Source organism: Sebastes umbrosus, chromosome 3 (assembly GCF_015220745.1).
Source record: "Sebastes umbrosus isolate fSebUmb1 chromosome 3, fSebUmb1.pri, whole genome shotgun sequence".
In the NCBI taxonomy this organism is placed as follows: Eukaryota; Metazoa; Chordata; class Actinopteri; order Perciformes; family Sebastidae; genus Sebastes; species Sebastes umbrosus.
Window position 1 is genome coordinate 8,850,609 of NC_051271.1, and position 121,896 is coordinate 8,972,504.

Consider the following 121,896-nt stretch of genomic DNA (forward strand, 5'->3'; position numbering starts at 1 on the left):
CCTCTTTCATTGTGCTTTTTATCATCAGAGGATGGAAGCAGCCAAAGTGTGTGGCGCATTCTTTCACATTTCCTCAGTGTGGCTATACTCTGTGTTATTAGAATGATTACACCAAGAATATAGAGAGAAAAAAGACAGGATTTTACATTTAATCTGACAATATTGAAAATTTACATTTTCAGATTAAAGTCTCTTGAGAACAGTGATGCCTTCTCTCCTAATTTACATCTCATATTGATCAGTTTAGATAGCTGTAGGAGGTGTTTGCTTGACAAATGATTGTTTTTCTGTTTAGAGAGGGAGCTCTTATATCTTAGATGTATTAGATTAATAATTAGTTTACATTTGTGCTATAGGCAACAAAGGCCTTACCTATGGAGAAAAAAAATGCTTGGCCCTCCCCTCGCACCCCTTAATGTCAGAGTCATTACTCATTCCAGTCTGAACACACAAACATGATGCACACATTACTAGATTATGTGCAACACTGTCGACACTACACAGATAGTGGTATCTGTGATGTCCATTACTGTTAAAAGTCCATAAATCTACTTAGAAATCATAGAAATATGCGCATCTTATGTGACGGTGAGGAAATTTTCAACACCGGTGTTGTAAATGGGTTTTATTTCTATAAAACAAGCAAAACGACGGTGGGCAAGTAATGTAATCGGTGTATGCCTGAACACCGTGTAACACCGGTAACACCGACTACCGCAGCAAGCCTAGTGAATATTGTACATTCGCCAGGTGGACAGAAACAGGACTCCAAACGAATGATAATGTTGCTCCATATCTGCTGGATGTGTAAAGAAGCAACTGTTTGCAGAGAAGTTTGTCATATCAACTTAAAAGGGGATTATGTCAAAGTGTGTTTGTGTTGCACACCTTGTTTCCTCTGCCCCCAACTGGCCAAAAATAATCAGCTATTGCAGGTCCCGCCTCCTAATCATCACAGGGGCATCACGGGGAGCATGAGAGTTTGCCGAGGGCACCAAAACCGCCACTGTTCATTTTATTGTAATTTATGGTTTTAAGTGACATCAAATTGCGGAAATTTCTGCAAATGTCAGTCTCATTATCTTGTCAGTGGTCTGCAGTCGTTGTGAGGAACTGTTAATTAAAAAAAATATAATTGCAGTTTCAAAAGTGCAAGTTGCTGGAGCACTATTAAATACACACAAGCTCACAAGCCTTTACATGCACAGACACAGTCTCTCTCTCTCTCTCTCTTAAACACACACACACACACACACACACACACACACACACACACACACACACACACACACTCAAAGGGTACATCCTGTCCTGATGTTTTTGAAGGGGGCCAGGACAATAGCACTGATTAATGAAATTGGACGCTGACAGTGAAGAGCTCACAAGGATCCCACATCCTTGACTAAAAGCATTCTCTTCTTCGATCATTTATCACTGTCGTGATAACATGACCATTACCTCGTGGTAATGTCTTTTGATGAGTTGTGTGTTTGTGTGAACAGTGCGTTTTGAACCCCATTCAATGTGTTGTTCTGGGTGAAATGTACTTGAGAAAAAATGAAAACTCAAGTGAAGAAAATTTTTAAATAACAGCAGGTGAATTAATGAAATTCTGCTCCCAGTAAAGAAGAAAGTTTTATTTTTCCATTTTCAATTGATCTTGATCTTTCTAAAGTGCATAACTATTCAACCACATAAACACCTGTCAATATTGTGTTTTATAAAACAAGACTGAGCATATTGTACTATTTTGTCAGTGTGCTGTCACATCATAATTACAGAAATGAGAGATGTATGATTTTGGTATTTAACGCCAGACAGCCTGTTGTTTTCGTCCCCTGTGGATGATTCCTGCCTTCTTTAATTAAAGCCTCGGCTGTAATTGGTGTCACAAGTGCTGCAAACACTCTGTGTTTATGTGAGTAATCAGTAGAAGCACTTTTATACAACCACTGCAGGATTCGGTGAATCATTCTACAAAGATCATAATGCACGTGGGAGCCATTTTTTGGTTGCACTAATGAAGATCATACCATTTAAAAAAACTGATGATCATGGATGCCATGTCTGAAAGCCTTTTGTATGTAGTCACCGTAAAGTGCTGCTGCGTATACAGGGATCACAATTCTTTGTTTTTATTTTTCAAAATCTTGAAATTTCATGCAAAATAAATTGGTGAAATCTGATTATTAATAAGACAAAGATGGAAAAAGGGTTTAAAAAAAACAATACTATGTGCTGCACAAACATTCTAGTAGTTGAAGCGTTTATTGATGTAGTAATTATTCTGAGGGACTCTGATGCATACTGTATTCAGCAGCTAATCACTTTCTATCACTCGAAGCATTTTCAGGACCTTCCTGTTTTCTTACAGCAAAAAACAAAAACAAAATTGAATGTTTGGTAACATTAAATCAATTTGAAAATCAATTTAAACAGATAAGCTCCTTTTTAAAAAATACAGTAAAAAAAAATCATATTGAATCGGTATCATCCATAGACTGTATAAAAAGATGGACGACATGACAGCTCCCCAAAAGTGAAGCCAAAACATCTCGATCGCCCCCTGGTGGCTGGCTGCAGTATAGGTCATAAATCCCGCCCCCTCCATGTTAGCGGATGGGACATGGACCAAAATAAAAAGTCAAAGTACACGTAACAGTACATTTTTCCCAAAGATGGTTTCTGTCATTTTATGTAGTTCTTAACACGTTGTTCATTTCTTCTGATGAGTTTGTTTTAATTAGTTGTTTGATGCTATAATAAGGAGGTGAGACGTCGTGATTGACAGCTGCTCTAAGCGAAGTAGTCACGGAGCCAGAGGCTCAGGAATTGTACGAGAGAGGAGATGTTACTTTAAATTTCCATAACCATCACAAGTCTGTGTAATAGGATGTGTGTCAATTTGATCATAAATGTAGTTATAGAGATATTAGTTGATGTGTCTTTCTAGCCAAACAGCTACCGTGGGGCTAACGTAGCAGCTAGGTGGCTCATGCTAACAAGCTGCGTCCATGCTCGGCTTGTGATTTGCTCGGGCAGGCGTGTGGGCGGGACCTCGATACTGCGGCTCCAGTCCCCCGATTACTACTGTGCAGACTCTGGCTCCTGTATCAGGGATATTTTGGCTTCACTTTTGTACAGTGGGCGGAAGTGAAGTAGCGGCGTCCATCTCTATATATATACAGGCTATGGCATGGTCCAGTAAGAAGACATTTTCGGGGACTAATATTCAGTGGGACAAGAGGGAGAATTCATCTCCCTGTTATAGCACGTTAAAGCCTTTTATTAAGACTTAGAAATCAGTTGTAATACACCGTAATGGATGCAGAAAAGTTAGTCACTGTGCAGAATTGAAGCAGCTCAACAAGTTCTCTCTTTTGTCTTTACATTTGTATTGTACAGTGTCATGCTCAAACAGACCAGGTTCACTGAAAAACAGCTTCACATCAGGTATCAGATTGTTACAGTAATGACAAATACCACCCAATGTGGGTGAGGATGATGATCAAAACGGAAAGCCCCATAAGGGCCTCATCATCACACCACCTGAGCTGTGTAAACAATAACACACACAAGGTGATGTTCCATATTTTCACTGTCTCTCTCTCTCTCTCTCCTCCCTGAGATCACACACCAATTTTCAGGCCATCACAAGCGATGATAAAAAGACACGGGACGCAGGAGGGGAGTCTCCCTAATGCGCTCTCCTCACAGCGGGGAGCACCGTCTTCCTGCACGCCTCCCCTACCTGCTCCCATTCCCCTTCCCTCCGCTCCTCTTCCCCCCCCCCCTCGGGCCCGGCGAGATACATCCACACTAATTGGATTAGCCATGACAGTAATGCACTACTGGGTCTCGGTGGCACAAACACACACTAATAAATTGCGCGGGAGAGAATTAGCGCTTTCACTATCGTTTTACGAGATTAAAAGAGATTATGAGTGGCAGAATTAAGTAAGTGTGAGAGCCCCTTGACGAGAGGAGGAGAAGGTTTGTGACCTTGGAGCCGTGGACCGGCACCATGCCTGGACAGTCAGACGTAGCAATTAGCCTGCAGACTAAGTAGCACGCCGGCAGACAGGCTAATAATAGTGTCATTGCTATTAATAATGAGAGTGATAACAGCGCTCGTAATTATGACAGTCATAATCATAATGATGTAAATCATGTTCCGAGTTAGCACTTTAATCGTTGTGTGTGTGTGTGTGTGTGTGTGTGTGTGTGTGTTAGGAATAACATGAAGGTGATAGATTAATTTGAGGGTGTGTTTATGATTTAATGTCATTAGAGCCCTGTGTGTTTCCATTGGATTATCATTTATGTAACACTGGCTTTGTTGTTGGAGTTATTGTTATCCGTCTTGGCAATGCCCGGCTATCTATTGCTCACTGTTACTCATGTTTATATGAAAATAGGCCATTTCCTTTGTTGCTCTCATTCTTTTTCAAACACGCGTACATGAAAACCACATGATGATGGCTTCAGTCTCTTCATCAACTCGCTTGTTCTTTTCATCAGGCATCCTCCTCCTTTCCCCGATCCTTCGCACTGAGGTTAGAGAACACGCTGCTCCTGACTCCATCACATTATTTTGCTCACATCCACCTAATTTTTACTGGTGCCAGCCGACCTTTTCCCAGTGCCTCGCCTCCTTGCTTCCCCTTGACCTTTTGCTGGTTGCCATGTCTGCTTTGTCCTTTTGTTTCGCCCCCGAGGTAATATCTCACATTCGGGCTGGGTGATTTATTTACTGCCTTTCTTAGCACTGGGCGCACTCACACACACACACTCACACAAATACCCATCAAAAGTGCATTTGGCTTCTTTCTGTCACTCTTTCACTGTATTTGTCTCCAAGGCACATAAACACACCCTTCCAGGAGTGTGAACAGAACAAACTTCTGTGTGGCCTGTCATAGAAATGTCAGTGTTTCTCTGAAAAAGCATGGGCTCATCACTGCAGATATTTTGTTCCTCACATTCGTATTTCTCCGCTGGATCAGCCATCAAGGAAGTTCAGCCTCTTCTCTGGAGTGCCATAATCCTGCAGGACAAATGTTAGGTGATGGGAATTTTTTTTTTTTACAATTGTTAGGATTTTATGTGGAACGACCTCCTAAATAAGCGACTCTTCCAATTTCACCTTCTTCAACTCCATTTCCCCTTTTTAATCTGGTGACTCACGCCTCTGTTTTGACTGACTGTCAGTCAGCCTAAGTAGCGTATGATTGAGGTTTATTGCAGCAGATTTGGGAACCTCTGTTCGTATTTGCCTGAGGCTCTTTTTCCTCCGCTGCTGTGTGTTGAGCTGAATTCATTACCAGACACGGGCTTGGTAAATTGTAAATCTGCTGTAGGTGGCAGCATCTCTCACACAGTAGCTACTACTCTGCCAGAGTTGAAGTTTGCCTCAGGGGCACAGTTCAATTCAACACTTTCTTTACTTTGATTTCTGGGAGCAGATTTGCTCGGCTGTTGACCCAGACCAACTGTGCTCACGATCATAGATATCTCACATTAAACATCAAGGGACTGCACAAATACTGCTGAATAGAAACAGTTCACAGTTACATTTGTTGAATAGCTGGCTGCCAAAACTAATCCTTAAATCTCCTGATGATATTTAAGAAAATAAAGTCAAAATTTACCAAATGCGTCCTCTAAGGAGGGGGAGTAACGCAGTAATGCAAGTACACACTGAAAATTGTCTTCAGTAGCTGAAGTCTACATGGATTAAATGAGGGTTTTAAAGACTTGTTTGAAGTTTATCTACTGCCTTATAACTACTGCTTAAAGGGATAGTTTGAGTGTTTTGACGTGAGGTTGTATGAGGTGCTTATACATAGTGGGTGTATTACTTATAGTAGATGACGGTCGGCACGCCTCCAGCATCGAGAAACAGACAGGAGCACCGGCACCGGAGTAAAGCAATACAGTGCTGAGAACGGGGACGGCAGAAAAACGTTTTTTGTCATCTGAGCCAGCTGGCTTTGGAGAGAGCATAGATAAGTTCCACTTTCAGTTCAGTTCCCTGTTGGAAAGGAGAAGGAAAGGGCTGTCTGACGTCAAGCTAAAGCTGTGAAAATATTCTCAATATAGTTTTGTCGAGCCAGCCAACGCAAAAAAAGCCTGTCTATGTCAAAACTTGCTTCATAGTCTACCCCTCTGAAAAGATGGAAGTCAAAATATATACAAAATATAAAAATGATTTAGTGGAACAGAAGTATCTCCCTGAAACCCCAAGGTTGGGAAACACTGATTTAAACCTCGGTACAATTACGCTGACCCCAATAAATCAGACGGAGGGAAAGACAGAATAGTATAAAAGATTCCTTCAGGCACTTCTGTCAGCAGAGATGCCTGAAAGACACAGAAAACAATGTTTTTATTATTGTTATTTTTTTACTCTCCCACTGTAAAGCGTGATTATGGAAACTAAATGCTAATTTAGGTTTTAAGGGTCCAAAATCTGAGGAATTTATGATTAATTTACTCACAAAGGAGAAGAAAGCCACTGATAAATTTGTTCAAGCATTCAGATAATCGTCTCCGTCAGGCTGTGTGACCAAGCAGAATGTCTGCATTATCCGTACTACAATACCCATAAGCCCTAGGGTTTACACTGTCAGCCAACCAATTAACTCCAAATGCTCCTGTCAGCCAATTATGCTGAAATAATGATACTTTGGAATCCCCCAACACGCACACACACATAAACACACACACATGCACAGATGCCACCTTACTTCATCAGCGTGCCAGCTACCCTGTGTGTGTGTGTGTATGTGTGTGCATGTGTGTGATGATGATGAAATAGCCATCTGCCACGGGCGGGCGTGTGTGAATCCCAAATGAAGATGAGTTGCTGGCTTCAAACAGCAGCAGCCTGTAAATTGTAAATGAACGGGGAGCATTTCTGCCTCTGGGCAACCCAAGCTATACCTACCTACACTGCACCAGCGCCTCACACTCCCTCAGATAAAGAAACACTGGTCAATTACTCCCTTTTCCTCAATTTAATCCCTTCTCGCCCCCTTTTCTCCTTCCTTTCTGTTTGATTCTCCCCCCCCCCCCTCTCTCTCTTTGAAGACGATACCATCGGAAGTGGGTCAACAGAGAGCAATGTCAGCTGTTTGCTGATATTTGTAGAGGGAGAGTGTGATGTGCGGTGTGTGTATAGTGTGTGTGTGTGTGTGTGTGTGTGTTAGAGAACGAGGGAGAGAGATTTACATTGTGTTTGATGTGAGTAAGCCCGGCGCTGTGTTCATTAAGGTGCTCTCAGGGTCTTGCGTACTCATGATCAAATGATATGATAACAGTCCAGCCCTAATAGTTGATGGCAATTTAAGCTCTTACTGACAATCTGAGTCTATTAGAGGCACTCCATAAAACTGAAGATATACAACTGAAATCAAATTGAACATTTTCCCATTACAAATGAAACCTTTGATTTCAATGAAATTGTTCACTTAAAGACACTTGAACAGTTTTTTTTTTTTTCTTTCATCTATGGGGGGGAAATTATCCAGTTGAGTTCCACCTCTTACTACAAAAGAAATTTTGACACGTCTTAAGATGAAATATGACTGTGATTGCCGCTAATTGTGATCCTAAAGTTACCGATGTAATCACTCATAATTATTAAGTTATGCTGAACAATGAACACCACGCAGCATTCATCGCTTTAAAAAGAGTCTTCTTTTGGAGTGAATCTTACATCCCAAAAACCTTGCTACTAGCAGCAGCAATGGATTTGGCAGATGTTTTGACTTGTCATAGCTGGAAAAACACAGGTGAAACAAATTTTCTTAACAATGTCTCAGTTCCATCAAGTGTCCCAGTACGACATGCCAGTGAGCCAGCATGAACAATACCGGAACCCTGGAGCTATAGCTCACTGAAATGGAAACGGCGTCAGTTTTAATGTTATTAATTACACCTACGCTTTTCCTGCTATGACAAGTCAAAATACCTGCAGTGAAAAAGGTCTATTTGGAAACATAGACTGTATATAAAGAGTGGATTTAGTCACCGTGACGTCACCCATTGGTTTGTGACTGCCGTTTTCATGCCTTGAGTTTGTCATTTTGACCGTCGCCTTTTTGATTTTTTGCAACCAAAAGTGACACGAGAGGGTGGAGCTAAGTACAACCGAATGCTGAATAAGACATTTTGGGCGACGAAAAAGGTTATAATTAACTCTCATGAACTGAAAACACACTGTCAAAGGGTTAAAGTTGCAAGACGTAAACACGGGCAACTCCCAGACCAAACAACGCTGTGGTAGCGACCTGCCACGCTCTAAATCATACCCTGTTTTAAGGTCTATTTGACTCTAAATGGGACCATAATTTACTAAATGAACATCATGCTGTATTGAAGAAGACTTAAAACTAGCGAACGAGACCATAAACACATGTTTACAATGTTTACTGAGGTAATAAATCAAGTGAGAAGTAGGGTCATTTTCTCATAGACTTCTATGCAATCAGACTTATTTTTGCAACCAGAGGAGTCGCCCCCTGCTGGCTATTAGAAAGAATGCAGGTTTAAGGCACTTCGCATTGGCTTCACACTTGCCCACTGTTTGGAAAGAGAGCAACATAATAAAAATCCATATGGATGAAAACATTTTTTTCTCTGCAAGGTGTGTTTGGGAGAGACAGATCTCTAATGCATCAAAGTCAAGCAAATGCATTAGAGACCGCAAATGTTTGTGTGAGACTGTGCAGCTACAGTATGACAGCAAAGGTGGGATGTCTCCCTTCACAGTGTATCAGTGTCAATCACATCCAGGCTGCTGTGTAGGTCCCATTATACAGTAACTGTCAGATATGTGTGTGCATGTCTGCATTCATGCGTGTGCGTGCGCATATATGTGCTTATGCACGTGTCATTGCATTGCTGTAGGAGTGCTTGTGTGTACAGTATGTATGTGTTTTCACATCCGGCAGCACATGCATCCTGTCTTGTGTGTTTTTGCGTTTATGTGTGTATGGAAGTGTACGCTTGCCTCTTGCACATGCATTGGTGTAGACAAGCCCCACATGAGACCTCTCAGACACAAAGGGGGTAATATATGTATAGAAGGGCCTCTGTGTCCCAGTCTTATGGAAATACAGTCTAGCTCACTGTCTCCGTGCTCCCTGGTAATGCCTGCTGCTAAACCCCAAATGGACCATTATGTGTCTGCAGAGTGGGAGGGTCAAGAGACCCCTGATGGAAATTGGAATGGGGGGTAGGGACACATTAATTCAACTTGGGTCTAGTGATACAACACGTGATGCACACTCAAATGGGATATGAAGTGCACACAAACGCATCCGCACACCTAGGAGATGCATACATCCACCTAAAAAAAAAAAAAGGCTAAATATGCACACATACAAATAGGGGTGAACACACTATGCAGGATATGCATGCATGATTAACAGCACTGGATTCAAATGTATACACACAGGCAGGCACACACACATATACACACACTTTATCTTGGACTCCAAAGCCCATGATGGACCTAACTCTGTCCCATAATCTACACTGGCCACATGCTTAGGAGATCAATGCTGTGATTACACCAGAATGGCTCTGGCTCCGTCTAGTATAGCGCCCCTCGCTCTGCTCTGCTCCGCTCTTCTCCTCTCCTGTGCGACCTTATCTCCCAGGCTTAATCAAATTGCCAGTTAGAGGTAGAGGCTGGTGCTGAAGGTTGTGGATGGGAGATAGCCCAGGAGTGAGAGAGAGACAGAGAGAGAGAAAGAAGGGAATAATGAACACAACCGTGCTCCGCCTCAGAAAGGGAAAGGTGTTATAATAGATGTGGACAGACGTTCTCTGTCAGCAGCCAGCGCTCAATTCAGCCTCTCATCTCCTGCATTAACACCCTCGTGCCATCCCTTCCCTTACCCCCCTCCACCCACCCATCCACCTCCACCCCACCGCTTCGACAGTACTCTGTAACCTCTTGCTATATTTGGCCGCCAACCTCCCTCCCTTCCTCCCCCCCGTCTCTCTCTATCCTTGTCTCCTCCCTGCTGCAGTCTGACACCCCATCTCTTTTTATTTGGTTTCTCTTTACTCCCTCTTCCTCTTTTCCCTCTTCTCCTGCTCTCATTCTCTCTCTCTCTCGCTCTGCAGCAGTCTCTCACTCAGATCTACATATCTTCAGCAGTAATTGACATTTTCCATTTGCCAGCCTCTTTTCCTATCGGCTGCCAGCCAGCGTCACCAAGGCAACTGCGATAGGCCCCTGTGCTTGGCGAGAGAGAGACGTGGGGAGGAGAGGGGGGTGTAGGTCTGCCTCTGCACTGGCTTCTCCTCTCCCCCGACACACACACACATACACACACACACACACACTTTGACCTGACAGGACCCTCGGCAGCCCACTTAGGGAATAGTTAATAAGCAAAAAATAATCATGAAGGTGGCGTTCAATAAGGGCATTTAAGCTAATTTAAGGAATTAATGAGCATTTTATGATCCCCCAGGGCAGAAAGGGTTGGCGAGAATGGTCATGTGCTCTATGTACACACGCATAATCCCTCAATATGTTGTGTCCATATGGATTATGATATAGAGAGCTATTAAATATAATAGGCATTTCATGTCTTTGTTGGAAACATAAGAGCATTGTAGCTGCTTGATGTATGTATTGTACGTTTGAATGGACAGATGGTATATCGTCCTATTTATCTTTGATCGGTTTGTGCCTCCGTTTTTCTAGTCTTCTCTCTATCTTTTTTCTCTCAGTTGTCATGTGCCACTTTTATCTCTCTTTTTCTCCCAAATATGTAAAGTGACTGATGTCCTCATTGAGTTCATTTGTGGCTTTAATTACCCCACTGTGTTTGAAAGGCAACTTTTTTTTCAGCCAAATAACCAGGCAGCGCTTCAGTGTGCTTCCCTCCAGTCACGTTCCCACTTCAGTCATTTTATACCACAGAACTTGATGCATGGGTATCATTTTAAAGACCTGAAGATGAACAACTCTCACTTACCATGAGAGTACCAAACCATTTTTTTCTGTAGTTATTTTATTCATGAGATTCTGCTGTTGTGTCTGCATTGCATTTTTCATAGTTCTTGGCGGAAATGGCGGTAATGCTACTGGAAATGGAAATGCCGAATATTATCGTTTGCCCGGCTGAATGTTGGCAAATGAGATGAAATAAAAAACGATAATGTGGTTAACAAAGGAACAAAAGTAGAGTCAAAGGTTTTCCTTAATTGATGCCAAAATTGTCCGTTTACAACGCAAACCAAAATTCCTGCCCTTCCTGTCTCTTCCTAATGATCTGCCAGCCGTTAATGCCGAGCAGTTTTCAAGTCGCACTGAATGTGATGGCAGACAACCCAGAAGAAAGATAAAGATCAATGTGAGTAGTGTGGGATAAAACGTGCTATTGTGCATTTGTGTTTTTGTGAGTTTGTGTGTGCAACACAATGTGCTGTCACCTCACAGTGTGTCCTGGGGCCAAGTAATGAGAGAGCATCGTAGAGAGATCTGTCACTGCTCTCTGTCGTTCAATACTTTCTCTTTTCTTTTACTCATTATTTTGTTTTCCCTCTCTGGTTATTTTTGATTGCCGTCGCCGCTTTCAAAATGTTATTTTTTGAAATAGTTTAATAATCTAGTATTTATAATCTAGTCTTTTTTTTTTTAATTGTGCACAAGTTTAAGTTTACTCTGGATAAATTTTAGGATTATAAATGAATGTTCATATGATATGAATTCATTTTTAATAAAGTAAAAGAAGAAAGCTCTTAATCGTGGATATATTATGAGAACTTTGTTTACTGTGTTTCAATATGGCGCCCACACGTGAACGTTATTCACCCGGTGCAGACGCCAAAAAGCTTTCTTCTCTTCCTGGTTTGATTCTGCATTGTGTGGCCCACTACACACAGGCATTAGTGTCTCTTTTCATGGCCCTGCCAGTTTTACAGATTGAATTAAATCCTCACCGTTTAAATAATCATAATAAAAAGACTAATAACTGGCATTGTGTGCCGTTTGAGGTGTCCTGTCAACAGATTAATAGATGTCTTTTGTAACTAATGTAAAAAAATGCATTTGAACCATAAGGGTTTTTTGGCTACTGAGATAAATTTGCAGCAAGGCTGACTTTCCACGCCTTCACAATTGAAAGTCTTGATTGCAGTGCCAAACCGCTCTTTTGTAGCGATTCATTTTAAACTCAACTTTGAACTCTGCAGTGGTGTGTGCAGCTTCCAGTAAAGCATACCTTCCAGTCTGAGTCAGACAGCAGCTCTTCCCAGCTCCACCCTCTAGTCCAAGTACGATCACTTCCGGTTCCAAAAAAACAAGATGGTGACAGCCAAAATGTCAAACTCGAGGCTTCAAAACGGTAGCCCACAAACCAATGGGTGACGTCACACTGTCCACTTTTATATACCCTCTATGTTCAGTCCACTGTAACCCTGTACAGGTTAAGCTGTTCAGAAAATGATTGGATGTATGATATGTTTGACTTGAAAACCGTAAGAAGGTAGGCCTTTTGTCATGGAAGACATTTGACATGTCACAGTAGAATAAAGCACAGACATGATTAATCAAATTAATGATTGATGATGATGAGCAGAGCCATCGTTAGTGTTATTAGTAACACCTGATTGTTACGCTTGATAGTCATCAAATTGTTTCCTGCTGTACGTACAGTATATAGGCGTTCATTGCTAAAGAGGATACAATTCATGTGCAGGGACATTTCTAGAAATAGCCATAGCGTCTGAACAATAATAGTCTGGACCATTATGGAGACTTGAGACTTGACTTGAACTCAAACACAAGACTTAACTTGGACTTGCAATTTTTTGACTTTTTAACATCTCTGGCACACATACGAGTCTAGATTGTTCATCTCCATTGTAGTGAGACGCTGCTTTGGGTCTCTCCTGTGTTTAGTGTGCTTAAATGTACAGTAGGAGCCGATAGCGGTGTGGGGTGGCAGGATTGAAAAAGCAGATAATCAGCAGGACCGGAACCACGTCTCGCAAACCGCAGCGATGGCTAAATTGAGGACCGGTGCGATTTCCGCCCGGCACTGGGCTTCATACCGCAACCAGCGGAGATTCTCGCCACGATTAGGGAGGGGATGTATGAGATATGCCCGGTCTCTTCAATAAAACATAATGCACACTGTCATACCCACAGTGTTTATCAGACTCATCTCACACATATTCAGCCTGTCTTGTCATTAAAAATGCATCTATTTGGTTACCATGTAAAGCAATCCCACAAATAGGCCGTTGGCATGGCAAAGGCAGAGCGAAGAACGACTTTCTCCTCTTCCCCTTCTGTGTAATAAGAAGCTCAGTCAGCACTATGTCAGTTTTTACTTGCATCTGCAGGGCACTGAGTAAAAAGGGCTAATTCCAGGCAAATTGCTCCCTTTGTCTGTATATGCCTGTTTTCACGCACACATATACACTTTCTCATCTCTCTCCCACTCCGAGGCTTTAGTCTTTCTCCCTTAATGAGCCACTAAATATTTCAATTAAAGTGTCACCTGTCAGTCAGACGGCTCCAGGTGATGTTTTGTACTGTTGAGCCAACATTAGAGATCCCCGAACCAAACTGCCAGCGGAATTCATTTCAATCATCTTCTGCCGTGCGTGGTTGAACCCAGGGACTGAGACAATCCCCTAGCCTCCACAGATACACACACCTCCTGTGCTGCCTTACCTCCACCACCACCACCACCCTCTCCTCCCTCGCTCCCTCCACCCCTCCCGCTTGTCTCCTCACTTTAATTAGCTCCGGATTAAATTAAAAGCTATATGTTGGCGTTAATTGATTTATCATGAGACAGCGTCTATAATTACAGGTTCTCAATGGAGAGATCTACTTCGTGACGCTAGAGGCTTCCCTCATTTCATTGTCTGGCTCCGTGCGTGTGTGTATGCATTTATGTGTTGCCGGTGTTTGTGTGTGATCACCACCGTAAGCATAATAAGCATTGTTGGAGCCAGTCAGAGGTTAGCGAGCAGGCAACACTCGATGAGCAAGGGAATAAAAGATGATGCAAATAGATGTCGTCTCGCCATAATGAAACACAATTACAGCTTTATTAGAAGATGTAATTGCTTTGTTAGAGCGTCTCAATTTGTCCTTGTTGTGCGCCGTTTACTCCTGCCATTATACAATGCACATGCTCATCCATACTTGACCTGCTATGTGATATGTGACACCCCCCCTCAACCCCCCTTCAGTTATTATTCCACGAGCATGGCGAGTTGTCTTTATTGTTTTTATGGAGAGAAGTGGGCTTTCACTGGTGATGGCTGGTTTGCTGTGAAGTACAATGAGGGAGCCTGAAGGCTTTGGCTGGATCACTGGCAATTGGTATTCTGTGGTGTAACATACACACACTAAAATGTGCAGACACCTCCTGTAACACACTGGACTCAGTGTGGATACACACAATTTAAATGCAGATGCATGCAGACAAGCATGCAGACCCACAAAACTATATGCACACTTATTTTTTTCCTCTCTACCCAAACTCCTCTCACCCAGCTCATCTAAATGAGGGAGAAAATGAACCCGCCGCATTCCAGCGTTTCCTCTTTCCTCCCTTTCTTCCTTCCAGTCCACAGTGCGCATCCTAATCGGGGCGAGCAGAGCGCCGAGTGCTGTATGTCTGTCAGTCTGTAACACCACGCGCTAGCCGGCATCAGGCCTGGAGGTGTGAAATGAGCCCGCTGGGGGCTATAGTCTGGCTTGAGCACTAGTCAAACAGCGCCGGACATCATGAGAGAGATGGTGTGTGTGGGGGGGTGGGCAGAGTGAGTGCAGTGAGGTGGAGGCGAAAGAAAGAAACGGACGATTTAAAAGATCGTGAGAGAACAAAGGAGTGAAGGAGAAAGAAAAAATAGAAAGGCCAAGTCATCTGGAGAATGAGGGAGAGAGGAAAAGAAGGGAGGAAGATGGATAGAGAGAGGGGATGAGGGATGGAGAGACATGGCTCATCTGCCGCTGCTTTCTGGCTGCCGCGAGATTGCAGGATTTCCTAGATCAGCCAACTGTGGAAGTGAATTTTTCCCCTGCTTGTCTCCTCTCGCTCCCTCTCTTCCTCCACCTCTCTCGCGCACTTTCTCCCCCTCCCTCATCTTCTCTGTCCCTAACGTCTCTTCCCTGCCACTGAGCAATGGATTATATTCCTATTTCCTTTCCAATGCTGTTGTGATGTCAGATAATACTCTCTTATCCTCTGTCTGTGGTACCTGTCTGTCTTCTCATGTCTACATGCCTCTCCATTGTCACTATTTTCTGTGTTTTTATAGTTAAAGTCTTTTGGAAATCAAAACATTGGCTAGACAGATGCACGAAGGACTGAATTAAATCCAGATATGTTGTCAAATATTTAAAGGTGGAAAATGTATGTACCCTGGGGGTCAGATGGATGATCAGTTCAGCGGTTGGTGCATCCATCTCCCATCCAACACTTTGCGACAGAACAACTGGCCAGAATGATATGAAGTTTTACGAAAATACGAACAAACTTTTATGACTTTATGTGTATTTCATGCTAGTTTGATGTGTAGGGAGATGTTTAAATGTTGTTTCATTATTAGAAAGGACAATTTCAGGTGTAATGTGTGCAAAATAGACAGCGAAATTGGATATGCAAGTTGTCTGTAAGATAAATATAATAAGGCTCACTCCAAAATACTGATAATTTAATAGGTTAACCCATTTGTGGGCAAAGACTATATTTAGTATGATAAGGAAAAGTGCCACAAATTTTGTTCTGATTGATCAAAAGTCTTGAAATTTGGTACGGACATATACTTTGAATCGAAGTATCTAAAAGTATAACTTTGAAATTTTTAGATCACATGAAAAATAACACTTTTATTAATAGTCGGAATCAGGATAAATGCTAGCATTGTGTTTATTTAATGTTTTCCAAATGATTTTTTTTTTACACTGCATATGTGTGCATATCGTTGATCTTGAACTCGTTATGAGTTCATAGATACCAAATGCTTGATTGTGCTCCTTGTAGTTTCTGATACAGACATTTTCTTATCATACTATATCTAGTGTTTTGGGCACATGGGACTACTGTTTTTTACTAAAATATAATGGAGTCTATTGCGAAAACAGTAGTCCCATGTGCCCAAAGTCTAGATTTAAAAACAAAACTCACTTTTCAGCCCAACTGGTTGACCTATTTTGAAAACGTCTTCATATTTGTACTTAGGAAAGCTCAGAGAAAACTTCCACCAAAGGAAATTAAGAATTTCAGTTGTGGGCTTGGATTAATAGTATGTTTCATTGAATGTTATTCCTGAATAGCTGAATGAGTCTGGCGTACATACCATGCATTCAACTCTACCTTAAGATGATATAGTGATAACATTAGCTCACAACACTCGTGGTTACGTTTTAAACACATGCATTTGAAGTAAGGATTTTCCATGCGTGTGGGACAAGGGCTTCTCAGCGGTAGGTAGTTACACGTTTTTTTGCATCCCTATTGAACTCGGTACCGTTCTGCGTGAAATCCATCAGCTAAGCTCCATTAGAGGGCGCAGCCTGGGTAATAAAAGTCCCTCCAAAACTCTCCACCCTTTTCTCTGAAAGTGAGTGCTTCAGACAAGAATGACAATAACCAGGTCTCTCTCTGAATGTTGAAGTAGCCTGTACAAAGAATTGTCAATAAATTCCTGCAGGTTATAGTGTACCTTTTGGGGAAAGTAGTTTTCTGCTTTTGTCACATTTGAATTCAGGAACAGTAGGTCACAGCTCAACATCAAGGGATGTGAGGTCACTCCCATTAATCCTTAACCCTTAATCACCTTGGCACGAGCATTGCTAATACCCAACAGGCTTGGAAACCAAAGGAAACTTACATGACCATGGAGGGAGTACGCAAACTCCACAAGGAAAGGCCCTACTCACAGTGGTGTCTAGAAGGTAACCCACAAGTTGTGAAACTCTTGCCAGACGCTCAAGGTTAGGTCTCGCATAGTTAAGGTTAGGCGTTGATCTCGAATAGTTAAGGTTAGGCGTTGATCTTGAATGGTTAAGGTTAGGTGTTGATCTCGATTAGTTATGGTTAGGTGTTGATCTCAAATAGTTAAAGTTAGGCGTTGATCTCTAATAGTTAAGGTTAGGCGTTGATCTTGAATGGTTAGGTTAAGGTAAGGCATTGATCTTCAATAGTTATGGTTAGACATTTACCTTGAATGGTTAAGGATTGGCATTGACCTTGAATAGTTAAGGATAGGTCGTCGGGCAGCGAGTCTCGCAAGAGTTTTTGCAAATTTCTTCCACATTTCGCAAATTAACAGGTTAACTTCTAAACATGACCTCTGTTCACATTTGATCCACGGACCTTCTTGCTGTAATGCAATAGTGTTGCTTCGCACCACCATGCCACCCAGTAGCCCAGCAGGGCTGTATATATTGGTAATGACATAAAAAACTATATTGCTTTAAATTTCATGAAAAATGCTTATCTGTACTCGTAAAAAAGTGTAATGGGAAGTACCCCAAGGGCCTGCTGAGCAAAGCTGTATGCTAGTGACAAGTGGTTAGCCTCAGCCATTCCATATCTGGCGAGCTGTCAGAAACCAAAGCCAGCTCCCCGTCTAGATTACAGTTTGCCAGCCTGCCTCCATCCATCTCTCTCTTCCTCTGGACGGATGGACAGCAGATTAGGCCTGCTTCCACCGCGGTATGTTATACCCCATACTGCGCTAAGTGACCTATGATTAATTGCACATTATTAACTTAACTGAGATTGTTCTCCAGATACGTAGGCGTCGATAATGTCTGATTCCTCTTTAATAGGCCACTTCTGACAGTATTCATAATGTGCCATTTGCCCTGATCCCTCCCTAATGTATTCCTGCTTTGTGAAAATCTCACTAATTTAGGGGTGGGGGAAATGGGCCAAAGGGAACGGCGGATCGGGAGTGGGATGATTCTCCCCATCGGTTAGTTAGCCCACAGGCACAAGAGGATGCCTTTGGGGATGAGGAGCAGAAAAAAGCAAAGTTTGTTCATGTGTGAAATCCCCATCCTGGGCTTTTTCAAGTAGGATAGAGTTCAGTTACTCTTTAGGTTTACAGGATACAGTATCACCAGATATTTTAGAGGTTACACTATATTTATAGATTACTGCTAGTATCCCATTTCCCTGTTGTTTCTCAGTGAGGGCTTTTATGCTGTTAATGACTTGGAGTGATGTTCACCCATCCAGTGAAGCAGAAGAAGTGGGAACAGCGTCTGTAATTTAAATGGAACAAATCCAGCATATTACTCCCAATTAAAGTAACATTTAAACCATTTACCTTTTAGTATGCATACTAATCGTATAAGTTGAGCTGTTGCTGTGTGCTTTATTTTGAAAACCTACTGTACTTGACAACTTTTCCTCTGTCAGATTATTTCTCACCTTCCGAGTGACCAACCTTCCTCTCTCCAACCTCTAATCTCAGCCCAACCACCTACACTCTATCTCCAAATTGGTGCTCGCTGCCGTCACACACACACTCCACTGAAACACTCCAGTTGACCACCTTCTTCTTCACTTTTGTTAATCTTCCTCTGTCCAATCTGCTGTGGTCATAAACCCGTACACTCTATATCTCCAAAAGAGGTGTCCACACAAGACTGAGTTCATCTCATGTCTCGTAGAACACCCAAGCCACCGGACACACACTCCACACACACACACACACACACACACACACATACACACACACATTTGCGTTCCCATCTGTCCACCAGTAGCTCTCTAATCCCCTTTTTGTCTCTGTCAGGTGTGTTTGAGTTTGTGTGTCTCTGTGTGATTTTGTGCATACACGTGTGTCTGTGTGTGATGTGAAAAGCAGCAGGGTTTATCTTCTGTCTCGGTGTGATGTGGCGCAAACAAAGGCAGCGTCCATGTGGCCCCTGCTCGCGCTGCAGCAGGACTGTAAACACGGTGCCACTACAAAGGGAAAACCCTCGCCGCCCGCCTGCCTGTGTAAATCCCACTGCTTTCACCAATTAACACCAGGGAAGAAACTCGCCGCTTGTGTGCCGTCTGCTGGTGTTTACCAGAAGAGAGAGACTGTCAGAGAGAGAGAGAGAGAGAGAGAGAGGGAAAACATATTGCTTAGTCGTCCAGCAACTGTGGTACAATATGCCGGGGCTGACGTTTATGACTGTTTAGATAGCCATAACCACAGCAGGCGGTGATGGTAATAATGCTGTGTTGACATTAGCCCAGGTGGGAATATGTCAGCGCTGCGTCCCCACCCCCCGGTTGCCGCTTCTATTGTTGAGTAATTAATGCTTAATTAGGAAGCTTGCTTCAATCAGCGGCGGGGTCGTTAAGAGAGGTGTCGCACGCGCTATAAACAAATGTTACCTTTACGAATGCAAATCGAGCTGCTGGTTGTTTTTTTTTTCCCGTGCCCTCTTTTTTTTTTTGTCCTTGCGCCGCCAAGCGTAAGGAGGGAGCGCACCGAGGCATCCATCTTGAGCTGGATGTGGGTGCAAAAGGATTGAACGGGGACGAGTTTTCTCATGTGCCGCTTCGCACTGCTGCTGAGTTGCTTATTTTGTCTCTTCTTTGTCTCTCTTTTTTTTCTTTGGATGTGGTTTATTATGTGTTCTGGGTTGTTATTTGGAGATGGATCCCCCATGCCACTGTGCTGTCACACTCCAACCTATGGATGGAGGCTGGGAGGGGCAAGGAGGGATGGATGGGGTTGGGGGTGAGGGGTACAGTCAGTGGAGAAAGGGTTGAGTGTGTGTGTGTATGTGTGTGTGTATAGGGGGGGTAAAGCTTAGTTGGGGGAGGAGAGCCAGAGAGAAGAGGAGAGCATGCAGCGTGCAGCTGGAAGAGGCAGAGATGAGCGGAGGCGTGAAATTGGCACTGCACCGTCCACCACCCACAGCCCCCCCCCACCCTCAATCTCAGCCTGCTTGCCCCCTCCGCTCTGTTCCACTGAGGAAGGGACCACGTCTGCACTGACTATAGCACTCATGTGTGCATGAGTGTATGTGTGTGTCTGTACCCAGTAAGCTACATATGACACTTCTGTTTGATATGACCAAGTGATGCATTCTCTCACTCCCTACCCTTACCTTACATACATCTCTTCGTTAACACACATACACAAGCACGCTTCACCCCACCCTCCCTGCCTGATCCCCTCCTATGGAGTGGTCATAACTCACCTTAATTGTATTTCGTAGGCGGTGCTCAGACGTAGAGTGCATGGTGAAATGTAGCTGAGACCGTGAGAGAGCAGTAATGGGAATGAGGGCAGAGTACTGGAAGGAGGGGAAACGACCGACCTATTGGCCCCTGAAAACACACATTATGCATTTAAGGTGGACACACACACACACACACACACTGGCATAAACATGCTCACCCTCAGCAAGCATGGAAACGCATACGCTAATGCAGACAGGTGGGCATTTAAGGTGGCACGTTAGGCTTGCCACAGTAGTTGGTGTTACCGGTGGTTGGGCACACACCGATTACATTACGTACCCAGCTTCATTTTGCTTTTTTTACAGAAATAAAAAACATTTCGTTAATTTTGCGCCGTGTTATCAATACATAATCGAACACTACAAACTGAAAGTTAAAATGTCAACTCCATACAGAGTCTCAGCTCAGGGTAGCAGGAGTCAGATTTCACACATGGGACGAGAGAGAGTTGACAGACAAGACGATGGCGGAGGATTTGGTGTCGAAGCGAAAAGCGAAAGTGCTTATTTGGCAATATTTTAGATTTAAACCCAATGCTATAAGGGAACCATAACATTAATGAGGTAATTAATGAGCAAAAGCTCGACCGGAGAGGCCAGAAGAAAAGCCATCCGATGTTGAAGATCTAAGTAAACGCGCTACACATATTGACCGTCATCTTTTCTTGTAAAATGTCCGGTGTAATCGGTAACACCGATGTTGTCACGAGTTTATTAACCAGTTAGAAAATATCCTCACCGTCACATCCCTAACACATGTACAAAAACACTGTATGCACTCGTACATCTACACAAGTTATTAGTTGTTGATGAATGCACATGAGCATGAAGGAGTTATTGCACCCCATCTCCTTTATTCAACCTTTTCCTGGGCTGTTTGTGTATGCTGGGGACCTTGAGACGTCCCAGTCTGGACTATATAGAGCTCTACGTCTACAATGAAAATGCTAATAACATTTTCGCTCCTTGCATGCATTTAAACTGCCTGTATGACTTCAGACATATCCACAGACACAGTCATACCTTCAAACGTGTCCGCACACGCGCGCACACTTCCACCTTTTCCTCTCAGACAGCCTTGTTAATCAGTGTCATAGTAAATCAGAGGCCTGGGGTGTGAAGTTGGGTGGCATAATAAGCTCATCTAGCCAGTGAGAAGGTTTTCTCTGCTGCTGTGTTGACTGGTTTCAGGTAATTAAAGCAGCAGCCACGACTGTGCTGTCCAGTCCCCTGTGAGTCCTCCATTGTCACTCCATTAGCAACTAACCCGGACAACCTGCTTTCGGGGTTGACGCGCACCAAAGAAAGCCAGTATGACGCTAATCAACTGTGTTGGGAGTCTATTGGAGGTGCTATTATGTGGTATTTAAAGGTTCTCTATTTGATATTCAGAGCATTAATATAGCAGCAAACAACTATTTGCTGTGTAAAGATATAGAGGAGTAATGTCTACCTGAGCAGAGAATGAAGTCCCTCTCCGTCTGTGTGTAATCAGAGCTTCTCCGTGCTTTGTTGACATAGCCGGGCCGGCCGTGCGTGCCTTTTAATGAATGTGAGTGTGCCCCACAGGCTAGCTCGCTCTGCACTGTTTTCATACGGCGGTCACAGCTGATAACGCCGTCCCGACCGACGCCACCGTAGCGGAAGCGTAGAACCCACCCACCGGTTCCCCCCCAGGTTAACACTGTTAGCTCTGTCAGCACAGTTGCTAATGTTTTCACTGTTAGAGCTGTTAGCACTATTAGCTGCGAGCCACCAGCTCAGCCGTCGCCATGTTGAGAGCCGTGCGGAGGCAATAGAAATGCTACCAATCTCGCATTTAGCACCTTTAAGCCATCTAAAAAGTTTGAAAACCTGCATGTTTTTATGTGTGTATATAGTTGTGTATGTATGAGTCTACTATGGCTGTGTATACACCATGTTGTGTATGTGTGTTTAAAGGGCATACTGTAGATTTGTCTTGCAGTTTTTCCCCTTCTTTAATGGCGGGGTACATAGGGGGGGTCGGACAAAGTGTTTAGCTGGCTTCCATCAGACAAGGTCTAGTAATGAGAAGCCAATTGACTTTCCACTGCAGCCTTCAGCGGCCAAGAAGAAAAAGAACAAACCTCTCCATTGTTATCTCTTCTTCCTCCTCTTTCATCCCTCCCTCTATGGTCTAAAGAAGGAAGGTAATTCCAGCCAGGTCCTACTTCACACCTTCAATTTGTCTTTTGCTGCTCTCCCTCCTCCTCTCCTCTCCTCTCCTTTCTCCACTGCCTCCCCCTCCTTCGCATGTCTCCCTCTCTCCATCTATCTTTCTGTCTCTCTCTGTCACTCGCCCTCTCTCTCTCTCTCTCTCTCTCTCTTTCTCTTTCCCTCTCTCCTGGTGCAAGGTGATGGAGGCGGGTGTGTGTGGGTCTCAGAGAGCACGCCTCAGGGATTATACAGCCCGCTCGCATGAAAGATTCATGATGCTCGGGAGTGTGTGTGTGTGTGTGTGTATGTGTGTCTCTCACGCTCAGGCACTGACTGGAAAAAGGGAACAGGGAGAGACAGAGAGGAAAGGAAAGAGGGTTGGGGGGGATGGAGGGTGCAGAGTGTGAGACAAATTGACGGTGCACAGCATGGCTAACTCTCCAGGCTGCGATTATACTACTGGCTTTTTTTTGCACACACTTTCAGACGCCATCTTGGTTAGGCTTAGCAATGACCAGTTGCAAAAGTTTGGAACACAAATGTCTGAATTTTTCAAATAAACAGAAACAGTTTGGAAATAAACGGTCTTGAGGGTCTTTTAGACCCAATCTGTAAAAAGTCCTGTGGAAAACCTACCTGAAGAGCATTAAATTAATTTTCCTAAAAGAGAGACACAATCCAAAGAGGACCCACAGATAGACACTACCGAAATGCTGTCAGACCTTAATAGAGGGAGAACACCAACACTGTCAGCAGCGTGATGCATCAGTTAACAAGCAGATGTGGTCAAAAAAGCAGAAATATAATAATAATGTCCTAAGAATGAATGTAAAGACATTGAAATTACAAAAACTATTTGTTGCAATTTGCCTTCAATCACCTCCTGCACGAAGAACAAATCATTCTGTAGCAAACTGTGCTATAGACAGACAGAATATAACAATTTTCCAACCAATTTGATATCAGGGAATCAAAAAAATTGGCATTCAAAAGCATAAATCTTTTACATAGCCTAATGAAGTATTCTCTCCTGTGGTGATTATGATGGCATGAAAGTTGGTACTGAGTATGCTCACATCCATTCAGATCCACTCAGGTATTCAACATATTGACACACAGACACGAGAAAACAAGATTACCAGATTAGACTGAGTAGAATTTGCTGTCAGATTTCAGTTCCACAGAACAAAGTGGACCCGTTAAAACCTCTGTTGTGTTTTATACAGGCCAGCGACAATGCGGCTGCCATGCAGTGCAAATACGAATAAAGGGACCTGTCTAAATCCAACCTTGAGTTACTTTTCATAGAACTAAGCAGGTGTTCAGACCGAAAATAGCACTGTGATAAAAATTGCAAGAGGCTGAGTTGGTGTGGGTGTATTGCTAGAGGTACTGGTGAGATGAGATACAATACAGAAGTTTTGTTTGACTGATACGTCCATGAGTTTCAACGCTTATCAGACACCAGAACACGACAAAACAAGAAGCAACTACCGGAAAAACACTTGCCAGAGCCCTGTGCATCGACACCCCCCATTGTGCCGACTCACTGACATAAATCGGGACGTTTTTTAATGCAGTAATGTTGGTCTACACACAGCTTAACAAGTAGAGATACAAACACATGATCTGTGTCTCTCTCGGTGAATCATTTCTTGTGCCTGTTCACAAACTTGTTCCTATACTGCGTGTAGCGCAGCTGCAGACAGATGTAAGCTTTTAAAAAAGTTCAATGTCAACCCGAAAAGCACAGACAGTATGATGCCAAAGCAAAAATAACACTTTCTTAAGAGTTTTGAAAACTGTTTATAGTCAGGAAAGGTTGTAGGTCACTAATACACAACTTTAATTACTGATTTAAGGAGGTTGGCACACTTGAAACTCTTGCCCATGTCCTCCCCCCCTCTCTCTCTCTGTATGTAACTCTCTTCTTGCCAAGTCCACGCCAGGAAAGACCGTCTGGCACAAGAATTTGCCACGAGCTTCTCAGACACAGGAAGTGTGTCGTTGCCAAGTATCTATTGGTGTAGGACAACTCTATTCATGTGCCTTCACCTTGGCAGTCTGTCTACAAACAAAGGGAGGGGAGGGAAGAGTGGTGGTGGCGTGTGTGTGTTTGTGTGTGTGTAATGTGTATGTGTTTATCTAAACCTCACTGGGTGCTCTCTAATAGCCCCTCGCAGGCCTGTTCCCCCTTCCTCTCTCCAGCATCTTCAAACACATTACATTATTGCCGCTTTTGATTGCATTTCAGATTAGAGAGCGCTTGTGGAAAGAGAGCAAAAAGAGTCAGACAGAGAGAGAGAAATGATGGCCGAGAGAGAAAGAGATGGATGGGGATGAGAGATACGGAATGCAGGAAGAGAGGAAGGAAGGGCAGATCAAGGGGAGACAGGGACAGACAGACAGACGGGGAGTATGAGAGAGTTTGAATGAGAGACAGACGGAAAGAAAACAAAAAAAAACAGAGAGGAAGAGCCTCTGGGGGAGCGTATTATACGGCCGTTACCCCCCTCCGGTGCGGCAGCGAATGGGAGAGGCTGAGTACCCACTATTCCAGTGACCTTGGAGGTCAGCTGGAGGAAAGCAGCATTAATCAAACTGACGCCCAGGCTGAGGTGGATGATAGCAGCAATGCTCACAACAACCCCCCCCCCCCCCACCCACCCACCCACCCACCCATCAACACCAGCAACCCCTCTACCACATTTATTAGCATTCTTCCTTCTTGCCACCTTTCTCTTTCTGTTGTCTTGCTTTCCACACATCACCCTCTTCCCCTTTTTTTTCTCTTTCTTTCCGTCTCTCTCCTCCACATCATCCATCTCCCTCCTCCTCCTCCTCTTTGCATGCCCTGAACCCTCTCTGGATCTCCGGCTACAAACAGTGAATTAACCCGTCTCCACCCTGTGTTAATGGACTTCTAAATATCAGCCCTTGCCTGTGGATATGCCACCAACATTTACATTGGATGTGGGATTGAGTGAGTTGCCTTCTGGCCACTCGCAGACGGCGCAGATATCGATGTGCTTGTTTTGCTCTCTGCGTCGGTGCATATTTTGTGGGAAGTCAGGTCGGGATGCTCATTTGAATGTATGCGTGCACGTAATGAATGTGCAGAGGTATGTGAAAAATGCAGCGCCAGGCCTCTAATATCGGCCTATTCATGTGGCCTTTATCATGCCCTTTTCTCTAATGTCAACACACACATGTAAATACAGATGCAATCATTATTTGCACAACACTGCACAGTTTTGACCTATAGTGAGGTGTAAGTATAGAATTAATTTGTGTTGAAACTTTTAAAACAATTACTAAAAATAAATCCAGTTGAGGAGCTGCAATAGGACTTCCCTGACCTAAATATGCAGCTTCAACCATCCGCCCACCCCGCTGTGCAATGCCAGCCAGCCAGCCAGCCAGTGAAAAATAAAGTCAACAAGCTAGTGTGTACACGTGGTAGTTCTGTGTGCCAGTCAATACAAACCAATCAATACACCCAGGGCCCTTACTGAATCAGGTGTGTGAGAGGGAGAGTGTGGGTGTGTGTGTGTTTGGGTTGGGGGTTGGGGGTGGTTATAGGAGGCTGGGTTAATCTGTGACTGCTCGTCTGCGCTGATGATAGTATTGATCTGCTGAAGATCATGTGAAGGTCAGGATGTGTTGTCTCTGTTTGGACCGCCTTGATCTTAATACACTGTCTGTCCTTTCACTGCCGGTATATAACGGCAGCACATACTACTTCATTTCTAGTAGAAAACTCAAATATAAAAGCGGAGGGCCCATATAAAGAGCGAGAGCAGCAGACAGCAAAATAAATATCCGGCTTTTACAAGTTTAAAGATAAGGTGGACAATGTGTTTGCGTCAGTGTTTTGAGTGATAGGGTAAGTAGAACAAATCATGGCATTATTATAATCAGTTTCTATCGTAAACAGGGGACTAAGGCAGAAAAGTGCAACCTGTGATGTTAGCATTTTTTTGATTGACACCTCTACTACCTTCCCTCTCTGTGGGTCATTATCATCATTTCAGAATGATGAAACAGAAACTAGGCTTGTTAGCACTTAATTATTCATTTGAATCCATAAAGGCAATCAATTAAGCTTAAGTGTGCAATAAATCTGATTAACCAGTCAGTTCCCAAAACACCATAAAATCCACGCAGGTCTTATACCCTGGTAATGAGTTTGCAAGTAGGGAGGGGGGAAGGGGCTAATAAATGTGGGTGCTCACCCACAAACACACACACACACACACACACACACACACACACATGTGCACAAACCCCCGTTATACAAACCACTATTGTGTTTTTTTTTTCTTTTTTTCGGGTGATAATTTGACGCATTAGCATTTGGGGATGAAAGATAAGCAGGGCTTAATGTATGCTAATATTAAGGTCTGCGGCTCGCAACAAAATAAAGCAAGGTCATCAGGAAAAAGGCACACTTGTAATTAATAGATGAATTCATTACAAAAACAATGACTCAGTTCAAAACCGCTCATTAACAAGATAAGGCATTTGAAATGAAAATAGAAACGTTAATGTGTTGACAACGAGAGCGACTACGCTCAACCTTGAGATGCCGTTAATGCGGTGTGTCTGTGCGTTTGATTGGGCGAATCTGCCGGCCTCTTTTTCCGCCGCCGCTGTATCATTCCTCATTATTCTCTGACACACGCGCTCGCTGCCTCTCTGCCTTCCTCGCTCCATTCCAGCCTCCTTCAATCCCTCCCTCCCTCTCTCGCTGGCCTTTACCTGCTCGCTCGCCTCAGGGGAAATTACCACAGCTCAGAAACGCTGTCCTACTGCACTGCAACGCTCCGCTCTGCCCTGCCTCCCTTCCTCCACACCCGTACAGCACACACATATGGACAAATACACACACGTCGTATACTGTGGACATGCACTCACACACGAGTATGCATGCACACAAAAACACCCCCACACATGCACACAGCGACTGAGTAACCCCTTCCCCACTCCAGGCATTGCCCCTTTACCAGCCGCTGCATAGAGTGTTTCTTCTTACTATTGTCCTCCCCCCATAATATATTATGTACTATACAGAGGCACAGCAGTATACAGAGGATTAGAAGCATGTTGTCGCCATGGTCTGCACTGTATTTGTATTTGTATGTCTAATAGTAGAGTTGTTCCGATACCGATACCAGTATTGGAAATGCGTCCGATACTGCCCAAAATTCGGAATTGAGTATCGGCGAATACGCCAGTCTATGCACCGATCCGATACCATAATTTATTAACCCAGAAAAAAATCAACTTGTTTAACCGGAAATTCTGCTTCGCTGCTCCAAAACAGTAGCCTTCACTGTGCCGTCGCCCTGGATGTATCATGGCTGCCACTAGCAACTTTATTGCAGGTAGTTTGTCACGTGACGATAGCAAACAACAACAGTAAAACGGCGATATATACAGTATGTAAGGCTTCCGTTTCCAAGGGTGGCACTAGCGTTGCCAATTTCAACACCAACAATCTTAAAAAACATTTGAAGACGCACCACGCGAAAGAGCACGACGACTTCCCCAAGGCAAAGGGGGGGAAAAAAAGACTAACCAAAGCAGCAAACGTTGGAAGCCGCATTCCAACGACGAGATACATTTCACAAAGATAGCCCAAAAGCGCCGAAGATATCCGCCAAAGTTGAGGAAATCATCGTTCTGGTCGTTGAAAACATGGGATTTCGCTACTTAATGGAGCATTTGAGCATTTTTACAGTTTGCCAGGTCGCAAATACATTTGTTAAATAATGATAATAATAATAATAACTATATATTTTTTTTATCACGCTGGTTTCGGATCGATACTCGGTATCGGCTAATACTGCAAGTTCAGGTATCGGAATCGGTATCGGGAAAGAAAAAATGGTATCGGAACATCTCTATCCCATGTTTGTATATACATGTGTGTTTTAGTGCAGGAGAGTGCGAGTGTGTATACATTTCCCTACCTAATGGCTTTTATGTGTCAGACCTCTTTTGTTCAGGGTAATTCACTCTTTAGTCTTAATGAAAGTTAATGAAAAGGATCCCTCCTCCTCCTCTTATGGACTACCCTCAGCTACTTGCAGTCTGTCTTATCTCTCAGTGCAACGCTGCAGACCTTGGAGATGAGAGCAATGAGCAACTCAGCAGGGTTTTTACCACTCTTCACTATTATTTAATGGATAGGCACTTCAATCAAGTTGCTAATCAGAGTGCGAAAAACTCACAATGAATGTTTTCAGCTCAATCGCACAGCTACTTCTTGCAAATTTTTGCCTTGCAGTAGCAGGACTGGGAGACTCGCTGCGCAACATTCCTCTTCTTTAATGTGCAGTTAGGAGACGGTTTCATTTGGCTCCTTCCTCTGTCAGAATTATCATCATGACGGTCCTTTTGCATATGTCAAGTCATGCCTTTGGAAATGTCACTTTGAGCGAAGCAGCAGTAGCTCGCCGTCTGCATTTTGATTACTCACATACATAAAGTCCAGACTGTGGAGGAGGATTGCGTATTCATAATCAATACCAAAATACTGACATCCCCCCCTCACCACCACCCCCCCCCCGACTCATCAGTCATTCAGCATCACACTGCAAACTATGAATGTCTTCTTCTAGTATGCAGTCACTGGGGAATGAGGATTTAAACCGAGATCTGCTTTTGGATTCAGTGCTGTCACGAAATGTTTGGCTACCCCTCAGATCATGTTTGTCTGGTTAATTCCACAAGATTAAATGTTAAGCATTTGGATAGGGGGCTTTGTATTTAAGAGTAAGGCGAAAAATACATTCAAATTCATTTGATGATCCTATAAATTCAGCTGGGTCTGTCATAAACTATGGAATATATTTTGACTTCTGAAGCAAAAAAAAAAAAGATATAGCCTGTTGGGATTATTTTTATGTAATTTGTCTGGTTATGTTTCTGCCTTTTATGAATGTGTGTGATTATTAATGTATCTGAATGGAGTTACTTTCTCTCACGGGAAACATGTTTAAATGATAAAATGTAGCCACAGAGCACACGCATTAAATATGCATGTAGCCACGTAACGCATATGTGTATTTGTGATGCGAGAGTGAAGCGAGTGTGTGTATGGTATGCATGAGAATCTGTGGTTTGGTGTGTGCACATGCATTCTTGTGTGAATTTGTGCATGTGTGCGTCTGGCAGACTCCCGGCTTGAAATTAAAACCTTATGCGGAACGGAGCTCATGATTGGACTGGAATTAAAACAAAAAAGCAGAAGAGTGCACTGAAAAAATGGAGAGAGGAGAAAAAGAGAATGGAGAGGAGCAGGAGGAGGAGGAGGAGGAGGAGGAGAAATGTGTTGTCTGAGAGGGAAAGGAGTGAGCGATTGCCTCTGCTGCAGTCCTACAGCTTGTGTCTGGGCTGTTTCCTATCAGAATGTCAGGCGGACCTTTCCCATTGGCTCGCTTCTGTCAGCAGTCTGCTTAAATGTGAAAGCAATTGGGGAAATTGGCGGAGTCAAAGAAACATCTCGGAATGGCTGTGATGAGCTAGAGAGACACACGCACACACACACTCTCCTTCTTTCGTCTTTTTTCTTCTCATTAACATTAACACATCAGTAGTGCTCACCTTTAAGATCAGGTCAAACCACTATCGTTTCAAGTCTCAGTTGTCCTTTGTGGTGCATAGATTTCCATCTCCATCTTTGATAACTCATGTTAGTCTTCATGAAGGAGATTTAAACCTGCAGTAGGCTTAAATGTTTTTGACCTCATTGGGAAAAAATTCCATAATAACCTTTCAGCATATTGTAATTCAAGTGTTCTGAGAGGAAAACTAGACTTCTGCACCTCCTCATGGCTCTGTTTTCAGGCTTTAAAAAATCTAGCCCGTGACAGGAGACTTTGGTCAATCACAGGTCATTTCAGGGAGAGGACGTTCCTATTGGCTGTTCATTCAACGGAGGCAGTTGTCAATCACTCACAAAGTCCGATTAAACGATCAAACTAGGCAGCGCTGATCAAATATGAATCAATATTCTGTTACTGTAATGCCTATTTCTCTCCTCAAATGTTTTCAGAAACATCTTGTGAGTAAGTTTTTATTCAGATTACCTGTCTCATTCACTACTGTCATGAGACAGATATTGTGGATATTGTGACCGTTTTATAAAAATAACTTTTTTTAATCATATTTGCTCCATTTCTACACACTGCAGCTTTAAGCTACAAGTAGGTAGTTTGTAGGTACCTTAGTTTGTAAATCATTGAAATGATGCTTCAAGTTGGCAACATGTTTACACGGAACAAAATGTATTTAGGTGGCATGAATGAACATCTGCATACAGTTTAATAGTCTGTGATCTGCAGTGAACTACATATCCCCTCAGGCGCTTCTGACGGCATTCCCCTCTCCACTCACCTCTCTTAACCCCGAGTGTGGAACATCTGCTTTCTCCATTCAGTTGGAGCTTGCTATTTTAATAGCTCTGGGCATCTTGCCTTGAAAAGGAGGGAAAAAAAGTTTTGGCCGGGGCCCCTGGCTTTCTCATTAGCAGTCTCTCCCAGTGATGTATAGAGCTTTGCTGAGAGAGTTCTCACTGGTCAGCCTTCCCCTTTGTGGACTGCAGCCCTGACCTGTTCCCACCTCACAGTGTATGTGTGTGTGTGTGTTGTCTGTGCACAGAGCGGTCATTTCCATGAGAAAAGAGCGCAGAGAATGGACAGGGGCCGCATTTTCTTTCTCTGAGGAGGCTGCAGCCGCGGTTCAGAGGGGCACAAGGGCGACCTCATCCATCATGTTGTGAATAGCCGGGAATTATCGCCCCATGTTTCTGGGCATCATGTGATCAAGAGATTCTTGACAAAGGTCATCTTGGGTAGGGAAACTTGGGGTGGGCCCTCTCAGAGACTTTTGAGTCTGCTAAATGAAGTTCATGACGTGAGTTCCAAAACGCTTGTAAACTTTTACGACTCATTTATTTCTGTCTTTTTTGCACTATGTTGGTCATGACTCACATTAAAGCAGCAGTGGGTAGAAATGGAGCAAATATGATTAAGACAGTAGTGCATGAGACAGGTAATCTGAAGAAAATCATGTGCCTCTGTGTCCTCCGGTGCTCCTAATGGCCTCTTCAAGATTTCACAGACCGGAGGAAAACAACCAATCAGAGCCGAGCTGGAGCCTTGTTGTCTCTGAGCAGCTGTCAATCACTCGCAAACTCTGATTAAACGGTCAAACTAGACAGCGCTGATCAAATATGAATCAATATTCTGTTACTGTAATGCCTATTACTCACCTCAAATGTTTTCAGAAACATCTTGTAGTGTACTGTTTAGCTGTAAAATAAGAAAGTTTGTGACCCAGCAACCATGTTGAGATCAGTTGAGGAAATACCAACTGTGATTCACATAAAGTAGCCTAGACCTCAACTTTATGCAAATGAGGAGCGGGCGATGCGACGGTCCGTCTCTCGAATCGCGCCGCCACGCTACAAGAATGTATTGCACGGACGAAGCCTGTGGAACAGTGTTGGCCGCGGTCGGAGGGCGCGGGGGAGACCGTAGCTTTGGTCTCCAGGGCCGGAGTCTATGCGGTTCTCTGCTCCGCTGCCTGCCTGCTTGCCTTCGCTCACATAGCGTGCTCGTTCTTGCTCGCTCAGCTCATCCTCCGGATGCGGTTGGGAGGCTGAGGCAGGAAAAGCCAACACTAGGATCAGCACTGATTCATGGAGAGACCTTCGTCTAGTCAGCTAACATTACTGCCAAGCAGGTGAAATACAGAGTGATATTGTGGTTTTAGCTGACGTGTCGCCTCACTGTTTTGACGGATGCTCGCTCACATTCAGGTAGCGCGTGCACGCGGGCGAGGGCGAGCAACAGGACACTGACTTTCATTGACTTTAACGGCCACAGAGGTCACTGTTACAACCAATTTCTGATTCTTACAAACAGTCCCTTCAAAATAATATTGATTCATATTTGATCACTCCCTATAGTTTGACCGTTGAATCGGAGTTTGCGAGTGATTGACAGCTACCGCCGTTGAATAAACAGCCAAAAAAAAAAAACAGTCAACACTTAAATTACAATATGCTGAAATATTATTATGGATTTTTTTGCCCAATGATGCCAAAAACATTCTGCCTCCTGCAGGTTTAAAGGGACTGCCAACACAACGGCCAACACTGTTTTGCAAGACGGGCTTCACTAGATAGAACTTTGTGGTTTTGGTGCTTCCGTGTAGTTTGTGTTGGAGTCTGAGTCTGAACAGCGTAGCCACACGCGAGCACGCATGAGACACCAACACAGAATGATTTATACGTGTAAGAAGTTACAAACAGTCCCTTTTAAGGTACGTGTCCACAGGCTTCGTCCGCGCAATGCATTCTGGTAGCGTGGCGGCGCGACGGATCATCGCGTCGGAAGCTCCTCATTTGCATAAAGTTGAGGTTAAATGTAAGAAGTTACAAACAGTCCCTTTAAGTATGGCATCCTATTTTTTTATAAAATATTATGTAACTGTCATCAGGAGCCAGTAGTGAACTATTTTTTGTTGTTATTTTTCTATCTTTACAATATCCTCCCCCAAATCCATAACAGCGTTACATTTGTTTATTTTTTTTAAGCTCACAGTTATTGGTTGCATGCTTCAGCAAAGTGCTCTTGGAAATATGAGCTGTCCATCCAGCCTCTGTCCAGCCTCTGTCCAGCCTCTGTCCAGCCTCTGTCCAGCGGCCGCTCGGAGGGCGGCGGTTGGGCGGAGTTGGAATCTCCTGCTTCTGATTGGTCGGGAGTGTGACGTATCCGGAGCCACTTCCTGGTCTGTGGGCGGAGGAGGACAGCGCAGACTGCAGCAGTGTTGTTAGTTTGAACAAAATGGCTGCGAGACCACTGCTGTCAACGAGAGCTCACTGAACCGCCTCCTACCATGACTGTCTGGATCCACACAGAATGTATTCACCCGGAGTCGTTTCTCACGCCAGCCCGTCGCTAGTCGTCGTCCAGCTGGCGACCTAAAACAACAAATATTTCTAATTTTTTGCACTTTAAAACAAGTTATCTGGCTGTGCTGCCTGGCAACCGTCAGCTTTGCTCTTATTACTATTATTATTATACGCGAGAAACTCAACGGTCATTTTTTAAACTGCCAGATTCTCTCTGGTTAACGGTCGACGACTCACAACGTCAACCTAACTGACGTTAGCTCGCGTTATTTAGCTGCTTTTAAAACATTTTATTCCTGTTTTTTTGTTGTTGTTGTTAGTGGTGCTTCGTTCCCTTCCCCGCCCCCCTCTCCTCCCTCCATTATATCGTGACGTTTTTAACAAAACTGTTTTTTCAGCGAGTGTAAATCCACATTTAAATTACCGTACTTGCTGTGTTGTATATCTGGCTGAGTATAGCCGGTTGTTTACCTCGGTATCTTGTTGTCACCAAGTCGGCTTATCTGCCAAGTCTTGACTTTGAACTGCGACTGAATCTGCTCCATCTCTTTTACGGGTAACTTCAGAAAAAAGACATCGGAGGATGCTTTTCTGCATATTTTTTTTTTCTGCTGCCATGCACCGACTCTTCACTGAAAGCTGCCAAAGCTGTGGTTAAAGCAAGGTAAGTTTCAACTCATCATCATGTTTATCTTATGTGATAATGAATGTTGTTGCTGATGATGGGTGTTCGAAAAAAAAAATCAAAATCGTCTAGAGGAAAGTGGACAGAAGCTATAGCTATAATGTCAAATAACATTATTTTCTCTGATATATCTCACTCCAGCCAACTACGACCGCAAGCAATGTCAAGTGTAACATAATTAAAACATTATTATAAATAAATTACTATATCACAACATTATTTTTCTCTATGATATATCTCACTCCAGCCCAGTTACAACTAGGACAGCAAGCATTGTCAAGTGTCACATAATTAAAACACCCAATTAACAATTATCTGTGCTTATTTGTGGTGTCACAGTTTCTCAGTTGTACATCCTCAGAAATAAGGCTTGGTTATTATATGGATTTGTGACAGTCTTCTTGCGAAAACACCCTTTTGATGGGGAGTCCCCTGCAAAATTAGGAATGGTGCTGCAAGCTATAGCTATAATATCAAATAAATAACACAACATTATTTTCTCTATGATATATCTCACTCCAGCCCAGTTACAACTAACAAGCAATGTCAAGTGTCACATAATTAAAACACCCGTTAACAATTATCTGTGGTGTCACAGTTTTTTCACAATATTCATGTTGTATATCCTCAGAAATAAAGCTGGGTTATTATATGGATTTGTGACAGTATTCCCAGCAAAAACACCCAAAGGGTTTTTGAAGGGGAGTCCCCTGCAAAATTAGGATTGGTGCTGCAAGCTATAGCTATAATGTCAAATAAATATCACAACATTATTTTCTCTATGATATATCTCACTCCAGCCCAGTTACAACTAACAAGCAATGTCAAGTGTCACATAATTAAAACACCCAATTAACAATTATCTGTGCTTATTTGTGGTGTCACAGTTTCTTCACAATATTCATGTTGTGTATATATCCTCAGAAATAAAGCTGGGTTATTATATGGATTTGAGACATTTCTTCACAATATTCATGTTGTACATCCTCAGAAATAAAGCTGGGTTATTATATGGATTTAAGACATTTCTTCACAATATTCATGTTGTATATCCTCAGAAATAATGCTGGGTTATTATATGGATTTAAGACATTTCTTCACAATATTCATGTTGTATATCCTCAGAAATAATGCTGGGTTATTATATGGATTTGAGACAGTCTTCCTAGTGAAAACACCCAAAGGGTTTTTGAAGTGGAGTCCCCCCTGCAAAATTAGGATTGGTGCTGCTTTATGTGATGTTGGATCGATGAGAAAACCCTATAGGAACCACTAAACCGATCAGAGGTATTCTCCCATTTTGGATAGTCATAATGACTAAATATAGTAGCTATGCGTTTGTTTGAAGGGGGCTTGTTGTGAAAATGTTGGGAACTTTTGTGTTATATCATAGCTCTTTCATGATTGGCTGAGTGGACTGGAACACACGGTACATGTGAGCGTGTAATGTGATGATTTCTTGGACTGCCTTGCCCTTTTTTCCAATGTTTCCGTAGTTATTCGAAGGTAATGGTGTGGTAGTAGGCTGCTTTTGTTGATCACACAGTACTTTCTATAGGTTGATCGTTGACAGAGTAGAACGGTATTATGACAGCAGGACTGTTTTGTTTTGTGCCTGCAAATTGAAGCTGCATTGTTTTCTCCAGTGTGTGACACATTCTTGCATTTTTATCCCGATTGTTGCGTTGTCACTCCTCCTTAGTCTTTGGTTCAATCTGTCGCTGTATCACATCCTGTATCTTGCACACATTCCACTATACTAATTCCAAGTACATTATTAAACATAGCTGTCCTGTCTCTCTTCCCCTCCTTCCCTCCACCCCCCCGGCTTGGTGAGAAAGCCGTAGATACTGATTGAACTGTCGCCTTCCATTGCATCCCCCCTTCCTGCATCCTGTCCCCAGGCAGTGGAGTATAGCTTTTAATATCTCCTCCGCGTGTCTTAATTGAAGTACATAATTTCCCGTTCAATTTCAAACCCCCTTTTCATTCCTCCCCCTGACATCTCTGTCACTACGGTCTTATCTCTATCGTCACACACCAGTGAGGTGATGAAATGAAAAATGCGCGCGTGCAGCAGTGGCACACATACATGTGCATTTGCAGGCGGACGGGGAGTCTGTTCGGGCATTTATTCGTGTGTACGGTATCCACATTTGTGTGTATGTCTGTGCCATGTCTCGGAATGTAGTCGCATGTGTTTGTGTCTTGAATCAGCCAGTGAATACACATGTGCAATGCCTGTCGTTTTTGCCATGGGAGTGTGTGTGTGTGTGTGTGTGTGTGTGTGTGTGTGTGACCATTTATGTCAAGCTCAAAGCCCCGGCAGTTGGTTAATGCCCTGCAGTTGTTCAGGTCGTGAGCTGTCTCCTGCATGCCCTAGCCACCCAGCTGACTCACACACACACACACTGAGCCCTGTTCTTACCCGGGGGTCAGGGGTCCTCCTCGCTTCCATGCGCACGCCCATCTTTCCAAAAGGCTTAAGAGCACGCAGTAAGGGGGTGGCTGTGAAAAGATGTTGCAGGGGCCCCTCTGGTGTGTATGTAAAATGAGTGAATAGGGTGAAAAAAGAGACCTAAAGCCTTGTAAGAGGAGGAGGGAGTCTGCTAGTTTTCTTAAACACCATACAGTTAGGCTTACCCTTCCCAGACATAGCTGCTTTAGCACCATAGCTACCACTACGGCCACAGCAGGTGGCTCATCTAGAGGGCACTAGGGTAAATAGTGGGTGTGTATAGGTGTTAGGTCCCCAGCACCGGGGTTACCCCCAAGGCAAGACGCGTTATGTTGCCATGAAGATGTCAGCAGCGATTCTCTTTTTAAACCTTTCCTCACAAATGTTTAGTCTACGGAGTAGTATAAAAGGTTTGGCTTTGTTTATTTTGGTTTGAAGGGAATGCATAAATTATCCAGTGAGAGAACGTGGATAGCACTGATAGTCTCTGGAGAGCATGGATAGTCTATCAATGCATGCCAACATCTGCAAATCTAGACACAGAAATTGCAGAACTCCAAATTATTCCAATCTTGAGGTGTATAATTGGTTCTTTCCAAGACCCAACAAGACCCAAAATGAGAAATTCAGTCTCTCACTGGGGCCCAGACTCAATGAATTATATTACTACTTGTGCCATTTTGGCAGCGAGCTTGCAGGAAACCCATAACCCATGTTGGCTCTGGATCCAACCAGGCTGTAGGCTGTTGGCATCTCAACATTGTTTTGATTAGAGTGTATTATAGCAAAGCCATGAGGACAAACCCTGGCAGTAACTCCATCTGCAGCTCCTTATCACCGAGGAGGCAGGGTCATTTGTTTAAAAGGAAACTGGAAGCTTGTCTGACCCTTTACAGACAATACAAACGAACGCTAGTCCAGTCCTCAGGTTGCTATCCTTAGTCTGGTTTCCACTACAGGGCCAAATGTAACTGGAATGGACCTGCTTGTTCTATGTCACTATATCCCCCATACACACTTCTTCTGTTTTGAATTTTAATTTCTGTACAGTAGTTTGTCTATTTGCCCTGGAGACTGCAATTTCCAATAAACAAAGTTCTTTCTATCCCCCGTCAGACGTTTTGTGTTTGCTCTGGTAAATCCCACTTAGTCGTGCTTTGGAAAAGTGGCTTGTGTTGTCTATCCCCTTTCCCTGTCATTGACCTTTAACCCAGGTCTATCCGTGGTAGTTACTGAGCCTGTGATTATGTGGCTTTTCAAACAACTGGCACAGTCCCGATAGATAACGCGCTTAACACTGCCGCAGGGTGCTGCTGCAGTAGGGAGGCGTTGACAGTAGAATCAGCTGGATTCAGTGGGAGGCAGCCAAAAGCCATTACCCTCTTCCTCTGCTCTATGGACGGCTATTTTAAAGTCGAGGGGGGCAATATAAAGACTCGCCAGGCAGTTGTGTTTGGTGTGGCCATTGTATTAAATGAGGAGTGTTTGTGTATGTGTGTGAGAGCCAGCGAGGGGGTAGTGTAAGTTAACTGTGGTGTTGCCAACGATAGGCAGCCAGGAAGCCAGACATAGTTGTAGTATCCTTAGTTGGATGAACATCACCCTGAAAACAAACAGTATCAATCTGTCATTAACAATTCCAAGTGACATTTCCTGTGAAGGGTGTGTTGTGCTTTGTTTTTGTGTACTCGATTGGTGACTGGGTCTACACGGTTTATGCAACCTGGGTCTGCATGGTCTCAGCCAGGGTTCACTTGAGGTCTGACGCTAATCTGCTTTGGTATGAGACAGTGATCTCATGTTATGATAGTCATAATCTTATCTTCTAGTGCTCCCTGCCCTAAATTCAGCACTTCCTGATTGCAAGTGTGTAAGCTGCATTCACCTTTTTATATGGTTTGGATGGATTGTGTCTTTCGGAGGTTGTAGCTAGCTTTTAAAGCTAGAGTGAAGATACTGGTATTATATGAAACAAGAAAATCTAAGAAATCCATTGGTACCAACCATGTCATACTTGCATGTCGCTGAGGAGGCTAAATAACGCTTCAAAGTTACGTTAAATTTTGGCGAGGAAAAACTGGCATGGCCATTTCCAAAGGGGTCCCTTGACCTCTGACCTCAAGATATGTGAATGAAAATGGGTTCTATGGGTACCCACGAGTCTCCGCTTTACAGACATGCCCACTTTATGATAATCACATGGGGCAAAAACCATGCAGTTTTATGCATGTAGTATAAATGTGTTATTTTCACCTATTCCAAAATGGTGTTTTTGAATATTTCTGCATGCTGGGGTCCCTAATCAGTCTTGGAATTGTATAAATTGGGTATCACTGTAAAGCTGAGACTCTTGTGGATCCAATGAGTTCAGTTGTATTCATGTGTGATGATGTTAGTCCCCATAGTAGCCATTTCACATAGTGACTTTGTTGACTCAGATTTTATACATATGGTGGTGTGTTCTTTATACTAAGACAGTTTTCCTAAAATTAGATTTAAAAAATCACAATAAATCACCTTGCTTACAGTATTGCAATATATTGAATCGTTACTCCTGTATCATGATACATATGGTATCGCCAGATTCTTGCCAATACACAGCCTTAGTTTGAAGTATATTTTATGTCCCGTGTGAAAGCCAGCCACCAGGTATTTGCTTGTGACCAGTAGTCTCGTGTACAAACACGGGTAGACCTCCTGCTGCTGTACAGCATTATGTCATGCACAGGGCTTTTGCATGAAAGACGTATAGGAGAGTTGTAACCAAAGAGTTCTATGGGTGTTTGGGTGGTTTGGAGGGTCTGTGCAACCCCCATCTTCTTGTCCAACTTGTGTGCCAGTGGAGGGGGCAGAGCTTAGGGGGCCCCACCAGGGGTAAGCCAGGCCGGGATGGAAGCAGGGGGGATGGGGGAAGCGAAGCTGAAACTGGCGAGCTGCTGCCTGTGAGTCTTGGCAGGGGTCCAGGGGAATGTTCAATGTGCCGAGGTTCGGTGGGGGCCTGCTTCCCTCCCTCTGCTCCATGTCGGCTAATTGGAGGGACGTGGAGAGAAAGAGAGAGCCATCACATGGAAGATAACAGAGAATATGCAGGACATCCAACATCCAGTGTTCCCTTTTTCCTGCTCCAAACCAACATTAGACAGCCGTACTCATTATGTAAAAGGACTTAGGCCCTACGGCACTTCCAAAGCCTTCAGTTACTGCTTTGTAAATAGCACTAGCATGCTCTGCTGCTTTCCCCTATGCTGAGGCGCAGGTCATTTGTTTGCTGTCTTGGAATGTTTAATTGCCTTAATCAACTTGAGTACAATCAATGAAGTTCAAGTGTTTACTTTCACTTTGTGTATTTTGATTGTTAGAGCATATTTTAAAGACTTAGTGTGATTAAACAGAACTGCTGGAAACTACCAACAAAGCATTTCTTGTGATGTTTGAGTTGGGACCCTGTTAAATCACAAAATTGTGGGGCAGATTAAGTTTTAACAACAGAGTTTGGCATAGCCTAATTCATATTTATGAAGACACTGAGTATCTAAGGATACTAAAGCTGTTTGCCCAACACATCACCTTCTTTAATAATGTTTTGATACTGAAATTGCTGTAGTAATTTGTGGTATTCTCTGTATTTTAAGAACTATGTCATGAGCCTAATGCAGGATAAAACTGAAGATATTGAGAGTGTAGATCTCAGGATGCCCATTCTCAATAGTCTCACTAAAGCAAATCTAGCTAAGTTTTTACTCATGTCCATGCTACTGTTCTGCTTTCCCTGGTATTTCTACATCTCTACCGTCATACCCACAACTGTACAGAGGGGGCTGTTACTTACTCCCTGTTTTTTCTTGTCCTCATCTCTGTCTTCCTCGCATCCAAGCAGGCTTTGTTGCCGCAACTAACCACCGCACTTATTTTCTGTCTCTCTTTCAGAGTCTATGTTATTGCTTACACTGTTGGCACCCAGGGATTTGTTGACTGATATTTATATATATGGTTAGCTGCAGCCCGATATACTGCAGGCTGACTGGTGATCAAACTACAGTTTGAATCGCTAACAGCTGAGCCAACCAATGCTTTCTGTGGCCGTGGTATAAAGCTTAATGAATGCCAGTGTACATTTAGAGATGCTCGGTTTTGGTCTTTGGTAAAAAAAAAAAAAGTTTGAGGAACTCCTGCTTAAGGTTAATCACCAGAGGCCAGGCATTGTATTAATGCTAATAGCACCTCATAACTATACAGACCTCTTCGACAGGGAGTCACCTCACAGCCTCTACGCTGCCAGGCAGGCACACAGATTAAAACAAATATGCAGGCATATGCAGACCATGCTCAACTACTTATTCTCATAAACACAAAGCAGTCGCAAGTAAAGACAAACGCATACACCAACACACTCGGCTTGACAGCTTCCTCTTGAATTCAATAAGCTTTAGCTGTGGTCCTGGCAGGGAGCAAGCCTGCTTGGTCTTGTGCATTGTGCTGTTTTCCTATTTAATGAGCTGCCATCGTGTTAAAGTTTCATATCGACTTGGCAGAGGAAGCAGCCAAGACACTGAGAGCTAATTTTCTGGAGGCAAACCTCAAAGCTGTTATTTATAACGCAGGTCTGCTTCTCTCACTATCTGATTCTTTGACTTTCTCTCTCCATCTTGCGTCGCCCTTCATCGCCGCTCTCCACCCACCCGTTCGCCCTCAATCAGCCCCTCGTCTACAGATTCCAACAACCAAGAATATTTCTGCCACAGTTCATTGAGCAAGTCCAGTCTAGTAGCAATAAAGTGCGCTGTATATCTTTACAAGCCACTCTCGCCACCTGCGGAAAGGAAAGCAAAGCTGGTATGCGGTGAATGCTTACAAACCAAGCGACCAGTTAGTGCGACCGAGGGATGGAAACACAACATTATTGCTGCTTATCAACTGTGGAATTTACAGGCTTGTTTTTCCCAAGCCATTCAGGTCGAGTAAACACAAATGCACACACATTTGTGGAGAGTAGTTGAGGTCTGTAGCAGCAGTAGCTGCAGGAGTTTGAAGAATTATACCCCAGGTAATGGCCATCCATGATCATGTTCCATGTAATAAGGCTCATGAGAGCCCTGTGGCTTCTCTAATGCCACAGGAATGGGTGGCTGGGTGAATGGTAATGCTGGTGGAGAGTGCATTTACCACACTCTGTGGCCACGACCTGACCATATTCCTTTTTTTTTGCTGAGAGAGGAAAGTCTCTCCTCTTCTTCTCCCCCTCCTTTTGTGATTGGTGTTGTGTCTGCGGTAGATCTGACAGCCTTTCAGGACACGTGAAGCTGCAGCTCTTCTTCTTTTCAAGTTCTCTCTCTGTGTCTCTCTTCTTTTGTCTCGCTCAGTCTTCACATGAGCTCTTTTTACTCCCCTTTTATTCTCTTTTTTTCTATCACCCTTGCATGGTTTCCCCCCTCACCCTTCGCTTTTCTGCCTGCATCTCGAGATACTAGCGATCAAGGTGCGTGGGTATTTCGGTTGCGTGGATATTTCGGTTCCTCTTTCTCCCCCCCCTCCCGTCTCTCCATGTCTGCCAGCCTCAGTAATGCTCTGTTCAGTTTTTTTTTCCAACTGCTCCATTTCTCCAGTGAGGATTCTTTCTGCCTTTTCCCTCTTCCAGCACAGTCTCTCTTCTTTCTCTCTGTGCCCTGTCTGGTTCTCCGGCGGCTGTCGTTCTTAATTGGTGTTGCTCTGCGTCTGCTTTCATCCTCCGCCTGTTTTTTCCCTTCCTCTCATCCCCCACCTCCCCTTCCCCATCTCTCCTTCTCCTCCTCCCACCTCCCTCTCCTATGCATCCCTGGCAGAAAAAGACAGGCATCAGACAGACTGCCTCCTGCCTGTGTACATCAAGCTTCTCTGTGTGTTTTCATGCGACTAGGTTTGTGTGAGTTTCTAGCCCCTTCATTCCTGTACAGTGTGTTCCTGTTGTCATGCCTCCTCTATAGCTTAGCCCTATAGTCCCAGGATATGAACTGTTTTGTGCAGCAGAGGAAGAGAGGATACTGCCTCATTATGCAATTTCTTCACAATTTCCCAGCGGCTCCAGTTTGCTTAGATTTGGGATGTTTTCCTACTCAATTCTACTACGCTACTAAAGCCGGGCTCAGACTACTTTTTGAGTTTTGGGCCGATTTAGCTCAGATTCTGTGGGACCTTGGTCGGTACTGTGTTCGACCCAGATTATCTGGTCATTTGAGGGGTTTACAGCTCCAGTCTTAAACCTCCCGAACTGTTCGCACACTCATCGGCTCCATGCTTTGCGTAGCTTAGCTCGAACAGCTAGCCTAACCCTGGCAGAGGTCCATTTCAACAACTCAAAGCTATTTAAATGTTATGTTGTATTCAATATATGTAGAAATAGAAAAAAGAGAAATTGTGGTTTAAGCAAATTATTTTCACTTTTCATTGTGGCTAGCCTTTGGTTTTAGTATCTGTGCTAAGTTAGGCTAAATGTACCACAGAGCTATCTTTGCATTAATATTTATCTTATCAACTTTTGGTTAAAAGCAAATTCTCCAAAATGCATATTTATTTTAACAGTGCCTTTTAAAATATATATTTTTTTATCATGTTTTGTTTTTAAATGGAAGAGATAAATAATGACTGGTTCAGGAACTAGCTACGTTATGTTAGCTGTGGTGATCTGAGGCTCTGTCACGTAAGAGAAGACTGAATGACACACTGTGGCTTTGTAGGTCAGTAACCTCAAAACAGGACATATTTTGCCTAATTGCAGTGTCATACTGCCAGCGAGGGTAAACCTGATGCTGGACGGCAGCACAGAGACACCCCAGGGTCATTGCTGAGGAGGTGCTGGTGTCAGCAGTACTGAGTGAGAGGGGGAGAGGCAGGTAAGGTTATATGTGGGGCAAAGGAGGTCAGGAGGGAAGCTAACTTTGGCATTGACTACGTCAGCTCCAAAGACAACTGTCCGCTCTCTCACATTTCACATGACTGGTTTTCTACCAGGCTACCTCCAACATGACAGTAATAATAACAAAAACAACCACTTAACTGTAAGCCTTCCATAGTGTATTGACATCTATCAAATTAGATGATAAATATATTGTTGTGCGGATGTGGTGGTATTGTTGTAGTATTTGTCCCCTCTGTTCTCTGTGACAGCAGCGGTAGTAACAAGATAGGGTGGATCCACTATCATCTGGGGTAAAAGGTGAGACTACCAGGATGACAGGGTCAGCCGTAGCAGAGAGGCTGTGGCTACATCCACACGAATACGTTTTGCTAAGTTTACGCCTAGCGACCACACTACTCCAGAGTTTTGGAACCTCTAAAATGGAGACTTTTGAAAATGCTACTGACACTGCTTTAGTTTAAAAACTCTGGGATTGTGTTTTACTCTAGAGTTTCGAAAAAGATGTCATAGGCTTGCCGCGGTAGGCGGTGTTATCGGTGTTACACGGTGGTCGTGCACATACCGATTATATTACTTGCCCACCGCCCACACCGTTGTTTTGCTTTTCCAACGATAAAGATCTACAGATATTGAGCGTCATCTTTTCTTGTAAAATGTCCGTTGTAGTCTGTAACACTGGTGTTATCACAAGTTTATTAACCGGTTGGAAAATTGCCTCACCGTCACATCCCTACGATGATGCAGACACTCGCGTTCGTTTCCTGATTGGGTCCGATCAGTCACGACGTGTCCTTCCCTGATTTCTCATGCTCCAATCACGTGACTTGACTACCAGTGGTTAATTCAACATGGATAACAAATTACAGGCGTTGCTGACCTTGTTCTCTATGCTAGCAGCTGTTGTATTTATTGTTGTATTGCATTTTGTAATGCTACTACTCCCTACATGCACAGGAGGCAAGATATTATTTCAGCGATTTGCGACAGTCCAGCGATGTTATCAATCTGCTTCCTGTTTACACTGGCACACACATGCCCAGTGTACGTGAATGGTCATGAGATATGCGTTTTCAGGCGTGTTAGTGGAGATTATTCCTGAAACGGCGCTAAAACACTTTTGCACGTAGATCAGAACAGAGTATTATTGTGGATGTAGCCTCTATCACTTGCAACTGATGGTGAAAGAAAAATCTAGCATGCTGTGTTAATGGCAAAAGCCAGTTTCTTCCCACATATATCCCCCATCCCTTTCTCTGCTTGCATGCTGTCACCGTATCACAGCCCAGAGAATGTCACAAATACACAACTGCACATACTACACGTACTGCATATAATTATCTGAATGCACACAAACACCCACACATAATTTGTGCTCCTATTTATTACCCGAGGGCTGCCTTCCTCCTAGCTGCTGAGGTAGCACAATGACACACACACGCACAGACTCCTCAGTATGAAAAATAGGACTGTGTGAATGTAAGAGAGAGAGAGAGAGGGGTAGAGAAAGAGAGCGCAATGAAGAAGAGAAAATCCAGATGGAGGCAAAAAAGTAATGTAAGGAATATCTCCTTTCTTTGATTTTACCCTGCTGCCGTGGCCACTAGTCTGGCAGTCGTCTCCACGGTTTGGCTCTAAACTCATTGTTGACAAGTCTTCAATGTCTCTCCTCCTCCGTCTCTGTCTCTCTGCCCATCTGTATGTCTGTCTGACCCTTGTCTACTTTCTTTCTTTCTTTCCCTTACTGCCATAGAGACATTACCCCACCATCACCAGTCTCTGTGAGGCCTCTCCTGTCTTTTTGATTGACAGCTCCCTCCCCCTGCCAGTGGGCAGCACAGTGGGAGGCACGCCTTTCATTAATCCTCTGTTATGAGCATTATGATTCATTCATACATTCAGATTTAGATTCAATTTCCAGGCCCTGTGTTGTATTTTGTGCTAAGTTTACTTGTCAGGGACAGTACACATTAATCAACATAAGGGCTCTAATGATTTTCATTATCGATTAAAATGTCCGTTTCTGAATGTTCTTTAAAATGTCAGAAAATAATGAAAATTTGACTTTGCTTGTTTTGTCTGATCAACAGTCTAAAATCACAATAATATAAAGCTTAAACAAGCAAATGTTTGACATTTTTTGCTTGATAAATTACTTTTTATAATGAATTGTCAGGCCGTATTCGGATATATCATCATTTAGCTATTCACTCTAAACACTTTCCAATGTTATTAGGCGAGATGATCAACTAACAACTGTTAAAAAAGGACTCTCCGAGACTAGAGGCTAGAATACAGTACATGCAATCCAAAGAATTTGCCCAAGTTATAACAGACTCCAACACATGAATGGAGGGTTTTGAGTTCTCTAATATTTGCTGGCGTAGAGGTCCTTTCTTGTGTGGCTTCAATAGAAAAGGCGGATTGACTGAAAGTACTTTTTTTGCAGCATGACGTTAGTGGATAGTTATGTGAAAGTCTGCGAAGCAAATTCAACATATCGCTCGAGCAGCGGGACAGTTTTTTGGAAGAAAGTCATGTCCTTCCAGTTCACGAGGATGAAGCACAAGGGCTTATTGTACAAGGCAGGCGTGCGTGTGTGGGTGTGTGTGCGTGCACTTTTAGCAGGATGGCCATTAAATAGGAATAGACCATTATTTTAGACTGGCATGAAGATGATCGATTGTATTTGCACATTTCAGAGTGTGGTATCATTGATTTGATATGACATAGTGCTGTATTATAGATTAGTGTCCATTGCACTTAGTGAAGACTAAACACACACACACACATTGAGTCCCTCTGGCCCAGCTCATGCCTCCTAATAGTTTCCAGGAGCTGTCACTGAAGCTGAGCCAAAGGAAATACAGGCTGAAAAGAAGCACTTAGTTTCCCTGGCCCTCGGGCTAGCTATCTAGCTAGTTTGACTCGCGCCCACTAGAAACAGATCTTTGTTAAAAAAAAAGACCTTGTGTCCTATTCTGTCAATCTGTTGGCCTTTACGTTGTCTTCCTTTCAAACTTTTTAATCCCTTGCCTTTTTATCTTCTTGCCATTTCCTGCTGTCTTTAAACCAGCCCTTTTACACTGGCCTTCACTCTTACCGTATTTCTCTTTCTCTCTGTATTTATCGCTCTCTTTAACTCACATGTTTTTCCTTTTCCTTTTTTTGTAACCCCTCCATTCCACCTTCTCCTTTTACAGTTTTTGACCATGAGGGAAAGTGTTTCTCAGAAGTGCCTGACATGATTTTCACATGAGGTGATGATTGTGGATGGAAAAGTTTTTCCAGACAGAGTGCACTTTGGCTCTGACTCAGACATGGATCAAAGGGGAAAAGGGTTGAAAGTTTATATGCACAGTATGTGTGTGTTTGTGCGTGTGATTGCGAACATTAGGGATGTGTATCAGCAAGAATCTGGCGATATGATACGTATCATGATAAAGGGGTTACGATTCAATATATTGCGATATATTGCGATACTCTAAGCAAGGTGATATATTGCGATTTTTAAAAACAAATTTTGGGAAAATGTCAGAAAAGTGTGTGATGCCCTTGGGTCTACATTATTGTAGCGTTTGAGCCGATTACTAGCCTCTCTCCTTCATGTTTTCACTCATTACTCTTTCCCTATCTTGTTGTGCAGCTGAGAGAAGCCAGCAACAGAAGAAAGAGAACCATTTGATGGAAGAAAAGAAAAAGAAAAAACAAGAAGAAAAGACCAAGACGGACGTCGCTCAGAAAAAGGTGAGGGTGAAAATGATGCACTCACAGCACACCTATTAAAGAGCTGTGCATATCTATTTTCAGTCTACCAGTAGGCACTTAAAGTTGGCACTGTATTTGTGTGGGTTATACAGTTGGTGCTTTTTTTAAAACTTCAATCTTTTCTACTCAATGGCTTTTAATAAAATCAATGGCAAACTTCCAGTAAAGCAACAACTGAAACAAGATTGGATCACTTTACTCTGTAACATTAGCCCTTTTCCTGTTGAATAAAGTCTAGGCTCTTTATTTATTTACAGTATTTGAGTGATTGTTAAACATCACCCTCACTATGTTAAGTTCCTAAATTCATTTCTCTCTCTTCTCTTCCTGCAGACTGCTGATCAGAAACCCAAAGGTGAGTGTCATGATCAAGTAATTGGAACCCTCTCATCTACCTCATTTTCTAAAACTACATTCCAGCCACTGATATGCATTAATCAGCTCTGATTAACACACACTGACCCGTAAAGACACACACAAACACATTATTCACGCATTAGCATTTAGCATTCTCGTACACAGATGGACACACACATTTTGCACATGCATGCACAATTGTGCCGTTTGACTCTCTGTTTCTCAAACACACACACACATGCGCACACGCAGCAGAGCAAATACAGTGGAGTCTAATGCGGAGTGATGCAGAGTGACGCCCAGTACGCCCGCAGCACCAGGCAGTGGAGCGTGAAGGCACCCAGACAGCACACTGAGTGTGATGTGGGTGGAGGAGATGGGGGAGGGGATGGGGTAAAGGAGGAAGACAGAGGAAGAGTAGAATAAAAGAAGGGCATAGAGCTCAGCTGAAATGCAGAGAGACTGGGACTGAAAGAACAGTGTCCTCATATGCCCTTGGTGTTCTCTTAAGATGCTAAAATAGATCTTAAGAGAACATTGCTGTGAAATTGCTTTTGAAATGTTTACAAAATACGTAGCGTTGCCTCTGTTGCTCTCAGTTGCTTCAAAATAAGGAAAAGGTTGTACCTTTTTTTACCTTTTAAGAAATATATAATATACACACAAATAAATGTGTGAGTGAGTAAGCCAAGTCCTAAGCAGAAGATATGCAAATCTTTATTGCCTTCTTCTTTGGCCCTTTCCTCTTCCTGTTAGTTAGACCTGCGTTTTCATGCGTCACTGCCAGTACTAATTATCACAAACAGCATCCTGCTTTGATGTCTTTTCACTATGGATGGGGAAAAAAACCTGATTCACCTTTGTATCGCGATTTTGAAATATATTTTTTAATGCCAGAATTTATATATTTGCTTCATTTGAGTCTATGCGGAGGTAGAAGGAAGTTACCGCTTTTATTGTTGTAGTCAGAGTAACGTGACGTCGTATCAGTTCTGTAACCTTCACCCTAAACAAACAGCAAGCGGCCACCGCGAGCTGAAACGAAAAAGTAGAAAAAGGCGGCGGGTCCGCGTGGATTCGACCTACACTCTCACATTTTAGATCTAAAGTGGTTAACAATACACATACAGCAAAGTATGGAAACACTTTGGGTTTCACACATTGCCAGGAAAAGCAGAGCTAGACATCACGGCTAAAGCTGCACGCTAACTCTGTCCCGGACAGCTAAAGTTATCGTATTGCGGTAACGTGCGGTCAAGCCAGCCACCACTCACATTTCCGTAAACAAATCGGCCGACGCTATAACTGTAGCGCACCCATATACTGATATTTATGTTAAATGCATTCAAATGGCCCCGATGGAGCTGACCATGGATGTATAAAGAGAACAGAGTTGACGGGAGAGCTAGCGACGGACTTGGTGAAGTTAACGGAAATATACATGTGCACCTACGTCCGGTTTTATGTACATGTGTATGATGTGTATGAATCGTCCCAGCCCTATATTTCACCTTGCACCACTCTGGTGTAATCCCTGCATTTACAGTTAGATCTGATGCAATCAATGCAAAAGGTTTGAAATAGGTCTTGTTATTGCACGATCGGGTTTGGGTGAAGACGGCCCAGTGCATATCCTCCTGCAGTGTGAGCAACAGCTTGGCCATCTGGGTATGACTTTCGGGCTTTGACAAAGGTCACCACAGCTTTCCTTGAACTTTGACCTGTCTATTTAATTGCCCTCCCTGTCTTTCACTGCCCTGACTGTGAGCTTGGCCTATGATCTAAGTTTCTAAGCTTCCACACAAAGCTAGCTGCTTCGGATTTGAATACGCATTTAATGCCAGTGTGCTTGAGTGATTGAGATGGAAATTCTTTTCTATGTGTACGATATCCGTATATATGGTACTTTGACAAAAGGTCCTTGTCACAAATAGTATTTAGAGAGCAACAGAGCACTTTAGGAGAGAACAGGCATATTTTATAGTGTGCAGCATCTGTTTTTTTGAACTGTTGAGCATGAATGCTCTTTTCCAGGAACACCCTGCTTCACACTCACATAGTTTAAATTCACACCTGGAAGCTGTCTTTTTTACAACCACAGTCTTATCTGTTGGCCGCTGAACAGCTTTACTTTGGTTTAAATGCCTTGCTCAACAGTATGTTAGTGGCGGTGATGAGGCAGGGTTGAGTTTTATGTGTTTACCTAGACTGTTGACTGAGAAATGACTGGTGAGTGTTTTGTGGAGAGGAGAGGTTTGTGGTTGTCAGATGGTGCAAATCCACATACCCCAAAGGATTATGTGGGCAACAATAGTTTGTCTGCATATTTCTTGTATGAGAAATGAGTTTAAAGTGAGCAGACACTTGGTATCTTCCCTGGTGGTGCTCTGACAGACCTGTGCTGCAGCTGCACCGTATTGCTTGTTTCAGGGGCCTTTTATTTGGGTTTTTTGGGTTGCTTATAGTTTGGCTATAGAACATCTCATTGTTTGTCTTATTTGTTTATGATCTATGTGCATTGTTCTAAAGTGAAGGCAGTATATATATAAAACTCATTCACATATTCATTGTTTCATTTCAAATCCATGAAAAATGAAAAGCGTATCACAGGGATAATACTTCCTGACTATAGTGTATGATGTGAGTATGTGGGCTGTACCAAGTGTTACTGATAGGAGCGGTAAAGGAAATGCTGAGAGTCAATATTGAAAACTGCCTGTGAGGGATGCCATGGACAAGGGGCACAGCTAAGAACGAGAAAGAGGGAGGTGGAAAGGAAAGGAGAATAAGAAAGAGGAAGTGTTCTGGGGCCAGATAAAAGCAAAAATGAAGGAAGGAAAGGGAGGAAAGAAAGTAATGAAGCAGTGAGCACTTCAGACGAGTGCCAAAAATGACCGTCGGGAGTCAATGACGGAGCTGATATAGAATAGGACTAATGACATGGACATTTGTTTTATGGTATGTTTAATGAGAGGTAGAGCGAGAAAGGGACATAGAATGAGAAACTAATTGTGTGTATGTAGTGGGTGCTCATGCAGACAGAAAGAGGAAGAAAATAGGGAGAAAAGGGGGCCTGTTTGAGGACTAATCATTCAGTGAGCCATCAGGACCTCAGAGTTTGCTCATAACCTCCCATCGGCAATATCTCTTAAAAGGAAGGTGGCATCAACTGGAATGAGTTGAGTTTTCAGGCGTGACTCTAAATAATAGAAGTGTGTGTGTATATGCAGACGGGGAGAAAATCAGTATGCGGTAGTGATTTGTGTCTTTCCATCCATATCAGTGAATTCTGCCTTCCTTATACACTCTCAGAAATTCATAGACACATACGCATGCACACCACCTCCCCCCATCCTCAACGCCTTTCTCTGCCTTTCCTCTCTGCAGGCCTCCTCGGTCCCAGGCATTTCAATTTGTTTGCGGTAATCGATCTCGGCCTGGCGCGTTCATATGTATGAAAATGAGATAAAGCTTCGGCGCAGTGGAATTAACTTCTCTGCCCCCCATTAGGCATGGAGCTTCACCGAACGCAGGGTTCCAGGAGGGAGCGTCCCACTGCCCCAACCCACCTCCCCCACACACACACACACAGGCTGGACCTCCCACCCTCCCTCCTTCCTGGTCCCCATTACCTCAGAGGGATGCTGATTATTCACCCCCAGCACACACGCAGCTTCATCACAATCTCTGCCACCACTGCAATCACAATCAGTCAGTTTGACTGCTACACATACTTGACAAAACATGCACATGCCAAGACACATACATACACACAGAGGACTGCGTGAGGAGTATCTGTCAAGCTGCAGATGTGTTTTCCTAGATGCCCACAGTCATATTAATAGACATGCACATATCTCCCTACAGCGACTTTCAATCTACTCTGTGACTGAAGAAAATGCTTACATTGTGGAATTGCAAAGCAGCAAAAGCCATAATATAGCAGCCATGTGATGGCTTTTAGCGCGCACGGGCACACACAAATATTATTGAAGTTAGCAGGAAGTTACACAAATGCAATTCATGAAACAGGTGGCTACACGCAGGCACGGAAAGCCACATTAATACCCTGCATCTGTCGCATTCCCACACCCCCATAATCAGAAAATCTGCAATCTCCATTTTTGCTGCCCACACACTTTTCACTGCCGAAAGGTTAGAGAACAAATGTAATACCTGTCACTGCCTCGTCCCTCACTTTTCCTCCTTACCAACGCCGCCTTCTTCCGCCACGATTTGCTCGGCCCCGTCGACCGCATCTGAGGAGAAACATATTTACACGGTGTCACCACCGTGATAACGCCATTATGGTTTTTCAAAGTGGCGAGAGTCGCACATAAACACAAGTGTGTCGTATAATTCCGCACTGGATTAATTTTCAATTTCACATGCTATTAATTGCGTCAACACTTTTGAAAGGGAATTTCATGAATCGCAATCTAATTAGAGGCTAATTTACTTTAGCATTCCGGCTGCTTTTCTCTTCTGTTAACCACATTTTATAAACACTCAATGAATTAATAGTGAATAGCTCGTGAATTACATCCTGTGGATTTATGACTGCCGAGCATAATTGTTTTTCCTCTACCCCCCGTGTGCTCACCCCGCATGCATGTCAAGTGCAAGAGGAGAGTGAGGGATGGAGAGAGAGACCGGGGGGGGAGGTTAGAGAGAAAAGAAACAAGAGGGGCGCACAAACTCAAACAATGCTTTCCTCTCTGCGTATTCATGTTGTATGATCACTCACAAGCTGCTGACAAGAGAGCCCATTCGGTGCCTCTTGCCCCTCCCCCATCACCTCCTCCTCCCCCATCTGTGAGCTGCTTCATGTCAAATAGCAGGCAGATTAATGGGATGTAGCTCAACTGATATGAATGACAGTCCAGCCTGCGCTTTGAGGCCAAGGTGTGCACATATATATATGTGTCTGTAAGGTTCAAAGACTGCTGTGATGCTTGCATAAGGGGCTCATCTCACTCTCCCCTCAGGCCTTTATCAAACGGCAGTTAGAAAAATGATTGTACCAGCTGAATTTGACTTGATGAGATTGTTTTTATTAACTATATATAGCGTATGGTTATAATCTCTTCGAATATTAGTCATATTATATACATATACTAATGAAAAATTCATATTAAGACTGAAAATGAGTGTTTGCCTACTGTGTTCCCTATGCTCTAATGACCCTGGGGCTCTGACTGTGGGAGACCACATCTTCAGCCTTAAAATGTTTAAGATACCATACATCATGCTACATATCTATCACATTCAAAAGACTTCTATCCTCAGGCAGTTGTTGCCCTCAGGCGCTGACCTCGGATGGAGGTGTAGTTTGATCCTGGTAAAGCTCTATACCCAGAGAGGGAGTTAGCTACTATTAGGGCTATAAAAAGCAAAAAGGGGGCAACTCTTTCATAATCTTAACAGGCCAGAGAGGCACAGCTGAGATGAACAACAGGGACTTGAGAGAGAGAGAGAGTGGCATTGAGAGGGGGGCACTAATTAGAGAGAGAGGGTAGAAGAGGCGTGGTATGGGAAGAGGTCACAGGAGGCACATGGGGGTCACGAGGCAAACGGAGGTGCGTTAGGCAACGGCCCGTTATAGGAAGGGTGAAGGGTGAGAATTTTTTTTTGGCCTTTTTATTTTGTGCGAGATCGAGGGTCTTTCTGTTTTTCTCCGCTAATACTGACAGATGGGACCTCATAGAGACACACCCACTTAACTTTGGGTGCATAAACATACGCACATACGGTAGGACAAAAAGGTCCTCTCGGTTACCGTGTCAAAACAACCAAGTGTCATCGTAAAAGAGAATATAGTCATCAGGTTTGTGGATTGTAGACCAAAAGTGTTGAGTAGTGTAACGAGTAACTTAGCCATAGTAACCACAGAAGCAAAGATGAGTAAGCAGCCTAAATCTGCTTTGACAGAGAATTTGCAGAAGGAAATAAGAGGCGTGATAAGATGGTCATGAGCTCATTGTTTTAAGTTTGTGCACTTCATGTACTTGGCAAACTCATCTATTTGTGCTTCTGCCTCCATATTGTTTTGATCCGACTTCTTGGGACAAAACTGAGTGTATCTTGTCTCACTACTTTCACTCAGGCAAGGACATGCTTCTTTTCTTTAGCTTGTTTTCGTGAGCTTAAAAAAAAACATTGATGCACCCAATTGTACACGTCTTTTAAAACCACTACAGCAGCATGTATACAATTGTTATACGCAGACAAACATGCTGTATTTCCCTTCTCTTCCCTACGTCTTATTGGATTAAGAAATGCACCATTGTGTAGGGCATATAGGCCTGTGCGTTGTGTCCATCCCTCCCCCTTCTATAAACATGGCTGCATAATAAAGTGGCTCTGCAGACAATAGACAGAAGAGATGTGGGAACCTGCGCTGCCTGGCACTAGGCTCAGAGAACCAATCACAGTTGTTCTTTACAATAACAGATACCCTACTTACCTTCCTGCCCATTATGCCTTGTTTATGGATTTTCAACTCTATATCTGGTTTCCTTTATATATTTCTATCTATCTTGTACGCTTCCCCCTCCTTCATCAGTGCTCACTTGTTCTCTATTCTTATGCAGTTGCTCTTTCGCTCGCTCTCATTGTGTGTAATTAACCATTTAGTGTGAGGAAGGGCTGTAATTAAAAGTTTGGTGCAAGGTTGCAGAGAGCGCCTCAGCTGGAGGGTTTAATGGAATTTACAGTGCACTTGATACAGATGCTAATTTAATTGGCTCTCCTTTTCAACTTCAATTAGAGGTACAAAGGCCACCTCCACATTAAAGTCTAAATTTGGTTTTCACAACACAACTCTCACTTGCACCGCTGCAACTTAAATATTTCTGTATTCACCTCTGCTAATGACGATGGTAAAATGGTTATTTTCAGCAGTCTGTTGTTGTCTCTTGTTTTCCTGTCGAGATGATATCTACAAGTTACCCATTTCTAATGTAGTTGGACAGTTGAAGAATCTTGTTTTCTGCCTCTTCAATCTTGTGGTCTCGTTGAGTGTTTAAAGCCAGGTTTCCACCAAAAGTTCCTGGTACTTTTAGACCCTGGAACTATTTTTTAAGGGAACTAAAAGGTTCCTTCAGCCCAATGTTGTCTGCGTTTCCACCGCCGTCTAAAGACCCGTGAAAATTAGCCAAATTAGCCAGCAACATGACATGGGACGAGGGCTGCTGGGGGTCACAGTGGTAAACACACTCTGTAGCCTGCAGTTCAGTGTGCCAGCCCGCTTCATCTAAAAAAAAAAAAACGTTTGTATGTACGTTTTGTATCACTGCCATGATATTTACTACTGCATATTTACTGATGCACGCTGGATGTAATGAATGAAATGCAGCAGAGGATAATAAAACTAAGAGCATCTGTCTGCACAGTAAATCATCTGTTGAGTGTTAGATGGTTATTTATTTGTGCTTTAGAACGTCACCGCCGTGAAATCTCTCTCTCTCTCTTTTTCTGTCTTTTTTTTTAATGACTCGAGACGCCGACAGCAGACTCTAACTTTATTTTCAATGTAATCAAACAAAGAATACAAGATACAAGAGTACTTCCTTGTTTATGAATGAAGCGGTACACGAGTTGAAGCCGTTGGCAGTGCCGCTGTGTGTGTGTGTTTCATCAATCAGCGACGATCATCCCTGCAAACCCCACCCCGAAGGCTCTGGTACTTTCAGAAAGTACTACCCTCCGACCAGGGCCTTTGCGAGGGATAAAAAGGCCCTGTAAAATGTCCCCGAAACTTATTTTAGACCCTGGTCCCTGCGGTCGAAATGCAATGAGTTCCTCAAAAGCTTCCTAGTTCTGAGGGAAAGCTCCTACGGTGGAAACATGGCTTAAGTAAACTCCTGACCATCATCAGGTCAAAATGCCCAGTGTTTGTAGATTTCTTAAAAAGCGTCCTGTGAAAAGATATTTTTAAAATATGTCTGATATTAGAAGCTGTTAATTAGTAGTATTGGAAAGAAACTTCACCTACACTAAGGGGTCAATAAGCAGAGAAACCCTGTTTCTGTAAAGCTATTAGTCATCCAGTTGAGTTCAAATGCAATAAGCTTGCAACTTCACTAATTTACTGTGTGGATTTCATTGCCTTTCACTGGCAGTGAGTGTAACCACCATAACTCTTCACTTTCCTCATTTAATCTTTTATAGGCACACTCTCATCTGAGGGATTCCCCTGCTTTTCTCCATTATTTTCCTTGGTAGTCTTTTTCTATAACCCCCACCTCTTCAAAAGCACTTACCCATCAATCATGGATTAGGAAAAGATCTCTCCTCCTCAAAATAAAAAGACGCGTCTCAGTAAATGTATTTATGTTTATTCAGGGCAGAGTGGAGCTGCGTCTCTCACACATAGCCTACTATTCTTCTCACCTATTACACATTCAGACTGCCATTTGTGCCATCTCATTTGTGTGAGTATGTCTGCATACACACACTCCTGCCTTCATTAATTCTCACTTGTTAAATACAGATTACACTGTAGATGGTTACACATTACCCAGCTGGATAGTGTTATAGCAGCAATTTTCTTGAAAAATGACAGATCATTTTAGCTTTTTTTTTTGCGGGCACAGAATAATGTGATTGAGCAGGTTTGTGACAATGTGGTTTTAAATGTCTCAGCGTTATTTTAGTGAAATATGTCATTGCTTGTGCAGAAGAAATTTGATGTGGTCATCTGCAACATGAGGGAGTTGCAGCATGGATACACCCCTGTTACTACAACAACACAAACACAGGCTGGATGAAGCTGCAGGGTGTGTATGAGGCACGCTTGAGCGAAGGGACTTGTATATCTGTCATCTGAGTTCGTCTGCTTCCTGTACCACACTGGCAACAGAAATAAACACTGAGCCCGACTGAGTAACATCCTCATGTGTATTTTTGACCAAATTGTTCAGGGAACTAAGATTAAATCTTAGGAGCTCTTCAAGTTCCTTTAGTGCGTTTGTGTGTGTATGAATTGCAAACATTTGACAAATTCGACAGATAACAGATTAAAAAGGAATTCCTTTGTTTGAGACAGCAAAGTATGTGACTGACTGTCAGGAAGGATATGTGCAAAGGTGGAGAAGGAGATCAAAAGAGGCAGAAAAACCACCCATCTATCAAGTAGGTCACCTGCTAAATAACATAACCACACCAAAACAATTGGTAAATACAGTCAACACCTTTGAATTCTTCCTTGTCAACTAGTCGGGACATGGGTACATTAACTGCTATTTCGATTTCAGGGGATCTATTAGCAGGAATATAATATTCATAACTTGTGTTTTCATTCATGTTAATCACCTGAAACTAAGAATCGTTGTGTTTTCGTTGTGCTTAGAATGAGCCCTTCATATCTACATAGGGAGCAGGTCCTGTGCACATAGTCCGCCATGTAGCTCCCCCATGTTTCTACAGTAGCCCAGAACGGACAAACCAAACACTGGCTCTAGAGAGCCTTTTTGCGTTTTTACGTTACCTGAAGACCAACGTAGTTCTCCGACACGCTTGTGAAACTGAGGTAACGTGAGTCGCAGAGTGCAAAATCGTGGTACTGCCAGCCACCGTCTGACTTCCATTGCTCCAAAAGTAGTGTTATTATAGGCTTAAGATGGCCTTTGAGCGAGTTGAACAGCGTTACAACGGCTTTGCACATGGCGGCTCACATTACCGCAGTCTTGGAAAGAGAGGAGTGAGCAGAGGGGTACTCAGTTGGTTTCAATCTGCAACCACACCACTAGATGCTTCCAAATCCTACACACTGGACCTTTACATGAGAGTCCCTTCCTAGCAACAACCATTATGTGATTTTAATCTCAATGAATTCTGCACACAATCTTTCCCAGTCGTCAGGCTTCTGTTTGAGCAATGAGTAACGCCCAATAGTGCAAACTGCATCCTGGTAGTTCCTGGGCCATTGGGAAGTACTAGCTTGGGCCCTTTTTTGGTGGCAGGAGTCCAAGTACCAAACTAGAACTAAGTTTAAACTTTCTGAGTTCATTTAAGGGTTCCTTTTTTGGGGGGGGGTTTTAAGTTCTGTCACTACCTTCTATAGTAATGCCTAACAGCAAGGGGAAAGAAAAAGGGGGCTACAAAATGTGCACTAGGTAGAACAATTGGTTGGAGTTGGAAGAGATTAAAGAAATAGAAAGTAAAGCAGAGAGAGAGGTTGGGTGGAGGGGAGACATTTGGAGTGGGGAGATGGAGGAATGGAAATGACAAGGTAAGGAGACAGAAACAAGACAGGGGAGAAAAGAGACAGAAACTCAAGAGATGATGGATCAAGATGGATAAAGGCCCAGAGGGAGAATAACACAGTGAGCAGAGAACACCAGGCTGAGAGATGGGTAGACACAAAAAAAGAGAGGGAAGATAGAGATGGAGAGAGAGAGAGCAGTGGGGTTATGGAGAAACCCGCTGATGGAAAGAAGAGGAGGATGGGGGGCGATTGGAAACGGAGTGGGGAGGACAGTGAGGAAAGGGGGCAGGGCAGCGTGTATTCACCGTCCTGCTGTGTGATTGGTCGAGGCATCGTCAGGCGGGCCGAGATGAATTTAATCAGAGTTGTGCGTCACCAGCTGCAGTTCGAAGCCAACAGCCAGCCAGATACTGCTGGAGGGGGGAAGGCTCTCTCTCTCTCTCTTTCTCTTTCTCCCTCCCCCTCTTTGCATGCCTGTTTGACTACATTGGTGAAAGGGGGTGCAAACAACTGTGAAAATGTCCTTTTTGAGTATTTTTATGTTTTCAAGAAACATGTAGAGGCGCACGTGTTTGTGCCTGTGAGGAAGTGCGTGTGTGTCTGTGAAGGGCATCAATAGAAGACAATGTTTGCCTTTCTACATATGTAGTTCTCTCCATGTAGAGGGGCTTGTATTTTGGATTTGGCTGTGTTACTGCAAATTCAAGTTTTCCCAAACATCACTGCTGTTTCTGTGTGTCAGCAGGTAGGCAGCCATCTGGATTAGTGTTGTGCTCACAGAGAGGGCCTCTGTTTTTAGCTTTTAGTCGAGCTCTTGGCAGGCACAGTGAATACCTCTGCACTCTGTATTTACTTCCTCCAGTGTGGCAGCTTTGGCCTGTGTGTGTGCGTGTCACTGTGTGGTTAATTGCCAGCACTGCAGTACCGGACTGCTGTAGGAATAGTTCTCACAGTGGACAGAGTGAAGCTTTAATGAACAAATTATTTCCATGCCATCAATTTCCCACTATTTCATGGTGTAAAAAAAGCATCCCCCTTCCCTCCACACACACTCACACAACCTGTGTCTCTCTCTCTCCTCCCCTGTGTGAAGGCAGTCTCAGCTGTTGTGTAGAGCAGCCATATCTATCTAGGGACTATAGAAAACAACATCATCAACTCTATTCATCATGCATTTACCCATGGACTGAGAAACTGTAATTCACTGCAGCTCTTAGGTCACTAGCAATTGGCAGCCATTATGAAAGCAGCTGTTTCTGTGCAGCAGGGAGCTCTCAGGTATAGTAGTCAGGGCTCTAAACAAACCTTTTTCACCATCCTCCCGGAACCGTCCCAAAATCATCCCGAATTTAAAATCTTTGTTTTTTTACATTATTATTAATTAATCATTCAAAAATACTTTTAATATAAAACGGACATCAAAAGAGGGTTTATTTTTGTTCATGAATCTATCATTTATCCCAAACTTTTTTTTATTTTAGAAAGTAATTTAATAATTTTTTTTATTTAATATTTACTTATAAATATTTGTTTTGATTTGTATGTTAAAAATGCAGCTAAGTTACATTAAAATATTTTTCATGAGCAAAAAGTAGCATTTGGTCAAAAAACAAGATTTTGCATATGGGCCGCCAAAAAGCTAGAAACGGCCCTGCTAGCTGCGCGTCCTAAAGTTGGAAGAGCTGCTGGACATGATGCACTTGTTGTGGTGAGAAGGCGCCACGGACAAAATGTGACGGAGAGATCTCATTGCAGCCTTATTACCTAAAGGGGACAAAGAGGAGTAATTTAGTAAATAAGTGGTTAACATTAGTAACAGGATTTGAGCTGTTGCGGAGTTTTGACTCCTCGTTAAAGTAACGTTATCGTCAGCTCACTCACTGTAAATGCAAATGTTGGCTACTGGCTCGTCAGCGAGCATTAACTGTGACGTAACCGTTAACGTCAAACAGTCAAATGTTTGCTAACTGGTAACGTTAATACTAGAAAGTTTACCTCATTGACTTCGGGAATAATTTTCCGTTGCTGCTGCGGCTGTCGTGAGGTCAGAGATCGCGGTATATGCTGTGTGTGTCAGTGTGGAACGGATCGGGCACTGACAGTATGTGCGTGTATTTATGTTGTCAAAGAGGTTCAATAATAAAGGTGCGCTACACAAAACGTCATTTTCATTGCCGTTCATTCTAATGTAGCAGGTATTTTTCTTTCAAGCCTCGTCCCAAATTCATCTCAAAATCAATTTTCATCCTCCCCGATCATATTTTCTTTGGCCCTGGGACGACGGCTTGAGCCCTGATAGTAGTGCTATACCAGATCTAGTTCAGTTTCCCCCTATGTTCATACAGCCACAGACTCACACCGATATCCTCTTCAGCTTCCTCAGAAGAAATGTTCAGTGTATAGGCCAGACAGACCCCGGAGAGGAAACTTTAGCCAAGCCAATCTGTTTGGTTGCTAGCTGTCCAGGTCCTGCTAATAATAACACCTTTCAGGCTAACGCTCAATTAGATGGCTGGCTGGTCACTGCAACCACAGGGAAAGGGTCAGGCTGAGGCCAAACCAGCAGGGAAAGGTTTGTGTGAGTGTTTGTGTGTATGTGTGTGGGGTGGGGGGGCAAGAGAAGAGAGTGTAATGAAGAGGAAAGGAGATGTCTCCATGTGTTTGTGTGTGTCGGTGTTCAGTCAGCAGAAAAAAATATGACCTTTTCATAGAGTGCGTCTGGGCCAGTAACATATGTTCGACAAAAGGTTGCATGAGGCAGTTAACTTAAAGAGACAGTCCACAGCAACACACAGTGCAGACAAGCAGATTGAATTATTAACACCTGCTGTGTACTGTTCATAAAATACAATACACAAAATAAAACTGAGACTGCATGAACATTAGCTGAAAGTAAAACGGGTCTGCCACACATTCTTTAATGGTACATTGTATAGCATTTGGGGAGATATACAATAATTGATTAACCCCCCCCAAAAAACTATTAGCCACTATTTATTTTTTTTGTCACCGGTTGTCAAATGTTAGCACTACCCAGCTAAATATAATTGCGTTTATATAAAGGTTTAATAGTGAGTTAACCCAGACATTAATACCTTGCTACCTGCATGTGTCTTTCTGTGTGTGTGTGTGCCTGTGTGCTGTATCCATCCAGTGCCAGAGCCTGCTCCCACTAAGCCCAGTCCCGGCCCACCCCACCACCTCCACCCCGCCAGCCCTACGCTGCCCCTCTCCTCCTCTTCTTCTTCTGGCAATGGCAAGCGCGTCTCCTCCAGTAGCCAACTCCCGACTCAGACTCCCCCTCAGCAGCAGTGCCAGTTGTCCTCTGCCAGTGCTCGCTACCCGCCCAGAGAGGTGCCCCCGCGCTTCCGCCAGCAGGAGCACAAGCAGCTACTGAAGAGAGGCCAGCCACTGCCTGCGGGAGCCCTCAGCGCGCTCACCCTCTCCTGTTCCTCTTCCTCCTCCTCCTCTTCGCCCTCATCATCTTACGCTTCTTCTTCTACGACTACCAGCAGCACTTCCCTAAACTCTGCCACGTCCACTGCGAGCAAACGCCACTCAGGTTTGTGTCAATACAGTAAACAAATTGCCCTTGAACAAATTCATTTTTTAAATTTTTTTTTATTTTAACACTGTTGTGGTGGCTGTGTGCGAATTGTTTCACCCTTCAAACTTAATCCTGATTTTGTTTTCATTTTTGTGTATGTCGGCTGTATTTTGGCTGCATGTTTAGTAACATTTCTCTCGATGAGCGTAGTAAATCGTCCTTTAAATCTAACATTCTGCTTCAACCTCTGTTACACTCACTTTGATTTTCCCAAACATTGTGAGACAAAATAATCCATATATTTTTTAGGGATCCTACATTAAGCTTAATTTCCGAGTTTGTATTCAGTTTGGCCTGGCACAGATAAAAGTGGTGTGCAAAGCAGCCTTGACAGATTTACTGCATTATAGGCATAATAAATTATGATGACTATAATTGTAGTTTAACGGCACACCTTCACTTCCTGTCAGTGTAAAATAATGACGAGATACAGCTCCTAAATTATGTGGGTAGGCTGACCAATTATTTAAAGCCAAATTAAAATTTAAGACTCAAGTTTAAGCTGTGTTCAATTGGCTGCATTTCCGTTTTCCTTTCTTTGGCCTTTTGAAAAGATTCTGATAGCTGAATGCTTGTTTCCAAAGTAGGTATGTGCTGTTAGTGTTCAAGGCTGAATCCAAGTGCTTATAACACTGGCAATAATAACGACAAATTTGATCAACGCCTTGGAAAATCTTAAGTCAGAAGAGCATGGTTTAGTTGTTTAAACCTCTGCATGCTCTTTTGCTCAACTCACAGGACCACACACACTTGCACACACACTCAGACCTGTATAGCCTTCGGTAATCTTTTAATGAACTCACTAGTGGCCCCTAAGATCACTAATACTGAACCTGCCTTAAGGTGCTCATTGTGTGGCTGCTTGTGTGCATTTGTATGGAAGTAATGTGTTGATAAAAGGATGGCCATGATTTATTTATATCATTTTTACAGCTATATTCCTCTCAGTTCATGGACACCACTGTGTTTCTTTTCACTTGCAGAAGATTCATTTTTTATTATAATTTCTGCTCTTTGTGTGTACTTGCGTCATTTTCTTTGTAAAGCAATCACAACCATCTGCTTAATAATGTACATAGACACAACGATGCACGTCACATCCTCTAATACAACACTTTGAAGACATAGATGCAAGGATATCTTTGCAGCACACCACACAGTGTTTTCATGTTCAGGTTAACAGGAACTCGCATGAGTATCTGCTTGCATCTTTGTTGAGTTTCTCTTCTTTCAGTCCCTTTTTTTTCCCTCTTTCTTTCTTTCTTTTCATCAGTGCTCTTTGCCGCTCTGTGCTGCCTTTCATTACTGACTTAACATTTGCTGGGACAACACCAAGCACTCGGTAAACAAATCTGCAGCAGCTGTGCTGCAAGGCTTGCTGGTCAGCAAACTGCAGCCCTCAGCATCACAGAGGCAACTGGTCCTTGTATGCTCGGTCTAGTCGCCGTTATTCTCGTACTTGGGCCGATGCCACCAATTACAGCATCAAACAAAAATGGATGCCTGTTTTTTTGCAAGACAATTTAATGAAGGATGTTGTGAATTAGTCTGCTTTCTGTCAGCATTTCACAAACAATATTTAAACATTAATAATTGAGACAGCTTTGTTTTATCCTGGAATTATTAGTTCAGAAGCTGAAACTCTCTATTATGATATTTATTCTCTGTGCTCAGCTGTTTAGTGCAGGGTTTCCTCAGCTGTGGGCAAGGATCTAAATTTGGCTGCAGGCTTAAGTCTCTCAAGAGAAGCAATACCTCTAAGCCTTTAGATTTAAAAGAATATATTTCTCCTTTTGGCTTCATACAAGTTAAGCTCCCCTGGTTGAGTGTATTAACCTATAATGTCCTTATTATTGTCCTAGTCCAGCGGTTGTTGTCCTGTTTGGCCTTCACCTTGCCCCGGTTTTCCCAGGGGCCTCTCGATACAACACAGCCTGTGGCATAGTAGCCATTGGCTGGGTTTCCACCCCCTTCCCCTCTCGGTCTTGTCCCCAGGGCTTCCCCTTCACAGCCTGTTCTATCCTGTCTGCTCAGCTAATAGCCTCAAGCTAGTGGCCCTGTTGTTGCACAGATTCTGGCATACATAATTTAGAGAGTGGACACTGTAGTTTAACTTACTGCCCTGCACTTGGAGATTTAAACCCAAGCCTCTGCTTTATTTACATAAAACATCACTACTTTTTTAGTAGAAGCTTGAGAAATGACTTTAAATTGACACAAATATTACCACACCACGTCCTGCTCTTGCAAGTACCGGTCCCGGCTACAGTGGTTGTGTTTGTAGCAAATATCTGTCCCAACAGAACACCTTATTAATGCATGACTTCTATTCTATTTTTGCCAGACTACACATTTACAACTTAGTGTTTTGAACTCACTCAACCATGTAAACAAAGTACATGGAATTAAGTCAATCATCAAGTCAAGAATTATAGATCATTATCATAGATAACATATTCATTTTCTGAATTATCGAAAATAAGTATCACGATATTATGTTTTGCGATACTGTATTGATTCTCAAACGATTTGATATTGATTTTTTATTAATAGTTTACATGCAAAGATTAACTCAGTCAATACTTAATTTAATTTCCAGTGTATGTGCTCTCTCAAAGTAGTGCTCTGATGTTGGATCTGCAACTGTGATAAATGCAAATGCATATCCCACTGTTCTGATTGCATTAAAAAGTAAACTTTTTTCACTTAGATTTTATGCATATAGTGATGTGTTTTTTATACTATGACAGTTTTAGGGCTGCACAATTAATACTATTTAAAAAAATAAAATAAATTTTAAAAATGTAATCAAAATCGCAATATAGCCTACTGCAATTTGAAATCGCAGGAGGTGAATATTTGATAAAATACCATTTTAAATGAAATATTCTCGTGCTGCAGAGATGTCCTAGCCTACACACATCACATTCTTCAAACTTAGGAAAATATCGTTGTTTGGTAGAGATCCCTACAAAAATCACACCTTAATCATTTTAATGTTTTTCAATGAAAATGTGAATAAAGATGCAAAAATTGTTATTCCCTCTAATATCGCAAATCTTATCTCAATTGCAATATCAGTCAGAATAATCACAATTCTTAATTTTTTTCAAAATCGTGCAGTCCTAAACAGTTTCCTTAAAATTAGATTGAAACATCGCAATATATTGCCTTGCTTCCAATATCGCAATATATTGAATCGTAACCCCCTGTATCATGATACATATCGTATCGCCAGATTCTCGCCAATGCACAGCCCTAGTTTGTGTATTATTTTATGTTCCCTGCCTGCAAGTACAGATACAAAGTTTTCTTCCTCAGTGTAACTGTAAGTGAGGGATGAACTGTTTTGAGGACATGTTTCTGACCTCTCCGGTGAGGTTACTGTGGCCGAAAGGGATGTGATGATGTTCCTTCCACACACTTTTTCACTTGCACATGCAAACACAAACACATGTGCATAGATGGCTGTGCAGCAGTAAGAACACACTAGTCTGACCTAGTTGTGTCCTCTCAGATCTCTGTCTGCCTTGCAGGCCAGCTGGCTGAGTTTAAAGGGTATGCACACACACACACACACACACACACACACACACACGCACACACACGTTAGTTTATGAGGCAGCAGTACTGCAGTATTATTGGGTAGATATCCTAAGGTGGTTAAATGTGTTTCCTTTGACCCATTTTTTGGTTACTTTCCTCACATTTGGTTCAGAAAATCATACTGACTTCATTTAAAAACCATATTAAATTTAACTGTGTGTGATTTATGACATTCCAGCAGGCTATCCACACACACCGCCCCATCCACAAAGTCTGAAAGGCAACCCCCTCTAAAGTCAAGGGCATTCACACCCCTCCCACGTAACCTCCGCTCTCCGAACCCCATTTAATTGTCCCAAACACCAGACAGAGACCCCCTGTCCCCTCTCCCTCACTCCCTCCCTCCCTCCGTCACACCCACCATCCCAGTCTCTCCAGCTGACTGGGGACCATTAAGTCCGGAGCAGCCAGCAGCCATCCAGACAAGCTCCCCAGTAGCAGGTGCTGGAGTGGGGGTCTCTTAAGACTGTGGGAACTGCAGCCCAACAGCTGTTTGTTGGTCACCCAGACAGAGCATGTAGCCAGAAGGCACTCTGCTGGGTGCTGTTAAAACACTTGGCCCTTTCATTTGGGCCCTTTTGATTATCTTATTTAAGTTAAATGCCTAGTGTGGAGGTGGAATAGGGTGTTAAACATTGGTCTGTAAAACATATAATGTGCTTCAAGTACCCTCTCATGGAAATGCAGGTCTGCTTCTTCAAACATGGGACCATTAAGACGTAAAAATAACTACCACTTAGGTCTTGTACGTTTTTAAAATCATAATCACAAGACTACTTGGCCCTAATGAAGCCGGGGAGGTATAGATCGTCCCATGTGCTCAGGCTGTGACACACACACACACACATAGAAGTGAGAGAACCCCCTAGTGGCTTAATTAATCCAGCCTTTGTCAGGGAAACCAGAGAAGTCACCATGGTCTCGCTCTCCTATTTTTTCTCTTCTCTCAGCAGAGGTAAACAGACATGAATAATGAGCTTTTTAAACCCTCCTGTGACCATTCCCTCACTCTTTCTTGTCCTCCCTGCTTCCGGAAAAACAAGTACATGCCGTCTTTGATTCAAGTGGGCGTAAAGCACCCCTCAAAGAGAGATGGAGAGGGTCTATTTGGGGACAAAAGACTACTAAACGTCCCCTCCTGCTCTGGTTCTGGTGTTATGTCACCCCCACGGTTTGCTCGGAGAAAACCAAGCGTAGTCTTCGACTCACAGTCGAGCTAATGATTCTATTTATTGCCACGCCATCTCTCTTAGTCCGTCCATGCTTTCTCTCTCACCGTCTCCCTTTCTTTTCCCTTGCCACTGCAAGTGCCAAACCCCTCCCCCCAGACTTTTCTCCCTCTCTCTTTCTGTCACCCTGCCTTTCATTTCATTCGAAGGGGAGGGGAGGCATTTAATTCTTGGCTACCTGCCCATTTCTATGATGGCAGCTAGTCTCATTATCAGAAGCTCATCTCTTGCTTATTTCTGCTTCAACTCTGGCATGCTGGCATCGCAGCGTCAGTGGTTTGTTGCTGTTGTTTAATGTCACATTTTCAGCACAAGCACTGCTGGTGTGCTCATCATTAGGAATTTGGTGTTATTATTATTTAGCTGTAGTCCAGGATCTCTAAACAGAACAAGCCTGTATCTGCACGCATGGACTTGCACATACACAATAAAGCTCCCTGTTGGAAGTACGACGAGCCATAGAGGGCCCCTTAGTTTTTATTTTTGACCCCCTTTTCATTCACAAAGCGTAATAAGAGACTGCCCTCCTAATTGCAACCAGAATGAAAGCAGCACCACATTACTGACACATGATTGCAAATGGTGGACGGTAATAATTGTCCCCCTTTTCTTTGTTTTTCATGTCCAGCTTGTTTCTTTCGTCTCCCCGCCTGCCAAATCACCGCTTTGCCAAGAATCAGCAAGACCTTTTTATTGGAATGTCTGGGGAGGGAGTCGAAAGGGGAACAATCGGGGCATGTTGAGGTGAAAGGAAAAAGAGGCTGTTTTGCATTAGTCCCCACATGCACGCGTGTACACATCCGCAGAGGTAGACACAATAGCATCAGCACCTATACAGTATGATGCAATCCGATGCAATAGTCCAGCGATAAATACTCCTTTTGTGGAGCTCGTAATGTTGCATTTTTGTTACCCACATTTGCTATTTATATTGCAGTTAAACAAATACCTGCACACACTATTGGTCCAGATACAACTCAGCCACCTAGTAGCAGCAGCTAGCTTGTAGACATACTAAGAGGATATCTGTGTAAGCACTCTGAGAGTGGCGCTGGTGCACCTCTCCTCAGGTACTTTTCCTCTCTCTCTCTCTATCTCTTTCTCTCTCTCTCTCTCTCTCTCTCTCTCTGACTGACCCCTTTTCCCCACCGCAGGCAGCACACACTCCTTTTTCTTTTCCTTTTTGTTTTCTGTGTTTTTTTTTGTTTAACATTTGTCTGATTCACAGTGTCTGGGACAGAAGTGATAGAAAGATGGCTGCTTTCCAGGCTTTGATTAACTTATCATGTAACCTATTTTTACGCTCTTCAGGAAGCAAAATGTGCAAATGAGAGTGAGACAAAGACAGAGAGAAAGTGAGAGAGAAAGAGAGACAGGAAGATACAGCGGGTGGGTGAGGGGTCGACCGAACCAAATTTTCCTGAGGCTGCAGCCTCAGAGCTCCTTGGCTATGTTTCAGGTCTGATAAAATGGCGATCTCTCTTTGCTCGTAAAGCTACCATTAACAGAGCTGGGACAAAAACAGAAAGGGAGCATTTGGAAGCAAAAGACCTACAAACCACTGAGAGTTTACAGTAGTAAAAGATCGTCTGTTTGGGTTTTGTTCTTTTCTTTACAAATTGACTTGGTGGCAAGCAGCAGTCATGCACCAACTCAATAGATCAGGAATCGTTTTTGTGAAGGAGAGACACTTTTCTCACCCAATTGTGTTGGAACTCAAATCTCAAAAACACCGACATTTAGATGCATTTAAAAATGTTTTGTAACTAAGAAGGAAGTAATAAGAATATTGGAACCTCTTTGACCCATCTGTTCAATGATTACAGTAGTCCAATGTGACATCTCTAGCATTCACTAAACATTCACTACTTTCCTATAGACGAAAATATAATCAACGCATCTCATCCTACAATATGTCCCGTATATCTGATACAAATATACTGGACTTAAATTCCAAGTCGCTTGAATATCTTCCAAAATCATTCCTTAATGCTGTACTAGCTTGCTGTCTTTTTGGCAACAGGCATTTTCCACCTGACTATTTTTTTGTGTCCATAAATGAATGAAAGTTTGACTGGACAGATTTGTGTGCTGACATTACTTTTGTGGTCTGTATTTCCTTGGAGATTAGTCATGCAAACCGAAATTAGGCCTTGGCCTTGACTTTCAAGACCAACTTATTGTCAGATGGCAGAGAAAACTCATGGAAACTCCAATTAAAGTCTTTCTTATTGAAGGCTCATATCTGGCTTTTTTTTTAAGTTCAAACAACTTCTAACTTCCCTCTAAAACAATTGGCACCGTCACAGCAGTTGTGAGGGATCACTTTTGATGTGATGTTTCAGTAGTTTTTTTTTCTGCGTTCAACTGATTGCAAACTAACTCCAGAATAGTGTTGGTGTGTGTATATGTGTGTGCCATCAGTCTGACGACCCTGTGCGATAAGGCTGCCTGGGGAGTGGAGATAAGTGTCTTCGGGCGAAAATTGCATTCACAGTCACTCTGTGGCGTGTTGCGCAGTATCTTAAAGCCACATATCTGCCAGCGTTTGTCAAACAAATGGACTTTCCCCTCATCTGACTGGATTGTTTTGACCACTGGGTCTTTATCTCATGATGGATAACGTATAGCTATTATGGAAATCACTGCAACAATCTAATGGAAACTAATGGCAGAGTAATGGAAGGTAAAACAGCTTAATTACTAAACAAGGCCAATATTTTACAAACACAGCCTGGGTCTTATAATTAAAGGTTAGTGAGCCACGCTTACTGCAGCTGCTCAGGAGGGTAGCCAGAAATGTATTCTCGTCTTGTAGGCTAGTATGCTTGTTGAAAAGGACTTCTCGTGTTGCATATGGTTTGGCATCACATTTTGTTCATGTTAAATGCATTGCAGTCATCTTAAAAACATATTAGGCATATATTTTGTCATAAAGAATATTACGTTTGCATAAGAATACATAGTGTTTACATGCAGTGACTGCTGTAATCTGCTGTTTTCCCACTGAAACGTCCACTTTTGCTGAATGTTGGAAAACACTCAAACTGGGATAAATTGGGATTTCATGTACACAATTTGGCTGTTTCATAATACACATTCATTTTCCTTTCTCCTCCAAGAGTTACTGGATGAATTTCTCCCTTCATATCCTTGGTTGGCCTGTGTGCTTTTGAGATTCCTAGCAGTTCTCATTGGTTTTTATCCCATTACATGAGGCTGGCCCAGTGGTTTGGATGTTTGCATGCTGGATCGATAGCCTCCCTGCTCTCACCCACTAGCATTAATAAGATCATTGATTAGCTGCCTCCCACTGATTGATTACCCCTTTACAGCATCGAATTAGTCTATTATTAGTTCCCCCTCTGATGGGATGCTTTTGTGCCTAATGAAATTGCTTGTGTGTGGTACCATGTTGGTTAGAGAATCGTTTGTGAAATGCTTTGTTTTTGTTAGTGTGGTACTGAATTTGTAAGTCAAGCTTAAAGCTTGTAAGTTGTAGGATACATTTTACATACAGTCCTTAGTTCTCAGATTGTGATAAAAAATGTATCTATATGCAAACCGTATTATACGCAAGTAGTGAGAAGCTAGCAGAGACGCACACGCATACAGTATTCACACAAGCTTGGAGGAAGTGTTTTGTGGTTAGTTGGAGGAGGAGTAGGCCTGGCGGAGCGTAGGGAGTGATGGATGAGAAGCCGTCCTGGTTTCATTCCAATAAATGAGCGGCGTTCCACTTGGGCTTCCCTTCACAGCCCCAGCCAGTGAAGCCACGATGGAGACGGATGGGCCTCTCACTGCTGGGTGTTAGAGGAGAGCAGGGGGGAGAGAGGGAGGAATTAAAGGGTGAGGAAAGAGAGATGGGGACAGAAAGTGAGAGAGGAGACATGGACAGAGAGAGAAAAGGGGGAGGAGGGGGTAATAATAGATAAGGGAAGCTTGATAGTGAGAGGGAAGTAAAGGGTAAAATAAGACCGCAAGGGAAGAGGAGAGGAGTCAGAAACGAAAGTGGAAAAGGAAGTTATAAGTGAGGAGAAAAGAAGGATGGATAAAGGAAAGAAAGTGAGGGCTCCATCTCCCTGTTTCTGTTTGGCCGACTGCACAAGGGCAAGAATTTATGGATATGTCATAGCTGATATGACATGTAGCACGCTTGATTGTGCATTCTGATTATGTGTTGGATTGTGGAACGAGCAAGTGTGACCATCTCCTGCCAAGGATTCTTGATAGCTAGCATTAACCAACCAAGAAGATAAAAATCGGTCCAGGGGACTTACAGGGGCTGTATTACATGATGTTCCTTAGTCTAACCTAATGTATATTTTTTTTCCTCACCCCATCCCTCTTTATCCTCCCTTTTGTTTTCTCTTTTTTTAACCTTTGTCTCCGCTCCTGTTTCTCCATCTCTTCTTTATTTCTTGCATTTCTGCATCTTCTGTTACTGAAATCTTCTTTTGTTTCTCTCTGACTGATTCATCATCTCCACTGCTTCTTTTGTTGTTTCACTTTGTCTAAACCTCTCTTCTCTCTCTCCCTCTTTCTTTAGACATATCCCTCCAGAGTGGCTCTGTTGCCCAGTATGAGACCTTTCATTGGGGAGCCTCTTTGCCAGTTGACAGCTCCTCCAGTGCCAACAGCTGGGACAAAGTGATTATTGACGGAAGTGACACAGAAGCTTGGCCATCCATCAGCCGCAATAGTGACCCCAGCCACCCCGCAGCACCAGAATGCCCCTTGGGCTCAGCTAGCTCTAACGCAGACACCAGTGCTGTCACTACCACCTGTAGTAGTAGTTTTATGAGTATGGCCACAGGTGCCGCAGGCCAGCAGGCCCACTACCCCTCTCTTAAAGCTAACAATAACATGATGACGGGACCTGGGTCAGCCAACACATGCGGTAATAGAGGCTGGGGCTCAGATGGGAAACAAGATGGTATGAATGGCGGCAGAGTAGGAGCGCCAAATAACTGGGGGTCTCCCAATTTTAACTTGAACCTCAATCCCAATGCCAACCCATCAGCCTGGCCTGTTCTGGGCCATGAGAGTGGTGGAGGTTGTGGTATTGGCCCCAATGCGGTGTCAAACTCACCGTCCCTCCCACCAGGTATTAATGGCAATGGAAACATGGGAAACGGGAGCCTGGGAGGTGCAGATAATGGCGGGGGAAGTTGGGGTGGCATGATAAGTGGTAATGAAAATGATCAACAGCACCCTTCAACCAACACAAGCTTGTCCTTCAAAATGGAACTTTCTAACCTTAACTCTGATGGACCAAACCACACTAAGCAGCAGCAGCAAGCTCAGGAGCCTATGAGCCCTATCCATGGAATAACTGGCTGGGGAGGCCAGTCACCCACCGAATCATCCCAGCTCAATGGGGACACAACAGGCAGCTCTGTATGGGGTAGTGGTGAAACCAAGGCAGCTGACTCTCCCAAGGACTCAGGCTGGGAATCATCTCCCTCTGGAGGCCATTCTGCCTGGGGCCGCCAAGGCAGTGGAGGTGGGAGTAGTGGAAGTGGTGGCTGGGGTGACTGGGGGAAATCCTCTGGTGGCGGAGAGGCATCTAAAGGCTGGGACTTGGTAGACGCTGGTAGTTCTGGTTCAGGCCAAGAGCAGCAACATAGCTCATGGGGCCAGCAGCAAAGACCAACCCCGGCAAGTGAGGGTAGTGGGGAGAGCAGCGAAAATCAATCTGACCACAGAGACAGGTCCTCCGGCACGGATTGTACCCCTCTGCTACCCCGGCAGGACCTCGATCCTAGGGTGCTGAGTAACACGGGTTGGGGACAGACCCCGATCCGACAGCACACTGTATGGGAGATGGAAGAAGCCAACGCTAAGGCTGGGAAGAGCAAAAGCAGCCCAGACACCATAGGAAGCTCCAGTTCTAATGGTGGACCCTCATCCATCAATGGAGGTACCATCAACCCGAAAATTGGCCCCAGTCAGAGGCCTGGGTCTGGAGACAAAAATGACAGTGAAGGATCATCATCCTCTGGCTGGAGAGCCCCTCCACCTCAGCCTATCCAGACTGGATCAGGATGGGGAGAGCCCCAACAGTCACACAGCAAAGCGCCGAATGGCACTAGCAGTGGCTGGGGTGAACCTCAGCCTACCAATGGTCCTAGAAATGGAGGCACACCATCCTGGGCTTCTGAGGACAAGTCACCCAGTTGGGACGATGGCATGACAAAAAGTCAGCCCACTAACTGGGGAGAGGGCCCCAAAAGCTCCCATGGATGGAGCAACAGTAATGGGGGCTCCAACGGCACCAGCACAGGGGAGTGGGGAGAGGCGGAGGTCAAGAAGAATGGATCCTCCAGCAGCATGTGGGAAGGAGAAGGAGGTAATGGAGGAAGTGGTGGATGGAAGGATAGCCCCAGGGCAGGAAATAGAGGAGGAGGCTGGAGTAAGCCCGCTCCTTCTGTGAATAATAGCAGCTGGGGGGAGACCCCACGTACCAATGGCCCTGTGCAGGGAGGCTGGGGTTCTTCCAAGCCCCAGGAAAGCAGCAGCAGCAGCAGCACTGGCAGCGGAGGAGGTGGCAGCATGGGTCAATGGGGTGGTCCTGGTACTGTGAAGCAGAATTCATCAAACTGGGGCAATGGCAGCAAACAGGACCAGGGCATGGATCCCACGGGCTGGGAAGAGCCCTCCCCTCCCTCCATCCGCAGGAAGATGGAGATTGACGATGGAACGTCCACCTGGGGCGATCCCGGCACCTACAACAAGACTGTCAACTTGTGGGATCGCAACAATCCCAATAATAACCCAGGCAACAGCGGCCCACCGCCCAGTAAGAATGGCGGAGCGAATATCCCCAACAATAACAACAACAATCACTCTGTCGGCCCCGGCAACAACAATCACCATCACACTCACCACATGCACCACCATCCCCATCATGGCCAGCCCCCAACTCACCTGCAACACCATGGAAACAACAATGGGTCATCCAACAATGGCGCCCCACATCCAGGTGCGGGCCCCCAGGGCAGACCCCCCCACGCCAACCCAGGTAACATAGTATGGTTGTGCTGTTGTGTTAAAAATCTCAAATTTGTATATTACTTGAAAAAAAATGGGTTCTATGGGTACCCACAAGTCTCCCCTTTACAGACATGCCCACTTTATGATAATCACATGCGATTTGGGGCAAGTCATAGTCAAGTCAGCACACTGACACACTGACAGCTGTTGTTGTCTGTTGGGCTTCAGTTTGCCATGTTGTGATTTGAGAATATTTGTTTATGCTAAATGCAGTACCTGTGAGGGTTTTTGGACAATATTTGTCATTGTATTGTGCTGTTAATTGATTTCCAATAATAAATATATACATACATTTGCAGAAAGCAAGCATATTTGCCCACTACCATGTTGATAAGAGTATTAAATACTTTACTCCCTTTAAGGCACATTTTGAACAGATAAAAAAATGTGATTAATTTGCAATTAATCATGATTAACTATGGACAACCATGTGATTAATAGCGATTAAATATTTTAAACAATTGACAGCCCTACTAGAAATTAAAGTAATGTTTGATATTCTGAAAATGTTGAAAAAGTTCATAATCTCTTACCAATGCAAAGGACACAGGAATGTTTAAAAATGCAGTATGTTTGTATCAAGCAGATTTAAACCTGATGTTTTAGTGATCCAAAGTTTTTATCTGACAGCATAAGTATGTTTTACTGAATGGTATTAAGCTTTACAGTCGGTCTTGATTATGAGCAGAATGAAATATGGGGAGAGACAAAGTTTAAATAAAGTTGTTTTCACTCATTGACACACAAAGTGACTAAATTACTAATAAAAAGCATTGTTGCCAACAATGGTTATTCCATTTACAGGTCATTCCTTAAAGTAATTCACTCACAGGGATTATTAAGCAGATAGTCTCGGAGGAATTTAAGGCCTCTTCATGGTCATGCATATATAATTAAGAGTCTGTGCAGCAAGCTTAAGTTCCCTCTGCAGCCAGTTCAAATAAGTCTTTGTGGAGACAAAGGCCATGCATATAGACATGGCACAGCTTTAATGCCTAACATTCTCCTCTCCTTTTGATTGTGAATGAGACCATTGCCCCCTGCTGTTTACCATCTGCACTGCAGCTACCAAAAAAGCACAGTGGCCACCTTTAGATGCACTTGTGTCGATCACAGTTATACCCAATCACCCATCTCTGCTGAAGCCAGTATAGATAGAGGAGAGATGTAGTGTAAGAGCTTGCACCGGCTGGCCTGAGCTGCTGCTTTCAGCCGTCTCCTCCTCCTACATAATCATACAAACACACCACCCGACGAGCCAGACTGAGCTGGTCAAGGGCCTGTTGCTGTCAGTATAGGGCTGGCTGAAAGGCTTCTATATATAGACTGCATGGCACTATCTCAACTGAAAAGCGTACTGTTCGATTTTCTTAATAACATGCCTCTACAGTGCTGTGGTTTTCAGTTGCTTGGTTTATCATAATATAGTTTTTGGTAAAAGAGTGTTAAAGATCTGACTTGTGCACGAGTACACTGCAGATTACAAGGTGTTTTCAGACGTCTTAAATGTAAACTCTTCTAATTCACCTCTTTCTTCCAGGTTGGGGAGAGCTTCCCAGTGCTCAACCCAAGTCGGAGCCTCCTTGGGGAGAGCCAGCAGCTCCAACAGCATCTGTGGACAATGGCACCTCTGCCTGGGGCAAGCCCACAGGGGAGTAGGAACATGGGCGGGAGACGGTGGCCATGGTGGCCATGGTGGCCATGGTGGCCACGGTGGCCACGGTGGCCACAGTGGTCACGGTGGCCATGGTGGCCACGAGCCCTCTGGACCCTATGGCAGGGCCAACGGACCCACAGGTTCTGCACCCTGCAAGCCAGGTAACACCCGCAGATGAACTATATTTACAGTCGTGCATTATGTCAAACATGGGGATGTGGGGACGAAGGACTATGGTACCATCTGTTATTGATTAAACTCATTACCACAGCAAACTGTGACACAGAACAGATTAGATATATTACATACTTTCAGATGAGCTGGGGTACAAGACAAATCCACACAATCTAGAAAATACCACACATTGTTATGGGATTTGAGATGTGGGTCGATTCCAGTGGTGCCACACCTTTTGTAAAATACAGATTGATGGTAACTCCTAGTATGTGTGCACTATCACACTTAATTTAAGGGAACAAAAACAGGAAGTTTCTTCAGACCTTTATCATTTGTGCCAATTCTGAAGGTTTTTGTCAGTGCTACTGGAGTGTTGCTGGGATTAAAGCAATTCCACGCCTCAGTAGGTTTTGGTTATTTGTGCTGTTGGTTTGAAATGTTGGAAATGGCAGAGGGAGATGTAGGGGGGAAAAAAATGCAGCATGTTAAATGGCAACAGTGGCACCAAGTGGTCAGGTTGAAAACTACCTGCTTCTCACCCTCTGAAATGGCTTGTGTGGCATGAAGGATGCGTCACAGATACTAAAACACAACCGTATGTTTATTTTTGTTATAATTATGTTATGTCATCGCTTTCTCAGGCCCCAAACCTATGCAAGATGGCTGGGGAAATGGAGGAGAGGAGATGGGCATGTCTACCAACCAATGGGACACTGAGGATGGGGACATGTGGAACAGCCCCACCTCCCAGGAGAGCAGCTCTTCTTGCAACTCTTGGGGCAATGGACCCAAGAAGGGCCCGAGCAAGGTCAGAGAACACACCTGACGCTTGACATAAATATACTGGCAGATGTTAAATGGTGGGGATTATTGTCATTTAAATGATAATTTAATATTTTTGCTTGTGTTGTCAGGGGAAGATGGGCAAGCCAGATGAAGCTTGGATCATGAACCGTCTCATCAAACAGCTCACTGACATGGGCTTTCCGGTAAGTTGTCACACTGACACGCTTTCTTTCAAGTTTTTTTTACCCAACTAGGCCAAAAATGTGCCAGCTTTTCAAAGTTCTACATTTTTTAAATTAAATACATGATCCCCTGCTGTGCAGTGTAGAAGCACATGAGGACAAACACAACCGATTAAGGGGTTGAAATAAACCATCCAATGATAAATACAGCCACTCAAGAAAACTGTTAAACATCCTGCAATTAAGCCATGGTCAGTGACAGGCTTATGTTGTCCATGTGTTACAGAGAGACCCTGCTGAGGAGGCTTTGAAGAGCAACAACATGAACCTTGACCAGGCCATGAGTAAGTTCACAACATATTTTTGTCCATGTGTGTGTTTTTCAAAATGCTACTATGAGATAGTTTTACTTAATGCAACAACACAAATATGTAGCCGTCTTACATTCAAGGAATTAAGATCGGAATTAAATTCTTTTGCCACATTTTCACTTCAATTCAACAGGGAATAATACCGTTAGTTAGTGTACTATTTAATCTCAGTAAATGCTGTCAAATACCAGCATAAGCAAAGTGTATACAGATATGAAAAAGGATATTTAAATGACATCACTGTAGATCAAATACATAAAAACTACAAAATGATCATTGCATTTTGTGACACGGTATATTTCTTTGTTTAGTCTTAGAATATAATAAATCGACCTTCCTCCTTTCTGCTCCCAGGCGCCCTGTTGGAGAAGAAGACGGACCTGGACAAGCGGGGCATGGGCATGTCTGATTACAGCAACGGCATGAACAAGCCCATGGTGTGTCGGCCCTCTGCACTCTCCAAAGACCCCTCCGACCGCAACTCCTTTCTTGACAAGGTCAGACAACTGACCAGCACATGAGACTTTTTCCAAACATCTGTTGGAAATGATGAGTAGAAAAAAAAAAAACTTAAATGCATCGCAGTACTTTTCTTTAATCTTTTGGGGCATTTGCCTTTTTTATTTTTACATTGCAACTCTTTTTATGTGCTGCAAAGAGAGGTTAATAGATCGTTATGACTTTCATTATCTCATCATTCCTATTGTCAGTACAAATTGTAATCCAATCTTCACTCACTTAATCATTCATGTTTGTAATGATTAATGCTTTATTCCGCTTTTATTCATCTGTTTATTCCATTTATTTTTGCTCTGGTCCAGGATGGTGTTCTGTCAGATGATGCCCCTCCATCACCGTTTCTGCCTTCCCCCAGCCTGAAGCTCCCCCTGGCCAACAGTAGCCTTCCTGGGCAGGGTCTGGGACAGGGCAACCCGGGGCTGGCCATGCAAAACTTGAACAACAGACAACAGGTAACACATTGAGCACACATAAGTTATACTACACACTGTCGCAGAACTGAAATTCAGTTGGGAAAAATAACAGAAACACTTGAGTGAAAACTACTTTTGTAAAGCATGTGCATAAAACATTGTTGAGATTGTGGGAATTTTGTGATAATATATAAAACAGCAATATTATGTTTAGTGGTTATTTCCTCTCTCTTTTAATGTATAGTAAAAAACAGAGTTTATATTTTCAAAATTGATAGCATAAAAATGCAAAATGCCCAAATTTGCACCAGCAATAGTGATACGCATCATTTGTGGTCCACAATTTAAGACAAAAAATGTAAACATTTGAGGACTTCAGTACATTTGAACAGCTGCTTTATTAACAGGGGAATATGCTGACAGATTGTGCAACCAAACCTTAGTCAGTGCAAAACATTTTGATCAACAGTCTGTGTTTATCACACTGCAAATGCAAAACCATCATTCTAAAAGGTAATGGCTCGTGCAGGATTTGATGCAGTGATGGCAACATCTGATACATTTAATTTGTTTTACTCACAGCTCTTTACCCATATGATCTCCCAAATCTCCACCTCTCTATTGCTCACTTATGTTTGTATGACCTTGCCTGAAGTGGCCATTGAAATCAGATAGTTATGCTCTATCAAATATCACCCCTAGAGGCAGTCATGGCCCAGAAAAACTACAGTTTGTCCTTGAAGCCCAAACAAAGGCAGTGTATGCAGCATGCACTGAATAGAAAGACCTCTTTAACGATATAGAATTGGAAATGTGGATGAAGCTGCCTTTTACAGGCTAGATGTTTTGGGCCATTTGATAAACGGTAAAATAGATAAAATAGTTACAATTCCATATTCTTTTTTGCTTTAGTGAACAAGGTGTAGTGTGAGGTTAGACCTTGGAGGAAAATGCTTTGAAAAATGTTTTTAGACATTGCTATGTGGGCTGGGAAATATAACCGACCTATGCTAGGCTTTTGAGTGCACTTTTGAGTTTTCTTTTTCATCAAATTCAAGTGCGCTCATTCATGTATTAAATGAACACATCAAATTCATGAAGACTTGACAGTTGGAAGTCTACTCTTGACCTTGCTGTTGAGGTATTCTGTAACCGTTTGGTGGAGAATACACACATTTTTTCTCATTTCAGTGGCTCAGCTCTTCAGTTTAGAAACGGCTTCAGTTATTTGATTTAAACGTGGAGCTTTTGAAGACGTTTCATTGTACTTTTATGATTCCTGCTTATAGATACCCAGTGGAATGTTTGGCAGTAGTGGAGCAGCACAAACCCGGGCCATGCAGCAGCAGCAGCAGCAGCAGCAGCAGCAGCAGCAGCAGCAGCAACAGCAGCAGCCTCCTCAGCCACCAGTGCCACCTCTCAGCTCCTCCCAGCCTAGTCTACGTGCTCAAGTGCCTCAGTTTCTCTCCCCTCAGGTAGCTATATACACACACATGATCATGTACATATTTAATGTGTAACATGGAGCTATATTGGTTCATAACACATACGAATTTGTTCTTTAGGGCTTGCCAGGTTAAATAAAGGATCAGAAGCCAAAACCGATATATATCATCGAATCATTTCAGCATCATAAAATTAAAATTAAAATATATTATGAAGGCTGGCACAAAACATCAGCACCAAGTTATTTTCTGGGAACCACACTACACCTGTTACAACCTCTTGGCTTTACAAAACTCCCCTAGCAGACCCCTTCTCCTCTCTTTTCCTCCTTGCATGCATGTAGCAGTGACTAGCTTTACCTTGCCAGAGGCTTCTTTTGGGCAGTTGTTGTGATTTGCAATGACTAACTTGTCATCTCTCCTTTCTGTCTCCCCATTCTTCCCTACGCCCCCCCAGGTCCAAGCACAGCTCTTGCAGTTTGCAGCAAAAAACATTGGTCTGAACCCTGCACTTTTAACCTCACCAATAAACCCTCAACAAATGACCCTCTTGTACCAACTTCAGCAACTGCAAATGGTGAGTTAGAGTCCCTCTTTTCCATCTGTATTAGCAGCTCAGCGTGTGTTTAGAGATCCGAGGCACAGAATGTGTGTTGTGGACTTTTATTTAAATGGAAAAGAGATGAATCCGGGCACACTTGAATTGTATTATTGAAAACACTTGGAATTAGTAGAGCTAAAATTGAAACGGTTGACCCCTCTCTCCTACTTTGTTGTATTTTTTTCTCCCTCTATTATTGTATCTTTTAATCATTGTGTTGTACTTTTAATTCCCTTCATTCAGGCGTACCAGCGTTTACAAATCCAGCAGCAGATGATGCAGGCGCAACGCAATGTTTCCGGCCCCATTAGACAACAAGAGCAGCAAGTGAGTCAACAAATGCATCATTACACAAATATTGTGATTGTCATGATACCAAAACAGCAACAGAGGAAAGGATCATGTGTTGTTACAACAGGAGTTACTCAAGCTTTAAGATAACGACATGGGAAAAGGTTACTTCTCGTTGATCATGAGCCAACAAGTTAGAGTTTGTTCTCCTTTTTAAAAATGTTGGTTCTTTTGTTCTATATTATCCTCAGACTGCTTCAAGATAGGGTCTGTTGAAAGAGGGGATGCTTTTGTAAACAAGTGCTTGCTTCACCCACTGTTTTTCTCCACTTTCCATACCATATCTCCTTCCACTTTGTCCAATACCTCCTCATCCTCTTATTTGCTCATCCTTTCCCTTCTAACCTCGATTGTCTCTGCTTCCTGTCCCCATTTTCCTCTCTATCTTTTCCTTATTTTTCCATTCATCTTGCTATTGCCACCACATAATTTGAATAATCTTCTTGTTTTCCTCCCCCGTCATGCTCAAACGTTCTGCTTATGACACATTGTTGTGACGCTGCTTCTCGTCTCTCCCAGGTTGCACGTACAATCACCAACATGCAGCAGCAGATCCAGCAGCACCAGCGTCAGCTGTACCAAGCGCTGCTGATGAAGCAGCAGCAACTTCCCTCTCATTCCTCCTCCTCTTCCTCCTCCTCCGCTGGTCTGCATCCCCCCGGTGGCCCCACCGGAGGCCATGGTTCCGGCAAATCAACCCTGGACTCCTACACAGGCCCACACCAGGCTCCGGGCCTATCCGACACACTGCACACCAAAGAGCCGCCGTCTTCGCCCAACGCCTACAGCACCTACCCTCTCTGTGAGTCTGGGATGGAGACAAAACAAATTGAAAATACTTGTTGACAATAGCAATTTTCCTCTGCAGCCCTTGAGGTAGCAACCTCTGTACTTATTCAATATAGTGTGGCCACCCACAAATCCTTCAGTGAATGCACCCAATTAAAAACATAATCAGTGTATAGTCATTTTTTCTTGAGAAATACATGCAGATTCACATTTAGGGCGTTCCATCTTGACATCAGACAACATATTAATGTTGATTATTTTTGTTTTGAGCTGTTTTACTAGATTTCTAATCTAATAATAGAATAATAATATGTAGTACTGACAGCTAGCGTTCTCAAATGGGTACTACAATCCAAATTTAAAACATTGGAGCCGTGGCCCGCCTGCTCCTCCAGTGTGATATATAGCAGTTAGTGTGTGTTAGCATCACGGCGTTAGCCTCTGGCCAGCAGCAGTTGTCAGAATCACTTCAGTGACTGTGTGTCTCAAATAGTCGCTGCCTTGATAACCCAGCTGCACACGGACCACAGAGAGATGTGTCGAGGCTTTTCAGGTCGTGTAGAATCTAACCTTAACGTTATCTCTGTTGATCCAGTCCGTTGGCTTGCTTCCATGGCTGCAGAAGGCTGTGTTTGTGTGCCAATTTATGATTTATTGCAGTAAATATATTACATATTGGTCCTGTAAATAGAAATCCTCCACCACTGACTTGACTGCCAGATTGTGCCACCAAACTTGACTTGACTGATATATCTCATTTTTCTTGTGTGTGCAGCTGGACTGAATCCAAACATGAATGTAAACTGCATGGAGGTTGGGGGTTTGTCCCTGAAGGAGCCCCCTCAGCCCCAATCCCGCCTGTCCCAGTGGACACACTCCAACTCCATGGACAGCCTCTCTGGCAACTCCTCAAACATGGAGAACAACCTCAATAAGCACGGTACGTCAAAGAAAAATATAGACAGGCATACCATTCACGCATGTACGTATAATACTGTATACATACAGTACTGTACAGTGAAGTAGTCAAGTAAAAATACACATGAAACCTCCTTTACTATATATAACAATACCAATAAATTCCCATGCCATCTTAAATAAATGTACGTTATTCTGTACAGTTCCCCCCTGCACACATGTTGTATTGTAAAGTACCACTAGGCAGCTAATATGTTGTACAATAGCAGCTATACTAATAGCTCTTTTGTGTACAGGAGAGAAGGAATGACTTTGATGTTAAAGTTTGGGTAACTTGATAACAGTAACTTTCTCAAGAGCTGTAAAACAGAATGAGTCGTGATCACAATCGATAATGTCAGCCTCCCGCCCAAACACATCTGAGCCTATCAGATATCTTTGCAGATATGGAACTTATCAACTGACACTAGCTTGTTGTCATAACACGTGAAGTGTTATCCGTGACTTTGTTGTTTTCACACATTCTGACTGAAAGCTCATCGTCAGCCTAGACAGAAGCTTTCAGTTTGTCGCTCCCTGATCGCTCAGGTGCATGACCAAATGTGGGAACCTTGACACCACATTTCTTTCAGCCAAGAAAATGGAAATGTAAAATCCTTGAATATAATATATACCATTCTCATATTTGAGCCAGTGTGGTACCACTGAAGTACATATTCATCATACAATGAACAGTGTTAACCACCTGCCAAAACACATTTGGCTTGCATATTGTTTTAAGATGAGAATCTAGCTAACACTAGCTTGTTGACTCCTACGCTTGCCATTTTAACGTTTGAGATATTATCAGCTCTGGAAATTCCACACATTCTGACTTCAAAGTGATGCTGATATAAAAATCTGCCTCCCATGTGTTATGGAAAGAGGTATTGATATAGATAACTTATTGTAGACATCACACCAATTACATGTTATTCTGAAAAGGCCTTCAATGTGAATATTTTTTGAGTATTTTCATATATTATGTCCTCATTATGAAGTAAAACCAAGTTAAATTGAATCTCTTATTTGTCTTTGCATGTACTAGGTGCCATATCTGCTGCCTCTAACCTGGGCCCCCCTGGGAAGCCCCCCCATCTGGAGGACTCATACAGCCCTTACAATCTAATGTCCAGCTCTGAGTCCCCCACCAGCCCCATGGTGTCTCAAGACAGCTGGGGCCAGGGCAAGAGCCCTAATGAAAAGATCTCCAATGGGACCAACATCAACTGGCCCCCAGGTGAGGACAAGATGCAAATAAATATCCACTAAAACCCGTACACATCCACAGTCAACCCACACAGGTGTTTCATTTATGTTTTACTCTTCTCAAGACTCAGGCTATGTTTTAAATCACACACTAACATACATGCTTTCAAAACCCTGAATTAAGCACTTTATTTTGCTCCATTAGAGTTCTGCCCAGGTGTGCCATGGAAGGGCCTTCAGAACATCGACCCTGAGAATGACCCCAACATGACCCCTGGCAGCGTCCCCAGCGGTCCCACCATCAACACCAACATCCACGACGTCAATCGATACCTGCTGCGGGACAGGAATGGAGGTACGAACAGAAGCCACGCCACAAATATTTATTAAAGACAACCAGTAATCCTAAAGCAAAAACATGCTGTGTAAAGTGAATCCTATGTAAATGAATAATTACTTCACTTACACATGCTGACACTATCTCTACTACACCACAGGCCCCACTAGCATGTGCTTGTACTGATGCATACATGATTGTTTGTTTTTTCTCTCTCTGTCTCTGGTCACAACACTGTTACCTCTACGACCACATAGCCACTTCCCCAGCTCCGCCACTACAGAATGGCTCTCTGCCTCCAACCAGCAGTGACTGGCCAGTCAGTGGCTACTCTAGCTCTTTCAGTCTGTCGTCCTCTGATGGAGACAGCTCAGGTACACATCCAGAGTATCTTCCCTCCATGTGTGGACCTGCCAAAAACCCCTCTCCTCATCCATATGAGAGCCCTGATACAACTCTGTGTTTGGCTCCCTACTTATCCTAAACCTTACCCAACCTCTGACCCGTGTTTATGACCCTTCTTTTACTCCAAGTCACACCTAAACTTGTGCCCTCAGTGCCTTTAGACAACACCTTTACCGATACTAAGACAGCAACTTCACCTAAACCGTGACCTTTAACCATCTGTGCTTCTTTGACCTAACCCACAAAAAAACAAGCCTCACCCCAGCCCATTGTGACATCAGTACACACCCTGCGTTTGTTTGTGTGTGTGTGTGTGTGGGTGTGGGTGTGTTTTTGTGTGCTTTGACATAAAAAAAAAAAAAGAATCACAAAGAATTCAGCTCTCTACTTTGTGAATGTCATTTGAGATGTGATTCTTTGAATATACTGTTTTAAGACAATTTTTTTTGTTTTTGCATTTACACAAATTTTGAAGGAAGACAGAAATTTCACATAAGTCCAGGAAAGCGGTACTTGAAACTGAGAAATATAGTTTCTCAGTTTAATTTCTACTTTCACTTCCGCAAGCGTTTGTGTCTGATTTGTATGATTTGAATGCACTTTTACAGCAGAAAGATTTCTTATAACTTTTTATCTTTTAAAAAAAATATTTGGTGAATTTAATTACATTAAGGAAACATCAAGACCCACTGAAGCCATCGTTGGCATTAGCTGAACCAGGAACATAAATGTTGGCAGCCTGTAACAGACTTATAGCTGTAACGTCACATCTGTCTTTTGTTACTGATTTTCTGTCCTCTATCTCCCCTCCCTCTCTCCATGTGAAGGTAAACTGTCTGACATGAAGTCCACCTGGTCTCCAGGGCCCATCTCCCAGAGCCAAGCCTCCCTGTCCCATGAACTGTGGAAAGTCCCTCAGCAACGCAGCAACGTAGCCCCTTCCCGGCCCCCGCCAGGCCTCACCAACAACAAGCCCTCTTCCACCTGGGGTGGCAACTCCCTGGGCCTGGCCCAAGGCTGGAGCGGCTCCTACACATCTGGTGAGCCTCTAAACTACAACGCACTCATTTCATTTCTATTAGCAGCCCCTAATGGAGCGGATGTGAATCTATCTGTCACAAACTCAAGCACCGTTCCTCCAGACTTTTCAACAAACCTGCAATTTCGACTGCATTTCAAAGCACAATATTTAAAAAAAGAAAACATTTAGCATCTTTTTAAGTTGGTTGGACGTATACATTCTATACATGGGAAACACTACTAAGTCTATTAACACTTCTGAGTCTCAGGTTTCACTTTGAGGTATTCATTACCAGGACTAGATCTCTTTAAAAGGTCTTAACATCATTACAATAAGTCCATTAACTTGGAAAGAAGCAAACATGTAGCTGAGAAGACTTTATCTTAGATTGTAGAATTAAGTCATTTACAAAATCTGTTATCTACATTGAGTTTCAACATAATTTTGATTTGAAGACACCTTTCCCCAAAGTGAAATCAACACATATCAATATCTGTGATGTATTTCACACCCTGCAAAACACAGACGTGACCGAAGATGTGTAGGTGTGCCGAAGTTCGCAGCTGCGACTGTGCACTGACACCACTCGCTATATAAAGGCTGGGTGAACACACCCTGCTAAACTGACATCTTGAGGTTTACCGGCTCTGTGAGAAACCTCAGTTAAACATCATACATGTGACCTTGTTTTGACATGACACGTCTAAGTTGATACAGGTTGAAGAGGAAACTACTTGTAGTAGTGTAGACCAGATTCATGTGTGTGGAAGTAGATAACAGTTGGAGGAATGTGTGTTCTGTCTGACCTCGAGCCCCTCTTGAAAAAGCATCACGGGGGCTGAAAAAAAAATCAACACAAATGATTTTACAGGAAATTAGTTTGAACAGTTTCCCTTTTAGACTTCTTTTATAACGGCACTGTCCCTTGAAATGTATTTGTCACATACTCCCTTTGTCTTCACATTTGCCTGTTATATATATATTGTATATAAATTGCAGAGAAACTAATGCACCGACAACATTTTATCATGACAAACTCTGCAGCTCTGCTACTTTTTCTTCTTACACTTAATACTTAATATTATATTTTACCTTTCTGTCGCAGAGGGAACCACCTGGAGTACTGACAGCTCCAACAGGACCAGCAGCTGGCTGGTGCTGAGGAATCTCACCCCACAAGTACGTACTCTGTGCTGCTAATTCTTGCTAAATTGAAGCCACAGTGTATTATGAGTAAAAAACTAGCATGTAAATATTAGGAATTCAAAGCGAGATCTGATCATGGATCATTGTCATGTCTCAAACAACTCATCTGATAGATTAGGGAGTAGGATACTCAAAATGTAATAAATATGATTCTGTGCTTTTAGTTTGCCATTCTAGCAAATGTGGTACAAAACACTTTAGATGGAGAAATAATAATAATATTAAAAAAACATTCTTAGGCAGATGAAATATCAGCCTAACAATCCCCCTTTTGGGGGATAGAAAACCAAAAACCAAAGATCCCATAGACTTCAATGCAATTTGACAAGTTTGTATGTATTCATCTAATGTTATACAAACGTTTGTTTTATACACAATAATTATTTTTTGCGTTCTTGCCTGAACCTGAGCATTTCACGATAACTTAATAAATTAAGGTTGATCACCGCCATGTCCTTCAGTTTTACCCCGTACATCTATACATATTTGGGGACAAAGCGGAACAAAGCATTTTTTGATTTATTGTTGGTGCAACTAACTACACAGATACTCATCAGCATAGCGTTATTACCGGTTTGTTTAAAGTAGAAGTTTAGAGACATGTTTCAACTTCTTGTCTTTACGCTGTTACCGTGTATGAGGGACACAGGATTGTTTTCCCCTGAAATGATGCATGATCATGTGAGCCTTCTCTGGATGACTTATTGCCGGTTTGACGTATACTCAAAAAAAAAAAGACAAAAAAGAAAGAAAAACTACAAGAAATAGAGCGTGGGCAGCGAGTAAGGGAAATAAACAGTGACTGAATATGCAGTGTAATATCGATGAATAAACTCAGATATCAGCTGTAACTTAAATTTTTTGCATTTTTGTTTTCTATTGTGCTCCAGATTGATGGTTCGACTCTGCGGACCCTGTGCATGCAGCACGGCCCCCTGATCACATTCCACCTCAACCTGACCCAGGGGAACGCTGTGGTGCGCTACAGCTCCAAGGACGAGGCCGCAAAGGCCCAGAAGTCTCTGCACATGTAAGCCTCAACTAAGTCTCTCACATCAGCTTTAGCAAATTGAAATTAAGGAAACGTTCACCCTTTCTTTCTCAACTTCTGCTGCCCTTTTTTTTATTAAAGTGAAACAGCTATTACAGAGAAAGAAAATGGGGAACACCTCGGGAAAACCTAATGTTCGTGGTTTCTTATTGGTGTTTTCCCATGCTGAGAACAGTTCAGCTTTTTGAATGAGTGTAGATAATGTTATTTTCGTATCCGGGCAGTCACATGGAAGAGGAGGTGGTTAGTCACGCTGTAGTCAGCTGTGTTATAATGTTACAGTGGTTATCGTCATAAAGTGAAACGGGAGGAAACCCCACCGCAGAGCCAGTCTGGGGGCACGTGATTTATCTGTAGATGTCTTGGGTTTGTCCCTAATTTTGCTTTGCTAATAGTGGCAGCCACTGCAGCTGGTTGTCATGGAAACAAAATGCAAGATGTGTGACCCACTTTTCATTATCAGCAGCAGGAATGTGGTTATGGCAGGATACAAAAAAAGCATAATAGTGTGGTAAAAACCCCCCAAAAAGTACCACTTGGTTAAAAAGTATGTCAGCAATATGCTGTCCCCTTTTTTCTTACATAACATGAAAAGTTCCTTATTTCCGGTAGAATTATCATTGTAAGACTAATGATTTCCTCCTCTTCTCCTGTAAGGTGTGTGCTTGGAAACACCACCATCCTGGCGGAGTTTGCCGGCGAGGAGGAGGTGAACCGCTTCTTTGCACAAGGTCAGTCGCTGGGGGCTAACACCACTAGCTGGCAGGCCAACCAGGGATCCAATCAAAACCGGATGGGCGGGGCAGCACAGTCCCACTCCCACTCCCTCGGCCAGTGGAGCAGCGGTGGCGGCGGAGGCAAGCCGAGTGGAGGCGACCTGCTGTGGGGCGGCGTGCCCCAGTACTCCAGCCTGTGGGGACCGCCGAGCGGAGAGGACGCCCGTGTGATCGGGAGCCCCACCCCCATTAACACCCTGCTGCCTGGAGATCTGCTGAGTGGGGAGTCCATGTAGGATGATGCCACGATACACTAACCAACCAACCCACCTTTCACCATGTCAAGTAAGCCATCGGTGGAAGGTGGAGTGAAAAAAAAAAATACAAAACGAAAAAAAAAAAAATTCAATATGAACAGGAGCAAAACCCAAGCAAATCATGTGGCGATAATCAGTATCAATTTGAACTGTTTTGAACTGTGAATAGTGAATCAGAAGGCTGGAGTCTACCACACAGACTGCAGACTCCAGTCCCTCGGATTCGCTTTTGTCCTTTTTTTGTTCGGTTTACGTTTTTTTGGGGGGAAAAAAGCTTTTTCTCTCCTTTTGGTATTTTTGAAATGCGTCGTATAAAAACAAACTGAAATGAGACACAACACAAAGAAACCTTTTAAGTGTTTTTAGTTTTTCCATTAAGTATACATGACATTCTGTGTGAAGTGTTTTTAGGAGAAGCAATCAAAGCTGCCATCTGAGACTTTCCTTTACCCTCCCAAAAAAAGAAAATCATCCCAAAATAAGACTTAAAACGACCATTCCCAGCATGTTCATGGCCAATGATGTGGTTCAAAGACCTTTACTAGTTATGTTAACGTTTGTTTCTCAGCACTAATATTAGCCTTAAGTGCTCTCTGGCCCAGGTCCTTCCCAAGCCGCCTTTTTTAGTTTGTTTTGTAACTGAAGAAAAAGCTGAAATCTTGCACACTTTCACCTCTGAGCCAGCAAGTGGTACAGGACATGACTGGTGACCAACTCTGTCACTGGGCAGTAAGAAGGCCTGGCCGCGTGACTGGCCCTACCAATCATCAGCTTAATTATTTTGATTTGTATTCTCAGAGGGATTGACACAGCTGTTAAATGTTCTTTTTTTTGTAGGTCTAGACCCAAGCGCATTTTTTGATATCTATCACAACATATAAGCTGAGAGAAGATTATTTGTCAACCTCGCTGCGTGTCTCCGTTTCCGTACATGTCGATGTATGTCCGGTGGCACCTAATCATTGACGTCTGCAAGCCCAGATCCTTCTGGTCACCTTCAACCCAGTCGCTTTACTGGGGCTTTGTTGAATTTTCTATTGTCCGATTTGTTATGAAGCCCAGCGGTCTGTATGGTCAGCCAGTTCTCGGAGGAAAAAAAAAGAACACAATTTCACCTTCATGTGACAGTTACATTGTGCAATATACACCATAGACCTTTCTTCCGTCCATACTTTATGTCCAACGGAGCTGGTTTCTCTTTTGTTTTTGTTTTTAATTGTTGCTGAATGCAGCAAAAAAGACTTTGGAACTTCACAAACCTTTTCAAAACTTGGATTCCCTCCAGGCCTCCAATCCCCCTGAAAACTGTTGGGAAAACTCTGCAAAGAGGAAGAAGAAGCTGTTGAACTGTGCATGCAGCAAACTGTACTAAAGAGTGACACAATAATGCACACTTCCTCTCTGCGTGCCACAGCCACACCCAACAGAGACTGAATCCACAGGGGGATTGGATGGTTCTGGGTATCTGGCACAATACCAAATAAGAGGGGTTTCTCCTAATGCAGTAGACCTACGAGTGTTCCTTCCGTTTGGTACTGTACAAACAGAAGAGACTTAAGACTTTTATAAATTCAAAGGGTTTTATCATAGCACTTATGAAGAGCAAATCGCTTCAACTGCAATCCAATAAATCAAAAAAGGAGCAGCATGAACATTGAAAACAACGGAAAACATACTGCTCTTTTATGTACTATATCTATTCCTTGGAAAACGTGTCTGGAGTTGTTCCTCTGGTAGCAGGATGAAGGGAAAACTGAAAGTACCATTGGACTTTGGGGGAAAAACTGCAGTCTTTTTTTTCCTCCCTTCTTTGAACAATATCAAAGTGAATATCACTGTTACTCCAAATGTTTAGCCTTGTTCTGTTTGGAGGCACTAGACTTGCAACGTCAGCCGTCTCTGACACCCGCTGGCCAGTCAGTCAGTGGGTGAGTCGGAGTGGGGTGGGGAGGGGGAGTGTCCACTGAGTGCCTCTCTGCTGTGGTCCTCCGGGTGTCAAGTGGCAGCCCCCACAGCGCAGCACTTCCTCCTGGGCTCCACTTGACCCTCCCTCAGTCTGGCAAGAAATGCAGCTCCTCCAAGACCGGCCAATCACGGCTCTCCGCCACACACGGCATCTCCAACGGGGGGGCCCGCCACCACTCGACCCCGCTGTCGTCCTGCCCTCTCCCCCATCTCTCAGTTCTTTGACACAAAGATCACTTTAGCTGGAAGATGTAATAGTCATATTTCTGGAATTTTTGCCAGTGTACTTTTTATTTTTTTGGAAAAAGATCATTTTGACTTTATTTTTTTCAATGTGTTATATTGTTATTTTTGTCTACATGCAGTGGTCTACAAAATACTGACTGCTGAACTAGCCCTTCACTGTTCATATGCAGATACACTTTGGTCAGAGGTGCCTCTGTATGTTCATCCTGTGTATTGAATGCAAAACGAGGATCAATACTACAGAGCGTTATTGATTGTCTATTTGTTTTTAACTGATCATGCTTTTGTGTTTGACAGTATTCTGTAGTACTTCCAGGTAGTATCTTGAGATGTGTAAAAATAGGGTGTCTCAGACGAGGGGTGTGGGTGATTGTTGCTCCAAGCTGCTCCGCCTGCCCGCAGGCTGTCCCCCCTTGCCCTTTGCCTAGCTGCTACGCTATGACCTCCTCTCCTTCTCCACCTCAACCAGACCCAGTAGCCCTCCCCTGACCAGGCACCAACAGGCCCTCCTATCTGTTTCTATGCAAAAGACTAGAGGCTGGGGCCCTTTACAGCACGCCAAACCGGACTCGGGGAATGAGCACTCCTCCCAGAGCTTGGCAAACCCTAACACTCGTCCCTCGTGCACTTCTGTCAGCACTTCAGAAGGCCCGCGGTTTCTGTAAAGTCAGGCTAAGCCACCAGAACACTGTCGTATACTAAAGTCCGAACACTTTATCAAAGGTCGGCCTTTTTGCTCTGCGCTGAAGACACTCCTGTCCAGCTTGATCTCAGGGTAGGGGAGTAGATTATACCAAGTATGAGATGCAGCTCTCCGTGTCTGTCCTTTCTACTGTGAGAGCAAAGTCTTAAATTAAAAGGCCATCTGCGCAACAATATGTACGGACCTCATGCCTCGAACTTAATCCTAATTGGAAGGGAAAAGGCTTGTATTGAATCCTTTTCTCAAAAGGTGGCCTATCGTTACTGTTTCGGGGCCCATTATTGCGTGTAAAAGTTGCCAACGTAATGTGCCAACATAAATTTTGCTGTGTCATACTGTATCTTCATAGAGAGCACTTCTGTTCCCTGTTTGGAGGAGCTTTGATAACCTTTGCAGAGGGTGCAGCGGGGGACAGGAGGGATCAAACAAATGGGCGGCAGCATCACACCCTTAAATGACTGAGATTTTTTTTTTTTTTTTTTATGCTTTTGTGGGTAATGCCCCATGCTAAGGAGAAAATCTTTACTCAGTTGGGGGTTCCAGTTTGCTACAGTGCACAGTTGATGATGGGTAATCCCGGGTACATATTTTTTTAAAACCAAAAATGAAATCGCATTTTAACGTCATTTTTATGAAGTTTGACATAAAAATCTTAAAAATGCTAAAAAATCTAAGTGAAAAAAAAAAGAAGATCTATAATATGTTAAAGCTCTGCACTTCTAGCTGAAACGTCTCCGGTCATCAGCCTCTACTACCACCATCTAAAGGAGTAGACTGGTGGCCGGGGTGCCTTTTTGTGGATGCTGTATTTATCTCGTTTTTATGTTTGTGTCCTGCTCAAAGCAGGTCCACTGAACTGTACATTTCCACAGACCCAGATGGCTTGGGCCCACTGTATCAGCCTCACTCTCCTCGCTCTGCATCAGCAGGAGGGGAGGGGCACATTTCAAGAGGTACAAAAGTCTTAAACATTTAAAAAAAATAAAAATAAAAAAAGTTAAAAAATCTAAAAAAAAATAAAAATAAACAAGAAAACGGGAAAAGGCTACCTTTCAGGACTTGCAGTCCTGCAGCACACAAGCAAAAATCACTATTGCCTGTTTCTGTAACTGCCTTGATCCAAGCTCAGACAGACCCAATAGCCGAGGACCTCCCAGCATCCTGTACTAACTGGAGAACCCTGACAGTGAAGGGGGTTTCCCATGCTGCACCAGCATCGAGAGGTTCTCCTCTCTACAGCTCTGTTCTAGATAACAGTATATATGTATACACTACATATATATACATATATACTGTGAGTTCGGTGTGTGGTATCACCTCTTCAGACTTCTTGGATCGTAACCTCTGAAACTTTTCATTTTTGTTTGAAAGGTCTTGGTTTAATACAACTGAAAAATGAGCAATATGTATTTTCCCCGCAAATAAGTGATACGAAGGAAAGAATTTGGGTCGGGTGTAAACTGATACTTGATTGATTGAAAGCTACGTCTTTCTTATATGGAGTTGGATATGCACGTTCTGGTTTTGATGACATATTACAGTACTTTGAAGTGCTTGTACTGTATATATGTGTATTTGTTTGTTAATTAACCTGTCTAAAAGCCCAACCCAACCAGTCGATAAAAAAAAGAAATCACAAACATATCAAAACAAGACAAAATATTGAACTCAAATACTTGAATCATAGAGCGCCAATAATGTAATGTGAAGTCAGTAATTCTCTTTTGTTCTCTCCATCTGACAGGTACACTTAGGGGCTTTTAGAGAATATTAAAAATGTATTGCATTAAGTTACAAATACAAAGTCTTTGAGGAAAAAAAATGCAAAAGTCATCTTAGATGTGTGCTTGAAAGTCAGATGTTTGTATGAATGTGTGCGCAAGAAACTGTGTGTACCGGGCACATGGCCTGCTGTTATGTTCCACTCAGTATGTTATATTTTGTGTCTGTTTTTATCTTCTTTTTTTTTTTTTTTTGTTCTGTCAAAAGTTATTCTGATAGACATTGTTATTATCTTCTAACGTTGCACTGAGTGTCTTCTACCCCTCACTCAGCTAATCGTAGATAAACGAGTTTAAGTACGGAGGGGAGATGGTGACAATTCATGTGTACATGTTTACTCAAGGACTTAATGGATTTTTTTCATTCTATCTGTAAAAAGTTTATCTACCTTATAGTGGCTTTTATTGTGGAATAATCCAATACAAGGATTATCATTGAGTATTGCACCATTTTGTTCCGATTATACAAAAAAAAATGAAGAAAAAAACCCTAAAAATGAAAAAACTACAAAAAAAAAAACTACAAAACAAAAAAAGGGGAAAAAACAAAGAACTGTGGCCATAGATAGCTGTAGAAGGACTAGTAATCCCTATGTTAACTTCATGGAGAAATGGAAAGGGATAAAGTGTGGGAGGTGAGTTTGTTACAAGACTCATTTCAGAGGTGCCTATCTTTTCTGTTTGTTTGTTTTTTGCAAAAGCCACCTGCCGTTTACAAGCATTTCATTTGTCTGAAGTTCAAGGAAATAGGAATTTATAACAGGAATGTTGTAAAAAAAAAAAAAAAAAAAGACTAATTTCATCTTCCATCAAATATGGACATGGAAATCTTGCAAAATGAAGATTTATGCTACTTTAAGAACTCTGGGATTGATCAGTGTTGTGTCATTTCAATTTTTAAGTTCTCTTTCAGTGTCGACAGACTATCTCTGTATGTATTGAGTTGTGATTTTATGTTTCCTGTAAGCGACGCAGTTTGCTCACTATCTTGCACACTCAAAAGATGTGGATTTTGTCTCAGGAAGGCCAGGGTTCCAGATACCAACTCCATCATTTCTAGGTTTAATGTTTGTGTGAAAAAAAAAAAAAAAGCAACTGAAAACAATTAAACTCCAAGCAAGCACTGAAGGTCATGAGTTTAACAGAATATAGAGAGTACCATTGTTTCTTTAAAGCAACAACAAAAAAAAGTTTGTAGCAAGTTATATATTTACCAAATAAGACTGAGAATCAACTTTGAAAAAAGTGCTTTACATGTGAAATCTATGTAGAATTGCTTTACATTTAAACTGATCAATGGTTTGATTGTCAAAAAGACAGTGACAGAAAAATGCATTTGTATGTTTTGACTTTAAAGTTTCCATCCTGTAGTCCAGGAGCATTGTGCAAGAAGTTTTTTTTTTTAGTTTGTTTTTAATCATCTCTCCTGTCTGTTAACATGTCTGTTCCTGTGACATGTATTTCAATAGTTGAGAGATTTCTTAACATGTAACAGATGGTTTTCAGAGGCAGGTTTGAAGTGGAGCTGGTTTTTAAAGGATCATGATCTATGCACAAGTGGGAGGGAAGAGTCCAAACCCAGCTGCTGTACTGCGGGCGTTTGTCGACTCAGACTCTGGGGTTCAGGGTTTGATGTAGGGTTGTTCTTGTTTTGTCTCTTGCTCAAATTTCCTCCACTCTACTTCCCCCTTCCCTCCTCCTCCTCCTCCTCATTATCATCGTCATCTAATGTTTTAGCAAAACTTTACATTGCGTCGCCATGCTGTGTAATCCTTAACCAATGAGCGCTTATCCTTCTGCTAAAGCACTGTGGGTTGTACTGAGAAAAAAAAAGCCCATGACTTTTAAAGCTGTCAGTTTTTTAAAGGGAAGGAGGGTGGGTGGGGGAATGGGGGTACTTTGCCTTTGCCTTTTCTCTTTACTTTGAAAAAAAAAAAACATTAAGGAAAAATGTCTGTAACTGAAATACAAAGTTGTGGCTTTTAATGTTGTTCTTTTTTCTCCTCATAGAATGTGATTGTTAAGGACATGCACCGGAAAAAATGTTTCCATGGATTATGGAGCTTCTTTCGGACTATATTAATAAATTACAAATTTTCTTGGCTGTTAATAGGGGTCTCGTCCCTTTTTTTAAAAAAATGGTTTCCTAGTTTCACCTATGATTCAGAGTCATTTTATTATTTTAATGCATACTGTATAAGTGCAGTAGAGAGGTAAAAGTGAATATTTAACTATTTATTAGGGGTGCGAGATATGACGGATGATATGGTATATACTGTATGGTATAACAATTCATAGTATGTCATAAAAAGTAAAAAAAAAAAGTCATAGTATAGTATTTAAAAAAACTCAGTGTACATTAGCTTTTTATGACTTCTTTTTGACATACTGTATTATGTCAGAAAAAAAGTCAGAAAAGAAAAATCACAATATGGTATGTCATAAAAGGAGTCACAGTATAACAACAACTTCATAGAAGAATGTCAAAGTGTACTATGCCTTAAAAATGTATTGAAAACATCCTAGTAGGCTATAGTAGTTCCTAAAAAAAGTCATATTAACATACATATGATTACTTATATTACTGTAAAAAAGTAATAGTATAGTATGTCAATAAAATTCGCAAACAAATCATAGTATGTCGAAAAATGTCGTAGTCATAATATAGTATGTCAAAATAAAGTCATGAAAAAGTCCTAGTATAGTATGTCAAAAAAAAATTAAATATAGTATGTCTACTGACTTTTTCGACATGCTATATTGTGACGTTTTTGATATACTATATTGTAAAAAAGTCATAGTATGGTACATCATAAAAGAAGAAAATCACAATATGGTATGTCATTAAAAAGTCATGGTATAGTATGTCATAAAAGAATGTGATATTGTACTATGCCATAAAAATGTAATTAAAAAAAACATAGTAGGCTATATGGTATGTCGTAATATCTGTCATATTGTATGCTATAAAAATATCATTAAAAAGTTGTAGTATATAAAAAGGTAATTTAAAAAGACATTGTATAGAATGTCGAAAAAAGTCAAAAATTCATATTATAGTGTCATAAAAAGTAAAAAAAAAAAAAAAAAGTCAGTATATCGAATACAATATATATACAATGACATTTTTTCGATATACTATACTGTGGCTTTATGACTTTTTATGATGAACTATAATATGACTTTTTTTACATAGTTTAGCATGTCGAAAAAAAAGTCATAGTATAGTATGTCAAAAAAAATCTTAAACAACTCTTAGTATATTATGTCAAAAGAGTCATAAAATACTAAGTAAAAAAATCATAAAAAGTCAGTATAGTATATTAAAAAAAAATCATGAAAAAGTCATAGTATAGTATGTCGAAAAAAAGTCATACTATAGTATGTTAAAAAAAAATGTAGTCATAGCATAGTTTATAGGAAAAAATTATAGTACAGTATGTTTAAAAAAAGGTTAAAAAAAGTAATTGTATAGTATGTCGAGAAAAGTCATAGTATAGCATGTCGAAAAAAAGTGATAGTATAGCATGTTTGACATGCTATACTATCACTTTATTTCAACATACTATACTATGACTTTTTTTCAACATGCTGTACTATGACTTTTTTGACACTTTTTTTTCAACATACTATGACTTTTTTCGAAATGCTATACTATGACTTTTTCAAAAAAAATTTCGACATACTATACTATGACTTTTTCAAAATGTTTTGACACACTATACTATGACTTTTTTTCTCAATTCTTCAACATACTATCATATGACTTTTAAGCAATTTTCGACAAACTATAAGACATTTTTTTTACAAATAATTTTTGACATACTATACCATGACTTTTTTTCGAGAAAGTTTTCAACATACTATGCTATGACTTTTTTCAAGAAAGTTTTCGACAAACTGTACTATAACTTTTTTTCACAACATATGACTTTTTCACAACATTTTTCTACATACTATAGTAGGACTTTTTTTCAAGAATTTTTTCAACGTACTATACTATTACATTTATTTCAAAAAATTTTGGCTTACTATACCATGACATTTTTTAAACAATTTTCAACAAACTATAATATGACATTTTTTTCAAAACTATTTCGACATACTACTATGACTTTTTTTTCGACAAAATAAACTATGGCTTTTTTTTTGTATAATATGTCGAAATTTTTTTTAATAAAAGTCATAGTATAGCATATCGAGAAAAAAAAGTCATAGTATAGAATATCGGGAAAAAAAAGCCATAGTTTAGCATGTCGAAAAAAGACATAGTATAGTATGTCGAAAAAAAAGTCATATTATAGTATAACTTTTTTTTACCCTTTTTTCGACATGCTATACTATGCCTTTTTTTTCGACATACCATACTATGACTTTTTTACTCTTCGTTCAACATTCCATACTATTAATAGTATTCATGAAAAATCGATTCAGAATTAAGCATGTTACAGTCGATTTTGTAGCCTATGGAAGTCTCTCAAAAATAGAAGATAGAATAGAAGTTAAAATAGAGTAGGCAATGTTACTGTGTAGTGCACTATAAGATAATTATTTGGTTTAATAAAAGGCAGCAGCGGACAGGAAAGTTTTAAGCTTTGATTTAAAAGAACTTGGAGCGGTCCTGCAGTTTTCTGGGAGCTTGTTCCAAATATTTGGTGCATAAAAACTGAACGCAGCTTCCACATGTTTAGTTTTGACTCTTGGGGGACACTAAGAAGACCTGATCCAGAAGACCTGAGAGGTCTGGATGGTTCATAACATAGCAGAAGATCAGAAATGTATTTTGGACCTAAACCGTGTCGTGCTTTGTAAACCAGCAGGAGCATTGCCAAACACATGTTGTACACGACTTCCCATGTTGTAAACAGGAGCTCACGAGTTTCCTTTGATGGCACCATATGTAGCCTAAGGATGTTTTAAAGGTCCCATATCATGCTCATTTTCAGGTTCATGCTTGTATTTTGGGTTTCTAATAGAACATGCTTATATGCTTTAATGTTCCAAAAACACTTTATTTTTCTCATACTGTCTGTCTGAATATACCTGCATTTACCCTCTGTCTGAAAGGCTCCGTTTTAGTGCATTTCAACGGAATTGCGTTGCTAGGAAACAGCTTGGGTCCATGTTTACTTCCTGATAGCTGATGTTATTTACAATACACTGCAACAGGAAATAAACTGGGACACATTTAGTATGTTTACGTTTAAAACTGTGAAATGGTCTAAATATTGTAGATTTGTGACATCACAAATGGACAGAAATCCTAACGGCTTGTTTCAAACGAGCAATTTCTGAATACGGGCTGTGTGTACTTCTCCATGGATTGAGTGTTTTGATACTTTCACAGTATTTATATATCACTTAAACCTGCTTTATAATATAGAATACATAAAAACCTCACTTTTTCAATAAGGGACCTTTAAAAATATTGACTAAAACCAGCTGGCTATATAGGCAATAAATCCTGTGGTCTATATCAGAGCTGATGCATAGAGGCTAGCATCCAACTCTAGGCCACCCCAGTTAAAACAATCCCCACCACTGGAACAAATTAATTAAGTATTTTTTTTACAACTGGTCCAGTCTGTCAGCTCCTGTGTGTTGTTTTCTTAGTCCTGGTGGAGTTTTTAGACTTGATATAGCTGGTGGCTTCCAAACAAATCCCACATCCAGTAGGCCTCTGCTCCAGCTGGGGTCCAAAACAATCAGCAACCGCACATCTAAAGTCAACAAAGGTGTTTTATCAACAAAAACTTTGCACTTGAATTTTTCAAAATAACAAAAACGTAATTAATATTTTCAGCGGTACATATACTTTATTACTTTGCGGTCGAAAAACTGTTCCGCTCCTCCATCTCAACACAGGTGACAACAATCTCCCTAATTACCCGTCATGCAGTAGCAGAGCTGAACCAGCTGGAGGATCCTTCATATTAACCATTTAAACAAGCACATTAACCATTACAAATACATTACCTACTGCTTTTTACTTTAATATATTTATTACCCCTTCTCCCAAGTTTTAACCCTAACGCTCATATTCATTATGGCTCCAACATATAGTAGCCTTTGTCATAAAAAGTCATAAAAAATAAGTATAGCATGCCATAAAAATGTTATAATAAAGCAAATCATAATAAAAATCATAGTATAGTATTTCGACAAATGAGTTAGCCAATCAAAAGTCATAGTATGCTATGTCATAAAAAAGTCATAAAAATGCATACTATAGTATGTCGATGAAAAAAGTCAGAAAAATGCATACTATAGTATGTCGATGAAAAAAGTCAGAAAAATGCATACTATAGTATTTTGGGGGAAAAAAGTCATAAAAAAGCATACTAAAGTATGCCGAAAAAACGGTCATAAAAAGTCAGAGTATACTATGTCAGAATAAAAGTCAATAAAAAGCATACTATATAATGTCGGGGGAAAAAGTCATAAAATTGCATACTATATTATGTTGATAAAAAAAGTCGTAAAAATGCATACTATATTATGTTGATAAAAAAAGTCGTAAAAATGCATACTATATTATGTTGGGTAAAAAAGTCATAAAAATGCATACTATATTATGTTGGGTAAAAAAGTCATAAATACCTGCAAATGAAAACATGTAATAAAATGGCTAATAGCTAAAGTATGTACAGTGTAATGTGCTTTCTAGTTTTAAATGGGTCCAATTGGTATTTGTTTTCCTTTTTACAATACATTTTGGCAATTCATGAATATAACAATAGTTTGTATATAATAGAAATGTTTATTAGTCTGCTACTGCATGCATATATATATATATACACATACAGTACATGATCTTGCATAACATGCTTTTATACAGCAGTAAGACACTTTGTGATTGGGATTAATTGTATTGATTGTCACCCAAATGATGCCATTTAAAACTCTTGATTTAAACCTCTGATGGCAGACACAACTCATGAGGCTAAGAGCTTTCTAATGTGCCTACACAGAAGGCCATAGGCCCAGCGGACAATCTGCTTCTAAGCTGTGTAATTGCATTGCCTTGTTATAGGTACACAAACAAAAATTAGCCACATTCAGTTTTAATATTGACTCCAATTTATTGTTTATCACATATAAATACTGCTTATCTGTAATATTTGCAAGTTTAAATTGGTAAAGTCAACTAAAAGATCAAGCATATGATTTAAAAGCAAAGACCTCTGGGTTTATATACCTGCTGAACACTCTGCTTCAGTCTATATAGGCTACTTTAATACCTTGGTCAACTTGGCTTTTACTATAATTTTACAAAAAGTCAGATCAACAGAGTAACCACTCAGACTACAAACGGAAACCAGAACGCTTCCGATACCAAAATCTTGTTTCCTTCCCTACAGATTATACATAGTAGAGATAATACAGATAATTTTTTCCAAAACAGAGTACCTTTAATTTGCTGAAATATTCAAAAATAGACAGGGGCCGTCAACATTTACAAAGATTTTTAAAGAAAATGCCAAAAAAAAAACACTTTCAAATATCAACAGTCCAATAAACATGAGATAAAAGACAGTACAAGGGCTGAATTGAGTGCAGGGACTTTTCAGGCAGCTGAGTTGATAAGTTGGTCTAGTGCACGATGCTGGTGACAATAAGGTCTAATATTTCATTTCTGAGATTGACTCCAGGGGCGGAGGGCCCCGCTGGGACTTTCGTAATGGTTTTCAGGACAGGTTTTCTTCGCAGAGCAGTTTCTGTACTCCGAAGACTCCATTTCCTCCAGATGGCAGGCGGCTAGTTTTCGACTGTCAGGCTTCAACCCGGTCATTTCCTCGTAGATGGGGGCCTGAGGGTGTGACTTGACACTGCGGCGAGCTTTGCCCTGACAGTCATTGAAACAGGAGGTAAACAAATCAGTGAAGGGAACAGAGTGAACTCACTCTCGATTTCCTGTCAAAATCAGAGTTAATCATTTTCTCTTGAAGCAGCACCTAAAACAGGAAGTAAAAAACCAAGTCTAATCCACACTATTATATGTTTTACTGTAAAAAAAACACTATAGTTCACTACTATATATATATATAAAAACATTTTAAAACTAAACTAAAAAGTAGAATAAGGGTTGCACTTCCTTCCTCATTGAATTGTAAGAAAAACATGCTGACATCTGACAGCAACAAGTTACGAAACTAGTGTGGTTTTTGTGGTGAACGCTCAGAGGAACTCTCTAGCACGCTCCAAACAGGCAGGTGCTGTTGGCGGTAATTGCTTATATTTTCCCCCTTAACTCTTGTGTAATGCCGGAGCAGCGCGTTTTAAGTCCACTCACTTTATACATCACCACAAATCCAAGGAGGAGGAGAAGGAAGAGAACGGCCACAGCTGCGGACAAAGCATACAGCAGAGTGGAGTAGTTGGCGCAACCGCATTGACCTCCTGTGAAGAAGCAGAGAAAGAGAGAGATGTTGAAGATGAGGTGGACTTCAAAGCTGCTGCAGGACACAAACACTCGGGGGGCCTCAACATCCCCCCCGAGGAACCACACTGACACCACTCAGCTTCCTTGCTGCACTTCATTCCCACTCTCTATGTGTAGTATGTCAGTGGAATTGCAAGAACCACTGAGTCAAACTTCCTTCATAGTTGTAGGCTGCAATTTGAATATATTATTTTGAGGGGAAATCAGTTATTGTGGGACGACGAGGCTTCTGTATAACGTCAAGATCAAAGGATCTGAAAACTGTTCATGAATAGAGATAAACGCCTGCTACCGTGAGCAAACAGGAGTTCAGATTGGTCTGATATCATCAGGAGGTGATAGCGGTTTGGTTTGCTCAGTAATCTGAATCATCCTTCTTATAGATGTGATTAATCTATAGTCAAAGATAGTAACCGGACACGTTAGTCATTTTTAGCAACTGTCACTCAAAACAGAAGTAAACTGTGTATTTGTTGGGGGACTATTCTCAGCATTTACTGGGATTTACCCCCTGAAATTGTTGATTGTAATAAAGGAACGTGTTACAGAGTGCAGCAGTGTGGCTCATTTATGTATTTCTAATAGTTTTTAGATAACAATGGAGCTCTATGGCACAGAAGAATAAGCTATATTAGGCTTTAGCTAAACAGACAACACTTGTTAGTAGGAGCAATTCAGTGTTTGTATGGCATTTAGAAAGAACTATATAGAATAGCACCAGACTTTAAGACACATAATACAACATAATTATGAATTAAAAATCATTTTCTAAGTCTCTGAATTACTGGTTTGAGGCACTGCCAAACCTTGCTGGACATGTCAGCTAAAGTGGGACAGCACCACACTAAATATCATCAGAGTGATTGATGGATTAACTGACATTCAAGTATGGAAAAAATATGAATGTCATCTGTTAGTGATATCTACTAATATCTAGTGTTATCAGTTGTGCAAACACCCACAAACATACAAGCGAGAAAAAAGGGGAACATTGTGAAGGGTTTGTGAAACTGATGGCAGAGATAAAGGGTTTTCAGAGCTCCACCTAAAACCCCAACCCACTCAATACAAAGTATTATTTTAAAAGAAACAAACAACAATACTGCGAGACAGTTTACACAGAAAATATGAACATCAGTGGAATCTTTATTTAAGTTATAGCCGTTGTTATTTATATTATTAGTAGCAGTTATGTTAGTGGAAGGCTGACATCCTGAGATATCAGCGCTGCACTGATAAGGATCAGACACATATAGACATTGAAACAACAGCACGAAAGAGAGGGGGGGAAACAAATGCGCGCAACAACAGAACAACAGTTAGTATGAAAAGAAATTTTCATTTCCAAAAGCCTGAAAAACAAAAATAAAGTTAGTATAAGTAACCTGGCGATCAAGTCCCCTCTCTGACGTGACCCACCTTGCACAGAAACAAAGAACACTTGTCTCCCTAGAGTGGTGCTGGTGTCAGGCCCGCCGCGCAGGAGCAGCTGGCAGCTGTATAGGGCGCTGTCGTCTGGCTGCAGCTGCTGCAGGGTGAGGTTGTAGGTGATGCCCCTGGGACCGGGCGCCGAGAACAAATGGACCCTCTCGACAGGGAACTGGGAGGAGGATGGAGGGCTGCTGCCGTGGTGACGCTTTGAGTGGTACAACACCTCCACGGGTGCCCGGCCCCTCTGCCGCTTCAGACTCACCCCCTCCACGGCCAAGGCCTCCCCGTGTGGGGAGGTGCAGGGGAGCACGACCGAGCCCCCAGAACACGTCTCTACCAACCCTATGTCCACTGACCCAGGGGCGTCTCCAGAGGGGAAAGGGAATACAACTTAGAATATGACCTATGGTGAAATCCCTTATCCTCTGAATGATCTAAATATGTTTGGGGTTAGCAGGTGTTTGGTTATTAGGGGAAGTTCTCAGTTGATTATATAGGTTATTTAGAGTAGTGGCATTATTGAGCATATGTACTATACATATACCCAGATAAGACTGATTGAATGCAACCTTTTTAATCAATCAATGTGTGTAGTAAACAGGCAACAATAATAGATACGCTTTTTTTAACAGGAACTTCAGTGTATCCTAAAATTCATATTATGTAAAAAAAAACAACAACATAAAAAACATTAATGTCTGTAAAATAGAATAGATAATTGTGTAAGCGAATGTGTCTAAGTGGATATCTTTATGTATGCGCGTGTGGATATAGACATATGTATATACTGTATGTATATATATCCATATATGAGGTTGGTTGTATGTATATAAATATGAATATGTATGTATATGAATATGAACTTATCTCTTGACACTGTACTATTACAACGGGTAATACTTTTATTTATAATTTTTCTTTTTTTTAATTTGATATATGTTGTTGCTGCTGTCTGTATGTCCCTTTTACAAGTATGTGTATGTATTCCTTTAACCTTAAATAAAAAGAATAAAATAAAAAATAAAAAAATTAATATATATATATAATATTTTTTTATACATATTAATGGTGCTGTGAAAAAAATTATATTTGGGGTACAATATATTGAAATGTGGAGTGTATTTGTTGTACTGTATATTGTTGCATCCAGTAAAAGAACAATTTTCTCTTCTCTTGGCTAACTGGTTCAGTGTCTGCTGTTTTTAAAGGTTTAAAGAGGCTGAGAGGAGCTGATGTGACCGGCATTACTTCCAACTCCACCTAGTGTTGTCAGCAATATTCCTATACATTTCTAATTTCAACAAAACTCAGTATGATTTAATTTTGTTCTTGTTTTTGCTGCTGGTGGTGGTGGTGGTTGTATTTTCAAATGTGGAACCAGCACTGTGTAATTCACGGCCACAGCTATTCTAACAGTTGGCAGTGCTTAAACACAGAGAGACCGACCAGTGTGAGTCATCGGGGGCAAAATGCTGAATGTGTGTCAAGGAGGACAAAACAAGCAGTGTTGAACTGTGAGGATGTTTCAGGAACTGCTGAGAGACCATGTTAGTTAATTTAGAAGGTTAAAGTCACACCACAAAGAAGACTTCATGGTACCAATTTTAATAAGGCATCATTTATATAAGGTTTATAAGACTTATTAACACTTTATATGTCAGTAAAACGTCGTTAATAAGGGAACTTTTGGGTAACCAGGTTGTGAAAAATCCCCCTTTTTGGTGTATATCCTCCTCCAGTATAATATACTTTATATCTTTAGTTAACTCTTTAATTCCCCTTCAATTTACAGTTCCACCACTTTCCTTCTGGCTGCAAAGCACCTGGACCAAACCTCAATTATTACCAATCATTATCGTTTACAACCCTTTATAAAGTATGCCTTATTAGACGGTGGTGCTTAGTGGGAGCACTGGTGCTGAGCAAACAACAGCACCAAACACACTTTCCAAAGGTCAACCCTCCTTGACCTTCTTGTTTCGTGGTAGTTTTGGAAAGTTTCACTTATTGTGGGTGACAAACAGGTGATAAATGAGTGGGATGGAAACAAAAAGAAAAAAAAACTCACCAGCCTTAACAAGGAGGAAGAATTCAGTCGTTCCACGTATTTGTTCATCTGCACCGATGGGATTTTCCACAACAAACTCACAGTAGTAGTGGTCTGTGTCACTGGCAGTCAGCTGAGTGACGGTCACATTCAGAGAGTGGATGCTCGGGTCTCCGCTGACGCTGATGCGGTTCTTGTCATCTTTATTATCCGCATGGAATTCTGCCTCTTTCATCTTGTAAATCACTTCACTGGGATGCAGCCAGTTGCGCTTCAGGTACATACCGAAGGGCGAAGGGTTCCTTTGATTAACCACACAGGGAAGAACCACAGATTCACCCTCATTTCTCTCCAAGAACTGAATGTCGCTGGACACTGAATAAAAAAAAAAAAGTTTTAGAATATACATTTCTTGTCTGGTGAGAAAAGTGATTATAGAGATATGTGTCAGTTTCAAAACAAAATTTAAGAAACATTTCGCAGCTAATTGTCATAGTTAATTATAATATTGGATTTATAATATTCTAAAAAAACAAATACAAATTGGGAGACGTGCATCCCCCATTTTTTAAAATCCTATTTGGTAATCTTCCAACCAAACTATTCAATATACACGAGATGGACAAAACAACACCTCAGAGTATAATCCAACATGACACCACTACAAACTGCCCCAAAACATCAACAAATGTAAATTAATCTGACATAATTTCTTCATAGCGGTGCTCATATTGTGACCTGTTATTTGACTCCCAGTGACTTCCCCTCACACGCTCCAAGTGTAACTCAAACTGGAAAAAAAGGAGACAAATGATCAACTTACCAAATCCAGTCAGAGTGATGAACAGAGTCCACAGACAAGCCAGGTACTTAATCCCAGTCATCTTCAATACTGTCAGAAGACACTAATTAAGATCCTGAGGGAAGTCAGGGATGTGAATCATGCATGACAACACTCATGCAAAGTACTCAGAACTGGATGTCATAAGTTTGGTTGACTGTAAATGAAACCAAGAGGAACTCCATGAAGCTCCACCTTCAAACCTCAAGATGAACACAAGAGGAAGCAAACACTAACCCACACAACGCATGTTGGATTAGCTCCTTCTAAGGCAATATGGTAATAAATGAAAAATATAACACAGCTGAGACAAAACGTTTAGGGTCAGATTAAGAAGTATCTCAGCAGCACAGTAAGAAGGCCCCTTTTGCTGAACCATAATCATGGCACTTTATGATCCATTTATTTGTCTACTTTTTGATTTGAATGTTTTTATGTTTGCTTTTAATGTTTAAGATGCTAAACTGTTTTTCGTTGTTTTCAATGACAATGACAATAAAGTCTTTATTCTATATTCTATTGTATTCTTAAGATCAAAGTTTGTTTGTTTTAAGCAGTTTGACCCGACTCTTAGGTTCAATTAGCGTCATTCGGAAAGTTACATTTGCATCCATTGTGTCTCACATGCTTGAGAAACACTTTCTACAGACAGAATAGTTTTTTTTGCATATCCCAGAGGAAATGATTCTGACTGCCTGTTCCTGAACAGGATGCGTCTGCTTTCAGATAATTTGCATCAGTGGACAGAGCGTCAACTCTGTCAAAAGGCCGGCAGACATGAGGGGGCTTCTGCAAAAGACAAAAATGACAAAAATGTGAACCTGAACTGCCCAAAGATTTTTTTTTATTCTTATTTTATTCAAAATTTTTGTATCTATTCTTTTGTTATTATACTGTTTAACTTGCACCAACAAAACCAAAGCAAATTCCTAGTGTATACCTTTTACACCTGGCAATAAACACCATTCTGATTCTGATTCTGAATTGACAGCAAAAACATTCAAGTCTCAAGTACAGCTTCAATATTTTGTTATTAGGCCTATACGCATTGAAAAAACCTGGTCTTAAAACAAAAAAATAAATATTTCACAGACAATATCGACAGGAGGAATGATTACAGCAACTTTTCCACATATTATTTAAGTGAAAAAAATGCTAATCTATCCTTTTACACAGTTTTGAAAATGTTCAAATGTCTTGCCATTTTAATGGTCAGCAGCAAGAGACTAAAAGACTTGAACAACTCTGGCTACCTGATATCTAGAAGTAGTAATTCAAAGACAGCTAGATTTATTGTTTCGTTTTTGGAGATTTTTTGCAACTCATCTAAGATGCTTCTTCATTTCTGACTGGCAGGGAGTTTTAACCTTGTTCTCTCTTATAGATGAAAAAAAAAGAACAAATTATGTAGTCACATCTTGACGGTAGAAGGGCTGTAACACAATTTGAATGCAGACTAAGAAATGGAATCAAGTAAAAGGCTTAAATTTAGGGTGAACACATGCAAACCTGCAGAAGCATAAACAATGTTAGTCATTCTTAATTTACAAACACACCGGAAGAGTTTAGACTTGTTTGTCACTTGAATGTGGTAAGCAGTACATCTTTCTAAACAGGGGGTTTGCTCTGTGGTTCATGTATCTTGTACTCGTCCAGCAGGAAACCACAATTAGAAGGTTGGTATGTATAACATTTAAGCTTCAGTGAGTGTTTACAGAGTGCCACTGTTTAAGAAGGGTTCTGCAGTTTGAGGGTCTTCGTGCATTTATTTCCGTGCGTGTTAGTACTACTTGGTGGGCTTGCTTTGAATGAAAATGTTTTTGAGGTCAAACTACTTGTGCAATATATGTAGAGCGTGTGTGGCATGATGCTTTTAACCACAAATTTAGCTGTCAGAACACGTGACGCATTGCATTCCTGGAAATGTTTGCGACCAGCCCACCAGAGGAAGACAGAAACTAAATTAAGACATGCAAAGTTTCCATTCAAGTACTTTTTACACCAATACATGCATCTAATGGCTGTAGTGCCTAGTTCTATTATAGGTAATCATTTCAATTCAAAACTTATATAAAGGTCAAGTGATGTATTGTGGCCAATATTAAATAAAACAATATTAACTCAACATTTGGGAGTATTCCTGTTCATAAATACAGAAAAAAATAAACAGATTGTAATTTATTCATTTGTTAAAATAGCATTTTCAGGAACTTATTTCACTATTGTAATCTTTACTTTATTTTCAAAAGTCTATTTTTTACTTCATGGTCACTTATGAGTGTAGGTTTAATGAATGATGCACTAAATTCTCATCTCAATGGCTACAGTAGTGCCACGAGAAATTACAAAATATTGAATGCTTCTATCATTTCCCCGCTCTGTAAGTTATCTGAACTAAAACTGCTTTAATCAGGCTTCATACTTCATATTATAGTATATACTGTAAACAATAAATATATCAGACTGTGTCTAACACCACAGACGTTCTCTGGATCTCTATCATGGAGAGTAGAGGGTCAAACATGGATCTCTTCGAGGGGTCAATAATATTCCCCATAAGCCACTAGGTGGTGCTCTGGTTCCACAAACACTGAGCACCTAAAGGTGCTGGGAGCCTCAGAATAGTGGATTTCACCTCAAGTTTGAATCTAAATGAAGGAAAACAAGTGGCAGCAAAATAATGCAATCATTTTATTAAAAAACAAACAAAAAAACATGAATCTGACATTGTGATTTGTAACATTTTCATTCAAATGTCAAGCTACTTTCTGGACAATTGTTCTTTACAGGGCAGCTTGTATTCCTTTAAATACAAATACACCTGATCCAAAAACAAGAGTATGAAAATACTATTTCAAAAAGGATCTGCTATACACTTGCATTGGATTTTGACTGGTCATGAGTTTGTCAAAACCAAATTTATCTCAAATTTAATACATTTCAACTTCCATTACCGTCAATGAATAATGTTCCTTACATGCCAGTGGTAAAGAATTCATCTGCATAATGAATACTTTTAACACTTAGGTACTTGTTGTTGCCAACAACTTGAGGTTTTTACTTAAAGAGTGAGTCACCCAAATTCAAGATAACGTTTCCTCGCTTATCTCTTGTGGCCTCTAGTCATGCTAATAGTGTTGGTTTGATGTGTCTAGGTTTTGAGATATCGGTTTCTGCCCTCAATACTGCAATACAACTGAGGTATATAGATGTATGTTTGTGGTGGTTTGAGGTTTATTTCTTCTAAAGAAATAGTCCCTATAAAAAAAAGTGTTAACTGTGTGTTCTGTGGATTATTCAGACTAACGGAAAGTTGCAGTTTAATTTTTTTTAAGTTAAATTAATTTTGAAATTCTGTGATCACCACAAACTAAATTCTATTAAGACTGAGGCAATAATCTGTGCCATTCAGTCACAAGTAGACGCTGCTTAATTTTAAAAGAGTTACTCCACCAATTACGCACATTAAGAAGGACTACTACTCAGCCCTTGAAAATGGTTATGTATCTTTCTCTAAAATAATCTGAAATTAGGCTTGAGAATTCAACTTTTATTTATTTATTGACAGAAAGCCTGCGTTAAGAACTGGGAGGGTGCTTCATGGAAGTGGAATACTCCTTTAAGAAGTCTCAAACCCAAAGGTTTGGGAACCACTGCGTTAGATACCACTGGAGAAAAGTGATCCTTTTCTTTCTCATTAAGCCGAGCTGGCCCTTTAATGTAACACACATCGCTGAACGCTTTAATCAATTTTATACCAGACAGAACAAAACCATAAGAATCATCATCATTTACATTTCAATGCACACATCTTGGTGCCTTTTAATAATTTAAAACGAATCAACACATTACTTTAGGCATACTCTCATCTCATTAACACAACCCCTACGTGAGAGTCTTCAATAACCTTATACATCGCAACAACATTGTTTAAAACAATACATATAGTAAAAGGCCTAGCATCCAGTTGTACAGGACAGACCCACACTATAATAAACAGCAGGTACTTACTGGGTTTAACTGACCTTTCATGCCAGCTGAGTGGGTTTTAAGGCTGATATGGATGGGCTACAGACAACAAAAAACAAATACAAAGCAGTAAGTGATATGTGCAGAGGAAAAACTTGTGCCACACTAAGATAACGAGATTGCTCTCTGTGCAGCAATCTCCAACACAGGATCACTGCAGATGACACCGGCTGATTATTATGAAAAACATTTAGAATAGAAAGATGGACAACGCAAAATAACACCCAGCAATACAAACTAGCACTGCAGCAAATACCAATCTAGTGAAGCACTTTTTCTTGAGACCGTCTCAGGTGTTGATTTATACATAGTTAGGTATCGGTTAGTGCTGGTGAGGGTTTCCTTATGACTACTGTTCCTTCTTGCAGATGCAAGTTTTTCTTCCGTTTGGATTATGTCAACACATTTTGAAACTTTTACTTTCTATATCCTTTTGCAGGAATGGATGCACAAGCTGTTGCAAATCACAACTACAGATGCAAACTGAGTTACCATTTAGCAGTTTGTGTCAGCATCTGACAACCACCATCTGAGACTTTCCAACATCAGTAATGTATTGAACATGGATAAACCAATGAACCTGATCACCACTGAATTGCTTATCAGTTGCAAACACTATGTGGTAAAGTCTAAAAATAAATATATTAAAACACCAAAGAAAGAAAGTAAAGATTAAATCAACTTTTCAATCTAAAAACCTGAGAACTGAGCTTCACAAAACTGGAACTTAACACAGAGCTACTGTATTGTTGGGTGTGCCGTTTTGCTTGCCCCCTGTAGTACATTATGGAGACAAGACTGAGATATGACAAACACTAACATTATACCATTCATGCATGTTTGAGTACTGGTATGTATATACAGACAAAAGAGTTAATGAATCAGGAATTAAATTTAGTTACTCTTTCACTTCTGTGTAAGTGTATCTACAAGTATATCTATTTAATCTGCAGTTATTTCCATCGTTATTATAAGGTAACATGCAGTATTTGGAACCAGAAGTTGGCCAACATCTTAGTTTTGGGCGGGTGGTACATGAGATTTCAGCACACTAAATCTTTATTGTTTCTTTTGTGCTTCAATATCCAGCCTTTTATCAAGACGCTGCAAAAAAAAATAATAGATGATGGCAAACTTGGTTTTTAAATATCTGATGAAATCTTGTAGTTAAAACAGAGCCATAAGATAAGAACACCAGTACAAACCTTCATCACTCACCTCAACGCACGTCAGGACAAACCAGCATTGGATTTCAAGATGAATTTTATTACAACAGATTCATAAAACATTACAAAGGATGCATACAGGTACCCTTTTGACCAGAAAATATTAAAAACAAACCTGAAATGAGGATAAAGCTAAAGACTGATGAGAAATTGTAACACTACTTAGTTGGAATCATCTTCATCACTGAGACCCTCACCAACCAAGGTTGGGGACGCAAGTCCAACAGCACCTAAGCGTGCTGTGAGGGCCTCAATCAATCTACCAAAAAAAAAAAAATAACAAAAAATAAAAAGAATCAAATGTTTACAAGAGAAACTTGCCTTTGTAAGGGGTTGGTACGTTCATGTAACTCCAGCAGCTTCAAAAGAAATATGAATCATCTTAACACACTTCACTTCTATAAACCTGAGTGAAACCTATGGGGAAAAAATATATATATATAACCTCACATGTAATCAAATGACAACAAAATAGCAGGAACTCGGGTGGCTGTTTTCCAATAAAGATGTTACATTAAATGTCCATTAGTTTTAACAAATAACGTTTGTCTTCACCACCACTGGTCTTACTGCTCTTTGCTTGCAGCTAGGTTTGAATAAGCACAAGGATGAGAGAAAGGTGTTAACCTCAAACCTAATGTGGTGGCTGCTTTGCTGCTTCAGTAGCGTCCAGCCGGAGACATGACGGGCGGCCTCATGCCCATGGGAGGGCCTCCCTGGTAAGGGGGCACCATAGGAGGACCCTGCCCATATGGAGGCATCCCTCCAGGCATGTAGCTTGGCATGCCCTGAGGAGGAGCACCATACTGACCTGCAGGGAGGACACAAGGAAAGCAGAATGTGTTAATGCTGCAATTCTAACAGATTCAACAGTTGATGTCATTAAACTGCAACTTATTAAAATTAAATCTGATGCATACTTTTCCATTTAAAATCAGGTAATTAGAGAGCAACTTAACACCCAGTGTTATCTTGAACATGCCTTCTTCACATATACAAGAAATTCATTAAAATGCATACCAACGGCTAACTTTGTTGTCGACTTAATGTGCCATAAAAAAGAATATCTATGAAGACGTGCCATTGTTTAAAAACGTTTGAGAATCACTGATGAGGAAATAATTATTGGAAAAAGCTGAACTTTTAGTGCAATGAAAACTGTAGACTGGGGCCACAATTAATTGATAATTAGGGCTGTCAAAGTTAACACGATAATGACACGTTACTTTCTTTAACGCATTAACGCTATTCAGCCTTTTGGACGTTGTAGCGATCTCATTTTTAAAGCAAGATCGAATGTATCAGATGAAACTAGAAAACCTAAGGAATCCATTGGCACCAACCATGTCATGCTAGCTTGTCGCCAAGGAGGCTAAATAACGGTCAAACTTCCGATAAATTTTGTCAAGGAAAAACTGGCATGGCCATTTTCAAAGGGGTCCCTTGACCTCTGACCTCAAGATATGTGAATGAAAATAGGTTCTATGGGTACCCAAGAGTCTACCCTTTACAGACATGCCCACTTTACGACAATCACATGCAGTCAGGTCAGCACACTGACAGCTGTTGTTGCCTGTTGGCCTCGAGTTTGCCTTTTTATGTTTTGAGCACATTCTATGCTAAATGCAGTGTTTCTGGGCAATATTTGTCATTGTTTTGTGTTAATTGATTTCCAATAATAAATATATACATACATACATTTGCATAAAGCAGCATATTTGCCCACTCATGAACATCTGTTGGGTATTTTACACAGTGATTTCCTGACGAGCATTTTCTTACCATGCATGGGATGCCTCATGCCAGGCTGCTGAGGTGGCATGCCTTGCTGTTGGGGCATTAGGCCGCCCACAGCCGCCACTGGCGGAGCAGCCACATGGGCCTGACCCGATCTGGGTATAAGACGCTGGTAACGGGGCAACTGGGCCCTCAATTCCTCCTGTTGGCAGGGACAACACACAAAGCAAACATTCAGACTAAAGAAACACTGTTATGCCCCTTACAGTACAAAGATAAACACTCACAAAAATGAAGAGGAATTGGGTACCAATGTTGGCGTGCCCTGATTTCACACTGAGGATATTCAGAATCATCCTTCAACATAACCACAAAAGAGCAACTACTAAGTAAGAGTAAGGATATAGAATCTAAATGCTTGGCGGATCTCCAATAAATATATATATCTTCATGATGATATTGATATTTAGTACCAGATTGACAGTCAAACAGTGAACTAACCCATTCATCCATAAATGTACTATTATATGTATCAGTCATTACTTACTGTGAAAAGGGCAAAATAGAAAGCTCAAGCAACTTACCAGTGAGATATCCTCATCAGGATGGATCAACTTACTAGTTGCACTCGTGGTGGTGAGGGTGGCAGGCTTAGTGGGCACTGTGGCCGGGGGTTTGGCCACAGTGCTGCTAGAGGGGTTAGAAGAAGAAGAGGTGGAAGAGCAAGAAGAGACAGAGGGCTGGGTGTAGGCAGGGAATGTTGCTTTGGGAGGGTCGGAGGAGGCGGCTGTACTGTGGGAGTTTGAAGCTGCGATTCCTGAAGTGCTCTGATGGGCCTGTAAAAAGACACAATACAGGTAATTGACAGGTAGTCCAAACTGCTGCTTTCTTACTTTTCAAAGATGCAAAAAAAAACTTTAAAGACACAAAAGTCATCAATGGATTATAGCTTTGTGACAACCATTAGGTAACAAATTACTTTCAGATATATAAACCCCCCCCACATTCAATTTAAGAAGGTTTGCCTTTTATAACACTCAAAGTTACATTTTTATTCACTCCAGATTTAGCAAAGTAGTTTTAGAATTCCACTTTAAATGTGGGAATCATATATCAATTTGACTTGTGAATTACATTATCCCAATAAATCAGTCAAGTCGTTTTAATTAGAGGAACAAAACAATTGCCGTTTACACGTACACCATTTACTTTCAACTGGAGTGCCACTTTTGCATGAAATGAGTTGAACCCTTTGTATCCATAATAGTAAATTAATCATCGGATGTAACACAAATCCTAAGATACAAGTAAAACCAATCGACACACATTTAGAGTTCAGAGTGTGGGGAAAAAAAAGTGTGTTGCGCACTGTTGTAGCGTACAAAGTCAAAGCTTGATGAGTAGTTATAGCAGAATTCATGCTTCAGAGGTTAGGAGGGGTGAATGATGCAAAAAAAGAAGACCCATTTAAATCCATTGTTGCGCCTCATTCTGCGTTAATTAAAGCGCATGCACAGTAATAAAGCTCACAGACAAAAAGTATGTCAGTTGTTGTCAGGGATAATTATCCTCTGACACCAACATCTTAGCCAATGTGCTCATTTTGATGGACAAGGCAAATATTATTAGTTATCAGCCTCGTTTACAACTTGAGAATTTACAGGCAGAGTTAATAAATAAGCAACATGCAGCTGCCACAGCCCAAGTCAAAGTCCTGTCTGTGAGCGTACTTGTGGCGTGTTAGGAAAGGGAGGCTGGGAGGAGGCAGACTGAAGGTCTGCAGGTGGAGAGGAAACGGCTGCTGTGCTGCTGTGAACACCAGCGCCCATCTGCAGCATGGTGGAAAGGAGATCACAGTATTGGCATGTAACATGTCCACATACTCTGTCCTAATTCAACTATGAGAACAAAATATGCTACATAATAGTGACACCGATTAAAAAAACGAAATGTGGTGAGAAAGAGGAACAGCTGACAAAAGAAATGAGGAAACAGGACATCAGTGTTAGGTAATAAAATAATATCCCCGAGTACTGTGTTCATACGAAACCATATAGAAGGTTTAATAACGTTGACAGCTATCTACTTTGATAAGGGGACAGGCTTACAGGAACCTCTGAACTCTCTGGAAAGTCGTGTGCGAGTGTGAGGTGAGCGTGTGTTGTTGGGGGGGTTGCATGGTTCCCACCTGTGCTGCACTGGGGAAGAGAGGTTTGGTGATAGCGGGCTGGGCCACTGGTACTGCCGGTCGACTGGGTATTGCGCCGGCTGCAGCAGCTGGGGCCATATGGGGCATCCCTGGCCTTGGAGCCATGTGAGGTGGCATTCCTAAACAATCCCCCAAAAAACGGGTCAGTAAACACTTATTGCACCATTACATTGAATGTCTCTTGTAACCCTAACCCAAAATACAACCACAACTTACCGTGGGGTATACCGGGCATCCCTGGCATCATGGGAGGCATCATTCCACCCATTGGCATCATGCTGCAAAAGGCAATAAGACCAGTAAGATAATGATGATTTGGTGTTACTATGACTGCGGTAAAATTAAATGTAATTTATACCCCAAAACTAAATAAGTTGTTGTATGTGCATACAATCAATTAAAGAAGCAAACCAAAAATAGTATTGAATCTGAAATGGTATCATTAAACACAGTCAATGAGGGATCTCTTACCCTGGTGGCATTCCATGCATGGTAGGGGGCATGCCATGCATCATGGGAGGAACGCCCGGCATCATGGGAGGCATTCCTGTAACAATGAGTAAGAGGACATGTTCTGATTAACAACTCCACAAAGGCAGCTACACATCTAGGCAACTGAACACACAACAAAAGAAGACATATGCAACAATCCTACACCCTCGCCCTGCTGTATCTATACAGTTTCTTGAACTCAGTTCTGACACATTTTATTAGATTACAGGTCTGAACCTGCTGGCACTGTGGATGCGTCACATCAATAGCACAGCATCCTTGTTTAAGTACAACATACACATTAGAAACACACAAACAAGGACTAAAATAGTCAAATAATAAACAGATTATTAAAAGCAGAGATGTGATAAAGAAAATACAAGTAATGTAGAGATTAGTGGGAGAGGGCTAGAATTGAAGTTATAAATAAATATTAAGTCTAGCTCAAAAACAAAAGAAAAACTAACATATGTCCAACAACTTGACCACCTAATTGTCAAACATAAGACCAGGTCAAGGTTTTGCAGGTCACATTCAAGTCTCAAGCCCTAAAGAAGATTTTAAATAAGTCACAAGACACCACAAATGATGAATGCTTATGTTCAATACTTTTCACTGACATATTCCTTGGTGAAGCGTGAACAGCCTTGCCGCAGAGATCCATTTCCATAATTGCCTATATAAAAATGTCAGTGGATATCAATGCAACCTCTCATCCCACAGTAACCCAGAACCAAACCAGGTAGGTGGGAAAGGGCCCTAACTGAAAGGGAACTTATGAGCGTTTTTTGTCAAGTTGAGTCAGTGCTGATTCCCAACTTCTACATTTTACTAAGAGGTCCTTGCCTTGATATCCTCCAGGGTGCATCCCAGGCGCGCCAGCCACCGGAGGCATCCCAAGCTGGGCCATTGGAGCTGCGTAGCCTGGCTGGGGCTGGACAGCAGCCACCTGCTGAACTGATGGTCCTGCTTCATCATCATCATCGTCATCCTCATCAGAGTCGTCTTGATTGTTTGACTTCTTCTTTTGACTCTCTGCAAACAGAATGATAATGCTCAAGGTAATGGTGAAGCTTTAACAAAATGCAAATTAACCCAGGCTTCTACAAAGAAAAAACCCTCTAATGTTGGTTTTGATTATCTTTCAGAAACAACGTAGTTATAGAACATATAATTAACCAAGATGGGATACCCCAGGATTACGCTCCACTACCTCTCAGGGCTCTTACCACATGGTAATGCTACCCATCACCAAGTAGACAAATACACAAAATCGAAGGAAACATCTCATTTGGTCATCTAGACCTTTAATCAAACTGGTAAGAAAAGCACATGAAAGTGTACAAACCTTGTGATTTCTGTTCTAACGTTCGTCTTCTTTCCTGCATGTCTTTCTCCGGAATCCCCTCCATACCGTAGATCTCCAGCTCGATGTCTATCCTTCCAGGAATTGCATTTGGTACACTGTCAATCGTTTCTTTATGTACCTGAAACAAGTGAGCCAGTGCATACTGTCATAACAAGCAAAGTACATCCATTGCCCACTTTATGAGAACAAACTAATAGCCCTTTACAGGAACAATGGAAACAAAGACACTTAAAAAAATCAGGAACTAAACTACTATAAATGACAAAGAAAGGGGGCCCCCCACCTGCATGCAATGGATAGCCAAGCCTGGGCCTGTGTACAACTTCTTGTGGCAGATGTGGCATTTAAAATGCTTTGCCTTCTGATGCTGAATGAGGATCTTTTCATCGTCAAAGTCTCGATTACAGTACCTGGGAGTAAGGAAGTTAAGGATCGTGTTCGAAACAGGAACCATGAGCGAAAAACACCCAAATTCACAAAGCCATTGAATCATATGCAAAATAATGTTAATGTTGCCTAACGTGAAATATAAAAAAAACCCCGTACTTTGAGGCGTAACGTTAGTCTTAATCATCATTTATGATCAATGACCTGGCAGACTACATTTTAAGAGCAAAAACAAGAAAAAAAACAAGACCAAAACATTAATCATAACGTTAAATGGTACCCTGAATCATCAATGCACGGCTAACAGGTTAACGTTAGACAGCTAACAGTTTTTTTTTATTGAACAAATTCAAATTTACAAACAACATGGCTCATAGATCATTGCAGAAGAGTAAAAGGACAAGGTGCATACAGAACAAGAACAAATAAAATATGTAAAATTATACATGAAAATAATAATAAATTAAATTAAGGGCTGTACCTGTAATTCATATTATTCTATTATACTAAAAAGTTTCAAAGCATTTTAGTTTTTCATGACTTTAAGGGCTTTTATGTAAGAAAGAAACTCAGAATGAAACACATTAAAACTAGGTTTCACTTTCATATACTTGCATTTGTGCAAATAAAATTATCCATGAATGAGAATATTATTCAGCAGAAAGTCATCTTTGTTATTGTCCATGACAAGACAATAAAACAATGTCCTTTTGAGAAAAGTTTCCCAGATGAGAAACTTTTGTGAAAAGCCAGTCATTTATATCATAAAGCCATAAAGCTACAGAATACATACAATGCAAAAATAAATGATCAGTAGTTTCAGTATCATCACAAAATACAGTTATTGGTTTCAAATCCCGAATCGTTGTCGCAACAAATCACTGGATGGATGTTATTATTAATTATATTATTATACCACTGGATGGATGTTATTATTATTAATTATATTATTATACCACTGGATGGATGTTATTATTATTATTAATTATATTATTAAATCATTGGATGGATGTTATTATTATTATTATTATTATTATATCACTGGATGGATGTTATTATTATTATTATTATTATATCACTGGATGGATGTTATTATTATTATTATTATAATATTATTATATCACTGGATGGATGTTATTATTATTATTATATCACTGGATGGATGTTATTATTATTATTATATTATTATATCACTGGATGGATGTTATTATTATTATTAATTATATTATTATATCACTGGATGGATGTTATTATTATTATTATTATTAATTATATTATTATATCACTGGATGGATGTTATTATTATTATTATTAATTATATTATTATATCACTGGATGGATGTTATTATTATTATTATTATTATTATTATTAATTATATTATTATATCACTGGATGGATGTTATTATTATTATTATTATTATTATTATATCACTGGATGGATGTTATTATTATTATTATTATTATATCTCTGGATGGATGGTGATACTCTCCGTTTAATACTTTAAAATGGATTTCTTTTACTTTTGGGAGTTATGGGGAATTTTACATATTTAGTTCGTAACATGTGAATAGTTTCTTTCTGATAGATTTGTGATATGTAGTTTCTGTAAGAGACTATAGAGTAACAGATGTGATTAAACAGCTGGCTAACAGGCTAACGTGAGCTAGCTGGCTAGCATCTTAACGGAGGTAGTTAGCATTCATATTAGCAACACAATGCACTCAAAATAATCTACTACAGCGAAAATGTACTCGACAACGAATATGTTACCATTATTAACTATAAAAACCAATCCTTAAATCGATTAGATAGCCTCCAGAAGCTAAACCGTTGAGCTAACGTTAGCTCACATATTAGAGGCCTTCCTTTGTCGAGCTAACGGGATTAGCTTCTAGCATCTCTCCTGTTGGTCTTTATGTCGTCCAAGTCAAAAGGATACCAGCACCACGGCTTCATCTGCTTCTTCTTTTTCCGTCCCATGTCTTTCCTTAATGAATCCTGGTTAGAGAGGTTGTTACCGCGTTAAATACTCGTCTTATTATCTGTTTGATAGCAGCATGCTGCAGTCCCGGAACAACGCCGAAAATGGCGCTTGTGTTGGAGAGGAAGTTGTAGTGGAGAGAGGCTGCTGAAGTCTCGCGATAACAGAGAAGTGACGTCATATCGTAGACACGCCCCCCCCCAGTTAAGGAGATTCAAGATTCAAGATGTTTATTGTTATACAGGTACAAAGGTGTGAAATACTTTTTGCTGGGAAGCTCCATTAAAATAATAAGTTATATTACATTTACATTACAATTACATTTACATTACAATTTTGGCCCTCCTGTTGTCTTCCCGTCAACCATGCAACTTTTGTCTTTCGTCTGGTTTGACTGTTTTTAAAGCATACATTATAAATTATCACCCAATTCTGTATAACATCTTTTTGGCCAACTTCATTCCAACTCATTACCACAAGTTTTACACTTTTTTTGGGGAATTCATGGTCAATAAACCTAATTTATACGAAATTAAACCTAATTTTTTTAGGAAAAAATGCCGAAATTATGAATTATTTGGACTATACACAAAATTGGAGGAATAATGTTGATGGATTATCACAGACCGCCCCCCCCCCCCCCCCCCCCCCACCCCCCAGCATCATTTGTCATACATACCTCTTTCAGAACCATCTCATCCGTACTCACTACAGTTGTCCCAGCTAGCTACAAGGCAGTACAATGGGAGCTGCCAATTTAAGATGAATATTGAAATAAATATGTTTGATATAATGATATATTTTAGTCAAGATAAGATTGGAAAAAACATGCTGTATATTATACAATTATTTATTATTTGCAAACAGTATAGCACCATCATACCCAATATTAAAAACAAAAAAAGCCATGAAGACTTTTAAATTATTAAATGATTATTATATGATGTATACAACATAAACACAAACCCTGTCATTATGAAATGTATATGTAATTACTTTTGTTTTGTCTTCTCTTTTTTTGTTTAACTGTATGTATCTGTACCTCTGTTAATAAGCATGAGTTCAATAAAGAAAGCTTAAAATAAATAATAAATAAATAAATAAATGCATCAAAAAAAAGAGAGAAATAAAGATATATCTATATAACTTTACTGAGCTTAATACTATTTGCAAAGTACAGTCTTTGTACATGTTTTATGTCTTGATGATGCCCAATTTCGTTCCCCTATATACTTAATAATGTATATGGAGATAAACACAATCAATTCTACTCACATGCATACGATTGTTACTTGTTATGTCGTCAGTGTCCACTTGATGGAGACACCGTTGCAGAAATAGAAACTGGGTCTCTTCCTTGGCATCATGGATTAATGTTTGGCATTCAATGTGATTTTTGAAAGGCTGTTTTTGTCTTTTGTACAAAATTACATGTGGACACAATCTTTTTTTATACATTTGGTTTGGGGGCTGTTTCTTTATGGTTTCCTCCTTTCCAATTAAACCTGCAGTGGGCAGAATATGTTTGGTATCATCAAAAATGTTATAATAACCTTTCAGCATATTGTGATTCAAGTGCTCTGAGAGATAACTAGACTTCTGCACCTCCTCATGGCTCTGTTTTCAGGCTTTGATGACAGGAGACTTTGGCCAATCATAGGTAATTTTTTGAGAGAGACAGCGTTCCTATTGGCTGTTCATTCAACGGAGGCAGCTGTCAATCACTCGCAAACTCTGATCAAACGGTCAAACTAGGCAGCGCTGATCAAATATGAATCAATATTCTGTTACTGTAATGACTATTTCTCACCTCAAATGTTTTCAGAAACATCTTGTTGTGTATTGTTTAGCTGTAAAATGAGAAAGTTTGCTCCGGCTGGTGGACGGTGCTTGGTATTTCCTCAACTGATCTCAACATGGCTGCCGGGTCACAAACTTTCTCATTTTACAGCTAAACAGTACACTACAAGATGTTTCTGAAAACATTTGAGGCGAGAAATAGGCATTACAGTAACAGCATATTGATTCATATTTGATCAGCGCTGCCTAGTTTGACCATTTGACCATTTGATTGAAGTTCGCAAGTGATTGACAGCTGCTCAGAGACGGCAAGGCTGCAGCTCGGCTCTGATTGGTGTCAGATGCCATTCGGAGAGCCGGAGGACACCCGAGGACAGGATTTTTTTTCAAATTACCCGTCTCATGCACTAGTACTACTGTAAGGATATAGTGACCGCTTAATAAAAATAACTTTTTTTATCACATTTGCTCCAATTCTACCCACTGCAGCTTTAAAGGATATCCTAATGCTACATCATTCACCACTGTTTTAAGACAATATCTGCTTCCAGCTTTCTGGCAACAATTTGGGGAAAGAGGACCTCTCCTCTTTCAACGTGATAGTACCCACACGCACAAACCGGGTTCAATAAAGAAATGGTCTCCTAGGTGAGGGAGACCTTGATTGGCCTGTACAGATCCCTGACCTCAACCCCATCCAACAACCTTTGGGATAAATCAATCGTCACACCACTGACCTCACTAATGTGACTGAATGGGAGCTCATTCCCGCAGCCAGGGGAGAGGGGAGACTGAATAATTACCTATAGTATTACAATTAGATGTTCAAAATCACACACAGCTGTAATGTCCTGGTGTCCACATACGTTTGGCCACATAGTGTCATAATTACCGGCGCCCTGTAAATACTATATACCACTGAATAAGCCAAGGCACAGTCTGATGTGCACTGAAGAATTGTATTTTTACAGAGTACACTGATCTCACACATGTGTACATACATACACATATGCAATACACTTCATAAATGACACTCATACTGACAGAGAAGACATCAAAATGGTTAAGGACTACACCAACAATGCCACTGTCACACCATCAGCTTGGTAGAAACATTGGTAATGTGTAAACTGTAAATCCCGCTTCTTGCATGTAACCTAAAAAGATATGAAATGCAAATTAAAACGTGGCCAAATTGAATCGAATACTGTTCTCAGCAGGCAGCATAAACGCAGGGACACTACAAAAGCTTCCACACAGAATTTCCTTCCCTGCAGCCTCACTTGTCTTCTCTTTCTCACCAAGGTGAATGATTACCTCTGAAATTGGAGATTTATGAAGGGGAAACACAACGGAGGCGGCTTTCCTTGGGCTTAGGCTTCGCCTAATGAATTTTTCATTGTACGCCTTCAAAAACCGCTACTCTCCATATGGTTGTACCGGCTAGACAGAGAAGACGTTCAGTGACAGCTT

The 121,896-nt window shown here is 41.6% G+C and overlaps 3 protein-coding genes and 1 long non-coding RNA gene across 5 annotated transcripts; 1 reads left to right on the forward strand and 3 right to left on the reverse strand.

The window, feature by feature from the left end:
- The first annotated feature begins 33,253 nt into the window (after nt 1-33,253).
- On the forward strand, nt 33,254-94,539 carry tnrc6c2 (trinucleotide repeat containing adaptor 6C2). The gene is made up of 24 exons (XM_037765405.1): nt 33,254-34,023; nt 47,038-47,138; nt 47,493-47,514; nt 60,881-61,288; nt 70,718-73,192; nt 74,765-74,879; nt 74,957-75,042; nt 75,700-75,866; nt 75,973-76,047; nt 76,313-76,370; nt 76,752-76,894; nt 77,219-77,368; nt 78,619-78,804; nt 79,232-79,351; nt 79,619-79,702; nt 80,246-80,528; nt 81,291-81,455; nt 82,521-82,712; nt 82,887-83,036; nt 83,276-83,392; nt 84,251-84,463; nt 85,550-85,623; nt 86,541-86,680; nt 87,359-94,539. The coding sequence occupies exons 2-24, from the start codon at nt 47,076-47,078 to the stop codon at nt 87,711-87,713; spliced, it is 5,841 nt and encodes a 1,946-aa protein (XP_037621333.1). The 5' UTR covers nt 33,254-34,023; nt 47,038-47,075; the 3' UTR covers nt 87,714-94,539.
- LOC119485671 lies at nt 54,843-67,795 on the reverse strand. The gene is made up of 3 exons (XR_005206331.1): nt 67,785-67,795; nt 61,111-61,116; nt 54,843-54,974 (listed from the first exon to the last, which is right to left on the reverse strand). It is a non-coding gene; the product is annotated as an uncharacterized LOC119485671 (long non-coding RNA).
- A 4,947-nt stretch (nt 94,540-99,486) lies between the features above and the next one.
- cd7al (cd7 antigen-like) lies at nt 99,487-110,488 on the reverse strand. The gene is made up of 7 exons (XM_037764334.1): nt 110,439-110,488; nt 109,217-109,259; nt 105,174-105,242; nt 104,372-104,725; nt 102,292-102,669; nt 100,723-100,829; nt 99,487-100,275 (listed from the first exon to the last, which is right to left on the reverse strand). Exons 2-7 carry the CDS (start codon nt 109,221-109,223, stop codon nt 100,060-100,062), a joined length of 1,131 nt encoding a protein of 376 aa, XP_037620262.1. The 5' UTR covers nt 109,224-109,259; nt 110,439-110,488; the 3' UTR covers nt 99,487-100,059.
- znf207b (zinc finger protein 207, b) lies at nt 110,466-118,777 on the reverse strand. 2 transcript variants are annotated; one of them, XM_037764332.1, is made up of 11 exons: nt 118,582-118,777; nt 116,537-116,663; nt 116,233-116,371; nt 115,731-115,919; nt 114,864-114,939; nt 114,609-114,670; nt 114,372-114,511; nt 113,914-114,012; nt 112,768-113,019; nt 112,229-112,385; nt 110,466-111,257 (listed from the first exon to the last, which is right to left on the reverse strand). In XM_037764332.1, the coding sequence occupies exons 1-11, from the start codon at nt 118,620-118,622 to the stop codon at nt 111,106-111,108; spliced, it is 1,434 nt and encodes a 477-aa protein (XP_037620260.1). In that variant the 5' UTR covers nt 118,623-118,777; the 3' UTR covers nt 110,466-111,105. The 2 variants fall into 2 exon arrangements, with proteins under 2 accessions (XP_037620260.1, XP_037620261.1); XM_037764333.1 differs by lacking the exon at nt 113,914-114,012 and having other exon boundaries at nt 111,106-111,257; nt 118,582-118,622.
- Nucleotides 118,778-121,896: the final 3,119 nt, after the last annotated feature.

Bases quoted from the DNA above. Each gene is read 5' to 3' on its own strand.
- tnrc6c2 (XM_037765405.1), top strand. From the start codon at position 47,076: ATGGAAGAAAAGAAAAAGAAAAAACAAGAAGAAAAGACCAAGACGGAC. The intron at 74,880-74,956 runs GTAGGAACATGG...CGGTGGCCACAG, and splicing joins TGGGGCAAGCCCACAGGGGA to TGGTCACGGTGGCCATGGTG. The intron at 78,805-79,231 runs GTAGCTATATAC...ACGCCCCCCCAG, and splicing joins CTCAGTTTCTCTCCCCTCAG to GTCCAAGCACAGCTCTTGCA.
- znf207b (XM_037764332.1), bottom strand. From the start codon at position 118,622: ATGGGACGGAAAAAGAAGAAGCAGATGAAGCCGTGGTGCTG. The intron at 114,940-115,730 runs GCAAGGACCTCT...TCATTGTTACAG, and splicing joins GCACCCTGGAGGATATCAAG to GAATGCCTCCCATGATGCCG. The intron at 114,671-114,863 runs GTAAGAGATCCC...TGCCTTTTGCAG, and splicing joins ATGCATGGAATGCCACCAGG to CATGATGCCAATGGGTGGAA.
- cd7al (XM_037764334.1), bottom strand. The intron at 104,726-105,173 runs GTAAGTTGATCA...TTTTTTATTCAG, and splicing joins CATCACTCTGACTGGATTTG to TGTCCAGCGACATTCAGTTC. The intron at 100,830-102,291 runs GTGGGTCACGTC...GCTTCTTCACAG, and splicing joins GTTCTTTGTTTCTGTGCAAG to GAGGTCAATGCGGTTGCGCC.